The sequence below is a fragment of the Pyrgilauda ruficollis genome, unplaced genomic scaffold (genome assembly GCF_017590135.1).
Source record: "Pyrgilauda ruficollis isolate IOZ18807 unplaced genomic scaffold, ASM1759013v1 scaffold4, whole genome shotgun sequence".
In the NCBI taxonomy this organism is placed as follows: domain Eukaryota; kingdom Metazoa; phylum Chordata; class Aves; order Passeriformes; family Passeridae; genus Pyrgilauda; species Pyrgilauda ruficollis.
Genome location: NW_024525489.1, coordinates 8,780,503 through 8,924,681, shown reverse-complemented (window position 1 = coordinate 8,924,681; position 144,179 = coordinate 8,780,503). Strand labels below are relative to the sequence as shown.

Genomic DNA, 144,179 nt, shown 5'->3' with positions numbered 1-144,179 from the left:
TATTCAGCCAGAGCTGCAGACTAGTTGGTGGCTCACCCTGCTGAAGCCGGAGTCAGATCTCTCCTAACCCATTCCCAAGAAATGAATGGCTGAAACCTTTGTATTAGTCCTGCCATCTGCCTCATTTGCATTCCATGCCTTAGGAGGGAAATCTTTGTTCCCTTCTCCTCACTTTGACAGTTTTTCTGGATGAAAGAACTCCAGGAAGAGTGGGATCAAGCAGAAGTCACTCATGCTGTACATGCAGCTGTCTGCATACTCCCTGCACCTGTTTGCCCTCTCTATTTCTGGCCCTAAAAATCCTAGGAATTTTTAATTAAAGGTTTATTTCTTTTATCAGCTGTCTCCTGACAGAAGCCAAGATGATAATTTGTCTTTCCAGAGGGAGAAGAGAGCTGGGTATGGTGTTTTTCTTTGTTCTGCTGTTCCCTGATCCATGGGCAGAGTTCTGTGTGAAGGTGTCCCCAATTTCTTCTTTGATCTGGGCCACCGTGCAGGCTGCTGCTCGGGTTCTGCTCTGCATCTTTCCATGAGACACAGTGACCTACATACCTGTCCTTGCCGGTAATGGGTCATATCCTGCCTTATCTGACCCTCCCTTTTCAAGGGCGATAAAAAGAGATCTTTAATTATCTGGTGGTTTCCACCCACCAGTCCCCAAGTTAAATGTGGTGCTGCCCTCCATCATTGTTTGTTTTTGAAAAAGAACTAGCTAACGTAAAGGGTTTCCATCCAGGCTCCTCTGTGGAGTCTTAAATCTTAATCCATCCACAATGTTAACTAATTGGATTTGTTTCTAGAAGATCTAGAAGAAAGCTGCCTGTGGTTTGACTATCTGCAGAAGAGTAACCAAAAAAAAAAAAAAAAACCGGAGGAGGAGCTGAGGAAGGGATAGAAACAAATTACATTAATGAAGAAAAAGCAAACTGCATCACAGCTTACTCTGTTGTACAATAGGTATAGGCATTGCTTAAACTTGCAGTGGAGGTTTTGCGTGAATAAGAAAATCAGTGGCCTACATGGTACTTAATATTCCTCCACCCTTGTAGGTTAGTTATGCAGGGAATAAGCAGCATTACTGCAACGAGACACACTAACTTATTCCTTATTTCTGCTTCTAGTACCATTGCTCTAGTAAAACTTGGAATGTAAAATGCTTCTTCTCTTGAGAATAGCTTGTAAGTGCTATCTTATTTTTGCAAGCAGCGCTGGTGAATTGGTAAACGTAAATAAAAACACAAGTAGCCAGGAAAATCCACTCAAGAGGGTTACTCATTTTAGACCAAAGAGTCAAACTCAGGATAGCAATATATGTGTCCACTGATGACTGAGGAACTGTGCCTATCATACTGCTGGTATACTGGTACTGCCTGCTGCTATCCCTGTGTCCTTGGCTATAGTACATCTGCTACAGCTGCATAAATTAGGTTCAGATGGCCAAAAAGCAAGCTTTAGCCAAAGAAACTGCACCCCTGTGAGCACTCCAACACTGCCCAAAATGCCACCACATCAAGAATGAAAAATACTGCATACAGCTAATTTAGCAAGGTCTGTAGTTCACATATGTTTTCTGTTTGCTGCCTCAACCTCCCCCCAGCTGGAGTCGAGCAGCGGGCACCCAGCTGTGCCCAGCTATGGTCAGGGACAGGGAGGGGCGGGTTGGAGTTTAAAAACAGAGCAAGAGGTCAGCTGTTTGCCTTGGCTTAGAGATAGGGCTCTGGTTTTGGGCTTTTTTTTTTTTTTTCTTGGGTTTTTTTTGTTTTGTTTTGTTGTTTTTTTGGTTTTTTTTTTTTTTCTAATTCTGAAGGTTGTGAGACTGATTCTAGCTTATTCTACACTAAATGTGTACTGATGTTACATCACTGACTCTTGTTTCATTAAGGTAAGGGAGCTGTGAGCCCTTTTCCCTGTAACAGAAAGGGTCAGTCTGAGTTTGCTTCCTGCTGTCTCTGTTCCCCTTTCTGATGGATACCAGTGTCAGGCACTGAGCCTCAGTGTAAATGAAGCCCTGCTGAGTATCAGAGACCTACTTGAAACCATGAAATTTAGGAGAGGGCTATAATGACATAATTTTTTGAGCTGTTTTTAGGAGTCTTGAAGATCACTGGTTTTTAAATGAATTTTGATTTAATGTGTTTAGGACCTCTGTGATTGATGGTGTCTATAAATACCATTTAAGCACACAATAGAATTTTTAGCATGCCATTTTCAGGAGGTGGGGAGCCAGGGTTGCTGCCTCTCTCCTGCAGCAGCTTCCCTTGGCTGTGGGGTGACCCTCTGGGTGGCATGTCCTTGGCACTGGGGACATGTGGTTGGGGGGCTCCTCAACATCCCCTCCCGCCTTGTTTTGGCAAAGTTGTTGTCCAAGGAGCATGCTGGGAAACTGAGGTGCACAGGGCTACTGGGGAGGGCATCAGGGGATTTCTGTGCTCAGAGGACAGCTCCAAGACATGGAGAAAAATAACCCAGAGGGCAGCACAGGCGAATGGGACAAGTGCCTCTAAGCAAATAGTCATGGGAGGCAGGAAAGAGGATAGGGACAGGGAGGAAGAGGTAAAATCTGCCCTCATCCTCTGGGCCTCTTTCTCAGAGATCTTGATGGTGTTATCAATAATATTAATACACTTTTTGGGGAAGCAGGGGGAAAGCATTTGATAAGAATCTGATTATATGTTTCTATATTTAAGAAGGGAAGTTTTTTCATGCTGAAGTAGGAAAAAAATAGTGGTTTACTGTATTAAATTTGGCAAGTACTTAGCGTAATCTAGTGATTAAAGCAGTCTTTTCCTGGTACGCTTATAAATCATAAATTCCCACTGCAGAATGGCTCCTGTGGCATTTTGCCCATTAACCTTTGTGCTTTGATCTTGCTTTGACTCCAGGAGTTCAGGCTGTTCCCTGGCTTGTTTAGCTGTTGCTGTTAACAAAACGCTTGCCGCTTGAAATACACAGTGCTTAGCATCCATGTATTTCTGAGCCTTCAGGTCTCTGAGCACATGCAATATTGATGCCTTGTGTATCACAGAAAAAACCTGACTCATTAGTGAGGAGATATTAAATAAACATCCCCAAAGAAAGCAAACAAGCTTGGGCATTACGAAGACTATTTTTCAGCCTGAACTGCACTAGCAGAGGCGTAGGAAATGAGAGCTCAGTGAACTGCAGAGAGGAAAGAGGAATCATGCAATATTCACGTGGAGCCAAGATATGTATCCCCTGCCTGCCTTGCAGACTGGCACAGCAGTCAGCCCTGGGGTGCAGCTGGGAGGAGTGGGGACCCACTCTGCCTCCTGTCCTGCCTTTCCCAGAGGCCAGATGATGAAGATGGCGCTTGCAGAAAATCCTCCTGCCTGGTGTCTGGCAACAAGGAGGCATAAAGCACAGCCTTTCTGCAACCATGATGGCTACTGCATGCACAAGTCCATCCTCATTCCTCCTGGGTCTCATCCAAGTTCTCTCTTAGGCTTACCCCTTCTCTTTTCTTCACCTCATAAGAGTTTAATGTATGATATTTACCTTTCTCCTTCCTTTCTATAGGCAGTTCTGAGGCCAATGGCCAAAACCACTAGTTAAGATAAAAATACTTGGAGATAAAAAACTTACCACAAGCATTAAGAATTTTTAAATAGGCTGGGTATGTATTTTGCAAGCTATGTGACATTTATTATTTATAACTAATAACTATCTGACAGTTTAGAAATATGAAAGACAATTTGCTACCCATGTTCAGAGACTCTGAGTTCACATGAGTCAATCTCAGTCTGAAGTCTAAAAAAGGTCACTTTGCAATCTGTAAGCAGCTTTAAAGCCTTCATGGGCCTTAAAGCATCAGGCTTAGCCAGTGGGGAAAAAGCTCCCTGGAACAAGGTAGCAGAGAGCTAGAAAAGGGAAAAGCTGATAAGAGCCAGCTCCTGCTCTTGATGCAGGTAGAGGAAGAAGAGCAGTTTTTCTAGAGGCAAAGCGTACATGTCTATTTGTTACTGCTTCAGCTAGTAATTATCACATTTATTTATTCCAGGCTCACCTTCACTTGGTCAAATGGAATGCATGACATTGCCTCATGGATACTGAAACAGTCAAACCTGTGAGTAGTCCTAGCTCCACAGAACCTTGTTCTGTGTCCTGTCTCTGTCATTGTGGCCTACATTTCCTATCATTCAGACACCAGCAGCTGTTTGCTGCTGCTTTTCACTCAGCCAAAACATGCTACAGGAGTTCTTTAAATTTGGGTTTTCTTTCCATCCAAAACTCCAGTACTCGCCCATGCAAAAAGGTGAGAGCTCAGATCTCTCCTGTAACCCAGAAAATACCAGAAACACATTGAGATGTCTCTCAACACACATTAACTCCCTTTCCCTTCCCGATACTGGAAAGTGCAAGCATTTCACTTTTGTACAGAAGGTGCCTGAAAACATAGTCCCTCCCCAGGACCAGCTGCCCTGTGGGCAGACACCTCTTTTGCAAACAATGCAAAAAGTTACTGTCTGCTGACTTCCCATAGCAGCACCTGCTCGTGTGTGGGTTTACAAAGTAAGCTTCCCCTTGCTCCATTTGGGTTGAGGCAGCAGGAGTGTTTCCATGAAAGATAGAAGATGAGCCATGAGTGGGGTGAATGGCAAGTCACAAAGCTGGAGCTGGGGCAAAGCTGGAGGCAGGTCAGTCTCCCTAGATCAGCACATGGATCCAGGGTGGAAAAGCTCATCCCTGCTCATTTGACACCTTTGCTTATACATCTACTAACTCCCTTCAAGTGGAGTTTCCCCCAAGCTGCCTTGCATATATAAGATGATTTGGGACAAAATGCCACCTTGCCACCTCCCTCCTGGCTGCCCATCCTTTCTTTAAATGCCTTGCCTGGTTGCAAAGCTGGTGCCAGCTGTCAGTGTTGTACTGTGACTAACGTTCATTTTTTTGCACAATAGAATGTTCGACTTCTTATTACCTAACTTTGTCCTTTTTGCCATCTTCTCATTTTCCTATTTATTTCAAACATCCATTGCAAATGATTAGCTCTTAGAAGGAGGAATTGCTAGTCTGGTTTCCTCAGGAAATAGGGTGATCATGTTCTGCACATCCTCGGATAACTGTGGAACACACTAGTTGATTTAATTTGGCTGCTGGAGAGTGGGCTTAAAGCTAATTGAATTCCTGCAAGTTTTGTATGAGAGGCAGCCAGCTGGAGCAGAGAGGAACCCTAGAGTCACATGCCAGAAAGAAAAGCAGCAGATACATTCTATCTTAGAAGATACCAAAAAATTCATAAGGCAGATACAGTAGTTAGGCACCAAAAAAAGTGCCTCCGTTTGTACCTCCAAATGCGAAACAAACCCATAAGAAACCTGGACTCTTCTAGCATTTATTAAGTTAATTTTAGGGTTTTTGCACTGTGATTGGGACAATAGTTTTAGATTCCTGAAAGGGATTTTTAATGTGTTGCTATAGACCATGAAAAAACTAATTGTAATAATACTGAAAAAGGCAGACAAAGGAAATCCAATCACCAAAAGTTCATCTGGCAACTGGAGGGCACAAAATCTCACCCCACAATTTTGGGGTTCTTTTGCTGGCAGCAGATTCTCAGCCCTCACCCACTCCATTCCCCTTCCATGGACAACTTAAAATTAGTCAGATGATGTGTAGACATGTGTAATCCCACAAGAAATGAGCTGGCTTGGAAATGGCAAGTGCTGCATTGAAGCCTGGCTCCAGGTTTCCAGCTCCTTACTGCTTACGCAGCAAAGGTGATAAGGACAGTGCTGAAATCAGTGGGATGTTTTGCATGGTGACAAATGCCTGCCCAGAACGGGACAAAAGGGAGGATCTAACAACAAATTGTCTCTTTTCTTCTGCAAATAGGCATTTTTCCATTGTAAGGCAATTTCATAAAAAATAAAAGAAAAATGAATAAAATGAAAAGGCTTGTGCAGCAGTTTGGCTGACAGGTTTCATGCAGTAGTGCCGTGTTACAGAGATAAACATCAGTGCTTAGCTTACAGATTGTCTCAACACCTGGAAGGCTGTTATAGAGACAGGTTTAATAATTAATTGCTGTTTCTCTGAGACAATGTACCCTGGATCTCTTAAGGTGCATATTGCACACCAGGTAACAGGAGGAGTAGGCAAAAGAGACAAAAGCATTAGAAAAGATAAAAAGACTGAGATCAAATGACATTATTCTTCATGTCATGGTGGAAATGGGTCTATACTCAGCTGATCCTGCAGGGAGGTTGCCTGAAGGTGTTTTGATATACTTGAGGTCAAAATACTTGTGTTCCAAAGTTGCTTTTAAATAAATGATTCTCATACAGCTGGTAGCAGGAAAGAAGATGGAAACGGATAAATTCCTTGATATGACTGTGTTAGGTTTATGTCATGTCACTATGCATGGCTGAAGATACTGAGGTGTTGTTTTATAACCAGAAAAATATGATATCTGGAAATTATGTTGGAAGGTTCCTACAGGATATGTTTTCTGTATGTAGTATATATTTTTCTCATCTATGTTTAGCAGTACATTTTTCTGTGCAAGATATAAACCTAGCAAAATTGAATGCTACAGTGAAGGGGGAAATAAGAAAAAATATTAATCTGCTGGGCTCCTTAATGACCACAGCCCAAACCACAAACCTGGACTGTATCCTAGCAGCAGAGAAGCACTAACATCAATTTCTCTCTGTGCCCCAGGCACCTCCCATGTCAGTTGCCATCACTTACTATGTACTGGGGGCCTGTTTGCATGGGGTACCAAGAACAAAAGTAATGGCAGCTGATGGCACAGAGCTGCACGTTCTGGTAGCAGTGAAACTCCAGTACTGAGTGTAATCTTATCATGCAAGCTTGTTTCACCAAATGTATATGTTTGTTGATGTGAGCATTCTCATCTTAATGAAACTGATGAAATGAGGGAAATTATGAACACATCTAAGGTATCTACAAGGACAGGACTAACTGCTGATGCCTGCTGTGCTGGTTTTAGGCTGCCAGTGATCAGTGTGTCTCTTGTCATTGAGCAAATCCTGTTGACATCCTGGGCAAGATGCAAATCCTCTCTTTCCCCAGGTTTTTATTGCTGAGGAGGATCTTGATTTCAGTCAGTCAGATAGTGTTCTTTTGTGAACATGTCGGCTCAGATGGCTTTGAAAAATATGTTTCCTTATGAATTGAAGCTGGCTCTCAAGCTTCTTTGGTAAGCACAGTGCACAAATTAAAATACTAATCATGGATCTGTGTAGTTACTTGTACAGATGGATCTGATGCTGTTGGTTGCATTTTCCCATTGCTACAGCAAAAGGAAGGAACTCCTGAGCTGGAACAGGGGTTTAATAGAGGAAATTATTTGGGATTACAACGGCCTCTCTAAGAGACAGTTGCTGAGGAAAAGCTCTGTTGGCAAGCTTCCTCTTGGTTCTTGTCCAAATCCTCAAGGTATAAGTCATCCTAAGCCAGCTGAAGAGTACTTTTATACTACCTGAATTTCTTACCCTGTGCTTTATCATCATTTCTGGTAGCTTTCATCTGTTAATGTGCAAAGAAAAACCATCCTAGGCTGAAACACAGCATTTATCAAACAAGTCTATAAACCAGTTTTCCATAAGACTTTTGAACTAATTCATTTTGCCTGCCATGGAGATTTAAAAATATGTAATGGAAAGTTATATGTGAAGAAGCAGTAGAAGCAAGACTGAAATGTGTTTGTGGAGATGAGGGAGTCACTCTCCTGGTTTCGAAAAGCAGCAAATAGGTTGTGTGGTTTCACAAAGTCTGGGGTTTTAAGCAAGCTCTGGAATGTGAAATTGTGGAAATTTGTAAAAATTGAACCCATTTCAATTTTGGTTCCATCTCAACAGATTTTTTTCTATGTCTCCCTCAGCTAAAAGGGCTGGCACTCTTACTATCCACCACTATTCCTGCACTAGTCATAACATTCAGCATTTGCTGAGTACTTTACGTATTTCCCTGTTGGAAAAATATTAGCTAATTAAATCTTCCAGTACTTCTACCATAAGAGCAGTCATTAGAATTTGCTTTACTTTATGGGCAAGAATAAGGGAGAATTGAGAGTTTAAGTGACTGAGCCATAGCAAATTAGCGGCAAAATTTGGATGGTGCTCTACATTTCTGTATATCTTCTAAAGACTCATGAAAATTATATACCTTAATCATTCAGCTGAATAGCTGAACAATCTTGGGCTTTCTCTCTAATCAAAAAAAAAAAAAAAAAGGAGGACTGGTGTGGACTTGGATCTCATAGGTAGTGGGATTTCAAGTTTCTGGAACTGATTTTTTTTCTTCAAAACTTTGACATTAACTGTGAGGCATTGGCAGAATGTTAAGGCTGTTGAGTTTTCATGCATAACTTCGCCGACTCTTGAATGGAGTAGTAAATCCATAGCAGAAGGAGTTCTGGGTCTTTGCACATCAGTGTTTGTAAAGCACACCACTCCTGATGGAGCAATGGGGGCAGCAGCTCCGTGGTGTGGCTGCTTTCCCTTTGAGTCACAGTGTGTGTGCTGTGCCCAGTGGTGGCATCACGAACAGCATGGGAAGGGGAGGGGAGGATGGACCTCCTCAGTCCTGGCAAACCTACCCCTCTACACTGAGCCTCGTGGGTGGGAAGGCTTAGGAGAAACCAGCTTTGCGTTCATTCATGGCCCTCACCATTCCTGCCAGATCGTGGCTTTGTGTCACACGTGTCCTTGGGAGGTGGCTTTTAATGGGTACCAGACTCAAAGCAAAGGCTGGGTTGGATTTTCTGTGTTGTCACTCATCTGACTCAGCCATTGGCATGAGACTCTGCATCTCCCTTATCTGAATCACAGCTGCCCTGTGTGGGGTTGGGCTCCTCCTTGCATCCTGAAACAACTGGTAACTGCATGAAAACAAAAAATGCTTCAAAGTGTGGGGGCAACCTTTTCCAACAACCCAGCTTAATGTTTTCTGTGAAACATGAACTTTTTGATTGCCACTCTAAGGCCATCTGTATTTCACATGGAGTCCTGTGCAATGATTCACTTTTTACTTGGTTGTTACTGATAAGAAAGGACCATCTTTAAAATGTGATTTTCTCTGTGGAGTTTTCTAGGAACTGGAGGTTGGGTGAATAATTTTATTGGGGCAGTAAATTCTAAAGGAAAGACTATGTCATTCTTCAACAATACTGCTTTCTGAGATGACAGCACAATAAATTACAGGTGTACAGCAAATTCCTAAATGCAATCAGTTGACTCACTGTGCTGGGTGGATGGAATAAAAGCAGTGGCAAAGGGCTGGGTCACTGAAATCATGTGGAAGCTTTACCACTGCCTTAAGTCAGCACTGGGTGATCCACTTTTGAAGAACAGTTGAAGCTAAAAGCAGACATTGAAAAAAATTTCTTTTGTCAAAGGCAGCTACTCTGTGTGCTTGTGACAAAGAACTCTTCCAATCTACTGTATTTTAAAAAGTTTACCGTGCAGGATGAAGCCATTAACCTGTTAAGATTTTCATCATTTTAGTGATAGGGCAAGGGGGAATGGCTTTAAACTGAAAGAAGACAGATTTAGATTAGATTTTAGAAAGAATTTACTTCCTGTGAGGGTGGGGAGGCACTGGAACAGGTTGCCTGGAAAAGCTGTGGATGCCCAACCCTTGAAGTGCTTAAGGTAAGGTAGGATGAGGCTCTGAGCAATTTGGTTTAATGGAAGGCATCCCTGGGAGGGGGTCTGGAACTCAATGATGTTTAAGGTCCCTCCCAAACCAAACAATTGTGTGATTCAGACTTGAATAATGGTCAGTGTCAGAGGCTTCAAAGAAAGGAAAGGAAAAGGGTTTTTAAAAAGCCAAAAAAAAGATAGCACGAGAGATCCCAAATGTTCGCTACTTATGTAATGCTAGGGACAGGAAAATTCTGTTCTGACCCTTGATCTTCTGCTTCCATCTTGAAGATTTGCTGATCCCTACATTTGTGACCAAAATGGATGCATTCTTGCATAATAAAAGTATGTGGCCTCTTCCATTGCTTTTCAGTGCCCTGCACCCCAGCAGCAATGATATATATCATCAGGGATGCAGTGGGGGTTGTAAACTGCTAGGCTTGGGAGCTGCTTCATAGAAGGGAGAGCAGGAGCTGGAGTCAGTAATCACACCATGTCCCACTGCATTTATCCCCTGTCATACATTAATTCATGGATATTAAGTCCAGCAAGGACTGTTATGATCGCATACACTGAACTTCTGCTTATGTTGTATAATTTAACCTTCTCTCCTGTATCGGACCCAACAACCTGTGTCTGCACAAGTATGTATTTTTAGAAATGCCTTTAATCCTGATTTGATTGTCACATCATCAAGAATTTTGAAAAAAAAAAAGCCAGCTTTAGAAAGCTATTAATGGGATTTTTCTAAATGTAACCAGGAGATAATTAGCGTGTCCCGGGTGATGCTAGAAGTTATTAGCTAAGGCCAGGGAACAGAACCAGGTGAGCACTCTCCCAGCCTGTGCCATCAGTATAAAAAATCCTTCCACTCCAATGTCCATAGGATGTTCTCAAGCAAATTGAAATGCACAATTTGTCTTTCTTAAACCGCTGGGTGTTAGTTTCATTAAGTGCTCCTGTATGTGAGGCTTCACTGTGGGGTCTCTTACTGTTCTGGACTATGTTCTAAGTTGAAAAGATGCTCTTTAGGGAACTGACAGCCAATGCAAGACTAGGGTTCAGAAATGCTTAACTGGTTTTGTCGTCCTTTAAGTGGCTGAACAATTAAGTAGCTGTGCTGCAGTCTTCTTTAACGTGAAGCATTTTGGATGTGAAGAGGCAGGGGACACAGCTGCTGGCTTGTAGGCTTGACTCCCTAGCTTGTAATATTTATACTTTTGACAGAATTAACCATCATGAGGCAAGTTGAATGCAGGGCAGATACTGACCAGAAAACAGAAATCTATTGGAACTCTTTCTCTTAATCAGGCATTTCCACTGTTTCTTTGCAAATGTGTCATAATTTAACTCATTGGCTGTGCTTTCTAATCAAATGTAAACAGACACACTCCTCTCTGTCCTTTTGACTGGATATAATGTGTGTTCTTAAGAATTTGGGCCATAGGTTTTGAAGAGAAAATCTGCTTAGTGGCCTAGATATTAATAAATCTGCTAGCAAATGTAAAGAGAGAGAGATAAATGACAGATGTGCAGATGCAGTTAGGAGGAATTGTTACAGGCATGAGAGTTGTTTGTCACTGAGTGTGGTCCCCTGCTCACTCAATGAGCATGTTCAGTGTGCTCTCTGTAGGGTTTCATGGGCGCTGAATGCATTTATTCTGAAGTCCAAGTAACAAGAGTTACAGGGTGAAGGTCTTTGATACCAAAGCTAATAAGAAAAGGAAGGGGGAAGGAAAGCAAGAAAAAGGTATCAAAGTCGCCATATATTTATTATAATCCTAGCTTGAGAAGCACTGAGCTGGCCCTAACCCTGCCAGTGAGGTCTCCTTGACAAAGCTGCAGAAGCAGCCAACGTGTTATGGTTGTGGGCACTTAGTTTCTCAGACACGGAGGCAGTTTTAGTGTCTTAAGGCAAGTATAGTATTTTAGAAATTTAACAAAACCAAAAAAAAACCCCAACCCAAACCAACCAACCAAAAAAACTACTCCACAACCTAAAGCAAACTGGCAAAACCCAGCCAACCAAAAAAACCAAAACACATAAACCAAAAACAGAACAAAACAAAGCCCAAAAAAAACCCAAAAAGTCCCCCCAAAACCCCAAACAACTTAACTCATTATTTTATTAATTTAATTATTGGTTAAAGGTGTTTGTCCAAAGCAGCAGCTGAGGCACTCATTTTAAACCCCAAATGTTTTTCACACTTATGGGTTTGAGATTAAACTAGCCCACCATCTTTTATATATGGGCAAGGTTCTTTTTTTACCTCACTGTTCACAACATTGAAATACGTATTATTCCTTTATGCCAGCTTTATCTTCTGGTAATGATACTGGCATAGTCTTTTCACAGTCTTTGAGGGTTTACTGCAGAGAAACCTATTCTGAACCATTTTTTCTCCTTCTTGGTTTCTTTATGGTTACTTATTAGGTTAAATCAGAAGAGAAAAAACCTTTCCCATACTTAATGGGCTTTGATGAGCCATAAATTTAGACTCGCATCATACTTGGAATGTACTGGGAGTGAGGACTGATATGGGCAAGGGACTGTGAGCCACAAGTTGCCTTTGCCTGGATTAATAGTGATGGTAACACAGAGATCACTACTGAAAAAATAAACATCCTTAAAAGTAAGCCATCATACAAAATGCATGTATCCCTATAAAATTACACTAACTCAGTCACATCAGGCTGTATGAAATGGGGTTTTGTTCAGAGACTGCCTCCAGACAGTATAAAGAATTCACTGTATTTATCTGATTACAATTCTCTCCAGGAGCAAGTAATTTATTGTATTGTAAATCTGGCCACCTCCCAGCAGTGAAAGCCTGTGCTTAGAGGAGCCCAGCTTTCCAAAGGACTAAAAACCTGAGCTGGCATGCTAGTTCTGACTAGGGTAGAGTATTGGCCTTCCTTGGAATTGACCATATGATCAAATTTTATCATTGTTTCATCTGATGAAGCAATATATAGCACAAAGATTGTGAAACAAGCATGTTTAGTAATTTAACAAGCTGCAAATATATTGTAGGATTTGATCCAAAGCCCACTGTAGTCCATGGAGAGGAATGGTTTCTCAAACACAGCTTGAATGAGAGAGGAAGACATAAAAACAGTGGAAAACTTTAGGAAAAGAAGAGCAAAGCAAAAAAAGCAGAATAAAGTCATGGGCTAATCAGAATTATGTCACAGCTCTCCCTCTTTAATCCCAATGTATGGTGGACACTATTTATATTATTTTTTCACGTATTCTGTATGGCAAGGCCACAGCTAGGAGCTTACCTGTTTCTGGAAGAGAAGCCCCTGCACTAAGAGCTTGACAAGCTGGGTGTAAGGTTCTCCTGTCTGCACCAGACCTTGACAAAAAGATTTGCCTTTCCCCTACCTCAGACTTCCCTTGATAGGCAAAGGGTGATGCCTCTGCCTCTCTTTGGGCTTGCCCCATCAGTCCCCTCCCAGGATTGTAGGCTCTTCATTTGTCTGCTGTTGTGCCACAAAACCTCTCTTTTGTCTTCTATTCATTGAGGATTCAGTCATGGCTCAGAAACAGAGACCAACCACTTTCTCTAGGAGTTCAGGACTAATCTCAACATGATCTGTTTGTACAAAAAAAAAAAAACAACAACTTCCTTGAATGAGATTGAATAAAAATTAATGTGAATGCTTATCTGATAAAGTACCTTTTTTGTTTATGGAACTATTCTTCAAGTCTTTGCATGTTCTCAATTTGCCCTTCTTACAAGCTCAAATTCAACCCTGGTCAAATAACTTTAACCTCTGTTAGAATCACCAAACTTTTACTTCACTGAACTTTCTTCCTTGAAGCCAAAGTTGGTTTTGTGTTTTAGTCTGCTTTATTTGCAGCTCCAGTCAAATGCAGCAGATCTTCTTCAAGTACACAAAACATTTATTTGGTCCAGTGTGAAGCCAAAGTCACTAATGGTCATGGAATTGCTTGTTGAAAAGATGGGTGTTGGCAGGAGAAAATGCTATTGGGAAAAGCAGCATGTTACTTGAGTAAATCTCCCTTCAGGAGGTTAGGTTGCTAAGCCATGGAAAAGTGGGGTACTCTGCAGCAGAGAAGCTTTGGGGTGACTGTGTGATCTGCCAATTTGACATTGAAGTCAGTAGATCAATAGGTCCCTGTGCCTCTCCCCCAAAGAAATATTTCTTTGCTGAAAAGAGAACCAAGTAAGTGATGAAAAACTCCATATTGCTGTGGCTGGGATGAGATGCTTTGGGGTTTTATTTTATGTTTTGTGAGTAAAAGGCTCTTGGCAGGTGAGAAGATGTGTGGCACCACATAAATATGAAATGGCAGCTGCAGAGATGAAAAAGGGATATTGGAACATCTCATTTAGGAATACCAAAGGGTAAACATGGTGCTGTTTTGCCAGGCTGACCTGTGCTGCTCAGGTTGATAACAGTGCAGACCATGAGCCAGCCACGAGACACGGCTCCCACGTCGGGTCTGTCATCACTCCGCTGTGATGGGGTTCTCCATCAGGAGATGCAAATTTTCCACTTGCCCAGGCTCTTTCCCCAGCTTATCTCCGGCTGCCCTACAGCACTGAAAACACAGCCACACCTCTGTGGGCGTGCGTGCCTCAGAGGTGTGCCACAAACGGGGAGTTTGGCCAGTGGCCTCATTCACGTGGGTTTGTGTCCCCTCCTCTCGCCCACACCGGAGCAGAGCTGAGCCACTGGGGCGTTACGGCTCACATCCAGAAACTCAGGGCAGGGAAACATGGGGTTATATAGTCATGTTTGGAGGAGTTTGGGGTTTTTTTAATCTGTTGTTCAAACATTCAGTAAACATTCATAAAGCTCATATTCTCAGAACTATTTATTATTGCTTTTTTATTTATTATAGGAACTGCTGTTGCTTTGTCGCATGGGAAGTAAAGAACTGCTTTGACTAAGTAAATACTCAGATCAGGTTGGAGAAGGTTGTGGTTCATTTCGTTAATCACACCAGCTGTTTATTGCTTTTCATGTGATGTGAAGAAGCAGAAATGGCTGTTCTTAAGCATGAGACTGCACCCATACTGCTTCCTTTGAGACAGTTTAAAAAAGTGTTCTGCCCATGTCTTGAAACATGTAATGACAGGTGTACTTCTTATAAGTTGGAGTTCTTAGAGTTTAGCAATGCTAATACCTGGTATATCATTTGCTGGGGACACATATCTTCCACTAGCAGCAGAATGAGTTATGTGATTTATAGAGCAAGTTAAAAGTTTGCAGTGAAATGGGAATTCTAAATGTACTGTGCTATGTCCTGTTCTTATCTATCAAATGTTGAAAAGGACAGAAATAGCAGAATTTGAGACTGGATTAATGAATGCACAGGAAAAAAAAAAGATAAAACCCCTTGCCCAACTTTGAAAGTAGTTTCCCAGCAAAAATACCATAAGGCACTCTCAAAAATGTAAACCTCTGTGTTTTACTCCAATGTGCTGTAAAATTAATGAAATCTGGTATAGCAAGAGGGTGGAAAAGAATCCAGTGCATTGGATATTGATTGATTGCAAGCAATTTGAAAAATGTGTTTTATAACTTTAAAAGACGAGAGAATTAATCTATGGTAGACATATATAAGAAGTATATGTAATGCTCACAAAAAATCTGGCTTCCATCAATGGATATAAACCCTGTTATGCCAGCTCCTCAGCAGCATAAGCAATGGTAATCACTCTGAAATCAATGACCCAAACTCTGACAGTCTGGACTGGCTACAGGTCGGCGTGGATTCATTTTTCATACGATAAATACAGAAAGGGCAGTGGTAAGACTGCTTGCCATGCAGGGCAATTGCTTATCTACCCCGATCAAAAGGGATAATTCCCAGATCAGAGTCAGATGATTAATCTGTGCACATTGTTCAGTCCAGGGTCTTTGTATTGTGGTCAGCAGCCCATGAAAAACCTGAGTGGGATGAAACACCACCTCTTCTCCCCTTGGCTGCCAGGCAGTAACAACTTTCTGTCACTACTCATGTGGTCCAGATTCACTCAGTGGCCTGGAGCTAAAAGCTACATAACAACTAATGAATCTTTGGAATTGCGTAGTTCCCACTTCTACACTTGAATTATACATTTAAGACTATTTACCAAAATTACACAATATTCTCTGAAGACGAAGGTTCTGCTTTTCACAGGCATAATTTTTTATGTCCTCTCTTGGAAAATTGTGGGTGGGTTATGTAACTGTTATGGGTGTTTATTATTATCTGTACTGGGAAATCAATTGGTGCTGCAGAGGATAACAGCAAACACTTAGAGCAAAGAGGAGATGGTACTCTCCTGTGGTGATACAGAAGACAGTGATGGATGGTAAATAGATGGTCAGAGAAAACCCTACTGTTAGCCTGGCAGGATTGACCTTAAACAGCTATCTAGGCTCATATATATTTTGTTTTCAGCCTGCCACCAAAGCAAAAGTAATGGGTGCAATACACATGGAGGCTGCTTGCCAGCAACAAAATTGCATTTGCATCACTTTTGTTTGTGTTTAGAAAAAATGCTCTTGGGTCTGTTTGCTTGAGTAGTGAAGCAAGGATTTCATTATTTCAATGTGAGGCTCTGGCCTGAAGTGGAATATCAGCCACTACTCTTTTGCTGGTTTTGCAGGCAAAAAATAATACAAAAATATATCCAAGTGTTTGACTTTCTCATGGTCCTCTGAAAACCACTGTGTCTATTTAGTATCCCACGATTGAAGCATGTGCCAGAACTCTACTGCACTCCTGGTTCCTGGTTCAGCCTTTCAGTTTGTCCTTTCTGTAGCTCTAAGTGCTGGTGGCAGGGATCTCTCCAAGCATTATCGTCACGCTAAGTCTTACAGAGGTCACAGTGACACGACAGACGCAGTACCAACGCATCATGAGCCACAATACCTGCCTGGAGTGAGGCACAAACTCTACCTGTGGCAAGAAGGAAACCCCCAGTGCTTTCTGCAATAAAGATACAATGCCTAGTTTAATTCCAGCTTGGCTATTTATGAGGTCCAGTCACATTTGCAAGTGGTATCACGGGGATATAGCATTGTGCATTTCCTGCTTTGACTGTGGCTTAACAAACTGTTCAGCTGTCACGTTGTTAGCTGGTACTCACAGCATGGTCATGGGCATTCTCATGTCTGGGAAATAAGCAGAGCTGATTGAACTGGTCCACATCATACTGCAGAATTAATTGCACCTCAGAGAAATATTAGGTTTCTCTTTTATTTAGTATAGGCCTACATCTACCTCTCTGAATTCACTAACAAACTGTGACTGGTTCTGGGGCAAATCTGGCTCTAGTCCTTCATTAGCAGATGGACTTTGGATATCAGTGAGTGAAACTTGCTCTGTATGTGTAAGATAGTATTGATTTTCAATGGGGCCTAATAAATAAATTTCTGTTACTTCTTCAGGTCCTAGCCTTGCCAGTTATAAAAGCTTGTAATTGTTTTCTGCAGGGCAACATTAGCATTATTGGGGAAAGCTAGCAACATTCATGTGAAAGGAATATAATTAAAATGTGGTAGACTATTAGAAATGAAAGACCAAACTACTGTCTACTGGGGAAAGTGGATCTGAGTGTGCCTAATGACATCCTTTAGAAAGTGATACTCAGCTAAGAAGATATATTGTCATTTGTATTGATAATCTGCTCTATTAATGCTTGAAAATAGTTTAACTTAGGCAATTAAACAATTATAGGGGGTCTGCATTTAAAGATCCAGTGGAGTATCAAAGTGACAGACATTTCTTTCCCATTGGGATCTCAGATTTGCTTAGAGTTCATGGTATCAAAAAAATGGCAAATGAATATGAAAGCCTAAAAGGAAGAATGCTTAACACTCTTAATTGAGATGACAACCAAAGTAACAGATGTCAGAATAAATATGTTATAATGCTAGTGAAAAATAAACTGAAATAAAGCAGATTTCATTCTGGCCCTATTAAAATTTGATATAGTTTAAGGCAAGTTGAACAGTCCCTGTCCAACCACAGCTATGAAAAAGTCAAATTAGATTATACCACTCTGAATATAGGGTTAGCTCATATAGTGATGAATGGGATTTAACTTCATCTCTGATGACTGTTCAGTTGTGGTCAGCATGTTCCAACAAATTTACCTTGATTTTCCATAACTGTATTTAAAGCACGGTAACATCTGGCTGGGTAGACAAGGTTTTAGTTTGTACTTGAAGGCTTTGTATTTTTTAGGGTGATTTTTGATTTATGACATAACTACTTCAACAAAAGCTCTTACATAGACACAATAACACCAGGAAAAAAAAAATAAAAGAAATCAAAAAGAAGTGGTGGTTTTGATGTTATGGCTTATGTTGCTTGCCAGACTGGAATGCATCTTACAGGCAAAAAGCCTCTAATTATGTAGGAGGAGTTTACTGGCAGAACTCTACCAGCACGACAAAACTTTCAAGTGTAAATGGGAGCTAAGTGCTTATTTAAGTCAGCATGTCTTCCAACCACTTAACAAAGCATAATTTGTTTTCCAAAACCTCCCCTTCCCCAGCCACACAGTGGGTCTGACTCTCACCCCATTCAGAAGTCAACAGAAGGATGCCAGCCCACCTGAGAGGGAGGATCAGGCCTGATCCTTTAGAGAAAGGCTGCACTAATGGGATTCTCCCACTAGCAGAGGGTGGTATAATGAGAAAGGCAACACCCGGGGAAGTACAAAAAAAAAGGAAAAAATTAGTCTGCTTGTCCTACTCCTACTTACTGACACATTTCTATGACTTTTCTCCCTCCTGTGTAACTCATGCCAGCTCTAACTTCCTTACTAATCGGTGCACAGGTGCAGCTGGGACAAAAGGCATTTAGAGACGTTATGGGACACCGGGCAGGCTGTGCCCTGCATGGAACAGGTTCTCCCTCACCCCATCCAGCTGCTGGCTCTGGCTGCCTTAACCAGCTGCAGGACACTCTTTTCTTCTGTGGATGGGTTGGTATGGCTAGACTGCATCTGTGTGATGCTGTGTGAGGAAGCCTTACCAGCTCAGGTTGTCAATAGTTTGGCTCATTCCTCCAATTCACAGAGCAGATGTACCCAGGAAGGCTTGGCAGGAGGTCAGATTTAAAGGATTACAGCAACTGAGCAGTACTGTACCTGCCCGTTGTATTTTTGACTGCTGACATCGCTAATTTAGTAAGCTCTGCCTGAACCCTTTTCACTCTTCCCCCATCCAAAAAAACCCAACATCAAAGTCAGACATGGAAACACCTATTTTGTACTTTTTCTTGCATTTGGGTTGAAAAGGGCAAAGGGAAAAAAGAAAAAGCGAGAGAGAGAGAGAGAAAACTGTAAAATTGTGTTCCAGAAATATTTTGAAAATCCACAGGCTTAATGAGAGAAAAGAACTAAATGCATGAATGTTGTCACTGGCAAGCCATCTGGAGCATGCAAGTGAAAAATGCTTTCAAAATCTTAAAAGTAAATGATCATGTAAAAGCACAAATAGTCTGCACTGGAGGCAAAAGGTGTTTAATTAGAATGGGAAAAGTCTTTGTTCTAAGTAATTAAAGGTAAAATTCCAGAGTAGATGAGAGAAATCCAAACTCCTTACACATTTGACAGTTTTAAAGAGAAATCTGCAAGGGTTCAGGCATAAACCCACACAAGGAGAGGCAGAGGAGGAGGCCAGACTGCTTAGGCAGCTCTACTGAAACATTGCAAGGGCTGAGAAGTCAGTCTCTGTCCATGTAGGGTGATTCAAAGCACTCAAGTCAGGCATACAGGCATTCCCAGCAACCACGGAGTAGAATAAGCAGCCTCTAAAGGGTGATGAAAAATCCCATGTGCTCATCAGTGAGATGCCTTGAATTAGTCAGGCACCTCAGCTTTGGTCCTTATTCTCAGAGCTGTTATTGGATTTTATACTGGATGGCATCTGCTTTACATGGGACACAAATAATGCTGGCATCAGGGACAAACAATACAGCCAAAGGAATGAAAACTTCAAGGAGCCTCCTGAAACAGAGGCGTTGGAGTACCAGTACTGCCTGTGCTCGGACCACACCTGGTTGCTCAGAAACAGGACTGCAAGCACATGGAGGATGTCACAAATCTGAGATTCATCAACCAAAGCCCTCATTTGGAGGCTGGCAGGATAACTATGGGCATTATGGTTTTGGAATACGGCATGGCCAGAAGGAATCGTCTAAGGTGCGAGGCACCCCCATAATTTTGGAGGTCTAACTAAAAAGATGCACATACTACAGTGACTCTTAGCATGACAAAAGGTTTTCTATGACACAGTCCAATTTCCTTAGTGAAAGAAAAAAACCCTGAGGAAAAATCCTCAGTGCTGTGAGCTGAAAATGTTAATTTTCTTTTTCATTTGCTCTGGATACACCATAGCTAGGTATTAGTAGTATAATCTTTTGATTCCAATTGTTTCCAATAAAATCCACGCTTTGCAACAAGTTTTGCTGAATGAATGTAATGACTAATCTTTGAATAATTTGGGTCCTATTACATTTTTAATAGCATTTTCCAGTTTAGTGCTTTCTCCCTTCTCTGTAATGGTTGCCATTATAAGTTTATAAGCAGATTTCCCAGCAAGAGGATTTGTTATCACCCAGAGCTTCCCTATGGAGACACTCATCAATATTAGCAACCACTTTTTGAATTATACTTTTGACACAATTATACAGCTACCAAGTGGACTGCATTTCTCCTCATTAACAAGATCACTCATGTTTACTGAAATGTATTTTATTGAATTTATGGATATAAGAGACGACACTGTCAAAAGCTGTATTTTTTTCTCAGTGTTGGCCAAGACAAAAGCTTTAAGATTCTATTCCAACTTCTGACCAGCACATGTGAACAGACTCATCATCTGCTTTGAAGCTTAAACCATTTTCTAGCTACCTCTTTTAAAAGGGCTTTCCAGAAGTGGAAGTGTGATCACCTAGGACTATGTACTGCGAGCAAATCATCTAAAGCAGGGATCAAATGGTATGAAAAATACACAGATGGTTACCAGGAATCTTTCCTTGCTGGTGGAACAGAAGAGTTAATTTATACACTAGCAAACAGAAAGTAATCTCATTGGTCTCAGAAGAAAAAAGACAAATGTTGAGTGTTATCAAAGATACTGCAGCCAAGTTTCTTAACCTCAAGAAGGAGTTAAAACTACCCAGTGGTAGCTGAAATCCTATTATTAAGATCCCTAACCAGACAATTACAGTTTACTCTGATCAGAAAGCACTCTGGTCATTTAATTGGAAAGAAGATGCTGAAGATTCCTGGGGACAATCCCAAAAAAGGAGCTCAGCTTTGAATGAGGGATTTATGCTGCTTAATTCTGACACTCAGCTTGTGCAGTGTTGTTTTTAGAGCACCAAACTCTGCGAGAACCACACATTGCACAGGTGCCACATCTGCCTGCACTGTAGTACATACCTAACATGTTCAGTGCACAAACAGAAGTGTCCTATTCAGTCCTGATGTGTTAAACACAGGCAAGGTTCTTGGGGAAAAGTAACAACTTTTTGCTGGTTTGTTGTTTACTATGTTAGTTTGGTTTGGTTTGGGGTTTTTTTTGCTAACAATGTTAGCGCTCTCCCTTTTTCTCTATGTATCTCAACGCTTTCTTTTTGCCTCAGACTAATTGTTTTGCTTTCTGAAGGTCGTATTTCAATGACCCAACTGCCTCTGTCCCAGGTACAAAATTTTTTGGGATCCCTACAGGGGCAGGGGACTGCAATGCTTGTCACACTTTTGGCTTTGGATCTTACACAAAATGCAGCTTTGTTCTTTATTCTTTTACCCCTGTGAAAGTCACGGAAGTGTTTGTAAGAAAATGTTTTCCCTTCCACTTGTGATAGAGACTTAGCAGATCAGCTGAAATTGCCTGGATGTTCTAAACTTAAAAGCATCATCCCACCAGAGATGTGTTCTTGAATGTTAAATTTAGGCTAATTGGAGGCATATCCTTTAATTTAGCAAGCTGAGGTTACTAATACAGATCAAGAGCTAAAAATTAACAGTGGAGCTGATGTATGCTAAGTGCCTAAGTGATATCTTAACCTATAATTATACAAGTTCTGTTAATAGTGAATAATTCAAATCGTCAGAGATTTCAATAGTCTAATGGGCTGTAGTTATTTCCAATTTACATTATGGTTGCTAGGTTTCATTAAAATGAGCAAAAGGCTGCATAGCGTAGCAGAAGAAAATTGGTGTTTGAAGTTATCACCCAGAAATCAAAACATGAAATTTAAATTAGAAGGTGTCCAAGCAACACAATGCCACCAAAGCCTAGCACTGATAATGAGAGTAGGAAGACAGGGAGTTTGCAGGGATTATTAAAGGAAGACAGCACTACTAGCAACACGCTCCATAACAGCGATACCTTAAATTCCACACTACTGCATGTAAGGAGTTTAAAACATATTACAAACCTCCATTAAGCCTTGCTACGTTCTTCTGAATTATTTAAATGTTGTTATCACTGCTTTGCAGGTGGCAGGCTGAGGCACGATAAGGCGCACGGCTTATCTGGAGTCAGGGGATGACTCAGGAGGATGCGAGAGCCGCAGCTGGGGCTGGAGCCTCCCTGCTCGCCCGCTGATGGTACAGCTACCCCACTGCTCTGGGGGCTGCTCAGCCCCCCCCCTCCACCAGCCACTGCCAGTTCCAGCCTCAAAGCACAGAGTTCAGTCCTCAGCTGGGCTGAGACACGTGTCTTTGGGAGGTTGCTGTACACCAGGTCACCCAGAGCAACGTGGGTTAAAACTACTGCTTTCCAGAGAGCCAGAGGGAGTTGTTATTCACTGGGGTCACTGCAGACACCTGACTTGCAGTGCAGGCCCAGAAACACATCAGCACAGTGGCAAGGATGGCAAATCACAGTGGGGAGGGAGAGCAGGAGCTTGGAATGACCAACGCCGGCCAAAGCTGGCACCAGGGAAAGAGCAGCATGGCCAGCCACGGCCACGTGTGTTTCTGCAGATTTGGGATACACTTTTGGGACAGCAAGTGTACAATCCCAAACCCAAAAGACACCTATGGCCTACCCTGAATCAAACCCACCCAGGTTTGAGAGTAAGGCCAGGTTTTGCTGACTCAAGGCTTAAACCTGTCAATGTGACTCATTGCTGTGGTCTCATCCACCTCCTGTTCTTCTGAGCCATACTGAATGTGAGTGAACTATTTTTGGAACAACAGGGCTAAGTTAGATTACTTAATAGGTAATAAAATGCCACATAATTTAATAGGAATGAGAAGTGTTTGTTACAATTTAGTAGAAGACAAGCTGTCTGACACATTTTGATATGTAAATTTGACTTTAAATTTCTTTATAAGTTCTTCTGGAGCACACTTCAAATATAGAGTGTCTCTCTTTCTTATAAGCAGATTAACAACTAAAATAAGTGTTCTTTTCTACCTAAAGATTAGCTATTTCCTTAATGTTTAGTTAGTTGTTCATGCTGCTTTTTCAAAATTCAGGCTCAAATCCCCATTTGTATATAATTTCAGTTTATGAACCTACATTTAAATATCTGAATTTCTCTAAAGAGACAGAAGTACAGAGGGGTTTTGTTTAGTCTTTTTTTAAAATTTAAACACTTAGAAGCTCTGCAGTTTCTACTTTAGTGAATAAGCCATGGGATAAAGAGTTATAATTAAATAGTCATTTCTTTATAAAATAGGTCTTTCCAACAGCTTCTTTTTATTTTATTCTGAATCAAAGTAACCTCTTACATCTCAGTCTGAAATAGACATATCCATTTTGCAACATATTGCTAAATATCTCTAATTTACATAAGAAGCAACAGCAAAACTCCACGTATATTATGTTAGCTAAATTATTATTATTATGTAATTACATAATGGAGAAATAGCAAATTCAAACTCTTAAAATGCTGATCACAAAGTATATTAAATTATAGCATTGCCTCAACTGCAGGGCAGGTGTGCTCGGTGGCACACCCTCCATCATGCAGACGATGGGATAAACTGGAGCACAACACAGCTCTTCTCCAGGAGACTGAAGGAGATATTGTAGGCCTTTGCTGTGTCCTGAACCAGGACTAGAACCCCTTTAGGGCTCATGGCTGTAGCTCTAAGGAGAAGCAATACCTAGTGATTCACTGTAAATACATATTTCACTAACTTGTGAATTAATGTGCTTTTGTGGGAAGGTTCCCCCTGAAACTGCAGGTAAAAAGAGATCCTTCCCAAGCCTACAGAGAGTCAGTAGGGGCAGATTTGGCTCAGGAACATGTGGTGCATCCATCAGTGAGTGTGATGCCCAAAGCTCTTCTGTAGCCTTGCCCTGCAAGCTATGAGTATTCTTGAGCAAACCACATCAGCCTCCCAGCAGTCCAGCAGAACAGTAAGCACCTATAAGAATCACACACTTTAATAATTCACTGGCTGGAAAACACTCTCAGATTGACAGATGCCTTGTTACTACAGAGTCATGTTAAGCAATAACAACACAAATCAATAAAAATCATCAAATAATTAAGAATCTTCAGTCACTTAACACCCACTGCAACCACCATTAGCAAGAGGTTTGAGGGCTGTTCATAAATCTCTTTAGCATGTTATAAATTCCCCATAGAGCACTCAGATGCCCCAGCTATGGTGATTTATGCTGCAAACACTGCAGTCCTGTCCCTGTGCTATTAACTGTAATGGTTTCACATTTAAAAATTGTGTCCTGGGAATATGGCTGAGGACACAGCACACTGGAGACGCATTAGTGAGAAGAGACGTAGACAGAGCATGCAGGAGACCAGACCATGACACACCACATAACCCCGAGGAACTTATTTACCTTCTCATTTTGAGTGTAACCCTCAGTGTAAGAAATGTGTGTCAAAATTTAATCACTTCATGGACTGTTATGTAGTCTGATTAATGATATTTAGAGAGCACTTGGAGATCCCTGGATAAAGGTTGGGTTTTTAGTCAATCTGTCATTTCTGCCTTCAGAGCTTTCATTTCTTGTGTCAGGTCCCAGAGTTTAGAGGAGTTCTTTCCCACTCTCTGCATGCACTTTGTGAAACTGGCTGCTGGTGTCAAATGCCAGCATATTCACAGGGCGTAAACCATCTGATTTTGCTGAAACTAAATATTCCCATGTTTACTGAGGAAAATAGATGCAGACACTTTCAGTTCTTGCAGCTGTTCCTTCCTGGGAAACAGTAGGAGAAGACTTTTTCTCTCCAAAGCAGAGAAATAGTAAGCTTGATTGACATCCTGCAAACTGCAGATCTTGCAGGCCCAAATTATTTTCCTTGTTTTGCTTCAAAAGTCCTTCCCCCTCCCTCACTTGGGGAGTAACACCTCAACGAGTGTTGTGTATTTCTCACAGTTTGTGGGCAGTAGGACAGGCTGTTGGGGGAACCGAGATTGTATCACATGCTAATAAACATAATTTAAAGAAAATAAAACAAAATAATGCTTCTCACACTTTTAAATAGTTCTGACACAGAGAGATGAAGTAACCTGTGATACATAACCCTGGTGATGCTTCACCTTGTCCTTATTTTGCATGCAGCTCCTGGGAGGCTCTCTCCTGCCTTCCAGACTCTAACCCACCTGGGAGCTGTCAGGATAGGGCAGGGGGAGCTGTTCTTTTTTAAAAAATAAGATTTTCAATATAGGTCTTACATACTACATCTATTCTATTTTTTTTTTTTTTTTTTTTTTTTTTTTTTTTTTTTTTTTTTTTTTTTTTTTACTGTTTCAGCATTGGTTTTTGACATAAACAATCTGTTTTCTGGGAACATCCAGACCTGCCCTGCCCTGCCTTTTAAATATGCATAAAAAGCAATGATGGCATAACTACATTCATGGGAATCAAGGGTCAGTATTAATCTACAAAACAATCTTGTTCTTCAAAAAATACTATTGCCTTGATGAGTATAGCACTTGTGTCTCAATCAGAGATCTCATGATATGTTTCCAACAAAAACTATATTAAGAGAGATGGAACAGCAGTACCACTGGATGACTGGGGCATTCATTGGACAGACTCGAGTGCCTGGGCCAGTGGGTGTTTAATTGTTTGTACAAAGTGCTGCAGTTCCAAGCAGGGATATCAAGAGAACCAGTATGGATGCAGGAGTTCAGAGAACAGTTTTCCACATCCTTGCTACATGCCTCCAAATGCAAACTGCTGGCTAGTTTGGGACTCTCCTCCTTAATTTGTTTGAGGAAGGTTGAGAAAATCTTGGTTTTAGCTCAGTGTAGAAGAATAATTATTTTATTTTTACATCTTAAAATATTATAACCAAACCCAACTATTTACTCAGTTTTAGTGCAAATACTGAGAAACAAAAAAGGGTCATAAAGTACTACAGAGTGGTATCTGTTGGCTTTTCTTCTTCTATCTCTTAATCTAAGCTTTTTGGACAAAACAGGGATAAGTTATCTGCAGATTTTGTTTATTTTGAGATTACCTTAACACAGTTTCTTATAATTTGTGACTAAAGAGATCTGTAAATATTTTTGTAAACAAACTCTCCTAAGGAAATACACTGTCAATTGGATCACTAATTTCTATTTCAAGTAAGAAACTGGAAAAGGGCACTGAGGAGACAGCAGTGGTTTAGCTATTGCCACTTAGGGAGGATATGCTCCTAATTACACACTGGAAAACTAACCACATGGCTCCCTACTGGCCTCTCCCTCCCATCCACATAAGGGCTGAGTTACAGTTTGCCAAGGTGATAAAGTACATTAGAAACGAGCTACAGTGATGGGATAATGCTGTAAAATACTGCCATGTAGTGTCTACCAGGTAACTGATGACAGACCTAGGAGGGCGACGGTTTTGAAAGTCACAACGCCATAGTAAATAACATAAACGTGTACGTGGTGCACTAACTTTAATGTGCAGTGAGTAGCAGAAGCTCTGTCTGAACCAGCACAAGGTCACCAGGAAAGAGCAGGTAACAGCCAAGACGCTGAGTCAGTGCTCTGTAGCTGGGGAAGCAACTCTCTCAAATTCCCAGCAACAGCAGCCTAAAGTGAGAACACATGTCTACACAGTCACAGGTGAGGGAATGACATTTACTAACACATAGCTGTTTTGCCAATGTCTTTGGAAATTTCTGTCTTTCAGATGTGACCAACTGAGCAGAAGAGCAGTGCAAATTGAAGGACACCTTGAGACAGCATGTGGATAAGGGGAGGAAGGTTGACAGATGAGGTATGTGGGGTAAATGGCACTGAGAGCAAGTATGGGAAAGTTAGGAGCAAAGCCATCTTGGTGGACATGAGAGGAATTTCAAAATAACTGAAAGACAATTCAGAAAGGTGAGCATTATTAATGAGATTTTGACACGGCATCAGTCCAGTTTCCCCTTGTACTTGAATCACCAGTTAGGTGTCTTCGGTCTTTATCTGTGCATGGTATAACGCCAAAACTTACTGAACATCTACCCTTGATCACAGAAAATGCTTTCATTGACTATTGCTTTCTGTATCACAGAAGACAATGAGCCTCATTCTCTGATCTTTTAATTCTGTTTACTGTACTTGGATTATGTCAATGGGACATGCTAAGTTTTAACCCACGGAGGGAGAAACCCACATATTTGTGTCCCTGCTCAAGCTACAAAGAAAGGGGGGCTGCAAACTTTACAGGGTCATGCAGCACAGTGAGAGGACTTTCCCCCCAGCTGACAGCCCAGCTACAGCTGGGCAGTAGCTGTCACCCAGCCACGCTCCCAATAAAACAAGACACTGGCACAGAATCTACAAGGAAAGAAATGAGCTATTTTTTGCAGCTTGTTCTTTTTCATAGCATCTCTGCTTATATTACATTATTTTGTTGTTATGATATGTTGCTGGTTTCTGGAACATGCTGACATGCCTAGTAAAAACAGTTGTTAGGGGACTGTTTTGCTCAGTGTACCTGAAAGTTTATCATCCAGTGGAGTTTGGGAAAGTGTCTTAATTATATTTTGATTCCACGGTGAAAGATAATTTCATATCCCCATTTAATTATCAATGCAGAACGTTCTATGATAATATATTATTATGTCTGAACTGTCTGAACCTGATGTTGTGATGGCTTAAAATAGCCTCCAGGGCAGTTCAGTTGTGTGAAACGAAACTGGGACAATTCCTAAAAGCTCAAGAGGGACTGCAGATCTATTAGTCTTGGCAGCAATAAAGTAGTTGGGATAAGGATGAACTTTCAAAAAGTGGAATCATTCTTTTTCCTAGCTTAACAAAAATGAAAGAAAAACATTTTAGGATTTTATTTTTTAATTTAAATTCCCAATACTAGCAGATTTTGAAAAACAAGAATGATAGATGTACGTCCTATAAAGAGCAGATGAGCTGAAATTTTATTTCTGCATATCCTGCCCACCTGTGTAGGCATTTCAAAAGAGTGTTCTTTCACCTGTCTGAACACTTAGCATCATCTGATACCTGATCATGGCCCCACCTTATTCTAATTGCTTTTGTTTTGCTCATAATCATTTTCTCCTAATCAAGAGATAAAAAAAAAAAAAAAAAAAAAAAAAAAAAAAAAGGGTTTCAACATTATATAAGGTGGAAGCATTTTGCTGGCGCCCACCCAAAAAAAAAAAAAAAAAAAAAAAAAAAAGTTCCAGAAATCACCAAAAAAGTACTGTTAGCAGCTCCAGCCGCAGTGAAACACGAACCACAGAATTTCTCTGACAACCGCCTTAAAAGAGCGACGCAAAGAGCACAACTCGTCTTTCCAGTTATGACAGATTTTTTTTTACAATTATTTTTAATAAACTGCGAGACGGCACGGCAGGCGGAGGGGTGACTCTCGGCTGGCACGGGGGCTGCCGGGGCTCCTTTCCCTGCCTCCCGTCCGTGCCGGGCGCCGCCGCGGCCCGAGGCCGCCGGGACCGGGCGAGCAGCGGGGCACGGCCGGGCCCGCTCCGCGCCGCGCCTGCGCCGCCGAGCCCCCCGCGCCTGCGCGCTGCCGGGGCGCGGAGCGGCCGCGGCGGGCGAGGCGGCACATGCGCCCTGGCGGCTCCTGAGGAGGGGAGGAGGCGCGGGGAGGAGCGGTGGCCGCGTTCTCCCATTTAGCTGCGAGGGAGCGGGAGAAGCCGGGCGGCCGCCGGGGACCGCCGGAGGGGGGTGGGGGGAGCCACTGTCGCTGCGGCCGCCGCTCCCTGCTCCTCCTCCTCCGTGGAGCGCCCTCCACCCCGCCCTCTCCCCGCCCGGGACCGAGTCTGGTGGCCACAAAATGGCGGACGGGGAGCTGAACGTGGACAGCCTCATCACCCGGCTGCTGGAAGGTGAGCGGGGCGCCGCGGGGAGCCAGAGGGCACGGCCGCCGCTCCCCGGAAAGAGCTGGGGCTGCCGGCGCGGTGCGGCGCGAGCGGGGGCAGCGCCTTCCCTGCGCCGCCGGCCCGGGGTGGCGGCCGGGAGCGGGCTCGGCTCGTCCCGCCGGTGCCCCGGGCTCCGGCCCTGCAGCCCCGCGGAGGGAGGAGGGGCTGCTGTGCGCGGGGAGTGCCCGCCCTGTCTGGCTGCCTTCCTATTTAATAGAAAAAAAAAAACAAAAACCAACTCGTTTTCCATCTTCCCTTCTTCACCCCGCTGCAGCTGCCTGGCTGAGGGGCGAGCTGGGGGCTCCTGGCTAGCTGGGCTCTTTTCCTCGCTAGCTGGGCGGCCTTTTCCCTCCCGCCCCTCCGGTCGGGTTGTAGTCGCAGTGCTCCGTGTGTAAAATTACGTCTGCGGGCCGCGCTAGGTGCGGGGTGGTGTGTACGTGAGTGTCGGTGGGAGCAGAGGGGTTTAGCGCGCTGACATTCTTCAGCCTGCCTACGGGGCAGTCTCCAGAAGTGGCTCTCATGGGTGGCTGATAAAGGCTGTGGAGGGTTCTCTGTGTATTAAATAGTGATTTTGCCCTTTAAAGTAAGCTCACTTATTGCCTGCTTTTGGAGAAGCTGAGGAATTATTGCTAGCATTTTCTTTTTATTTAATTTATGTCGTGAATGTTTAGTCTTCTTAGGCCTCTTCTTCCATTAATCTTTCATTCCACATTCAACAAATACCTGGTATGCTGGAGATGAGATGAGAGTACTTGCAGGGGTATGCGCCGTTCATTTACTTGGTTGCTGTACTCCTTAGATAGTTGGATCATATTGCAGAAGGCTTTTAGAAGGGAATTTATGGAGCATGTATAGTTTGGGAGCTGAAACAAGTTTTGTAAGGCTGAGTTTTGTTTAGTCGAGTTTCTACAAAGCAGGGGGTTTAGGGCTTTAAGGACTTCTTAGTAGCTGCTATGTCATATTTTTTTATATGAAAACGTAAAGCAGCAAAAGCAGTATTTAAAAATACATAAAGTCTTTGAACAGTTGTGCTTATGTTTGTGATTTAAGGTGTGCAGCGCAGTATGGTATGAAGAAACAAGTATCAGTTGAAGTTTCTCTTAGATCGTTAATGCAGATAAAACTCTTTTTCTGGATGTTGAAACACAGATTAATAGTTAGGTTTTTAAGACAAACTAAAAAATAACCGAGTAAATGTTGACATTTTAGGACAGATTTTTGGGGGAGACCTTATATTCATGGTTCTGGGGTTTTTGAGAAACTTCAAGTAATATATTTGAGAGATACTTGTTCCACAGTGGTGTAGTAATTTAAATATAGAGTGCTTTAGGAGGAGGGGATTCTGCGGTGTTTGGGTGTGTAACTTGTTGGATCATTCTGTTCCCTCTTAAGTATTTTTTTTTTTTTTTTTTCTGAAGACTTTTAAAATATGTCTTCCATACAGTTTACATACACCATAAATACTTGTGTTGCAACTTCATAGCTTTTTGGGTTATGGTTCTTACCTTGTGTTTCAGCAGCCTACCCCATGCTTTTGTCTTCCATAGTACTTTAACCTTTAGGGGTATATGTATGTCCAACTTCTGAACTAAGCCTTGCTTGTAATTTTTCTTTTCTGTTTCTGAGTCCGTTTTTAACTCTGAGCAGAGATTGTGAAGACTTGAGGGGAATGGGGTGCTTTCTTTCTGCTTGTCATCTGCTAGCATTAGAGGAGTGCCTTGTACAACATCTTGTGTCTGAAACATAATAGGTAATTCTTACAGGTTTTGTTTGGAAAAAATGACAGCAGTTTAAAGGAATGCCTTGTGTGTCAATTATTTTTGCTCTCTTTCTAACATCGTTTATTTGTTGCACTGCTAGCATGTAGCATTTTAACCTGTTGTTCAAATAGCATTGTTCCACAATGAAGGTTGGGAGTTTTTTTGTTTGGTTGGTTGGGTTTTTTGTTCAATTGGCAGCTCACATTCTGGAGCTCATGCTGTTGCTTAGCTGACCTGTTCTGGTAAAGTGAGTATGAATCCCTCCCCACGCTGGTTGCGCAGAAAAATTTCTGTTGACTCTTATCTCCAGTTAAATTGTTCAAAGCCAGTTGTTTGGCTCCATTACTCACACTTCAACTTTGACTTAAAAGGATAATTTAACATGGCTTTTGTGGTGTAAGTGTAAGCAAAGTGAAATAATGAAAAGACATTTTCCTTAAATGTTGTCATGCAGTATATATTTAGTCCTTTTGGTTTCTTTGAGTGAAATGCATGGCTTTAAGTTTGAATAACAAGCTACAATTGTCTCTCAGTGGCTACATGTAATTTTTCAGGGGTAGCATATCAAAAGCCACAGCAGTAGGAAACTTCACTGCTGTCACTGGGTTGCTGGGTGGTGACACCTGTTTCTAGGCTGTGATATTAACTGTCAAGAGTTCTTGCTCCTACTTTAATTAGGTTACTCTAACTGTTTCTATCCTTCTGGGTTATATGACACATTAACTTGCCTTTTGATTGGAATTACCTACTTAGATTGTCTTACTTTCTTTGTGTTTAATTGTGATTTTGGTTTCTTCTTGAGATGTCGATATGCAGTGGCCTACAGCTGGGCTGCTTGGGAGAATTCAAGAACATCTTCCCAGTCCTCAAGGAGTGTGTCCACATGATTATCTTGAATGTGTACTTACTTACTTTGTAGATCTTTTGAGTGCTGAAAGCCAAATCTATTAACTCTTGAGTTGAGTTTAGCGAGAGTTTTCATAGACTCACCTGAGCCAGGGTGTAATGAATGTTAATAGTCTTCTATGACATCACCTTTTAATTTCCATGTTCTTTTGCATATACCAAGTTCTTCTCCTCTATTCACTGGTTAAGTGGTGAATTTAGGAATGGCAAGATCTCATCTTGAATTGACTTTCTCTTGCAATGTGTCTAGTACTTGGCCATTAGTTAGTGATACCTTATAAATAACTACTGTTTGGAAATGGTAGGAAGGTAAAAACTCAAGTGTGTACATGAAGTCTGAACATAGCAGTGTTTTCTTTTATCTCTGTCTACCAAGTACCATCTGCCAGATTTAAATTATCATTCCTGTTGCTTTACTAGAAGATTGAGGGAGATGCTGGTGCTCTAACATGTGTGCCTCACTATCTTGGAGACACTTAGAGTTTTACTGTCTGTCATGAGGGAATCTGCAAAGATTTGCAGGTCATTTAAATACAGAATCCCACAGCTTTGCTAAAAGACTCCTAGAGTGGTATGTGACCATGAAAATGAAAAGGCCAAATTCATTGAAAGAGTGTTTCCTTCTTGTGCTGGTGTGCAGAATCACAGATCAGGCTTAGCTGTGTACATGAAGATAGTGGTTTTATTTTTGCTTCACTGTTTGTACTTATTACATGTTATTTTTTTTCCTTCCTACTATCCCAGCTATGCCATCTGGTGGATATTTTTTTCCCCAGTCTGTTCTAGCTGTGGACAGCACAGGAATATGCACACATGATACTGCCATGAGCACATCAGATGTTGAATACCGTGGTTTAGGTTGGAAGGAGCTTGTAAAGGTCATCTGGTACAGCCCCTCTCCAGTGGAGGGACAGCTTCATCTAGATCAGGTTGCTCAGAGCCCTGTCCAGTGTGATCTTGAATGTTTCCAGGAATGAAGCATCTACCACCTCTCTGGGCAACCTGTTCAGTGTTCCATCACTGTCACTGTAAAAGAATTTCATCCATATATCTAGACTTAACCTACTTTTTTAAAAAAAAATATTTAGTATAAATCCATTCCCCTTGTCTCATTGCAACAAGTCCTATTAAAAAGTCTGTCCCCATATTTCTTATAATCCCTCTTTAAGTAATGGAAGGCTGTGATCCAAGTGTCTCCTTGAATCCTACTCCCCATTGTGAACAGAGAAGTTTTTCCTCGATGTAGTTTTTTTTCTCTTGGGCTCTGCAGCTGAAATTGCTACTTGTGTTTTGCCTCATCTGAGAATACCACGTATCCCTATCTGGGGAAATGCCCTGAAATTTGTAACAATACTGAGCTAAATGGGTGCACCAGGTCTGCATTTAAGCCAGATTCTTAGCTAATTCAAATTTAGTGATGCGTGTAAAAGGTTGCCCCTATATCGAATCAAAGATACTGGAATAGGTGTAACCTTGACTTGTAAAGAGTGCTGTGAATGGTGTTAAGTAAGATTTCCATATTGCTGCCAGGGTGTTGGGCTTCCTGTTTCTGTGTTGTCTGTTAAGACTTCTGGATATAAGGCATCCCAGCTGGAATGAATCTCTGTTCTTTTAAATGTATAGGTGTTTCTTAGTAGACACTAGGGAGTTTACCATATGGAAGAGAGAATGTACTTAGGGAAACCCAGACACAGTAACCTTAGGTACAAGTTGGGTTTGTAAAGGGGCTTGATTTATGTTGCTGTACAAACAAATTTGCCTTGTCTGGGCAAGACACATTGCTTGCCTAAATCTAGCTGTCCTAATTAAAATTAACAATTTGAATTAGTCTGTCTGAACTTAATGTGGATCTTTTCTAAATAAATTTATTTTTGGTGAAGCTTAGGGCTACTAGTTCTGGTTGCCTTAACAGAGTTAATTGCGTGGTATTCTTACCATGTCATGTGATGTCTTCTAAGAAAGCTGCAAGCTTCATTTTCTTATGATTTGGGGGGGTCTTATAGATTGTGATAAACATAGAAATTGGAATATTACTCAACTTTTTAATTTAAAGTTGGATTTTAAATTATTATGAAATAATTGAGATTTTTTTTCCTTATTACTTTAAAATTGTATAGAGCATACTGGTCAAATATACTATGGTCAATAACATTTCTTATTTTGTTACTGTCTTAACTAATTAATATATCCAGCCACCCTGATGGTGTGGTGTTATGATATGGTAGTAGTAGTAGTGCTTGCAGTTCTAGGCTCTGTAACTGATGCTGAAAAAGATAGGCAGTTGTAGAGGAATAAAATAGACCTTAATGATCTGTTGCAAAACAATATAAACAAATTGTGGAAATGAATCCTGCATAAACAAGAGTTATTACCTGTCTTGGTATGAAATCACTGGATAATTTGCTACTGGAAAAACAAACAAGAACAACCGTAAAAGGACTTGCTTGCAAAAGACTTTTTAAAAAATAGTCTTTAAAAAGAGCAATAGGCAGTTTTGGTATGTTTCGAGGAGGGTAGAGAGGAGGGATAGAAAATGAAGTTTGTTTCTAGGTTTGTACAACAGTGCAGATATCAGCCACTTCATCTTTAGCTTTATAAGTGCATGACGAATGGAATGGTTGGCTTGAAAACCTGCGCTGAAGGCCAAGACCCAGCAGCAGGCAGTGTGCTGGGGTTCTTTATTCTGTCTGCTGTTTGGCCACTTGAAGGCTCCACAATTCAGTAATTGTTTCATTTAGATGCTCTGCAGCACAGGTTTTACTTGAGTCATTCCGTGTCTTTCTCACTGCTCAGCTAAATCATAGTATAAAAAGAGAGAAATGCTGTTCTTATATAAATAACTGCAACTGTAAAATCTTAAAATTTCTCTTAAATGCTCATTAGTTACCACCAAAGGTAGGAATGTAACTTTTTTTTAGAAAGGAAGAAACTTGCACTGCTAAACCCTAGACTGTGGTGAGGGCAGTATGCTATATTTGGCTGTTGCTCACTGAGGTCAGATGCAGTACTCAGTGAAGGGACTCTGTAGGGAATCCACTCTTAACTACAGCCTGAGGTGCCTCTAAAGGTATTGGGTGTCTGGTTTATAATTTGAAACATTGGTTAAGTACCAGTGACATTGATGTGCAGAAATTACTCCCAGCTTCTTGTATCATAACTTCAGTAACTTCTTTCCTTGGTACTTCTCAGTAGTTACTTCACAACTTCTGTAATTTACCTCCACCTTCCCTGAGTTTTAGGAATTTTATTAGCACTGCTTTAGGGGAGAACAAAGTCATCCTTTGAGAAATAAGCTGAAATTCTTTGTTTAATGAAATTTTTATGCTAGGTTAGCTTTCCCAGTAGACTAGGACAGGAATTACTATCACAACCTTTGGTTTTGCTGGTTGCTTGAATTTTGGGTTCAAGTGTACTTAAGCAAACAGTAAATGTAGAACATGTGATCATGTCCTTCAGCACTGAATTCAGCAATTCTTGGAACGATGTATGATACAGAATGACTGAGACATCAGTTAGTTTATGGCACTTCTGTTTAAGGAAGCAGGTGGTCCATGAAAAGCTAAAGGAATGGGTGAAGGTTGCATGTTTTCATGGGCTTACTGGAGCATCCCATGAAGCAATTTTATATAGTTGTTTCTGAGTCATTTCAAAGCCTCTTCTCCATGAATATTAATTTTGCTAGATAGTGTGTATCTAAAGAATGTAAATTCAAGGTTGGGTAGAACAACACCACTTCATTGTTAGGGATTTTTTTTCCCATTAAAGGCTTAGGCAGTCTCTTACTCTTCAGTGAACTTGTGCTTGATATTAAATAAGCCTGCTAAAATGAGTTCACAAGCAATCACTGTTCTTCAGCAAAATACTTTATATCAAGGTCATCTAGTGAAGGCAATTTTAGAAAGACTTTAAGGTTACTTGGATGTAAAAGCACAGTTTTTCAAGGAAAAAAGCTCCCCAGAAGACTGATTATTCTATTTTTAGTGGGAAATTTGGGTGATGTTCCCTAGGAAAGGTACAGGGTTGCTAGGTATGCTGCAGAAGAGCTGTATGTTCAGCAATATGTTCTTGCTGAATGGAGCAAAGTTCTAAAGGGCTCATTTATATTGTTGTTGTCCACCAGTGTAACTCGTGAATGAGAGCTATTCTAAGCTTAGTTCTGTCACAGCAGTTCTGAAAATTTAAAACTTGTGTTGCTGGCTTAACTCTCTGTTTTGCTGCAGTGTAGGGAGTGGCTGCTTCTGGATGGCAGCTGAACAAGTTAAATGACAGAAGATATTCTGAGGGAGTAGAAGTTTTGCTTTTAAAATTGAGAGTTGCTTTTAAAATCCAGTATAGGATTATTGATTTAAACTCATGAAAGTATGTAATTTGTATGTAATTTGGATTTTAAAAATACTGAGGGCAGATAACTTCAGAATAGATTTCCAAAATCAGTGTGAGGACTGCTTGTTTTTTCCCCAAGTCGTAGGTAATGCCGCCTTAAGCCTTAAAATCTGTTCTGCTCCTAGTATTGACAGGCTGTTCAACATTTGCCAAATACTCCAAAGTACTTTTAAGTACCAAAAAAAAAATAGTTAAATGTCAGAGTTGTTAATCACCAATGATTAAACATCCCACAGAATGTGAGGGGAGTGTAAGCTCAAGGGAATTACTTGTGTGCAGTTTGTAAAATTGCATGCTTGCTATCTTGTGTTGTAGTTTGGGGATTTTTTTTTTTAGATCTGCTCTGGCAAAATTGACTTCTAAAGCCATAATTTCAGACATAAGCTTGGCTGGAGCTACCGTGGAAAGAAGCAGAACCAGCTCCTTACTCTTTCACTAGCCCTGTCTCAAGTTTGCAGAGGATATGTTCTTCACCTTGGGGAGCTATTCATATTACATTTTTGATTTGTTGTATCTTTGTTCTAGGAAGAAAATATCAGTTCACTGCAGTTTACTGTGTGGTTGCTGTGTGGCCACATAAGTGCATGTCTGCAAAAAAAGCAGAGTGAATGGAAAGGAGAGTGCTTATTAGCAATAATGCTGACCCAGTTTTTTATGATACTAGGGAGAAGTCTCTGGGTTTTGATGTTATGATAAAACTGTGAGTTACATCCAGTAAACTGGACACTGACATCTTGGAAAGCAACACCAGGTAAATGCTTAGGGTAGCTGTGCATACCATAGCTGACTTAGTCATTGAAGAAACTATTAGTGATGGCACAACATGAGCAGCTTAGTTGCTTGGAGAGAGGCACACCAGAAGCAGTGTGACAGAACAGGTTAAATACATTTTTTCCATTTCATGAAAGGCTATGGAAAAAAACTATGCAAGTGGAATTTGGAACAGCCAATTCTTGACCCACTTTCCTTTTCCTTGCCAGTATTGCGTTACATAATCTACTACACTCTGGCATAAATTGAGGGATTAAAAAAAATTACTATTTTTTGCTGAAGTTTTTCTTACCTGCCACTGTGCAGCTCATGTCTTGGATTGCTAATTAATGTTACTGAACTTCTTAAGGTTGTTTACCAATGTTTGTGTAGATGCAGAGATTATTCTAATATTAATTAGAGTAGCTTTTAGGTAACTGTAGGATCTGTTGTGCTAAAATAAGTCTCAGTGTTCACAGCATATATTTGCTTTTATTCCTTTTTTATCCCATGCCATGTCACTCTGCTTGAAGCTCACTGGAGGAACGGCTTGTTCTCTCAGAGCACTATGCATGTGAGTTTGTGTATTTACAGCAGGAAGTGCTGTCCCTACTGTCCCTATCAGAAGGCTAATTTATGTAAATCAAAGCTTGTTTACAGCATTTTAGATTAAAGAGAATGAATTTGCCTTTAATGTTGATATATTTCTGCCCTGGGTAACTGACAGCTGTTAAAAATGATGGTTTCCCCAATGCTGTTAAAGGCTCTTTTAGCTACAGATTTTGCAGTGTGTGAAGCTATGACTTGAGTGGTTAGCTGTAGTAATTCGTAAGTGAATCTGAAAACCATCTCTTATGCTCTCGATCTGGTTCTTAGAACCTCCCCTTCAATCTGTTCTTGGGGATTTGGCTTTTGAAAAACTAAATGCAGTGTTGTTTACAATCCATACAAAGCTCAGTTGAGTCAAGGGAACTTGAACAAAATTCTAGTTGTAATGTAAGCTGCTGAAATAAGTGCTTAGCATTACTTGTGTGCTTGTGCCACAGCTATGGCACATGTGTTCTGGATGACTACTTGGCAAACCTTTCAGTGTCTTTGTGAATCCAGCAAAGTGCTGAGCCTTTCAGGGTCACAGGAGCCTCTCATTTCTCAATACGTAGTACCCTTGTTGCTGATCTGGCAACTGTGGGAGAAAACTGCTTTTATCTTAACTAGTATTGATGATTATTCCTCATGAAACTCCAGGTTTTATATTACTTCAAACTTAACTGAACCTATGTGGAGCTGCAGACTGTTTGGGTGGAAGGTGCCTTTGGAAAGGTACAGTGGCTCAGATCTTCCATCCTTCCCAAAGGATGGAAGTGACTGAGCATCACATGCATGCTGTCTCCTCTTCTGCGTGATAGACCTGTCAGAGTTGTAGAAGTGTCTCCTAACCTGGAAAATCTGGAGTGAGATAATAAGTTGCTTAGTTGATTTGTCTGTTAAGGACTTGCAGCATTTACGGTTCTGCTGTTAGAAGTAAAGAAATACCATCGAGGCACTGACTGGCAGTTAATGATGAAGTCAGGGACTGCATGTTCTGTGTTTTGCTTCTCATGAAAAAATCCAGCACAGCTCAAAGCATCAATCCTATAAAGCAAATGTTCCAAGTTTAAACCTCTTTGTGTGACTTTCGAAGGGAGCTAAAGACTAGTGTTGCAAGAAAAACCGATTGGGTGGAAGTTATTTAAAGTGTTATGGACGCCCTACTTGAACTGTTATCTCAGTTTTGGTCTCAGTGCTTGGTCTAGTGCTTTTTCTGGGAACATTAATGTGGTATATACTGGGCTTTCCTGGGTTTGAGTTCCAAAACTAGAGTGGATATAAGTGTGCAGTTCTACTTCTTGGTCTTGATCTGTATGAAATGGCATCATTCTGGTTCTGCAAAACATCATGAAAGTTAAATACAGAATAGAATGTAATTTCTTATGGTTAAAAGAATGCACTGTATGTAGTGGGAAGACATGACTGGAAAGCTGGTTGTGGTGCATGGTGCTTTGGTGTGACTTCGTTGCAAGCTATGGGTCTAAAATATATCAATTGTTTAATTAAAATTATAGCCATTGTAATTTAAAGACTCTGCTTGTGTGTGATGGCAGTTTATTGTGCCTAGCAGAAGGAGTCCCAGGTCTCTAAAGGGAATTGTTATAAACTATTGGAACACAAGCATTTGAAATTAAGATTATCAGAACATTTTGGTACCCCACAAAGTGGATAGTCAAAGCAAAAGTGCAAAGCTGTCAAGCCTGAGTTTGTTTGGTTGTTTGTTTCTGGGTTTTTTGCTAATAATGGGGCTGAAGATATATCTGTAAGAACATTGCTCATTTGTTTAAAATGTGAAGAGGCCTGTAGGCATATATTGTTTCCAAGTCACATTGATTGTTTGTGATGTCTGCCTTTGTATTCTTCTTATACGTAAACGAACATCTTAATGCATGAGGAATAATAACACAAAAAGTGTTGCTAAAATGCTTTGTCAAGTATAGTTGAAATCTTAATTAGCAAGAGGAATGTGACTTACCATGTCATAAATATCACCTGGCAGTGATTCACTGGGTGTCAGTAAAAGAAGTCCTGTGTGACACAGCCTTTTTCTTGTGAGGTTCTAATGAGCTAAGTATTTCCAATATTTCCTCAACTTCAGATGTATTATTCCTCCTGCTCTTTTGGCACTCAAACTAGCTGTCCCAGGATCTAATTTTGCATCTCTGCCCTGTTTTTGAAAACCGTTCTTCAGTTCTGCCTTTTCAGGTATTCCTGTGACTGCTTCCTAATCTCTGTTTACCAAGTGTCTGGTGTTTATTAAAAATAAATACACAGTGTTGGCATGGTCAGATGTGCAGTTACACTGGGACAAGTATGCAGTGATAACCAGTGCAGAGTATTTTGAGTTTAACACTTTGAACTGTCGCACTAGGTGACCTAGGACAAACTGTTTTCCCTCATATCCTTTCTTCTCCATTGCACAATGTAGATAATGCTAGATGTAATTATACTGACCTCCTCTGTATAGTAGGTTTTCTAGGAACTAAGAAGAAATACAAGGAAAAGGGAGGTTATGTTAATGGAAAAAAAAATTTACAAGCTTACTCTTCTGTTTTGAAGAGGGAAAGCAGGTGACATAGGAATTTGCTATGTGTGAACTACTTTTTGCTCTTCTGTTCACAAATTTATTAGACTAACTGAATTTGCAGCTAAATTTTTTATGAAGTGAAGTCTTATTATACATGAATTTGAAAACATTTTAATTTGAGCTGCAAAAGTTGAGTATTACCTTCCCTTGAAGGTGCTGCTGTGGTTTAATGCTGAATGTTACTTTCATCTAAAACAGATGGCAGGGCAGGATGTTCGCCTGTTGTAGACACTGATAGATCCTGGCTTATTCATTTGAACTCTGAAGTTTGGTTTGTGCTGAGATGCAAGACTGAACTGGATTGGCCAAAGTGACAACACAATTGTTCTATTTTGCTGCCTCATTAAAGACACACTACAGCCTCTGACAGAGCTCTTACAGATACTTGTAGAAAGAAGCAGCTGCAATAAACTTGCCAGAGGATATTGGTTGGAGTGCAATGACATGCAAGTGCTTTTGATATTATGCTAAATATAGGTCTGAGTGCCTGACTTACAGGTTTTGTGAATTCAATTTCATTTCTAGTTAGAATGTTCTTGGCTGTAAAGGTTTCAGTAATTTAAGGGTCATTATATATGGAAGTTTCATCAAACTTGCGTAGCTTTTTGTAGTGTGATGTTCCTAATATGGCATTTTCAGTTTAAATAAACATAATAACATCTATGATTTTTTTTTCTTTGTGTTTAACTAGTGCTGTTGAACTTAACAGTCCTAAAGTAGTTTACCTTGTGCTAATGTGGAAGTGTTTTCAGATTTTCTGTTCTCAAGATTTTTCTTGTCTTTTATGACTACTCTAGCATAAAGGAATTGTTAAACACTTTTTAAAATTGCCATTTATTGAGATATGGACAAAAGCAGAGCTTAAATTGTTCTCTTCTGAGACCTGATTCAACAGGAATGCGTACAGATCTTTAAGTACAGATTACCACAGTATCAGAGATTAATTTTACAATTCATTGGACAGCATAATTCCAAGGTATTTGGTACATATATAGAATGTGATGCTGGCTTTTTGTCAAATACAGGTTTTAAATACAGATCATCTGCATTTAACTATTGCTGTATATCTGCGTGGTAGTTGCCTTCAACTGTTAAATATCTCATTTCAGTACGAGGATGTCGTCCCGGGAAGATTGTTCAGATGACCGAAGCAGAAGTTCGGGGCTTGTGCATAAAATCACGGGAAATATTTCTTAGCCAGCCTATTCTTCTGGAACTAGAGGCACCTCTGAAAATTTGTGGTATGTAAGCTTGATATATGCGTGTTTTATGTAGGTGTTTCAATCTAGTTCTGTGCTAGGGGATTGGAAGAATGCTGAGTCAGGCAAATGAGGTTGAGTTGGGATTGGAGGGAGGTCTTCAAAATCTTGAATGTGATTTTCAGTTTTGATTGGATTAGGTTTTGATTGGATAAGTAGCACTTGGTACATTGCTGATGCTCCTCACGCTATTTTGGAGCAAGTTTCCTTGGCAATAAGGGCTGCTTGTGCCCTCATCTAGTGCAAATTTTGCAGCCTGTTCCTTTCCTGAGTTGGTGCTCTTCTGATCACTATTTCAGAAAGCAGTCAGCTGCTTTTAAAAGACCCACATGTTGCATGTTGCAGTTGCTCGCTTCAAAGCATAAATGAAACAAAGACCTCGTGGAATGAAACACTTGAAAAATTGAAGGCATTGTTAGTTTTTCAGTTGAGAAATAAAACTGGATGCAGACTTAAGTTAGGCTTAGTTACCATGTAACAAATTCCTTGAGCTTTACAGCATGTTTTAACAAACATCAGTATTACTGTGAAACACAAATAAAACGTGTGTTTTTACCTCACTAAGCATTTATAAGATGCTAGACTTTTTCCAAACTACACTGTAACTACAAGGTTGTAAAAAAATGTTTTAGAAGTTTTGTAAATATTGGATTGTAATCATCCTTCAACTTGCTTATTAACAATAGACAATGTCTTTGAAGGCATAAAATTCCTTGAATTAGATTAGTTGAAGTGTCATAATTTTAAAGGGGAAACAATCTTTGTGTTCATTACTACTTACATCCTCAAACATAGATTAGCTTCTTCCTGGCAGATGCAATGTCTGCAATGTTTCTTACATTGAGAGGATGTTACCAATTAAAAAAAAAAAAAAAAAAAAGAAGAAAACAAAATAAAACAGCCAAACCCACAAACCAACCACTAATGGCAAAGTCATTTTTAAATGACTAATTGCTTTGTAGGTTGGGGAGGAAAAACCAGCCCAGCTTGCCTAATGACATAAAGTTGAAGATAAAATGCAACTTTATCACATTGTGGTTTCTTTAGACTTTTCATTGTAGTGTAGTCTTACTGTATTCCTAGATGAAGAAAACGTGGAAACTTGGATAGATTATACATACGTCAAGGTCTGCCAAGAATAATCGGCCTACTTCAAAGCGAGGTCTTTCTCATCTGTTCAGATCGAGGCAGTTGAATGGACTGTTAGGTGTGCAGTAGTAGGTGTAGCTAATGCACAGCTAAATAAGGCATTTGTTATCTTAAATCGAGTTCCAAACACAGTGAAAGTACCAGGAAGTGTCAGGTGCATCTGAATTTAATATTGGAACAATTGTCAAAGCTGTGTTTAGATAAAAGTGAAAGAAAGATGATTGCTTCACCAAAAGCAAAATATGCAGCTGGTATTGCTTTGAACTATTATTTTGTGTGTTCAGGCAATACCTGAGGAACCATAATAGGATTGTCTTGTCGTACAATCAAGTCAGTTCAAAATAAGCTCTACATCTCAAATGGCTGTATTTCAATGTAAGATGAAAGGTGCTCTTATCTAAATGTCCATTTTAAATAGATGTGGTTTTTAATGCAAGTCTCTATATCTGGTAAACTTCAACTTGTGCTCAGATGAAGCTGTATTTTAAAATGCTAAGTGCCCTGAATGGAATGGTAAATGCCTTGGTACCTTTGTAAAATTGTTTCTGTAAAATGTTTTTACCCATTAAGTGCATTTGTCCCTCTGTGTACATGTGTAACTGAAAGTAGTTATAGACAACATAATATTTTCTGTGATGTGTTTACTTGGTAGTTCAATCTGTTAGTGCTGAAGTCTGGGGATTTGATAACAGTAGTTACCAAATCCCCAGATTTGGAGTAGTAGACTCAGCACAGGAACAAGCTGTTGAGGACTCCTCTGCTTCTTCAGGTTGTGACCTGGAGATTTCTAAGTATCAATTAGAATACAAATCATTCTTGTTGCAACATGTGCGAAAGAGATTTTAGCCAGTGGAGCTTCAGATTGTGACTGAAGTTGGGTAGTAGATACTGATCACCTCTACTAGAAGAAAACTGGAAAAGTGATTCTTCTCCCCAAGTGAGAAATAGTTATGGGAGAATGCTGCCTAAAGGAGGAAGTATTGCATTTTTCATGGAAAGCTTAAAGGACTATAATACAGCATGTACTCTTCTTACCACTGTGTTCTTTAAGAGTTGAACCAGAGAGCATACAGGTTTGGGAACCTTTTTTCAGATGAAAAAAGTTAAGTGAGTTGATCATTTTTCTCTTTTGAGGCCGTAGTAGCTTGTGCTCTACTGGAGAATAACTCCAGTTATTTTGCTAGCAAACTCAGGATCTTGTCACTGAACAAACAGCATTAGTGAAAATACGTTTATGTGATGCTTAGTGTACCGGACCAGGAGGTACTGAATCTAAATAGCATACAGCTTGTACTGAAGGCTTTTGGCATATCTGTTTTGCATCCAGTCACTCTGGTAATAAGTTTTCCAGTCAGCTGGAGTACATTGCATGTATGCTGGAAGTTACTGTAGAGCAGCTTTGGCATCTTCACCCATGTGGACAGCTCAGAGATAGTTTAGCTTTGGCTGCTCTGATGTGATACACTGTGGTGGTGTAAATGCCTCACAGAGCTGTTCCGTGGAAAGCCTAGTTTTAAAGCTGGCAATGTGAAGAGTAACATGACAGGTATTTTTCCTAACTGCAAGTTGCAGGGTTGAGTATCTTGTAAGGGATGGAGTCTTTGAGCCTCTGTCTTGCTTGTTACATGCATCAAAGGAGGAGTCAGTCTAAATGCTGGGGGATGGGATTCTTAGTACAGCAGTGTTATGGAAATTGACCTTTGAAGTAAGTGTACTTTGCCAGCACAGTGTTGAGTTTCTCTCCAGTCTGAATTCTTCACTGATCTGTTTTTGCAGTAGATAATGTGACTTTTTTGAGGTACATTTGCTTTCTGGTCATATACCTGTTCAGTTAGAGGTTTTCTTTCTGATCTTGTTTCAATTTAAGTGAATTAAAGCTTGGTTAGAAAGCTTATGCTTTATTGTGAAGATTTTTCTAGCTTTTGGGTTTCAGATTGGCTTCATACCTAACATAGCAATTCTGCAGATATGGTGAGTTATTTATATCCTGTGAGTACTTCAGCTTTAATATTAGCATGGTTCTTACCTTCGTAATGCATATTGCCAGTTTTTAAAGGTAATGTTAATGCCTTTTTTAATATCACTGAATAAAAACTAATTAGCTGGCTTAAGTTCTTGAGTTGTGTAAGTCTTTATGTTGTTGCACTAATCCTTGGTAAACTCTTTTTTTTCAGGTGATATCCATGGTCAGTATACAGACTTGCTTCGATTATTTGAATATGGAGGATTCCCACCAGAAGCTAATTATCTTTTCCTTGGAGATTATGTAGACAGAGGCAAACAGTCTCTGGAAACAATTTGCCTATTACTGGCATATAAAATCAAGTACCCGGAAAACTTCTTTCTCCTAAGAGGAAATCATGAGTGTGCTAGCATCAATCGAATCTATGGATTTTATGATGAATGTAAGCAAATTCTAGTACTTTTGGAAGACTACAACAGACTAATACATTGTTTGGGAAACACTTGTAGTAGCAACTCTTGTAGTGCAAGGATTTCAATATTCTTTGAACCTGCTTTGAAACTTTCTAAGTTCCAAGCCAAGGTTAAAGTCACTCTGGAGTATTACTATTTTTTTCTTCTGCTGTCCTTGAAATGCTGTTGTAAGAGATTGAAGCATAAGTGTGCTCACAGAAATAAAACCCTATGAAGACAGTTTGCGAACATTTTTGCTTAGGCTCTGGTATGTATTACAGGTTGTCTTTAAAAACCCGCTTCCTCTTCCTAATATCACGTACTGTTTTTGTAGGCAAGCGGAGATTTAACATTAAGCTGTGGAAGACCTTCACAGACTGTTTTAACTGTCTGCCTATTGCAGCCATTGTGGATGAGAAGATCTTCTGTTGTCATGGAGGTAAGCTGATGGCTACTTTTAAAGGCTGTATCTAGACTGATTTTGGGTTAATGCTATACCAGAATGAGTGTGGCTGTGTGTACCTGATACTTAGCTGGAGATATTTAACCTTGTGTTGTCTATAAAGGTCATGATTTTCTGTGCAGTGGTCAGTAGACTGTCATTCTTACCTGATACACTTGGCCTTCTTGTGCCTGAGAGGGAAGTGCGTCTGTAAGTATTCCCATCAGTGTATCCCTCTCTGAAGGTGACTTAATGCTAGAATTATTGCCTACTTTGCCACATTACACATTATATCAGTGCAGCCTTCACTAAGGGTGGCATCCCTAGCTGTGAAGAGCGGCTTTCACAAGTAACCTTGGCTCTATACTCTCGGCCTCTTTAACTGTTTCACAGCACTTTGGTGGGCTGGACCGCTGAGGTCACACAGTCAAGTCTGCAGCTTGAGACATTTGTTAATACTGTAACAGATTAGACGTGGCTTGCATGGACTCCATAAAGCTTTGGCTGCTAGACAGTCTACCCTCTGTAGGTACCTGTCCCAGTTGGTGTACTGAAAAAAGTGTTTGGTGTTGAGCTGACTGATGGCTGTGACTTGTCTGAATATTTGAATGTACTTTGGTTCTCTTCTTTGGAGAATAGGCCTTGCCATGATTTTACAGGCAATGATGCTTAACAGGTTTTCAGAAACTTGCAGTGTCAGACAGTTGACAAGAATTTCAATTACTTGTAGAAAGAGCCATCCTGCCTTTTGCAGCTGTGTTTGCAACTGCCTCCATTAATAAGCAACTTTAATGCCTTTCTCTGAGTGATCTAGAAATGGTTTGGTAGATGTCGCACCTGTGTTGCCAGTGAGATGGAAATTAGTGGAAATGAAGGCAATGCAGAGACATCTAGTTTGAACACCTCCGTTTGGAATTAGAAACAGTGTGTAGCCCAGAGTTCCTGAGAAGACTTCCAGACTTCATGAGGTTCTATTGATGGCTGCCATCCTGCCTTTATTAATTACAGGTATCAATTCAAGAGCTATGCCTGTATGGAATGTGCTTTAAAAATGGTCTGGAGTATTTTTGTGTCTTGTATTGAAAGCTTCTGCCTTCAGTGCCTGCTAGAATAAGCTAACAGGGTCTTACACGTAACATGCTTGGAGATATTGTTAAGTCCCTGTAAAAACATACTTAATGCAGTAATACACTTGGGTCTGCCAGTCTCTGGGTAGCACTGACATGTCAAAATACCTGTTTGTTTACACCTCATCTTTTAATCTTATTCTCAAGCCATGTGGTGGTGTTTTCTTCTTTTTAAGAACTGATATCTATCTTACAGGCTAGATCTCATAGTTTTAAGAATGTGAGATAGAGTCGCTTCTGTGCCGAGGTAGCTAGATACCAGTGGCTAAAAACCCATGTAATAAATTTGTCTCCAAAACAGCTTATGAAAGAATTACTGTTTTACTATCAACATATGTTTTAGAATTTTGATTTTTTGGAAAACAGAGAATGAATAGTAACAAAATACTGGAGTGTTTCAGGCAAACAATGAAATTTAGGCGGAAGATAATGAAAGCAGCTTAGCAGGTAGAGCAGAGTGCTATGACAAAACCAGTAGCTTTGTGTGTATGCATTTGAGACCTGAACCATGAGAGAGAAGCGTCGAGAGCTATTTTTCAGGAAAAAAGACTTAAAGTTTCATTGTAAATGGGGGGGGGGCGGGGGGGGGCACGTGTGAATTAAGTTTTCCTACTTGACTAAACAAGAGGTTATTTTGTGCATAGTATGCTTTAAGGATCTTTTTGTGAAAAGCAGTATTGACTTTGTTATTCATTGCTAATTACCCCTTAAATTGAACAGGCTTAGTCTGTAACTGAAATTATTCTGAAATTATTGCCACTCTGAACTGATCTGCAGCTATGAAACAAAAAGATTACTGATGTGCTCTGTGCTGCTCCTTATAAATGGAAGTGGACGTTCAGCACAGAAATAAGTTTTGCCCTTTTTCCACTTTTCTCCAGTCCTATCCAAACTGCATTCCAGATCCAATGAAGTAATGGACTGTCAACGCCATGTTCATGATGTTACTACTCTAATAGTCACTGAGGCAGCAACACAAACCATTCAACTCTGCTGGAGGTTGAAGCTAGCATGTAGCATAAGGTAGGTGCCTTTTTTACTATATTGCGCATTTTTGCATAGTTTATTTTAAAAATATTGTCCTCTGGGATATAATAAAACTTTGCAAAACCGCATAACATAGTAAAACAAAAGGCACCTAACTTCAACCCCAGTAGGTCATCTACAATAGCTTAATGTATCGAGTCATCTCTTTTACCTAAACTTTTCTGGGCATCTGTTTTGAGTTACCTATCTTGCAATATAACTGAAACCTCTCTTGCTACCCCTGTCTTTAAATGTTCATGCTAGTGAGAGGATCTTTCATTGTGTTTTTTCCATCAGCTCCCTCTCTTCTCACATTCCTCACACATGTAGTAATTTGTCCTTTTTTTTAAGCCTGTCCTCTCAATTAACTTCTGACTTTGCTGTTTATCTCACTTCATTAAAGTTTATTCCATAACCATTGTGACTTCTCCCTTTCTCTCTGCATTGTATTCTGTACAGCATTGGTCCTCTTATCTATGACAGCACTCTCTAGCTCTAATCTTTAGAGAACTTACATGGTTAGTTTCAAGTTTCCATAAATGAAGTCCATATTGTAGTGTCATATTGATGGAATACACTGGTCTTACCACACTGGATTGAAGCTCTGAGATGGGAGCTCTGTTTGTACAGTAAAATACTACATTTTATGTAGTATTTTTAGGCTCTTTTTCTGTTTTTCTTGTGATGTTAATGACGACGGACTGGATGTTGATGTCTATCTCTACTTAATTTACATAGTATTCAAAGATTACACTATGGAAATTAGTATCTATCACACTTACTTTACCAATTCCACGCAGTCAAAGAGTGGTTCAAATCAAATTTGGTGAGTCTACCAGGAGTAATGAGAATTCTTTGTTTTCCCTTAGGGAAGAAGTGGTCTTATGCTTCAAAAATACAGTATACTGAGTATACTTAAAGGTATTTTTTCTGTGCTTAACTGTTGTGACAAGACAACTTACGTGTGTACTTTTAGTGTGCTGTAAGTTTCAGCAATCATTTTACTGGAAGCAGCTTTACAGTGAGCTTTAGCATTCTTATATCCTCCATTTAACACTGACCATGTAGGACTTTTCTCTGTAGGTATGAATTTGAGACATTAGCCGTTTCTTTGTGTGCAAGGGGAGTTAGGAAAATACTTTGGGAAAGAAATGATTACAAGGAAGTCTGCAAACCTGCAGGCAATTCCATAGGGTTTTGCCGGTTTCCAGTAATGCAAAATAGTACAAAAATGGACAGCCACACAGTTGAGACATGGTTTGTAGTAACATGTCATTTTAAAGAATCATAGAGTGCATTGAGTTGGAAAGAACATTAAAAGTCACCTAGTTCCCAAAGACCCTGCTGTCGGCAAGGAACCTCCCGGTAGACCAGGATGCTCAGTCCCATCCAGCCTGGCCTTGAACACTTCCAGGATTTCTTTTGGGTGCAACCTGAAATGCTGAAAGCTGTAACTTCATAGAAAGTCACAGACTGGTCATGTTTATTTCACTGAGACTGCCCATTGCAATCTCTGGGTGTGGTGCCATGTGCTAATGGAATGTGTGTGCAAATAGATCAGATCTGGGGAAGGGGAAGTGGTAGATTAATCCAAGTTTAAAAGGTGATTTTATACTAGAATTTATATTATTATTATTCCTATATTGTTGTGTTTATAGACTTGATTAATACTCCCTTTAAGTAGTTTACTGTTAGATTTCTGCCATCCTTTACAACCTCAAGGCAAGAGCCTGAAAACAGCTTTTGCAAGCTGATGATGATAGGAGGCTTTTACCATAAGACTGCTTCAAGAAAAATAATCTAAAATCTTCATACTTGAAGAAGTGTTTCTCAAGTCTGTATCAAATGCTTTGGTTGCTGTCAAATATCATTGTTCTTGTAACATATACATTGCCACTGTGCAAACTCCGATGTTAGCTGAAATTATTTTACATGTTGAAATGACCTTTCCAATATCAGCTTTCTTCTGTCCTGTTCAGAGTTCTGGACTGAGTCAAATTGATATGGTTTATTAACATGAAATGTGTTTCATCACAGATTAGGTCTTCATGTTTGATTTTCAAATTTGCGGCTTTCTTAATTAGATACCTTGGCCTAAGTAATTTAAATGCTTAGGACCCTTATTTAAGGACACATTAAGATGCGGTAGCATCTAGCAGGCTCTTTCATGCCTGAATGCCCCAAGTAGAGAAGCTTTATGGAGTGTAAACTCCTCAAAGGGTGGCTTTGGAATTCCATGCTTTAATTGTAGTTGCATGTTAATGGCTAAACTATTGAAAGATAGCTGTGTCTGTACTAAGTGTTTTGGGGTTTTTTTTGAGTAATCAAAGTACTGTGATTTTATAATTGACTTAAGTAGCTGAGCTACAGTAGATGACAACCTCCATGGCTAAAAGGATGGTGATGAGAACCCCTTGCTAATTTCACTTGCATTATTCTCTGTCCTCTATTAGCAACTTAATTATCTTATAGCAAACTCCCTTTTGTTTATGTTGCAGTGGAAACAGTGGATGCTGTGTGCCTTTGAGCCTCAAATCTTGTGTTCTCTGGAACCCTTTCTGCAGATAAAATGCGTATATGAGTCACTTGTTTTCTTGTACTTCTACAGGACTGTCTCCAGATCTCCAGTCAATGGAGCAGATCCGGAGAATTATGAGACCTACAGATGTTCCTGACACAGGTGAGTGACATGGAATTTACTGTAAATAAGTCTTAATGATGAAACAGGTTTAATCAGTTTCTGTGCAAGCGATGTAGTGACTTAACACAACCTCTGTTCACAGTACAGTATTCCTTGGTGCCTGTATAGGATGTGAGCCCTGTTCCTCATGATGGCTATGTTATCTGATATGATAAAGGTTGTTGTATGTTGTGTGTTGTTGTTGTTTGTCATAGCAGAGTGCGGTATGTTTTTTGATACATGTTTTTGGATGTGTTATTCACAAGTTTCCCTTGAAACATCTTAGAAATGTAATGAAAGATAAAGGAAACTGAAGAGGTAGTTCCCCTTGCCTTGGTTAGGGACACACAAACCTTTTAGTCTATCAAAGAAAGTAAAACAGTACAACAGTACAACAAAGTTAAATTTCCTGGGTGTTTAAGTATTTGGACTTCTCTCTATTTGTCTCCTTCCTCATTAAATTTGAAAAATACAGCTCTTACTTCACTGTAGTTGGGACTTCAATTGCATCTATCAATGTATTAGTTGTGAAATTTTCTTCTACTAGGTTATTCTGTTTATAAATGTTGGATGCAAATTGTTAGTGCTTTCTGTGCTTTTAAATGATTTAATCAGTCTTGCTCAGTGTCTCATTACAGATATTTTTACTAGCGGATTGAAAAGATGTTGAGCAGTACAATGGGATAGTTTTTAAAGTGTTGATTTCAACGGTAGTCTGAAACTCACTGAAACTAACTTTCAGAGGAGATGTAAGCTCTGAACCTTTTTTGGAACATAGGTTACAATTAAACTTTGAAGTAGAAGAATTGTTTCCTGTAATGTTCCTTAATGCATGGGAGTAATTCAGGGACTAATGTTAATGTATCTACTGTCCCTTAAACAACACCACTTCTGTGCAAGCCAGTGTATACACTCCTGACACTACGATGCATTATAGACTGGTGAGTGATTGTTTCTGTGGTATAAATTACTACAGTGTTTGTCCTTATTCAGTCAATGCATAACCAAATAAATGTTAGCACAAACGAGTCCATCTTTGCATATATCAGTGTTCCCAGAAAAGATTGTTTTATTCAGCAGGCGAATAATATTGCTTGAGGCACCCCCACTTCAGGAATGCCCTTACAGAACGTAGTTCTCATTTCCATGGACACTCCACTGAAATCATCTCTCTTCTTAGTACCTCCTAAAAATAAGTATGGAGATTTTTTTGTAGAAGGCTTTTGTTTTGTGTAGTGTTTTGTAGTGTTATCTTTGCTTTCAGAAGCAATAGCTGTGTGTATACTGTCAGAGCTAAAATGAAATGTCCCATCAGAGGCATGTGTGCTGTGGTCTTCATCTTTTGGATCTATTTAAGGAAACCGGTTTTACATAATGAAAGTAAATCTTGTGGAAAACTAAAAATAAACTGAAGTAGTGTCACTTCCGTGGAAGTTTCAAGCCCTTCAAAGCTGCCTTTGTGGAGGGGTGTCACTCAGTGACTGTGTTGATACAGAAGTTTTGGTAGATGATCATGTGGCTGTGCTAGGATTAGATCATTATGGTGGCAACTTCTAGCCTGATGAAAAAAGGCTTTGCAATTTCAACTGCAGTTTAAAGACCCCTTTAGGACAGATTTGCCTATTGTTCTGTATGACCCTAAAGATTATTTGATTTTGGGGAAAGAAGAGGAAGCACTTGCTAACAGCTGAGACAAGCAGCTTCTATCACTTGCTGGAAACTCATGGTAAGAAGCCATTAGGGATTGCAGGGCAATTATTGTTTTGGAAAACAAAGTTAATCAATATGGAACTAAATTTCAGTCAAGTTTTTCTCATGCACTGTCTGTGTTCAGGAGTTTATTTCTAGATGGAAATATTATCTAAAATGCAGTTGTACTTGTTCTGTTCTTCTAAAAACAAATCAAATTTTAGCCTGTTGTTAGAGAGGAGCTGTGTCTGGCACCGAAGACCATTTGATAAATGTATGTAAATATTAAATGGTGTAGTTGCACAATAGGTTTCAAACATTGATTTGCTTGATTACAGCTTGAAGGATCTTTTGTTTAAGAAATAACATCTTCAATATTTTCTTTAGCAAGAAACCAAATGTAAATGTCAATCAAACTTGTAAATGGCAGATGAAGGAGCCTACTGGCTTATCCTTGAGATTGTGAGACAATGCTGTTAAATATTTATATGCCTATGGGTCATCACAGGTAAAGAAAGTACAATTTCATGGAAAGCTATGAAATGCCTTTCAGACCTTTGGGGGTTTCTTTGTGTTGTGGTTGGATTGGCCTGGTTCTTTCTCTTGCTAATATTAATGGGAAGTTCTATATGTAAAGGCATTGCAGTTGATCTAGAGGAATCTTTTTTAATACCTAGTGTTAACTCCAGAGCTGGCTGACCTTTTGTTGGCAGCAAAAGAAAGAAAAGAAAAAAAAAAAAACTTACTGTTTTCGCTTAGCTTCCAGACTGGCTGTCACAAGGCTTTCGGAAACAGTCAGCAGGGATCCTAGCAAATTTACAATGCTATGTGAGACAATGTATCAGTGTATTGCTGTGTTACATTATTATTTAGTCACCTAAGGTTCTTCATGAATGGTAGGAATCATGTTCAGAAACTTAAGGTAAAAAGTTACTTGCTGCCTTTATAACTGGCCAGGCATAGAGCTTTTAAATTTACTGCAGCTTTCAAATTAACCTTTCTCAGTGAGCTGTGAAATTAATGGTTGCCTTTTAATACACATGTACTTTAATATTTTTAAACTCCTTAATGCTCACTGTAAACACGCTGAATATTGCAATAAAAGATTATTTCAGAGAACTATTCAAATCTGACTTTTTCATCTCAAGGCATTTTCAGTGGTGAGGGGGTAAACAATCTAGAGATTTGCAGACTGTACTCTTTGTCCGAGTTGCAGTTTAAGTATTGTTGCATTTGTTGTTAAGGCTTATTTTCTTTAGGAGAGTTGCTCTGGTAATTATAGTAGAACTGGTTTGCATTATAAAATACCTTACCTTCCAAGACTGGCATTTTCACTTTCATTATCTTTTGAAGGTTTGCTCTGTGACCTGCTGTGGTCTGACCCAGACAAAGATGTGCAAGGTTGGGGTGAAAATGATCGTGGGGTCTCTTTCACTTTTGGTGCTGATGTGGTCAGTAAATTTCTGAATCGTCATGATCTGGATTTGATCTGTCGAGCTCATCAGGTATGAATTTTGTTGCTGTTGCTTCTTAAAACCTCTCCTGCTCCTTAGCAGTAGTGTATGTTTGGAACTTAATTTGCACTGTGTTATTTCTAGAGAAAACATCTTTCTAATAAAGGGCCTATAAAGTCTGTGTCCTTCCAACATGTTGGCTCATGTTGACCTGTGTTGTCTAATGTCAGTTGAGTAGAATACTAACACTGGATTTCTCCATTGATGTCTTCCTTTTGTACTGCCTGTTAAATGTTAGACTGATGTATGTGAACATTACAGATAAAGTCTCCAGATTTAAAGGGGCAGAGTGATTTGAATTTCAGATTTACATGGAAGTTAAGTTCTTCAGTTTCAGCAGTAGACAATTCTTGGGTAGTTCTGGCTTGAACTACCTCTGCTTTGCTTCATGGAAATATTAAATGCATTTTGACTATCTCTACAAACAGGTCTATACATAAAAACTTTCACTGTTGCCAGTATTTTGGTTCAGCTATCCAGAGTATTTTGGCATAGATTATTTTTATTTCCTCACATTTCAGTCAGGCACTTCTTGCATTGTCAATCCTTAGCACACTTTTTTATTAGGTTACTTCAAGCAAGAGTGCTAGTTAGATGGACATCAGTTTTCAGTTTCCTGTATAACATTTCAGTTTCATTATTTAGTCTATTTTAGAAGCTCGCTCCTGCTGTGAAACAAAAATAGGCTCTTTCTTCTGTGTCACTGTTAAGCTTGGGTACACTATTAGAACACTTAAAATTTTTTTGTTTGTAATTTTACTGCTAAAACATTAGAGAAGATTTAGTATCGATTCCACATGCTGACTGGATTTCTTAACTGCTGATCAAGATTACTGCCAGTTTTCTACAGTCATATAGTTGATTCAGTTCTTTATAAAAGAGGATGATACAGAAGATCATGATGATTGCACCAAAGTAAGCAGTTGGTTGTACTTGTACTACATTGTAACATGAAGCTTTTATCTCGGAAAAAAGGGAACATCCTTAGCTGGTGCATCATACTACTTGCGTGATTGTAAAGGTATACTATGCTCTTAGGCAAGATCTGGCAGAATCACTCTTTTTTTATGATTTTGATAGTCTCAAGTCCCCTACACTTGAGGTGGGTGCAGTCAACACCAATTTAAGCAAAACTTAATAGTTTCAAGTTGCAGCGAAAATGGTGTGCTCCAGACTAATTAGGTCAGACATCCACATTCTGTGTATAAAGTATTAAATGCTGGGAATCCTTACACTGGCAGTGTATAATTGGACTTAAACTATGAAAATATTAAACAGTCAAGCTGATGTGTGCTTAATATTTGAAGTGTCAGACATAGGGTGTGCTATCTGGCCTGGCATTCAGTGTCAGGTAAGATAAAATGAGTGAACTTGTCCTCTCTGAAAATCAAGACATAAAATAGCTTTCTGATTACTTCCTTTATCTTTGTAATATAAAGTCCAATTTGCCTCAAGATACTTTTTTTTTTCTTCAGAATCTCATATGTAAGCTGTATTGATTTCTCTGGTGTTGACAGGTGGTTGAAGATGGATACGAGTTCTTCGCTAAACGGCAGTTGGTCACCCTATTCTCAGCTCCAAATTATTGTGGAGAGTTTGACAATGCAGGAGGCATGATGAGTGTGGATGAAACTCTGATGTGTTCCTTCCAGGTATGGTATATTTGTGCATTAAGATGACTCTGTGTGTGGGGCTGTGTGGACTGAGTTAGTGTGCTTGTTGATGTGCTGGTGATTTGTGTAAAGCAATATTCTTGGGCTACATAGGGCACTGCGCAGGAGGCTGGCATTTGTGAACAGCTGGAACTGCAAACCAACTGTTCTCCAGAAAACTCCAAACTATTGCGTATTAAGTTGTTCATTCTATTCAAATGCTCATTTCAAAATTTAAAGTTTAATTGGGCGATTTTTTTTTTTCTCATACCTAGTGATTGGAGTACACGATTATGCAAACTAATTGTTATAGGGACCCTTCTAATATGGCTTCTTTATCAGATTTTAGTCCCTGTTCCTTCCTGGATGTGTTTTCAGCCCCTTTTCTTTCCCCTTTCCACCTCAGCATAGTGGTAGAACTAGAAGGATTTAGAGTTGCTGTTACTGTTGCATGTGGAACTAAGAAATTTGTACGGTTATGATGTGATTTCCAACCCCCACTGCCATCCTTATCCCTGTTGTTCCTGCTGAACAAGGTTTCATGTGGGCTTAACAGTATTTGAAACGTTTTTAGTTATTGCTGACTCAAAGGAACTTCTTTATTTTCTCTAAGATATTGAAACCATCTGAAAAGAAAGCCAAGTACCAGTATGGTGGACTGAATTCTGGGCGTCCAGTCACTCCACCTCGCACAGCTAATCCACCGAAGAAGAGGTGAAGAAAGGAAATAATGTAGAAAACACCATCAGATCTGTCAAGGACAAAACTCCATATTAGAGTATATAATAAGTGTGCACTGTAAAACCATCCAGCCATTTGACACCCTTTATGATGTCACACGTTTAACTTAAAGAGACGGGTAAAGGATCTTTATTAATTTTTTCTAGTAGAAAGATGTGCAACACTGTATTGTAACAAGTATAGCTCCAAGTTCTAATATCCAGCATAGAGAGGAAAAAAAATTAGGAAAAACTATTTCAACTACATATTCACATTTACCACGGTTTTTAAAGTTGACCAACATCCCAGTTAAAACTTGGTGTAATAGTTAAACCAGATGAGAGCATGATGTTCCATTTGTGTAATGTGGTCTTATTGTTGCTTAATTGCTTTTACTTTGGTTATTTTGTAGCTAGAATGATGCGGAATATGGTATCTAGTCTTATTTCCTGGCTCTTTGAAATTGATACAAGGAAGGGGCTTTCTAGAACAGCCATTGATCTCTTATCCTCCCCCTAATCCCCTGTTTTTTCATCATAATGCCGTGTGCCGCATTATAATGCAAAGTTTATAGTACAGTAGTGATTAAAAGGCAAACTGAGTCCCAAAAGCCCAGACTGGACAGCTTGGCAGCCAACATAATTAAGACAGAAAAACCTGTCCTGACCTTTAACTTAAACTGCCACACAATGGATTTGTGCACTACACTATTTTAAATTATTGACATTACACTGTGCGATGGCACTTCATTTAACTTAGATAGGACAAAAATGGTATTGCCTATTAGTTGGTAACTTGATTTAGTGGTACTTTGGCTTTAGTTTTATTAGCATGAAACACCTTTGGCATGCTTAGCTTCCAGGTAACTTCCTACCTGCATCAGAATTCATCTTACATAGTTCCACAGAACATGAAGATCCTTATTTGCTAAGCCTTTGAAAGCTGACATTCTTTTTCAGAAGAGGGTGTGTTTAAATGGATGTTCTTCAACATACAATAGGCTAGATGATGAGTGGTGAGCTGAAAATGCTACAGGAATGTCCAACTTCATAGTAAGGCTTACATCACTAAAGATTCTATCCATTTGGATTTTCATGATCAAATTTCATATACTATTGTATAGACTTCTGCTTTGTAGTGTACTATAGTAGCAATAATTTCTGTACGTGATCAAGAGTTACGCAGTATTTCTTTTCAGTTCTCTCCTTTATCAAAAGAGTTAACATTGGCAAATGGCAAGATATAGAGAAGATACAAAATATATAGTAGGATAAATGAAAGGCACAGATTTTGTGATGCTTTAGGATGCAATACTTATTGGACACAACTACAAAAGCTTTTACTGAATACTGTCAAATTTGTTAGATTCTTTGGGGGAAGGCTGCAGATTTATACCATTCTAAATGTGCATCAGTAGATGTAAAACTCTTGACTTCAGTATTGTCTTTGAAAATGTTAAATTGAGGATTCTAGTAACTTATGTTTTATGAACTGGCACATTATATAATGCAAGAGATATATTGATTTCTGACACAGTGAGCAAGTTCTTTAAAATGGATTTAAGTCTCTTTTCTAATTCCATTTTATTTTAAATGCATATTTTAAATGTAGGTTTTTTCATTTAGTAAAAGTTGTCTAATTCATTTGAATGAAGTCTGACTGGTTATTTTAACGTACCTGACTTAATCAAAATGTGTGGAGTTGGTTGTTTTTAAAGAAAAGGAAAGCTTACAATATATCTATCTGTTACTGATTTATACTGGGTTGGTCTGTGGTTTTGGACAATGATTTATTCTACCCCACTTCAAAGCAAACACCAATTTCAATGCTTAAAATAAAATGTAGTAGATGTTTTTGACATTGTTCAAAGACACTTGTTCTTGAAAGTCACCAATAAGAGCTGTGTGAGAGTAACTGCAGTTTGGGACAAGGTAATTAATGAAATCTAATCTGTAAGCATTGACATAGTAACTTCCTGCTCTTAAGTCATTGCTTACTTGAGATTTATTTTTGCAAGTTTTGAAAATGCTGGGTTTTACCAAGTGCCAGCCTCTGTGTTACCAAACATCTGGATTAACCCTTTTCTATTTTTTTTTGTTTCTGGAACAATGTTTTCTGTATCATAAAATGTCCAGGTGTAAAGCTGTATGTTATGTGAGTACCTAACACGCTCGCTTGTGTTACAGATGCTGTGTCAAAAGAAAAATAAAGTCTTCGGGCCTTCTTCTGTGTCCTAAAGAAATAGGAAATTTTTAGTTTGTTTAATGGCATTAGTAGGCCACATGGGGTGCTGGTATTTTGAAGAATTGCTGTTTTTACATAGCAGCAGTCATTTGGAAATTATTTGAATGTTGTTTTGATTTCTGGAGAGTTGGGATGTTTGCCAACATCCCTCATCCATCTATATGGTAACAGAGCACACAAGATGTAGTAATCTTACCCCTAGAGATAGGACTGATATTCCATATTAAAAGCAAGTCTGGTACATAACAGAACTCGCCACTTCAGCTTACATTTACAGGATTAGTATGGATCTCTATTTTTTAATATTGTCTATTCTGGGAGAAGTAGAAAAAAAATCCCTCAGTCTAATTCTATGCAGATAAAATTAACTTTCTTCCTTGGAAATTACTAGTGGTCTAATGGCTAATAATTTTTTTTCACGTAAACATCTTGTCAATACAAGCCTTAAATACTGTTAAATAGCACATGTAGTGTGCTGGGAATAAACAGGAGCATTGTCATATGGGCTGTTGACAGGCATATGAAACATAACACCATTTGAGATGTGCTTTTGCATGTTTACCCCACCCCCCACCTTTATCTGACAGTAATATTCATTCCATGTTTATAGTAGAGTACACATGGCACACAACCTCTTGTCTTGTTCCTTTCTGGTTGATGGGCATTTTGAATTTCCCAAATACTAATTTAAAGTATTTAAAGGGATGCAGCCTTGGTCTCTTTTGTGGTGGTTGATACAAGATTCTTGTTTTGCATCACTTTTTTTGTATGCATGGATAATTGCTCGCTGCTTTAAAGGAGGAAAAAAGTTTCATATAGTTGTGGTTGTGCTGCTCTAGTACCTTGAAGACTGTTTCTGTTTAGCACATTGTTTGTAATGATCTGATGTATTTCCAAAAACTGCTGTAGAAATAGACTCACTGAAAACGGTGTGAAGATCTTAAACTATTGGATTGCATTTGGTTTGCTGCATATAGACACACAGGAATACTTGTGGCCACTGAAGTCTGAGTTGGTCATTTTGCTTCCAAGTTTAGTGTAATTAATTGCAAGTGTCCTGCTGCTGGGTGTCACCAAGTTTGATGATCCTGTTGCGAAGACAAATCTCCGTTTGTACTGTACGCTCTGTTGAGAGGGAGGCCAATAGGTAGGTGTGACGCAGCTTGTAGCGTCCCAGTGGTGTGCACTTACTTGCCTGGGGAACTGATGGAAATTCATCTGATCTGCAGAAGGAAGTTGCTTTTATGGTTAGTAACCTTACATCCGTGTTGTGAGCTTGTTTGGTCATAGAAATCCACCTTGCTGTGTTTCTGCCAAGAGAATCGATGAACAGAAAGGTATCTTTAAATGAAGAAGTGTTCCTGTCTGTGGCTTATCTTTCAAGAAGTCTAAGTGGAACCTTGTCAGATTGAATTGCTGGAGCTCTGTATGATTAGTTTGGGGCTGGGAGACAATTTTTTTGCTCTCTAGTAATAGAAATATAAAAGACACTTGCTGTTGGATATGGTTGAACTGAAGGTGATCTGAGAGTAACTGAATAACTGGAATCTTCAGAAATTGTAGATGACAGATACAAATATTCCATGCTTCTCCTTTAACGTAAAGCTCAGCAGTTAACAGAAAAGGGATTCTGCTTTCTAGAGGTTTATGTAGATAACAATTGTAAAAGCCTAGTCTTTAACTAGGTATTGAACTTCTTACTGGCAGACTACTAGTTTTTGTGTCCATGGCTGGTGTTTCTGGGACTGTCCTTGCTGCCGTCTTGGTTAGAGATGAAGATGCCTTATACAAACTTGCCAGGTAATACTGCAGCTTAGCAAAGAGCAGAGACAGTGGTACTTCAATGTTGTATTGCTTTTGAACTCATTTGAATTGGAGCTTGGTTCATGTTTGGTATCCATCTGCTTTGGAATGTACATGAGGATTAATGTGAATATTTGACTTCAAATGAACTTGTGAAAAAAAGCAAGGACAAGAGAATGTCTCCTTATGCTGGGGCAGAGATGACAATAGTGCTATCAAATGTCTGAGTCCCCATGGGACAGGGTTTTTTGATACAAGTCAGAGTTTGCAATAAAGTTCATGCATATAGCCATTCTTGTCAATAAAAAGGAACTCAATGAATCAATACCAAGGTTGGGACATTTAAGCAAAGCCCGGATGCTTTTGTTCTGCTGACACTTTTTTTGCTTCTGCTAATTAGCAATAGAAGCTTTCAAGTTCACTCTCAGTGCAGCTGTATACTTTTCTTCACCTGATTCATACATGGATTTTGCTTGTCTTGTTCCAAACATTTATCAAGGTTTTGGGGACAGCATCTGACCAGGTGGCTGCATGCAACTTGCAGGCTTATAAGTGTTCTCACTGCACGTACTGGATGATCAAAGCTGAAGGAACCTCAGGCCATGTTGGGATGAACACTGAAAACTGTGTGGCTGTAACTCAGTGTTGGGTCAGTAAAGAACTTACGCAGATAAGATACAGGTTTAGGTGCTTGTTTTGGGTTTGCCAAATTCTCATCTTCTATAGATTAACAGAACTGGTAGTGCCTGAGCATCTTTCCTGCACAGCACTCGAGGTGTTGGGAAAAAGCTAAGCTGTCGGGTTAATTGTTTTGTGTCTCATTGTGCCTTGTTAAAATAGATAATAATGTTAATGAGTAATAAGGACACTTCATTCTTTTTCCCAGTATCCTGTTTCAACTCATTAATCTGTGCATCTCTGTCCCAAGAAATGAAACTTGAAGAACAATTCAAATTAAGTGTTTCCTAAAAGCCCTTGCCAGTACATGACTACAATAATCTTTTCCAAAGAAAACTCATTGCTGCCTGAAACAGTCAGAACAGGTGGAGCTTTAAGCAGAGTGTGTATGTGCCCTGCTCGTGGCCTAGCACAGCCCCTTTTCTGGGTTCCACTGCCTTTGCTGACAGAATCTGCAGCCCAAACTTCCTTTTAGTCTGCTGCTGCAAACAGTCTTACAAACAGCCCTATCAGAAAGCAGGTGATAACTAGATCCAGCTGCTGGTAAAGAACAAAAACTATTTTGTGTCTTCAGGTAAAGACGTAAGCTTTTTGTGAAAGCTCATAGGCTGAACTGTAGAAATGAGCACTACTTGAAGAAGTCCTCCTTATACAGGTTAAACATGCCCAGATGTTAAGTTTTAGTGTTTTAACTTCACCCAAGTTGCTGTTAAAGGGAGGAGGTGAAACAAATAGGAAGTAGTATAATTTTCTATTCTTACAGATGGTTCATATTCAAAAATAGTAAATTATATTTGCAGAAAGCAAAATAATTAAGCTGCTGACTTTTTTTCTTGGTAGAGAGTTTTCTCTCGTCCTATTGCTTTAAAGGTTTGACTCTTCGGGGTGCAAAAGAGAATGCTGTGGATGAATCCAATTAATTATTGAAAAGGCTTAACCAGAAAAAAATGGTATCTTGAGGATAAAACTGGTGCAGCTCATGACATGAAGCAGAGGAGCACACAGCATTGATGAATGCAGAGGACAACTGTGGAGAGTGAATATATTCCATTGTAAGTTTTTCCCTATTGTTTTGAAATCCCAACAAAACTAGTGTGAAAATAGTTGCAAGTATTTTACATCGTTCCTTCTAAGCAGCATTTCTACAGTTGCCCTTGCAACTCACTCACTGTCTTGTCAAATTTCTGGGCATGTGTAAATCAGTAGTTTTCCATTAGCTACCCCAGAATATTTCATTTTTATATTTCAAGTTCCTGTTCCTGGGTGGCCATTTGTAACTTCCAGAAAGAATGTGTAACACTTTTGTGGAATGCTGTGAGAGGGAACATTTTAGGAGAATTATGTTTTAACAGGCATCTTAGCTGCACCTTAATTGCATCTGGTTTCCAGGAGACTGAGTTAAGAGAATGAGCTAAAAGACTTAAGGCCCTTTTCTTGAAGCAATACTGGAGAACAAATATAATATTTAATTCATTCCGACTCAAGGCTCTTACCTAAAGGTCCAATACATGACTGACATGGTAAACTTAGAGGCTCTTGCCTTGCCTTGCCTTTACCACGTAGAGTAAGAAGACATACCTTTTTAACTTGGTCTGACTTGTTTACACTAATACTATTACAATGATTTAGCATGGTTACGTAGTAAAAAAAGACCCAATCCAGTTGATGTAATTTTTTTTGCTCAAATTGGTCTGGCTCGCAGATGCCATCTAGTGGTCAAAGGTTAGTGCATGGAAAGCCGTTACTGCAACTGCAGAACTGACATTTATTCCATATTTATCATACTCTTGTCTCATGTGAAAACCTTATTCCTTGATCACTACTGAAATATGTGCTTGGTGTATGGTTCATTACAACTCACACCTTGATGCATTAAAACTAGGCTTACCTCAGTTAGATGTACAAATTCATTTCCCAGAAGGTTTGCAGACTTTGTGAAGTCACTTAAAGTATCTGAGGATTCTGAAGGGGGTAGTGAGGGGTGGAGAGAATCAGAGCTCCTGTGAAAAGTGTAGAAAAATTAGTCTTTGTCTTGGGTGAAGATTTTTGGATTTCTTTCCCCACCTCTGAAAACTTCTGTTTTCAAGTCTAACCGAGTATAGCGAGATTATAGACTATCTGCACTGTTTTCCAGTGATTGCAGAAGGACTGGTGGAAAATATATAAGAAGAAGTATGAAGAATGTTTAGATCTGGTATATGTCAAAACTACAGAAAAGAAAATATATTAGTTTTGGCTTTTATGTGGGATTTTCATTGGGAGATGCTATCAGAATAGGGCTGGTATTAAATTTTGACACCTTACCTAACCAAATATTGTAATATTTGTGTTTTTTCTAGTTACATGGTGGTTCTTCATTCTACTTATGGGCTTGGTATTATAGGCATGTACTGCTGAAAAGAGATTTGCACAGTTTAGACCTGATTTGAGAGAATCACTTGATGTTTAGCCAGGTTCCACTGGTTGTCTACAATGAATTGCTCTTGAAAAGCTGTATCTGCACTAGTTCAGGGCAATTTTGTGGCATTGAAGTGAATCCTCCTGATTGTCCTCATGTACTGCTTTGGATTGCAGAATGCAAATTAGATCTTTTGGGTTAGTTGTATGGAACAGGAGTTTGTTCCTAGTATATGCCCATGGTGTCAGTGATCCAAACTACTGAGTCCCACTGAAGTCTGTTACTCTGCTGTCCCACAATCTACACAATATCCTTTCTGTTCTTTCTGTCATAGTTTCTGTTGCTCTGATTGGGCAGAAAGGAAGAAATGGGCAATGGTGGCAAAGTCCCTGGCTTCCCAGGTATTACAGTATGGTGGTACCTTAGGCTGCAGTGAAATATTCATTTTTCAGTCTGTCATGAGAGGGATGAAGTCTTTGGTGGCTGGATAGCCCAGTGGCAGTAGGAAGAGGCTGTGCACTTCAGCGGTCCCGGACTACCAGAAGACTACTACAATCAGCAGTTGGGGTTTGGACTACAGTTCAGAAAGGATGAAGAGGCCTTCTTGAAGACCAGGGCAACATACATTTTGAGCATTTGTCTTTACTACAGTGATACTAAAGAGATCTCTTCAGAAGCATTCGGCTTCCTATTGCAACTGAGATTCAATCCAGGTGAATTGACTGTTTTCCTGTCCAGCTTGTGAGGGTGGAGGAGGGGGACAGGCATGTGAAGCTTCAGATGGAACTACTACATGGGGCCCGAGTGTGTGGAGAGACAGTAAGTTGCTAATCTGAACAGGAGGCCTGCTTTAGGTCTTTAAAAGCAATTCCATAGAGCTGTGAGGTGTAGGAGAAATCTGCCATGAAACAATTATGCCTCAAAGTGCCTCTTTTCTGCCATATGAGGTCTGTCCAAGGAGTTATGTGGACTGCACACAAGGATAAGGAGCCTGTGTAACCTTCCTCATCTTCCAGAGACAATACCGTGTCTTCCCCTCTCTGAGTGCTGTAAGGGATGAGCTCATGACAGCTGTACACAATCCTGTAAACAGTAGCAGGGACAAATACTGGTTGAGGTGTCAATTTCCTTGAAACGAAAGGCAGTTACCTGCTGACACTGTAGTAATGTTTTTTCCCTTCCACATTCCAACAAGCTTGAAAGGTTTCATGGCAGCTGTTCTTTAATCAGGCCCCGGGAGCAGCAGCATGAAGTTTGTTCTAGAGGAGATGCCTTGTACCACTGTGTGGTCACTGCGGGATTAGAGAGCAGGATTAGAGATTTGTATGTCAGGTACAGAGCTATTTCAGTAGGCAGCTGCAATCATGGCTTGGTTGTGGGCTAAGTGCTCCTGGGGTGGCAGGACAAAAAGGATTGTCCTGCTTGCTGTCATGATTTTCCAAGCATGTAGCAGTCCAGGGAGAGGTAGGCAAGCTAGTATTACAAGATTTCAAGTATTGGTTGCTGAGGGGAGGCCATGCTGGCAGGTGTGCTGTTCATAGTTGTGGTCTAAGGTACAAGTGGGAAGGGAATAGAGAGGGAAGAGCTTGTAGACAGCCCTGGTCACAGCTGCCTACAACTTGGAGCAGGCCTGGCAGCAATTCTTGGACAGCCTGTGTGCCAGACTCCCTAAAGCTCAGAAGCAGGAGACTCAGAAGATATCAGTGTTCCCACCACCTGCTCAGAAGCACAGTGGGAACACTGATATCTTCAGGAGGCATTTGATTTCCCTCCAGAGTTTGCACATCGTGTTTCTTGATAGCGAGCTGTGAGCCAGCTGCAGGAAAAAAAACAGGGTCAGCCTGATCCTTCAAGAAGCTTTCACGTGCTTCTGGCCATCAGATACTCTCTGCACTCAGGTGGGTGAGCATGAGCTTGTGTGGTGGGGAAGCACAGCCTGTACAGGCTTACTGGTCCTTCAGCCTTCCTCAACACTGGGGTGTATGTTTGCTCCTTATGTTAAGCTACACTCTTAAGTTTTGGCTGTTAGTTCTCAGAGGACTGTGTTCAATCCCTAAGAGAAGTTTGTATTAATCCACTTATACCTATCTGTTTCTCTGTCCCTGAAGTTCTCGGACCCAGTGGCTCCCTCAGAGCCTTGTATTTACCCACATGAGGGTTATTTTCATGGAATACAATTTAGATTTTGCTGACCTGTGGTTTTCTAGGGAAGAAACTGAGCCATGTGTAAAACTAGAATGATGTGATAACTCCGAAAAGGAGGTTTCAATAAAGGCTGGGCTCAGAATAACTGGATGCCTTCAGCTTTCTGCTGAACTATTGCATCTGCTTTTGTTTTACTATAAAATACATTCAGTTCTTCTAGCAGTAGGTGGTAGTTCAGAATAACAAATAGCTTTTGCCCTCAGGGCTCTGTAGCGTTGAACTGAGGAAATGAAGCTCTGAAGCTTGTGATCAGCATGTGAAAGTGTCATTGAACATAACTTGTTGGGCACCTCTGGTAATCATGCAAAAGCTTGACTATCACATACTTGTCAGGCATCAATTTATTCCCATACAATGTTGTGTATTCTTTTTGTAGGTGACAATAGAGAAATCTTAATGGGCTTAGTATTTTTCTCTTAGATGAACTGCTTTTGCTGACTTAACAAAGAAAAATCTTAGTAAAATTAAGTAGTAGATGCAGGAAATTGAGTTATGAAAACAGCCAGGCGGTGGCATCAGTGCACAGCAAGTAAGCATTTGAACCTCACTTAAGGAAGACCAGGTCTTGTTTAGTCACCCAGTCACAAGTGGGCTTAGATAGGTGAAATGCAGTTTTTTAATGTAACTCATCAATAACTAATTATTGGTGGGTATTTATGGTCAGCAGTTTTTAAGGGGTGTGGGTGTAGTAATTTTTGTACCAAATTACTCAAACTGTATTTGCGTGCCAGTTTGTGCATGTGTGTTTGTTATGGTAATCTCTTGAGTATTATGGTAATCTCTTGGTTTTGGTGTTCTAGTCTTCAAACTGCAGAAGACTTTCTGGGGGGCTGAAGTTCATAATGTTAATGCTCTAAGAGAAGAAATGTTTCTCTATGCAGCAAACCTCATTCATTCCTATCCTGCTTTTATGTTTGCATAGTCTATAATCCCCAAGTACCTGAGCAATAAATCTGCCTCACAAACTTTTAAAGTAGATAAGTGTGACAGCAGAAAAAAAATATCAAAGGAGTTTTTGACAATAGTGATACTGAGGATTAGAGTGAAGATGAGAGTTCTTGATTCAGGCCTGCAGCCAGGGTTAGATTCCTACTTAAAGACAGTGATAGCATCCTGTGCACAGTACTGCCAATGCTGGCCGCTATTTCCTAAAAAAGGATTCTGAGTTTTTGCTTGGAACAACTCCAAAACTTTGATTCTGCCTTAGTCTTTGTTTTATCCAATTTCTTTTTTATTTCTTCAATTTAACTTAAAGAAAGAAAAACAAGCTTCACCCATATCAAACACTGCTTTGTCGTTGTGTTTTTGCTGTCCCACAAATAACACTTCTAAGCAGCAGCTGAAGCAAACACTGCAGTTCCTCCTTCACAACAGTGTTGTCATACTGGCAGTAGCACTGACCTGCTGTGGTGTTAATGTGCAAAGTTTAAATTGCCTTATATTGTTGGCTGCTCATCTCTCTATGCTGATTGCTGCTAGATACCAGCCTTGTCTTTTTGTACTTGGAACTGATGCCTGCAATTCTTAGAATTGGTTCAATAGAGGAAGAAGCATTGTGAGACAAGAAAAAATAATCATGATCCTTGGTCAGCTTTGTTACTAGCACATCCCAGAGGATTACCTAGGCAATGCTGGGCTGATGGTTGGGTATGCTGCAGTGGTCTTGCATGTGAGAGTTAATTTCTATGAAAAATGGGGATGAAGGCATCTGTCTGCATTCTTCCCATTGGAACCAGTTGTTAGTACCTGTGGAAGATCCCATGTCAACATGTTGTCCATGAGGTAGGAGTTGGACTTCTGCGATGTCACAAGTGCTTCTTGCTGTCCCTGTCCACAAATTTCAAGTGTCTATAATTCTTTAAAATTCAGTTATGCATTTGTTTTGCATGTGTCCCATTTCTTAAAAACCCAGCATGTATTCTTAAATTTACATAACATTAGCCTATGATAGTAGAAGTCACTGTACGTCTGTCCATGTAAGAGATAGTACACGCTGCTGTCTATAACTTAAAAGAGGAACAAGAGCAAGTGAAACAAGGGGAGAGCACTGGAATGACACACATACTGCTTTGAAATAAGCATCTGAGCCTACTGCTAACTTTTAGTGGAAACCACTCAAAATTCCTCTCTGAAATAATATTTGAAAATCAACTGGTTTTATCCATTTTTCTATAGGAAAAGCAGAAGTGGTGTGCTGCAGTTGATATTTATCTTGTTTCAGTATGACTGCCTTTTTTCTTTTCCATGAAAATGGTCCACATATGACTTCATCTAGCTTTAGTATTTCCATTCTGGGAGTACTAAGCATTGTAGGCCTGGTGGGAAATAAACTAGTTGTATAGTTTCATACCCACTTATGATGGTCTTTATGTATCCACTTTTTTCAGTCTGAAAATCTGCCTTTATTTTAGTTGCTTCTGCTTCATGTTTATTATTTTGTGGCTTCTGCTGCTGTTTTTTCTTACAGGTAGCTGTTTATGTGTATGTATATACATTTTCAAGTATCCCCCAACTTCTTTGGTTAGGTGGCCAACCTCAACCCCCCATGACACCCAAGCTCATTAAAAGCAAAGCTAAAAGAAGCAGTTGAATTGCAGTAAAGGTTAACATACTCTGATGAGTATGTTAATGTGTTCTGTGCTGCTTTCGCAAGTGTTTTCCTGGTATCCAGGCTACCTATCATACGGCTATTCATCTGGAGGTGGTGATAGTTGGTAATACTGTTTTATAAACAGTACAGCTCAGTGTGAACAACCCCAAGAAACAAATACATCTTTGAAATGTCTGATGCTGCTGGCCAAAAGAGTAGACAAAGTGGCCTTTCATTCAAAGGTAGAGATAGGCCTGTACTCACTTAAATGTGAACTGCAGTTATTTAGGAAAATAGCATCTAGATGTTTCTTTTACTAGCTAAAAGAATTTTTCAGTTGGGTTGTGTAATCTATAACAAAGATAGTGATGGAATTTATATCATGCTTCTTTAACCATTTTCCACAAAGCAAGACTTTATCTGACAAAATTATGACCTCTTATAATTAGTTTGTCCCAAGAATTCAGTGTCCTTCAGCAATACTCACTTGTGTAAGACTGTTTAAAAACAGAAAAAAATCCATAACTGTGTTCAGTGGCAGGTGATCTGTATATCAAATACTTTTCTTTCTCCTGGCATAATGTTCATGAGGACTGTGGAGATGCTGCTGGGAGATTGGAGGATTGAACCGCAAGCCTGAACACCTGGAGTTCAGTCTATGTACCCTGGACCTAGCGTATTTCTAAACCTCCTGGCTTGCTCTTCCAAAGAGTTGAACTCTTGAAGATGCTGCCCCCTCATGCTTTTATTGCAACAGTTCACATTCTAGTTATTATGTGAGGTAATGTGAGACTTTTTTTCTTTAAGAACTCCAAACTGCCACAGAACACTAACTGCAGCCATGTACCATCTGTTGTTGTCTCTTGGCCATACGGGCATGTTCCTGAATGTCCCCTGTGTCAATATCCCATGTGTGATAGGTAGAGAGGTTTAACTATTTGTTGCTGAAGCACCAGTGTGTTAATATCTTTTTAAAGCAAGTGATTGTCTTGCATTAGAAGGTGATTGCCCTGTATCATATGCTGCTTTAATTCAAACTGTTGTTACAGCAGGTATTTTGGAGAAAAAACTTGTAATTTACCACATTAAATGTTCACTGATTTCAAATTCATAAAACTCACAGACTTACAGAATGTAGTACCACATTAAATGTTCACTGATTTCAAATTCATAAAACTCACAGACAGAATATAGCTGTATCCACAACCAATGTATTTCTGTAGTTATTGACTTTCTTGAAATGCTATTTCACTAATAAGAGCAAATGTTGTTCCATAAAAAGCAAGAAGCTTATGTTGATCCCTGTAATTACTCTTTAAACAGATGGAACATACATGTCCAGCTCATTTCAGAAGCCCCAGGCACAGCAGTTTTGCAGTTATGAGGATTTAGTCTCCCTTCCATGAAAAGGAATGGCAGGAAAGATAATTTGATAACTCTTTTTGATTCTTACTGCACAGCAAGTGTATTGTTGAAAGGACATGGAAAGCCTTGGAAAAGTAGCTAAATAGAAATGAATGCTGCCTGCACAAAGTGCCCTCGGCATTGAAAAATGCTCTTTTTCAATGTCAGCCATTCCCAGTATGAAGCTTTTGGTGCTGTGATGGCTGTACGGTGAGGCAGGCCATCCCTAGTGAGTCAGCTTTTCTGGCCAGAATCCCACGTGCATCATTAGCAAGTAGTATCCAGTAAAAAAACCTGGAAGGCAAAGGTTTCGTCTCACACTGTACAAAAGCCATCCATTTGGGATCAAGGTTTATCTACTACTGCATGGGATCAGCCTTTTATTGAACATGAAAGTCTCATTTGAAGCTTGTGTAATGATTAATATCTGCTGAATGTCTTTTGTTGGATCCCAACAAAAAACCTGCCAGGTCATGTATTAATTGGGGCATGACAAGCAACTGATTTTCTCTGGATGATGGCAAAAAGCAACAATTTAAAGGGCTATAGTTGCTAATTTGCTAAACTGAAAGATGATAGGATCTGGATTTCTTTCTTTTGGCTTGTACTTTATCACTGGGATTTCTGAAAGCAGCTGGAACTTCTGCTAAACAGAAACAGGCTCTGTCTGGCTTCAGCTGATGAGATGTTGCACTGCCAGTGCCAGCTGAGCCCTGTGTCCCAGAGGAAGAGTTCTGCCCTGTGGGAGGCCACATGGTGGTAGTGCCTCCTGTCCTCATGGCTCTGCCAGAGCAAAACCTAACTCTCTGTGGGAGTCCAGGAGAGGCTGCCCAGAACCTCTGCGCTCTTTTGTTGCCTTGGCAACAGCATCTTCCTTTCTGAGCTGCTTCTATGCCACAGGTACTGTTGCACACCCCAGGGCTGCAGCTACCTCTTGCTATGATCTCCTTTCTCTGTTTCCAGTGATGCAGAACAGGTAGGCTTAACCTTCCTGGTGAAAAGGTCAGTGTTCTCTTGCACATATTCACTTCCCACTGATTTTGGCGAGAAGGCACACCCAGAGAAGAACTACCCCTGCTTAAGGGTTGGGTTTGATGATCTTAGAAGTCTTTTCCAATCTAAGTGATTCTATTATTCTCTATAACCATGAAATAATAAACTAACCTTACTAGCTGGTTCCTGTAATACATACCTGTACATAATGAGTCTTCAGATCAACCACTCACCTCAGTCCATTCCTGTTGTCTTAGGTATTTTATGAAGTATTCACCAAAGAATGTCTGTAGTGACATGTAGCATGTCCAGATAACAGAAATCATCTGCCCTCTCACTCTTGCAATAAGTTCTTGTTGTAAGTTAATAAGTTAATGCATTGCCAGATCTTTCTTCTGCAGTGTGGAAATGCTACTTGTGGATGTTGTTTGTAAATGGCATTTTGGTATGGGTGAAAGTGTGTCATGGTTTATGCTGAAAATTAAATAATACAGCAGCTGTGTGATAGTGCTTGGCCCCAGTCTCAGGCCCTCTCTAGTTCACTCCTATGGACATGTCTGAGTCCTGCAAGACTAAAAATATGCATCCTGAAGGATGCTGCATAATGTGACTGTTGAAACCTCAGTGAAGCCCTTTCCAATAGCTCCTCTCATTGTAGTCATCCTGTTCAGTATCTAATTACTGTACAATTTGAATTCCAGGAAAGTTGCTCCAAAGCCTAATCTTATATTTATGGAAAAAAGGTGACCTGGGAGCCTCAGCAACTGGAAGTTTTATTTATGTTTATCTCAAGACTGTTACTAAGGAAGGGAGAGCTGCCAGCTGTCTCCTGAAAGGAAAGGGTGTCCTTTGAAGGAAAAATGGCTTTGGACAGGTGATATGCAATAGAACTGAGCGAGTGGAAGTAAGAATTGTGCTTGAAGATTGCATATATCATCTTCTGCATATATCTACCCTCTGCTGACAGGGGAAGAGCAGTCTCTGCCTCGTTACTGCTCTGGAAAGTGTTTGAGATAAACTGCTCAGATCTCCAGGGACTGTGTAACATGCTGGAACCTGTGTAAGGGTATATGAGGGAGATGATACCATGGGAACCTCACCCCAATACAGCCTGAAGAAACTGAATTCTCACTCACTCACAAGGCTACTCTTTTGTGAGGCTGTTCTCTAAGGAGGAGGAAAGAAAACTCATTATAAACTTGACTGCATTTATGTTGCTGACCTGTCCCAGGGAGAGGCTTTATTATGCTAATGATGAAATAAGGTGATACTGCTTCCTCTCTCCTGATGTTTTCAGCAGAGGGCAGGTCTGCTTCATCTGTCTTTTGCTCATCAAAGGTTTTGGGACTTTGTTGTGAAGAAGTATTGTAGGCATATGGACTTTGATTTTGCAGAGTCTGCAGGCAGTAGTACCTATCAGTTGTTCAAATGAATTTGTTTAATCAATCAGATGGACTTGTGGGAGCAAGAGGACAGGCCTTGCCTTCCACTTGGGTAATCAAACTCTGTGAAATATTTTGTATGCCAAGATGAGTAGTACATTATATAAGATTTGAAATAGTAGATAATTTAAGATTTGCTGAGTCTGTATTCTTTTCTAGTGGGTAAAATAAATGTTCAAAAAGACAAGGCTTTGTGCACACATGAGAATTAATTGGAGATGAAAGTGAAACCAGAAACATTCTGGCATGTCTTGTTATACTGTGATTTCAGTATTGCTTTTAAAGCCAATAGGGCTTACTTATGTTAGGGTTCTGCTGGTTTTTGCTTTATCTTTTGATAGTTTTTCACTGTTGTAGTGTAGAACAGTAGTTGTACTCTAGCCTTTCAGATCAATTTATTCAATCACATTCTTCAAGTATATATAACCTAGAATGAAGCTTTTATATGGATTAGCAGTCCTTAGTCCTTGATTGAGTCCACTGATTTAGTGGAGAATCTATGTGTGTATTTAATTAAACACGGAAGTAGTTCCCTTTAGTCATTAAGGTTATTTGTGCATTTAAATTCATTTTCCCCAAAGCCACACCCTAGATTCCAGAAAAACTCTCTATCTCTAGTTCAATTTCCAGAGCCTGTTCTTATTTGCAGGATTTTTTATTTTTTTATGTGGGGAAAAATGCATTTTTAATCTCACCCAAAAAAATCGTTGAAATGGGACTGTTTGCTAAGAAGGTGAAAAAGAGCCCTGAAGAAGGCTCTGCTGAAATCTAAAGGGTTAACAGTAGGTATGGTAATAGGCATCCACCTGTGTATCTCTATACTACAGACAAACACAGTTTAAGATCAGAATCAAGTCTTTAAAAAGATCCAGCCTATTTCCTGAGCAAATTTATTCCAGTCATTTGATATTATTCTGAAAACCTCACAGAATCCCAAATCTCACTAGCATTTGTGCAGCTGCCTGCAGGCTCTGTTCTGCATTTTTTTTCCCAGAATTTGCCATAACTCAAATGCCTCATTAGGTTACTGTTTGTCCTTTTCATGTAAGTTGAATGCAGACTTAAAAAAAATAAATTAAGAAATTGAATGCCTCAGGCCATTTGAGAACTGTAATTATGTCCTTCTTTCTTTGAAGGGATAGCAGCTCATACAGGAAACTTGATCCAAAGTTCAGCGAGGGTATTAGAAAGGCAATGAATCTTGTTAGCCTTGTATGAGGGTGTAGGTATGTGCAGGTGTGGATTTATCTGTGGATCAGTACCTTGCCCTTGCAGTGTCCATGTGTTGCAGCCTTGACTTAGGATTCCCTTCTCCCTTAACTACAGCTGCTTGCAGAGTTACTGAAAGGACTTTAGGAATGAAATTACAAGAGGAGTAAATGTTGGTGTCACAAGCTGTTCCCAGAAGAGGCTTTCAAGTCCACTAGAGTGATTTAAATATCCAGTTCCTGTTCCTTCTGACAGGAAGTATGTGTATACCCAAATGGCATTGAGAATCTCAGCCTCTGCTTGTATTTAGGTGTAGCCTCTCCATTTGTGACAATATGTGTTACACATGCAATCTTTCACATGTGCATGTTGCCAAGCTACAATTGTCATGTTACAGGTATTGTAATGTCTGTTTTATTTTGGGAGGGGGAAGGGCTGTGGTGTCAAACTAAATAGATGCATCTTGTGTACTGCCCTTAAATATATAGTGTTTTCTATAGGAAATAATTTTGTTTGCATGAACAGTAGAGGCAAGAGAAGAAACATGACATATCTCAGCCAGCTTCAGTAAATTTACTGTTGTTGGTGTTTGAGTAGTAAAGGGAAAGAACACAGACAAAAATGACTTGTTCAAGTTCTGTTGTATAAGCTGGCAACTCTGTAGAAAAATCCATATGTTACAAAGCTTTCAAGGAACATCAAGAACTACTGGAAAAACAGCTGAAAGGAATTCTGTAAATATGAATCAACTTGCAAATACACATCAGTATTGCACAGTGACCAGCTTTCTTCATTATTCATTACCTAAGTTATATTGCTGTCTTTTATCAAGAAGATGAATTAGACTTTTTTTTTTTTTCCTTTTTAAAATATATATCAACCACTTGGGTTGTCCAGTCAAAGTATCCCATTTTACTGCTAGGAAAATTTGGTGTGTTTCTGGTGCTACAGAGATTGTGCAGTGCCAAAGAAGCTTCAGGCAGCTTCAATGGAATTTTTTGCCAGGGAGACTTACCAGTAATTTGGTAGAGCTTGGGTCAACATCTGCGAAGCACATATTCACTTCAAGAATTAAAAGCAGCAGCAAGAAACCAAAGCCTATTGTTTTTAACTGTCTTGTTCCACTCTCCACAGTTTTAATACAATCTGGGTGTAACACCCAGTGTTGCACATCAGGCAGTCATGCTTTGTGCTTCCTTCTCAGGAGTTCTCAGAGGATGTTACAGCAGAGGGCAGTAGGAACCTACCTCTGCTTAAAGTTGTTTTGGATCGCAAGCATGCAAATATTCTTTCCTCCCCACTCCTCTTCCCTTCTTTAACGATATTCAAGGACCAGATAAAGCTTAGAGATGGGACCTGCCACGGCTGTTGTCACTGTATTTGTCATGGCCAATACAAGGTGTGTGTTTGCAGCTCCATATCTAGACAGTGAGCTGACTGTAGATTTCATGGATGCTGCGACAAATCCAGGCCCAAGCCAATGGTAGCAATTGGGCAATTTTTATCTCAATTCAGAATCCTCTCACAGTTGGTAGAAGGGAAATAATGTGACAAATTATACAGCTTATCATCAAGCATGTCTTTATGATAGTTGCTGAAATACCTTACTGTTCTGGAAGGCTGTTTCTTAATTTCCCAGTACAATATCTAGGATTTGAAAAGCAGGTACTTTTAAAGTGCATGCATTTAGGGAGGGAAAAAAGCCAATGCTGCAAAGTAGCCTGCAGCTTGGAACCTTTCAGATCCACACAGCATGATGATGTCAGCAGTGCCAGGATTACCTTCCCTCTGCGCATCTCCTTGCTTTGGTCTTCGCTCCCCCTCACCATCTTCTGCCAGTGCTCAGAAGCCACTGTAGTTCACTTGGATTTGGTTGTCATTTTTCTCCTGTTAATTCAAGTCAGTGTTCCAGTACTGTCAGCCACCTGAGTAGGTTTGGGGTTTCCCTGCTATCCTGTTTTTATTTCCTGACGGGGGACATGCTCGTACACATTCTTCCCTGGCTCAGCAGACTTGTGTCTCAGCAGCAGGCACAGATGTCTCTGAGCATAATGCCAGTTCAGAGCAGAGATCAGCAGAGGCTTTGAACTTGCTCTCTTCTTTAATTGGAAGTAGCCTGGATCTGATGAGCTTCCAGACAACATTGCAAAGCTCAGCTTTCCCCCGCCCCCGGCTTCTCCATGCGTGTGAGAGTGTAGGTGTGTGGGAAGGAGGGAGTTGTCATTGTGAAGAATTGTTCAGGAGAGTGGGGAATTACTCATTTCCTAGTTTACTGGTGAGGATCTGCCTTATGTATTGCTACACCTAGGATGTATTTTTAACTCTCCTGTGGTAACTATAGCATACGTACAGATGGACTTACTGAAGGATAGATAAAACATACTACAAATTACACAGACTGTGCACAGGGATACCAGGAATGTGGCTGGCTGTAGAAGTGCTCTTGCAGTCACTCATGTTTTTTAAATTGAGACAATATTAGATAGTCTGGTTGCTTTTTTTGTCTTTTTTTCTTCATTTGTTTGCCTATACGCTTGTAAAGGACAGGTTGAAATCAGGACTCGCGTAGCAGAGTATTCACAAAGTGGGCTGCTTCTGAGGCCAGACCAGTCCCATCTGTAAAGGACAAAAGCCGCTCACTGCATGGTTGTTCAGAGCTGTTCAAGGATGGAAAACGCAAGGAATCATAGAGGTGAGCTGCACCTTCTGAAGATCCCTTCTATCTTGTTCTGGTGCTTTTCTTTCCCTATTATTCAGATTAAGTCCATGCCTGGTGAAGTCCCATTTTGGGCAGAGAACTGTCTTGTAGGATAAGCAGCAGGAGGGGGAGACAGGGTAATGAGTTAGTAAAGTATGTTGCTTTGGTGATGTCTGCAGCTTGTGACATTAACATTGCACTACTGCAGCTCCATGTTCAGAGGACCCCTCTGTGCCATGCTGTACTGTTGCAGGGGATCATGGAATTCATGAATGTTTGCCTGTTTCTCTGAGAGCTGTACCCAGGATGCTCTGATATAGGAAATATCCACTAGCTACTGAGTGGAGAGCACACATCTTTCTGGGCTATCAAAGCTAAAGATTCCTGCAAAATACCTTTTAGAAACTGTTTTCATTATGCCTAGCTATAAAGACTGTTTTTAAAAAAAAAATATTAAAAGAAAAGGCACTCAAAATTGACCACACAATGATTTAGATGATTGTAACATAGATACTTAGTTAATGATTGTTCCCCTAAAATATAATCAGGTGGACAGATAAACATGTATTGAAAACATATTTAAGTCCGAATTTCAATACTTAGACCTGAAGTAACAGCAAAGGACGTAGAAACACACCTGTGCAGTTTTACTAAGTTCTTTCTGCTTTGTCTGTGTGAGTTTTAGTGGGAATACTTGCTCTAGTTCTGTTCATGTCTTTTTAGGGAAGACCAGAATCACTGAAACTCTGCAGGGGAAAGCTAACCCACGTTATTCTTATCTAATTCAGAGCCCTGCATATGTTGCGTGGTACCACTGAGGTAACTCCTTTTCCATCAAGTCATCCTGCAGTGGTACCTTGTTTATCTTTAATTATGTGTTGTTTATTAACAGAAAACAGTGAAAACAATTAGCTGTTCAGGGAACAGGAGCAAAATTACTGAAGCAAAACAGTTGAAAATTTTCAAGCAAATTGATTTGGTATTGGAAATTGTATTTCACGTACACATGCACATTCTGTTTAAATTTTCAAAGAAAGTTTTTGAACCTTTTTTAAATTTGACAAGCCAAAAGTATCTTGTTCCAGTTATAATTTTAGATGATGCATACAATTTAAGTTGGTACAAAACACTTTGAAAAGCAATTTCAGTGTTTTATTTTGCCATTTTTTGTATTTTTAATTATAAAGCCAACTTGAATGTTTTGACGTCTTCCAGAGAGGATGAAAAGTCTGTTTTGAAGTTTGCATGGCCTGAGGCTGGTCAGTATCTTATGCAGATGTGAGATCAGCACCCTAGATAGGTGGGTGGAGGAGTTAGATTGCAGGAGTTAAGAGAAAACAGAGAAATAAATATTCACATTGAAGCTGCACAGCCTGTCTATTTTAGCCTTGGTTAGGCTTTAATGGGTGGCTGTTTGAGTGTGCCTGCCTCTACCTGCATCTGAACCAGGGGAGTGTTAGAAATGTTAAAATTCGTAGTGCAGGCTCTTAGGACTTCATCATCATTGGACTTCCCCACATGGTGAAAGTTATGAGTTTTGATCAGCTGTTACTGATACAGATATTTGAGGAAAGATTCAAAGAGGTTTCAAAAAAGACAGGATTGATCCAAACACAGGGAAAAGCAGATTAGAGCACCCAGCTATTGAGGACCAAGATAACTGGTTTCATTCTATATGCTTAGAATACAGTAGCCAAGAGGGAATAATCCTGTTGCTGCAAAAAGAGAGAAATGCTACATTACCTGATAGGTCTGGTTTTCAGTGTCTGAGATCCTTAGTCAGCCTTCTTCAAAGTGGTAAGTGATGAAAAAGGAAAAGCAGGAATGTTACCTGGTTCCTCCTAGTGGGCATGGATTGAGGCATTTGGGCACTGTCACTCTTTGGGGACTAAACTGTGAGTCCTACTTCATTTTCTGGTCTGCTCCTGGCACAATGCTGAAATGTTACTGGCTGGATTTGTGATGGCACAGTTGTGGCAGTGCCCATAGAGAAAGTTATTGAGGCAGTAATTTGTCACACAGGTCACTTGAATATCCCTAATAAGAAGCTTCTAGCACACGATTAAGAGAGAAGAAAGTGGCAATACAATTGCTTCTTCATATTCAACTGATGTTTCCCAAATGAAGCAGTAAATTCATAAGACCTACACTATGAGCAGTCTGGAGTAGCACCCTCTGCTATCTCAGAGTAGTTATGGTTATTACTATTCCATGAATACGTAGGTGTGCTGAGGATCAAGGTGTGCAGCACACACAGCGAGAGGGGCCACCTGATGGTAAGAGAGTCAAGCTGAAATGGAGAGGCTGATTCCCCCAGAGGGCTGTGCAGCCTTTCAGAGGGACCTCAACAGGCTGGAGAGATGGGCACAGAGGAACCATCTGAGATTCAAAGGGAAGTACAGGGTCCTGCACCTAAGGAAGAATAACCCCATGGACCAGCACAGGCTGAGGACTGACCTGCTGGAAAGCAGCTCTGTGGAGAAGGACCTTGGGGTCCTGTTGGACAACAAGCCATCCATGAGCCAGCAGCGTGTCCTGCGGCCAAGGAGGGCAGTGCTGTCCTGGGGTGCATTAGGAAGAGCACTGCCAGCAGGTCGAGGAGGTGATCCTGCCCCTCTACTCAGCCCTGGTGAGGCCACACCTGGAGTGCTGTGTCCAGTTCTGGGCTCCTCAGTACAAGAGAGACGTGGAGCTCCTGAGTGGGTCCAGTGGAGGGTAACAAAGATGATTAAGGGACTGGAACATCTCTCTTACCAGGAGAGGCTGAGGGACCTGGGCCTGGTCAGCCTCAAGAAGACACAACTGAAAGGGAACCTCATAAAATGTCTATCAATATCTGAAGGGGGGTGCCAAGAGAATGGAGCCAGGTTCTGCTCCATCTGAGCAATAGGAGAGGAGGCAACAGGAAGAAACTGGAACACAGCGTTTTACCTGAACATGAGGAAGAACTTCTTCACTGTGTAGGTGACTGAGCACAGGAACAGATTGCCCAGAGGGGTTGTGGACTCTCACTTGTTGGAGATTTCCAAGAGTTCTTCCAATGTGCTCTAAGATGATCATGCTTGAGCAGGGAGCTTGAACCGCTGTGGTCCCTTCCAAACGTACCCATTCTGTGATTTTGATTCTCTAAATGGGAGGACAGAGAAGGGAAACATTGCAGTATGCTTGAGTCACATATTATCTCACTGGCATTTGCTTAACAAGCCTTATTCTGAAATGCAGTTTTTGCTTTGCCCTGCTTTCAAATTCTTTTAAAAAAATCCTTTTAGAAAAAATTAGGCAGAGGTTAATAGTAGCTTTGCTTTGAAATCTGCTTATGCTTTACATAACATAAAAGCCTGCCTGTCTAGGTTGGATGTCTGCTTAGTTCTGTGCCACCTTGTATGAACATAACAAGTAAGACTCAGTTTTAAACAACAGAAGGTCAACCGAATTCTAGTTAATCCATTTATTTCAATTTGCAGAAAGCGGGGGAGAAAAAGATAAATCAGTGCAGAATAGGATGATACTCAAATGGTACACTTCCCATGTAAATTCAGAGTTCAAACAGAGGAAAATTTAGCCTGTTCATCCACAGTCTCTACTTTGGGATCAAGTACAGCCTTTTCCTATTCCAACAGAGAGAGTTTTCCCCATTGGGAGCACCACTGTGGCCAGCAGACAGCATCTAGCAGATCTTGTAGCAGCCACAAGGAACACTGCATCTTGTCAAGTAAGTGCAGCCAGCCATAACAGTCTGTATAGGTGATTCCTGGGTGTTGGGGCTCTTTTTCCCCACAGTCTTTCTTTCTTTCTTTCATGGGAAAACTTTTCTGGATGGAGGACATGCATTGTAACTGGAAATTAGTCTGGGTTTGGCCAGTTCAAGTGTTGCCACCTGCTACTGAGTTAAAACATTCTACTCTCCTCTGAGATCAAATGGGGTGCCAAGCAAAGATGGCCATAGAGGTTTTGGTTACACAACTGTCTCTTTTAGAGCCTGAATCACTTGGCACAGCACCACATCATGTATATATGTTTGCAGCCCAAAATATATTAGCTTGCATAGCTGCCAAACTGCATGGCACAGTCATACCTAGTGAGCTCCCTGCTTTCACTTCTAGTTCATTTTCATTATTGTTGCTTTTCAGATTTATCTCTGGGCTTGGAGAAGTATCTGTAGCTTTGTTTCCTACAGAGAAAATGCTAGTTTGAATGCTTCTCTCTCAAGAAAGATATAAGGCATCACTGAGTCAAGGGTTTTCTACCCATTCTGTTCAATAGACTTCAGGTGAGGTCCTAAATATGCTTGTGTACTACTTTCTTTCTGCTTTAATCACTCTTATATTACTTCCTATGTCATATTTCTTGGCCCTTGGTAGCACTTGAGAAAAGTTCCTGTTAATATTGAACATGACTGTGTTCATTAGTGTGCTGATGACTCTTTCATATCACCGAGGGAGGATGCTGAGAAAGATGCCTGGAGACATCCCCCTCTTTTCATATTTCAAATTCATATTTATTTGTGCTCTGTTTACAGTGTTTAGGGATATCTTAGCTTGCATGACCTGGCTCATAGCTGAGACATTTTGAATCGATTTTGAGAGGAAACTGTGTAAATTATCTTCTAAAACCTAAGCCTAAATGTGATGCTTCTTTTTTTGTTCCTGGTGGTATGTCTAAAATGAAACAAACAACAGCAATATCAGCCACTGAAATTAACCAAAGATTTGTGCTTTAGAGACAGACCTAAGCAGCAGATTACTCTTACTTCTTTTATCCTCTGTATGCCTATAGATTTTTTTTTTTTGCCTCTCAGAATTTGTTCCTTTTCGTTTTATTGGCAATAGATGTTGTCATAACTGCCACAGAGCAGAGCTCAGCAATTTTTCAAGGATGCTTTGCTATCCTGCATTTTCTGTCCCAAGATGGAAGTCAAATGTGTTGGCAGAAATTTTGCAGAACCCAAGAGACCTTTCCTCATGAAGGAATTAGATGCAGCCCAACAGTTTGGCAAAGGTGGTGGCATAGATCTGTCTGAGTCTGGTGATCAGTGGGCACCAGGAGCCATCCCTTTCTTTGAGGTTTCCATAGGTGCTGTAGTTCCCAGTTCCCTGCACATGATTCAGTATTTGTCCATGTGAGATGTTTGGTATCCAAGTGTGGTGGGATGGCCATGGCTGGCAGCCAAACTCCCACCAGTTGCTCACTCGGTCTCCTCCTTAAGAGGAAGGGGAGAGAGAATAGGAAGATCAGGAATGGGAAAGCATATGTGTTGTAATGAGGACAGGGAGATCTCTTTCAATTACCATCATGGGCAAAGCAGGCTAAACTTGAGGAAAATTGAATTAATATATTGCCGATTAATTATGTATTTAATTAAATTTTTGGGTATTGGAAGACAAAAAGACTAACACTAAAACACTCAGAGAAAGCATCTTCCCCCTTTCTAAGGCTCATTTTTTCTCCTTCATCCTTGTTATCACCACAGGTTATGTCCCTTGAGCAAGGCAAGGGGAACTGAGCTTATGGTCAGCGTGGAGCAATTTAGCCCTGCTGCTCCCTTCTTGTCATGCTCCTCCACTCTGGTGTGGGTCCTACCCAGCTGCAGGGAATATCACTTTCCCAAATCATCAACTGACACAGGATTCAGTATTCCAAACACCCAGGGCTGGCCACGGTGCCTGCTGCTGGGTCAGGTCTCCCAGGCACTGGTGGCACTGGGCCCTGTGCTGAGTGCCACATGGAGCAGCAGCCTCAGGAGCACACAGGATGCTCAGTGCCTGGGGAGCCTGCACTGGCCCTTGTCTCAGTGTCCAGGGGTGAGTGTGAAGGTGCTCGGCACACTGCAGCATAAGGCTATCAATAATAAACCATTTTAAATATCTCAAAAGCAGTGCTGTGATGACAGCCCAAGTAATTAATTACATTACTTTTAATAGACCCTTCAAACAGTGCCAAGTCAGTGACATCTGCTGCGGTGTGGAAGTACCTTCAGGGAAGAACATTTTTAATACAGTGATACCTCAAAAGGCTGGCCATAGATTGGCTGAAAATGGCCATGCAGAGGATAAAATATTTTAGCAGACTGTTAAGCTCTCCTGCTTCTTGCTCAGCCAAAAAAATGACCATTCACCCACTTACTGGTGGATGATTTAATTGCAATCTGCTTCTAAAAGCACATAACCCGTCTGCCTAAGATGCATTCTGCACTTCTTGGAGAGACCCATGTTCTGCACCTTATTTCTGTTTTTTGTCATATTATTGCAATTTTATCGTACTATTGCAATTTTATCATACTATTGCTCATTTTAGCAGAGTTGTCTTTGACCCCCAATCCAGGAGAATCCTCACCCTCAGCTCATGCACTGTCTTGCTCCAGAGCAATTAAGAAATCTGATTAACAGCAGCAGAGTACGTGGAGCTGGAGTTTTCATAGAAACATCAATTCACTTTCCGCTCTGGTTCTCTTGGGGAAACAATGCAGAAGATGTTATTAAAATAGAGTTTGTTTATTGACCTTCTCTAATTTCTGTGTTCATAAAATAATCTTGTTTATTAACAAGTAATCTTTAGCTGAGATGCACTGTGTTCCCTGAAACATTTTGTGCAGAATTCATGGATCGAAGCTGGAGAAACTGAATACCAGGGAATTAATTTCAGAGGATATGATCTCATAATCTCACTATTTATCTCTGGAGATAGAGAGATTTTGGCTGGCAGCTGCAACCCTAGAGATAAGTATATTTGAAGGAAATTGAACCTTTTAAAAAATATATTACATTTTTATGCTTGTGTCAAGTCTCAGGGTTTGGATTAAATGCCAGGTTTGTTCTTGTTTTAGTGTTTGTATCTGGCCCACTCTTATTCAGTGGAGGTAATGTGGAGATAAATAGCAACCTAACTTTATGATCCTGCTCCAGTAAATCTCAGGAGGACTGGTAGAAACGCAGCTTCCTAGGGTCTCTTTCCAAGCCTTCATGACTGTCTGCACCAAGAACTCTGTGCTGCAGTGGCAGTGCAGGGCTGGCAGAGTTAGCTTCATTTCTCACAACAGGGGACTTGTACACCTGATTCTTTTTTTCTAGAGCCATTCTGCAGCCCCTTCATTCTTTGTTAGCCATGGTGAATCACTGATCCTACTGTGCTTCAGAAATGGAGAGAGGGAGAGCAAGAGTGTCCTATGTCAGATGGAAGTTTTTATTGTTTAAAAATGTCACCATGTAGAAAATGGTGGAAAAGTTGTGTAAGAGCAGCATGGAAGCAAGGCAGGACTGTTCAGTAGATCTTTTTTATCTCTGTGGCATGGAAATAGAGAGCTGGCAGCAGCATTCCAGTGGCTGGAAATCTCCAAGGTAATTTCCAAGATTTGCTGATAGCTTACATAGAAATTGGACAAATAATTTTGCAAAAGAGTACTTCCCAGCTAATTCCTCTTCTCTGTATGCTGTTTCCTCAGTAAATGGCTATTCTATCACCCAGATTTACTTATTTGGCTGCATTGTTTGTACAATCTTCTTTACACATTGTGCCTAAATTTCAGAGATTTCCAAAGGGCTCATGATTTCCCCTGACATTAGCTAAACCAGCTGGAGTTCAGTATCTGAAAAAGGAGGCTTGCTCTGTTCCTTTAAAGCAGCAAGCAAAAACTCAGCCTCCAGCATTTAAATCCAGAGCCAAAGCTAGGTCACATCAGTTCTGGTGCAGTTAAGCACTTAGGTAGGCGAGCAGGCAATGCCACTACTCTGATTCCTGCGGGCTGCTCTCATGTTTAAAGTTAGACATGTCTAGCTGTCCTGCTGAGCTGCAGCCAGTGTCCCAGAAGCTCGGGTGGAATGAGCACTTGGATGCCAATGGGCCAGGCTACCCCTTGTGGAGATCATCCTGTCTTATGGTGAGCTGGACCCCTCAGAGGAGCAGGAGTTCAACCTTAATCCTGCTTCAGTCACCTCAGGTGAAGGGAGCAGATACAAACTCTCATGAGAAGGGAAATAGTCTGGCAAGGACATACAGGACGTTTGCAGGAATGAAGACTGAGGATCTGATAGTGAGGCCTTTAAGGAAGTGAGACCCTTGTAAAAGGGCCTGAAGCCTTGGGCTGAGCTCGTAGGTACCAGTTTTGGGAAGAGACATTAGGGAGCAGTATGAACGTGCAAGGTGCAGAGCATGATGCTTTAGAAACAGTGGCTCCTGGGCCCACAAGGTGTGGGACTTACATAATGCTGCTGATGCTGGCTTTCTTGCCAGGAAGGAGGAAAAGCCTGGCTGAAGACTGATGGGGTATTTCTTTTCTTTTTCTTGGACTTTGGTTCTGAAATCTGTAGAACATTAAGTCATCTCAGCTGGGTTATGACCCTGTGATGAGAGAATCTGATATAAGCGAGCCTATGACTAAGCTGAGTAATCCCTTCCTTGAGGAAAACTTCTCAACTTCTCTCTGTTTAGTGTAGTTATAGTAGATGTAGTCATCCTGCTCTGCACTCACTGCTGTGTGAAGCAATCCCACCACCTCAGATATCCAAAGTTACAATAGGATAAGTGGGAATGAAAGTATTTGCATGATGTGGTGAGGAAAGAGCTTTAAAAAATGCGAGCCACCTTGAAATGCTGATCCTCTGCTGAGGTGTTTTTCACGTTGCAAATCGCAATTAGAGTTTCAAAACCGGGAGAAGAAAGAACAGCACCAGCAGAACACTTGCAAGAAGGGCTGTGCCAGACACTGAATGTGTTCTCATTCACAGGCACACCAGGAGTGAGAAGTGTTGTCTGAAATTACAGGATGAGATTCAATAGGTGCTAATAAAGGAAAAAGAGATAATTAAGCCCCCTTTTTTATGAACCTTTGCCTGCCACAAACTTCATCATGTGAACCTAGTAGTTGTCACCTGTTGTAGCTGAAGTGCTGCAGTTGTCCTTAGCACAGATTAATGCGTGAACAACAAAGGGGAGCCACCTCGTGCCTCGGGAGAAGAGTGTTGGTGCATCTGTCAGAGGTTAGCAAAGATTGAATTCTGACAGTGAATGCCACAGAGTGAAGACTGGTAAGAGGGCTGTCTTCTCCTTCGCCTTCTGATTGCCCACCAGGTTAACTGAAATGCTTGAAGGTTTTTGGTGATGTTCACTAACTTGTTGAATCCAAGAAGTCCTTTCCCATCCTAGTTGTAGAAGATTGGAAGAAGCAGAGCTCTTGTGTGTGTTGCAAGCATGAATTCAATTAGAGTTTCCTTTTATTTTCACTTTGGCAGCCATGGGCCTATGGGTTGTTCTGTAACTTATGTAATAGACTCAAGTATTAAAATCCTTTCTGAAAAAAATCACCTGGAACTAAGCAGATTTTAGTAAAACTGCACAAGTTAGGTTTTATAATGGCCTATTTCAGTGCCCATTGGAATCCATAGAAATGTTTCAACTGATTTTGGTGACTACTGATAAGATGAAGTAGGCAGCTTCATTGAAAACCTGGGGGAGAATGGTGACGATGCTATATTAAGGCTGTGAACAAAAACCATTTACTCTTGCTAGCATCAGTAAATGGGGGAAGAGGGTTTTTTGGTTTTGGTGTTTTTTTGTGGGTTTTTTTGAGTCTTTTTTACAGTGAAAGAATATAAAGGTTAGGAAGAAAGAGACCCTGGAGCAAAGAGGAATATGAGAATGAGTCAGAGCTTTCAGCAGGACCTGACTCTGGCTGGGGTTTTCATCTTTGTGCTCAAAATGAATATAGTGTACAGAACAATTAATGAAATCAAGCTTACATGCAAATTAATTGAAGTGGGTGAATTTGGTACATATGATGTCTTAATTTTTTGATCTGCAAAATGAAATGTGACAAACTTTTAAAGAAATGCAGTTATCCTTGTTTTAGTACTAAGTTCTCTGTGGGAGGTGGAGCACAGATTAAATCATAGCCTGTGGATGTCAAGGGTCCATTTTTGAGTGTGACAGAGGTGATAATGCAGTTAAACTCCACATGGAAAATGGGTGATTCACGGGAGGAGATAATTAAGGCTGCTTTCTGAACTACAATGCTGCTTTCTGCACCATGGTCTGTGCCCTGTTCAAAGGTCAGCTGGAACAGCAGACCTAGGAGAAAAGCAGCAAGTGAAAGCCAGTTTCTCTTTGCCCTGATACAGAATAAGAAAGGAAACTTTGCCCTCTTCATCTCAGTTTTTCCACAGTTGCACTGCTTTGTTAAGGAAGATACAGGTATATAGAAATCTGGTGGTTTGGGTTTTTTTTGTAACATGTAAAATTTTTTGGTGGTTTTTGCTGATGTGGACTCCATGTGCAGTGAACTCCACATCTTTGCTAAGCCACAGTGAAGTCAGGAAGCTCTACACTAATGTGGAGGTATCCTATGCAGAGATCTATCACTATAGGCTTTGAAACACTGCATGACATAAAGATTATTTGCTGAACAACAAGCAGTTTTGTGTTTCAACAATATGACAAAGACTTGAAAAAAATTTCTCCCAACTTTAATTGAAGAGGTAATTGCTAAGGAGAAAAAAATTTAATTACTGTTTTCCTTGTGTTTTAACTTCTTAGTTGGCACATCTCCAAAATCTGCTGATACAAAGATAAATCTGCATTTTTTTGAGAAAGCCATAAGTAAATCCAAATCATTTACTTGGCTATGCATTACCACTCCACTCAAATTCCTTTCTGAAGTGATGAATATACAAGGAAGTTGAATAGAGTGCGGAGGAATAAATGCTGCAATAATTTAAAAGGGGGAGGAAAACCCACAAGGCATGCTGAGCTGCTATTTTCCAACTTATCAGTTAGTTGTTGGGTTTTTTGGTTTTTGGTTTTTTTTTTTTTTTTCTGGAGCTGCTGGATTAGTTTCCTCTGTCATTCCTTTCTCTGCTGGCTGGAGAATGAAATGAGCCCTGGTGAAAAGAGAAATCTATGGCTTTAAATCCTGTTCTATGGATTGAAGTGGATCTTCATTTTTGCTTAGACTTGGTGCCAACCATCTCCAAAGAGAATTTCATTCATTAAAAAAAATACAGCTTTATTTCTTTGTTTTATGCATATTGGGTAATGTTCAGTCCCATCTACTGCTTTAGCTCAGTGAAGGAAAGTTTTGTTCTTCATTAACACCCACAACTTAATCAGTGTTTGTGGATATAATATCTTTTATTTCCTCTTTAGCTCTATTTTAGCCCACCCATATTATATGAATGATTTTGCCATTTCCCTTCTTAAGTTCTTAGTTTTCCAGCAGGCACTGTGGTGTCTGAGTGTAGCAGTGCAGAATGGAGTTGCCAGGCACAGTCTCATGGGGGAAAAAATCCAATTCCTTGCCTTTTTGTTTACCAGTATGATGTTGTTCAGAAAGAACCCTAAGTATTTTTTCTAAATTTCTCCTTCAGTAACTTGTTCATACCAGGATTCATTCTCAGGGACAGAAAATTCCAGGTAGGTGTGGCCCATCTGCCATTCAATGAGCCTGCTAAAAAGTACATAACCCCATACCAATCTTCACATACTGTTCCACTTTCTTCCTAATTGTCTAGTCGAGAAAATACTTCCCAACAGCTCAAGGTCAAAAAGTGGAATGCAGTTGATAGCCAAGACCCAAACTGAGAGAAACCTATGGGTCTTTTGTGTAGGAAATGTGAAATGCTGCATGGTTCCTTCCCTAAATAATTCTCTGTGACCCCAGTTGTGTGATCCCTTGTAGTGATATATATATACACACACACACACGCGCACACATGTATTACTTTCCAACACAAGTGATGAGACGTGAACTTTTGGGGGAATGTAGGCAGGCAGACCTCTAAGACCTGCTTGAGTAGTGCAGACAAAAGCTGGCTCTCAAAATTCATATTATCAGCTTTTCCACCTGCAGAAGCTTGGTCTTGTTCTGTGGTAGGTTTTGAAAAGTTGTTACAATAAAAGTAGGCCTCTAACAGTGGTGCTGAGCTGATAATCACAGAAACCAAAGAATTCAGCTTATCCAAAAAACCTAGCATAGGGCAAACAGCAAAAGATGCTTCTCCACCCCAGACCCCTCCTGGTAGGGGAGAATATAGCTGCCTCCCTATTCCCAGCAGGCACTTTGCCTGCAGAGCTGCTAGTAATAGAGTATTGACTCACTGCCACTCGAAATATCTGCATGCTGATGTTGCCCAGAACCCAAAGTGTATTACCTCTGCATTAATTGAAATGTAGCTTTCAGCAGCCCCTATAAACATGCTCAACTGCAGTGTGAAAGCATTTGTTTCCAGCGGAGATCCTGATAACTAGTGAGATTCAGGAGCGCTGACTGACCTTTGATCATCGGCTTTCAGCTTGGCTTGCTGCCGTGCTGGGAGGAGGAAGGGAAAGTTCTTCCTTGTAAAAGCCAAGTTCATGTCAGTGTCTCCTGTTAACATTTAGTTTCTTTAGCTAAAAACACAGAGCTTTAAAACTCCTTTTGTACTGAATTGCCTGTCTCCTTTTCCTAGTGATACTCATAGCTCAGAAGTTATGTCTTCATTTTTAATCCATATGTGACTTTAATTTTGATGAATATTGCAGCTGCTGCATTTCCAAGTTTGCCTGTCTCCTAGCTTTCCCCTCATTTCACCTCAAAAACTGCCTTGAGATTTTTCTCAAGGCTGCCAAAGTCAAGTTTACCTCCTCCTTGGAACCTCCTTAGCCCCATGGTTTAGGAACAAAACCTCTTGTTGGATGCTGCCCAAGAGCAACACTGGCTGTGCTCCCCCAAGGACTGGCATGGTAAGAGCCAGCAATCCTGCAGGCTGCTGCATGCTTTTGCAGTCCTTGGACTTCTGAGAGAACCAGGGCTCTCATGCCTGCAGCTCCTTCGGGATTCGTTCCTGATCATCCTCCCCTGGTGCTTTTTCTGATCGTTCTTCATGGCAGGAGGGTCAACTGACACCTGTTCAAATCTAGGTTTTAGATTGCTCTCTGCTATATGACCTGGTTCCTCCTCTGACTTTGGAGCAATTTGTGCAATCTGAGCTTGACTCCATGCATTTCTCTGAAATCACTCTGATTTATCCCGATTACACAAAATCCCCGTAGCCCATGTCATAGGTAATGTAGCTCAGTACTAGTGGAACTATAGCAGATAAGTATGTTTGGCTTCCACCACACCCAAAACCAATACAAAAATGAAAAATTACTAACAATTACTAAGGCAAAAAAATGAAATGCAGAAAGGGGAGCAGAGAGGTCACAATATTTAAAATAAATGCAAATTGAATACAAAAAATTAACGCATCCCATGATCCACAAAGGCAGCTGCCCACTTTGAACTTTCATGGTGCACTGCCCTACTACACTGCAGGTAAATAACCACAACCTCAGGACAATGGTCCATTCAAGAACATGTTAATTTTACACTAAGCCATTGTTAACAGGCAAGATTTAATGGCAGTGACTTTTGCTGGTATCTAGTCTCCTAAACAAATCTTAAAGCATTTTGATTTGCCTTGTTAATGGATCAGTTTAGTGTTTCTGGCACATTTCTTGTTGGAAAATACGTCTCATCTTTAATCTACTAAGAGGGATGCTTGTTCTTGTTTCTGTTGTTTATCTCTTCCTCTGCTTTAGTTTCGTGTTTTCAGGTATTTGACAAGGTCCATACCAGTAGATGTGCAGAAATAGGGGAAGGAATGACTGAGTTAACCCTGGGATCAGTTTAGAAATGTAATAATTTTCGATATTTTTTGCAAATATTTTTGCCATCAACTTTAATGGTATATATTGAATCTGCTTTGTTGTAACACCTCAGAAGACACTTTGCATTTTTCCTGAGCCAGGAATTCTTTGGAAACCTGTGTCTTCAATTAATCAATTATATAGCACTGATACATAGTTTCCTAGAGAGCACCACACTTTGATCTGGTACGAACTGATACAATTCTACTGACTTTGCCACTGCTGCTTAATTTTTATAGTAGCATATCTAAGGGATATTTGGCATTGTACTTATGAGAAGAGGCTTACAAAGTTCACCTGCCTGGGAATCTACTGCCTTTGTGGCCCTTCCCTTGGATTTTGCCACCTGCCTTGGTTTGTGGATCTGCTGAATGTGCATCAGGAAACATCAGGACAAGCACCTTCACTGCATGCCTGTTTTCTGTGAGGACTTATGTGCCACAGCAATAGCAACCAAACTGTGAAGCCAGAGAGCCTCACTCTCAAAAAAGGAAAATCCAAGGACATTCAGATTCTGGATTTGGAACCATAATAGGTCAGTGAACCTGTCAGAATCTGACATATTGCATATTTGTGTATTCTGGTGACTTCACATTTTAAATGTGGGCTCACACCAGCTTTGCTCAGTAGCCCACCAGGTTCCTTCACTGGGCTGAAACCCAGCCATGTGCCATCCTTGCCTAAGTGGGGTTTCTGGGCAGAGGCTGGAGTCTGACCCAGATTTTAATGGCTTTAGCTGTGGTAAGGCTCCATAAGAACCACTGCTCTTTCAGTTGGCAAGAACATTTTGAAGGTCTGCAGCAAGAGAGCATTTAACAAGCCTCTGCTGAAATGAATACCAACAGATTGTAAATTGCAAAGTGCAGTGTAATTGAATCTGATCTCTGGCTTTTACAGACTCTAGTAATTGGAAATCGCCTTTCTTTTAAATATATGCCATTCCAAGGATGGCTCCTTCTTGAAACTGTGATCTGATAATTTTTAAAAGCATAATGATGTGAAAGTAACAGTAGTACGGAGTCCCCTTCGTACTGGTGGAGGTAGGTGAAGTAAGGACTTTGGGAGTTTCCTGCTGTGTCACTGGTATTAGAAACTAAGTCCTACACTGTAATTAACAGCTTAGCAAATATGAACCTGGTCCTTGAATAGCCACGGCCTGCAGCCCAAATATCAGTGCCCTGTTTGGGTGCAAGCAGGTGACCTGCAGCAGGGCAGGGTGGAAGCAGTCCCGGCCGGCCCTTGGCAGCGGGAGGCAGAGCAGCCTCCAGCCAGCTCTGGGTACACTCTGCACACCTCCTTAATCCCGGCCTCTGCTGAACACTGCCCTGCACACTGCCTAAGCAGTCCTCTCTGCAGTGCAGGGGGGTCTAACATTCGTCCTCAGACAAGAAAATACAGTGATTTCCCTAATTTTTTGTTGCTGTACGTGTAGGAGATTTAAAGGTAAGGTTGAAACTTAACAAAACAGAGTAAAACAGATGAAGTCTAGATCTGAATGTTGTATTTTGCAGTGCTGTAGACTTGCTGTTTGAAGTGCACACTCCTCCTTGTATGCCCCTTTTCTGTATCAATAGCCTTTATTTTGTGACAGATATTTTAGTTGCCTAGGTATTGATTAAAGATTTCTCAGAAAGCCACAAACAGATTTGAGGCCTGGAATCTTTAGTAGGAGAGCCTGAATGGAGAGCTTGTTTAGCTTTATAAGGAAGAAGATTAAAAGCTGACTTACTCAGTATAAAGTCCCCTCACAGAAAGGGGGAAAAAAATGATTGAATGACTCATGAGAATGTATGGAGACTGGTGAAGTATGTCTCAGACATCTGGAACCTGAGGGTAAGCAAACTCAAATTAGAAATTTGGCTTATTTTTGAAAAATAAATGTTATTACTGAATAAAACCTCCTAAGGAGTGTTTGTTCATATACTGTTCTTAAGACAAGAATTAATATATTTTCAGAAGACATGTTTTAGCCAGATATTTACTTAAATAGATGGCTATGTAGTTCTTTATGGGGTTACTGAATTGAAATTAAATACACTGGAGATTAGAAAGGGTGATTGTAGTGGTCTATTCTTGTCTTTGACTCTCTCACTTCATAACAGTCCAATTTCTCCCCTGCATGTGCCAGGTAAGTGAATACTCAAAACTGGCTTCAGACAGCAGCCATGAATTCTAGAAAATTCAGGGTAGAATGGAAGGCAAGAACTTCTGTGAACATTTCTCCACACCTACCTACTTTTTCCAAGGGCGGGAAGAAACACCGTACTCTTACATGGTGCTGCAGGTAGATTGGTTATCACCTTCTCCTTGTCCTTAAAACAGTAACAACTTAAAAGTTGTTTTGTTGTCCTGGCTCTTCATGAGGCCATACCACCGCTTCTGTTGTTGTACACAGTGAGTAAAAGGAAGCATCCTCATGATGAGGTGCTTTGGAGGGTCACCATGGAAGAGGCTGACCAGCACCTTCTTGTTCTAAAGGCTGAGTCTCTTTTGGAGTTTCCAAGTAGCTCAAAGCTACCGTCCACCAGCTCTGCCTGCCAGTCAGGGTGATAATGTTCTCAACTTTCCATTTCATGGGCTGGGAAGTGCATGAATTTGGACTGGGAAGACAATTATTACCTGCAACTGCACTCTGCCAAGATACAGGTAACCAGTTGTGTTTCAGTTTCACATTTCTTCTTCGCTGTAACTATTTGGACTGGCTATGGCATTTTGCTCTGTGTTTTTCCTTCATGAAATCCATCTGCTGATATCTTCTTACCTAAAAAAACATATTTTGCCTGCAAGTCCCAAATAGCCAGTGCTTCCCCAGCTCCCACCTTTTTAAGGAAATACAGCTTGAGTAGCCATTTGTGCTGAGTAGTGGTGTTTGAAAAAGTGGGGATGTGTTACTGCAGTCATAGCGAAGGAGATGAGATTGCACCAGGTATTGCCCATTGCTTCCATTATCTCAGATGGAAGTGTGCAAACCTCTAGCAGCTGGGTAGTTTTAGTGAGGCACCTGAAACTAGAAACCACTTCTAATAAACACTGCATAAATAACATTAGTATGAGGGATTAAAGGAAGAGCACTGAAGGAATTTAAGGGCAAGAGGTTGATGGGTTCTCCTTACAACACTCCTTCAGACCTGTGACCAAACCCCACCATTTACCCTGCAGTGTCACTCAGTCTGCTGTGCCAAGGCAGTTGTCTGTTTTGGAAGAGGTAACAGTTTCACATATGTACCATATTTTAAGAATGAGTGACTGGCTTCAAGGAATCAGAGTTTTAGTTACACCAAGGTAATTCTGATAGATAATAAATATAGTTAGCATTAACTTCTTTATGGAGATTCAGAAGTTACTGCACATGCAGTCTGAAGGATTCTCCCTGCTTTTAACTATTTTTTTTTTCTGTGTTCACGTCAGTATTGGGATTCTCTGTTCCCTCAGAAAGGTAGAAGTAGCATTTGTTCTTCTTTCTAGGACACAACATTCTGCCTGCATATTTCTACCTCTGAATTCACAGCTAAGCTTCACCCAGAAGGCACTGACATAAATTATTTAATTTTATGTTTTGAAGGTTTCCTGTGATCATATACAACACATTCCATTTGAAAGTGTTTTTTGTAATCAAATCTGCTTTTAGCTTTTAAGCCATAAAACTCTGTTGAATGCACTTGGATAGAGCATACACTTTCAATTAACTTTTTTGTTAAGAACCTTAAACCAGATCTGTTTAACAAATATTCAATGAACATGGTCTCTGCTGCTTCTGTGGCAGTGCAGTGTTATGATATTCTATGGAAAGGCACACTGCAAGCAGTTTGGACCTGAGAGTGGTTAGCAATCTGTGGAACACAAGTCAGGGGCTCTGCTGTGAATTCCTCTACAAAGCTGTTATGTGATCCTGAGGAAGTTGCATTGCCTGTTCATTCCTGCCTCTTCCCCATGTCTCATCTGCTGACAGTACTCTACTTAACATATTTCCTTTGGGAGTTAGTAAATATAGCATTTTAGGGTCCAAAACTGTACATTTTTGAACATATTTTATACTTGTACCTCACCAGCTGGATTAGACAAGACATATAAAGAAGAGTTTGGTCTTCACCTGATGGTGTCACACCTTCTGAACCAGAGTTACAAAGGAATTATCTCATGCATAAACAAGCCATAGACATATAACCTTGTGACTGTGTTTGCTCAACAGTGTGGTTTTGAAAATCCAGCTCACTCTCTGCAGGCATCATTTTAAATATGTCTTGTTCTAAATTATCAAGCACATTCAAGTGGACAATTACAAATTCCCATGAGAATGTAAAATGCTACATCTTAAAAAAATCTCTGACATAAAATCCCTTCATTTGATACTGACATTACAGACTGAAGGACTTTTTAGTTGGCCACTGAGCAATTCTGCTCAGAAAATTAATTTTAAAGTACTGCTTATTTATACCTTCTGTTTGTGTGCATGACAGGAGATAATTGTTTCATTTTGACTAACTATACTGTACGTCCTTGTGCTGCAAAGCAGTAATTGTGTTGATAAAGTTCCCCAGAAAAAATTCCACTATGTGCAACTTTAAAAATCACATTGAATGATGTTAGAAGTGCAAAAGTTTGCTTTTCCTCAAGTTTAATTACAGAAACCATCTAACTGCTTAGACCTCCCCCTAATCAGTCTTTCCCTAGTAATGTATAAAGATTCTGCTCAGTATCTATGTAATATATATGTGTGTGTGAAATATTTGCTTACTTGAATTGTTCACGGGAAACCTTATCCTCCTTGTGTAATGTGACATGAAATATGGTCACCAACATGTGCCAGTAGGCCATGCAGTGGAGGCAAGGCATTGATAGCTGCCCTAGCTTTCTCTGAAATGAGGTGGTATGCACTGTATCAGTCTATATCTGCACAATCTGCCACAGAGAGCACAAAGAGCTTCATCTACAAAATGTATTTTACAGAGATTTCCGTGGGGAAGGAAACATCTAAATACCTTAGGAGCTCTGGAATCAAACAAATGGCAATCCTGAGATTTTTCAAACAGTGCTGTATTTGCTTCCTTCTGAAAGCGTAGCTGGATGATGCCTGCCTGTGTTTCAGACAAACAGCTATTCTGTCGAGCATTGCTGATCATCCGGGTGTGATCCAACAGCAGCGCTCCCACTTGGCTCTGCCGTTCCATGCTGCAGCCAGGGATGGGCTCTTCTGGCTGTGATATCTTCCGTCTTCCGATCAATGCCGCACCACTAAGCGAAGGGAAATACCATATTAACAGCAAGGAAGGGAGAATGCAAGGAGCTCTGCCTCTCTTTCTCAATGGTGCCAGCATGCAGTCAGGAATGCAGACACCAGGATTTTGGTCCCCACTCTCTTTTTCTGTATGCTACACATGACCTAGCATCTAACAGAAAAAAGGAAATCTCTTTTCTGATATCAGATCCTATATTTAGAAATCAGCATCAAGTCCTGTTTCTATGCCAGGCACTCCTGGCTATCTCGCTACTCCCACCTGTGGATCTTCTATTTTGAAACTAGGTACAGATTTCTTTAATGCTCTCTTTAAATGTAAAAAACAATCTTCTGGGTCTCCTAGAGAGACTTTGACAGCTCAAGTGTCATTTTCCATGTAGGATTTAGCCAAGACACATAATCTACTGTCTGCAAAGTAGTGAAAGCCTTGGGGTCTTAAAATGACCAATAAGTAGTATGTACAAACCTCAATTTTTGTCTCAGATAAACATCTTTGGATGCTGCAGCTCCTATCATTTAGCAGCTCGGTGAAGCACTGTATCAGAAATTTTACTGTTGCATCACCTCAACTGAGCCACAATTGCAGATTGAGCAAGAAGGAAAGCAAAGCTTCCTCTGCATGTTTTGCAGCTCGTACACTATAAGCTTTGCAAGGATAAAATAAATGGGGGGTGGCAGTGGGGAGGGTGTATGAGGGTGTCAGCAGTTAGTGTAGCTGTAAGCTTGCTTTCTCTGTGCATTTTAATAGAGATCTCCTGCTAACTGAAGCCTCTGTGTAGCTCGGTAATAGCCTCTGCTGTGCTGTGCTGTGCCCAGCCACAGCTCACCCTTTGCTGCACATCTAGTACTGAAGGCTGGACCCTGCTTCCTTACACAGAGCCTTAACCTTGCCTTGCCCTTCCACCGCACAACAGCCGCTTTGTTTCCTTTCACTAAGTCAGACATCGCAAATTCCTTCCCTCTAAAGCCATTAAAACAGAACCGGCACCACCCCAAGTGATTTCAGAACTAACTGATTTAGATGCTGGAGTCTGCTGCAAGGCCAAAAATAACTCCCCATTTCTTCCTCCTTCATTGGTGAAAGTAGGAGGGAAAGTGGCCAATGACAGAGACACAAATCCCCCACAGGCATTGGAGACAAATCTATTTTGTGGCAGGAAAAAAAAATAATGCTCCTGAAAAAATGTTTCTTTGCTCAGGCTAATAGATACAGACCTGCTGCATGCAATTTTGCTGAACCGATGGTATCACTTCAATGGCTCACGGACTGCATAAAATGCATTACATAATTATATTTTTAAACACTGTCCCCAGCTGTGCTGATGCACATAAAAGCTGTGTTTACAATGGACTCGGCACATGTAATTATTTTGTGGCACTAGCTCTGTGCATTTCCTTGATGGATGCTCCACGGTGCATAAAATTGTAGCTTTTATCATAGATTCTTGAATATATTCTTTGGCTGTTTCAGCTTTAAATACTCTGTTGTCCTCGCATGGGTGAACAGGACTGATGCCTGGAAGGGCTAAATTATAGCATCTGAGGGAACACCTTTAAGTCCTCTGGGAGCAGCAGAGAGGGAAGCATGATTAGTGTTGGAGTTGAGGCACCTGGGTCACGGGAAGCACTGAGCAGCAGAGCCGGCTGCTCCTCCATGAGAGGCTTCCTGTGCTGTTGGGGACAGAGCAAGGGTCCTGCCCCTCTTTGGCCTGCACAGATTCATCCCAGCCTGATTAATGCTGCACCAACCCAGCCTCTGTGGGACGGGGAGGCTCGGTAATGCCTCAGGCCTGGTGAATGTGGGAGCAAAGGGGCTCTTGGCTGTCGGTGCAGAGTCAAACAGAACACAGCCCGGACTGCTGGGATCAAAGAACAGCTTTGATTTATCTTCCATTCTGTTTGTTTACAGCGAGCGAGCTCCCGGCATTTCACTGTGAGCTCTCCCTTCTTTGTTCTCCATCCAGTTGTGGAATACCAAGCATTTCTTTTATCCTAGTGCAGTAGCTGATGCATAGGACCCAGTGAAGAGTACAGTGGGATATTTATTTTAGATCTGTTCCTGTGTTCTTGAGTATTAATAACGCTATGAAAACCTAGATGCTGGAAGGATTGGTACAAAACACAGTCCAAAATTTTTGCCTGCCAAGCAATAGCACTTGGAAATAAATAGAGACAAAAAGTAATACAATATCCTGAAGAACAGCTTCAAAATTATGGAAGAGTAGCACCACATATGCACCTTTCATTTTTTTTTTACTGTTGCTGCAAAGAACTGGCAGACTTTTATTGTTGATAAGCAAAATTGTTTGGCATTTTACCTCTAATCCCTGGCTAACCTTAAATATGAGACTCCACAAAGGAAATGAGGAATTTGTGGGAAACCATTTTTTAATGGCAGGTGTTTGGTTGGAAATCAGGTTTGCTTTCTGGTAGTAGATAACTTGAATTCCTTTGTTATCATTCCTTGCCCTTTTCAGTCCTGTGTTTAGTCATGGAAGCTGGAAGCCTATGCTTCCCCGAGCACAGTTGCACCATGTAAACTATTAATTGGTCTAATGCCAACAGTGATCAAATTATTCCAAAGCAAATGGCCTGACTGTTGGTAAAGCAAGTTTTCCACCCTCACATGAATATGGGCTTCTCCTGTCATGGAAACTTTTCAGCTATGGATGTCCTTAGCATTCCCTATGTTTGGCAAGTGAAGTTTACATACCAGATTCTGGCCTGTTGATGCACCAAAGTGTCAGGTGATGGAAGAACAATCTTTGGAGCAGAAAAAAATGTGGAACCACATAAGTTGACTGCATGTTCGTTTGCATAGCCTGCCTTTCAGATAAACCTTATCCCTGCAAGTGTACTGGTACTTGAAAAAGAGTCCTTGAATAACCTGCACAGAAGCTGAACCACCAGAGAGATGCTACTTTGGAAAAGCAAGCAGAGGAAGGTACCAGAAGCAGTGCAGAGGAAACACTTCTGAAGTAAGCCCTCCTTGTATTGCTCATATGTGTGTCCATCCTGTTTCTGAGGCACAAGGTGTTGTTACTTCATTAGAGATAACATGGCTTGTGCATATGAAATAAGGGTACATTTCTCACTGGGTAGGACATACGCCTTTCTTGCTCACCTTACTAAAGTATGTGATTATTATCTGCTAAAAGGGCTTATTTCCTTCTACTCCCTTACTCTAGTCTATCAGCATCTAGGCCAAAATATGTTTTACAAATATGTGATCATCTTACACTAATCAATGTAATTCCTTGTGCTTTGATATAGAGCTATGACATAAGCCAGTGGAGGATCTAAGTCCTTGGTATTTTTTAGATAAACCCCAAAATTTGCGATCAAACAAGAAATAATTCTAGGTATATTCTTTGTGATCAAACAAGAAATATTCTAGGAATAATTAGGTATTCTAATGCTTGCATGGTTACTCTTTCACACTCGTTACAGTCCTTTGCTGCAGCCACTTGAGCAAGATTTTGTGTTTATCTTTATGTATGTGGAGATAAGCGTTGCTCATCTTTTGCAAGACATTAGGTGTTGCATACAGACAAGAGTAGGAATCCACACTGAAGTTAGTGCAAGTTTTCAGTTTAACAGGAAAAAAATAGTCCTCTTAAGAATACTGTTTGAACCCTGATCTTTGCCTTTTGTGTCTAAGTCACCAGAAGTTTCTGTTTCCAAAAGCAAAATAATGCTTTGAGAAGTCACAGTTCAGTGTAAATGATGTCATGGTTATAGGAGTTGAGGCATCATCTTTGTTGCAGTAAGTCCCTCTTGGAAATGTCCAATAAAGCTAGAAGGAAAATGAGACTTATTTTACTGATTTTTTTGAGCACTTTAATTCCATTCTTGCTATATTGCTATCTGTGAGAAGCTTTTTCTTTTTTAATTCTATAAAGTTCTATCACTATATTATCTAAGCAGCTAAGTACTCAAATTATGTAAGTTGTACATAATAGGATGTCTGTAAAACTTTGCTCCTTCCAGCTTTGGAAATTTCTATATTGCTCTTCTCTGGTGACTCAGCTAAACACCTCCAATATGATCTAGGAGAATGTGTGGTAGGGTGGGATTTCCACCCTTTGAAGGAATGTATCCTAGTCCTCAGGTATGACCACAGCTGCAGCCTTGCTCTCTTCCCACATCCCCTGGACTTTTCTGGGCAGTCTTTAACCATTGATCAGTGGATTTATGCTGTAGTCCCTGCCATGCATTTAAGATCTGTCTATATATTTACCTAATATTTGGGAATATTTGCCTAATGTTTTCAAAGAAAAAAAAAAATCCACCTTTTGATTTGCACAGCAGGAACATTTGCCTGTTGTACCAGATAGCAACCTCAATATGTACTTTCATGGTCTGTTTCTTCTAGAGGGTATTTTTGGCCCATAAGTGGTGTTTGAAGAATATTTCTACCAGTACTATTTTTATGATATGTCTCTCGTCATGGTGCATTGCTAACCATATGGCCAAGTACAGTTTATGCAGCTACATGGCAAGGTTTACTGCCCAGCAGGCATGAGAAGCATTTATTTTGAATAGATGTGTATTGAGGGAAAAAAAAAAAACCATTCCAGTTCAAGGGTACAGGCTTAGGACTTTTATTTCTTCCCTTGGTTCTCCCTTGGTTTTAAATGAGGTTCAGCATCTCTCCCTTGGAATCTTGCTGCAATAATGTGGGCTCAGAGCAGCTGTTTTTACTTTGCCTTGCTGATGGCTGGCAGGAGATGAAATATGGAGGAGTAAATTCTGCCTGGCTGCTACAGGTTGCATCACAGAATCACTGACTGGTAGGTCTCTGAGAATTGTTACTGATAGCTAGATTTTATCTTGGTAGGGGTAAGAGCTCATGAAACAGGATGACTCAAGGAATGACTAATGAAAGCTTTATGATGCAACTTCTGTCTTAAGGTGCATCAGCTGTGACCAAAAATTAAAATCAGGGCATTATTTGACAGTCTAGGGTGAGTGAGCAGATGCCCTGAGTCCAGCTTCTTGTAGAAATATGTCTTCAATGTAAAATCCACTAGTTCAGCTTGTATCAATTAATGTCAGTCAGGAAAGGCACAAATGGTGAACTATGCCGTTACCCCTCTAGTGGCTTCTCTCCTTTAGAGCTGGGCCATTTAATGAGCAGATGATATTGCCATTACTTTGTGCTTTTCTCTTTTGTAAATAAATCACTCCAGTTAGGTGTATACACACAGCTTTGTGTGTTCACAAAGAAATACAGGTCTCTCAGAAACAGTTCCAGCTGCTCAGCTGGCACTACATTATCAATACAGGCATCATAATATTTAGGTGGACCTCCTATGCAAATGTCATGGGGAGACCCCCAGTCTGACTAATTTATGCCTCTACCAAAATATCTTTATTCAGCTCCTTGATCCCAGGCCCTGGAATTTACAGTGTTTTACAAGTACCTTTGCTTTTCTTGTGACACCAGTAGCTCCTCTAAAATTCCCAATCATTAGTCACACACCTAAGTCAATGTGGGGCTATCACCTGCTGTTTTGACTTAGCAGTGCTCAGTAAAATTACTTCCTGCCTTCTTATGCCAATGGTCGCATTTTCTGTACAGCAACATCCGATTTCCCCATTCCTGCCATAATGCATTGTTTTCCCTGGAGAAGAATAAATTCCCTCTTTTGGGCAGGGTACAATTGATGCAGGACTTGCTCAAGGTGCGGGGGCGTCGAAAGGGGACATTTGCAAGTTTTGCTGCAGGCAGTCAGGAGATGAGATGGGGATCAGGGAAGTCAGAGGTTTAGCCTTGGCTCTGATAATGATTTTTTGTGTTGCCCTTTGTAAGCTCTTTCATGTTTCCACCTCATTTTTCCAAATCCTAAAATGGAGTTCAAAATCATCACTTCTCTAACACCTCCACATTCACACACACACACACGCACACACACAGAGAGTTGTGAGGAGGTTTAATGTTTATCTCAGAGGCTTTGAACATATCATACATCCAGACAGTATATGCAGGCACTTAGACCCCAGAGTGAGCTTTATTAAAACATCAGTAAAGAAAACAGCTTTTATATTTTAATCATATTAATCATAAATTTGGGATTGGAACAGAATAAGTGATTAACAAACCTGAAAAACAAGCTTTATTTCATTGGCTTGAGCTGCTTTCTAGTTCTGTTTGTGTAAGTCAAAGTGATGTTCAGTCTTTTTAAATGAGTCACAGGACTGGAAGAACAAAAATATTTGATGGTAACATATAGCAGCAAAACAATTACCCTTTTTATTCTGACAGGCATCATAACCAGAAGAGCAAGTTAGAGCTAGAGGTCTAGGCTAGTAGTTTCTTTGCACATATCAGGGATTTTAGATCTGCTTGCAAGACAGTGAAACAGACCTGAAATGTCAGAAAAAATAAAAGATAACACTAGATTAAACAATAAAAGCAAGCATGCCAGTTAGGATACAACTATTTACATTTATAAAGGTGCTACTGATCAGTGAGTCCATGCAGTATTCTCACACAGCACAGCCTTGTATAGCAGCTTTCTGTACCTTTATCCAGAGGAGATTCCTTTCCACCCTGCTTGCTGCATTGCACCACTGATTTAGTGAAGACATCATCCTCATAAGGATGCTCTTCTAACTCACCTCTGAAATCCGCTTGCTTTTCTCCTCTGACAATTAGGTTTAAATGTGCTGCAGTAAAGTACTCATCCTTAGCAGTCGTATGGCTTTTTAAGTGATAAACTGCATTAGCAAATTTCTTATTAGATAATCTATCAAATGAGGTCATACATAATTTTAGCAGTCTTATCTTGATTTATAGCATGATCACAGCAAATTATGCATACACAAACCAGCATGCTGGCTGTCAAAGTCAGGTATTTTTACTCTGCTAAAAAACCTATTTCCAGGCCAGCCCAGTGGCCTACTGGTAGCACCCTGCATCACCACTTTGCCCAGTTTGTGGGACAGCCCTCAGGCTCACCCCTCACCTCTTATTAGGACTGACGAGAGTTGGAGGCAGTAGGCTAAATCCTTGCTTCGTACTTCACAACAATAATCCATACTGGTGTTTATTCTGGCGGGTTTCCTGTACTCCCCTTAAGTAAGGACATAGGCTCGCTTGGAAGGGTAAGCTTATGCATGGAGAAACTGTGTCTGCAGGGTGCTGATCTGCTCCCTGGCTCCCTTCTGTGTTCCCAAGGGAATGAAAAGCGAGTCGGAGTGAATCATCAGGCAGCATTGCGCACGACTGTAGCAGAGTCTGCGTCCCAGTCTGGGCTGCTCGGGCCAGCAGAGGCTTGGTCACCAGCACCGGCCCTGGAGGAGGCAGCACTCCATCTCCTGCCATCTGCACTGGGGAGCCACGGTACCTGCCTCATTACCAGCACATCCGAGGAGCAGAGCGAAAAAGGGGAAGAAGTTTCAGGAACAAACCCAGTTTCTGAATGGCCCTTTGCTAGTGCTGTTGCACTATCACTCACTGTACCCGGGGTCTAGTCCCCACACTCAAGTAAACTGCTTCTGGGATCCAGAAGGGACACGATTCCTATCCCCTGGCTTCAAACCTCTGCAGAAAACACTTCATCCATTGAGATCTATCTGTATCTACAATACTGGGGAGGCACAACGAGTGATCTGATCTTGCCTTCGTCTTCACCTTCTCTCACCTGACATTGCTGTTTCTAGGGTTTGAGCCGTGCAAAGTGGCAAGAGTATGTGTCATCTGCATGGTTCTGAACAAGTTATGTCTTTTCCACCAGACTTGTGGCCAAAGCCTGCCCATGAAGGACCAAGCACGATAGAACAAGATGTGTTCCTCAGCATTCCAGGTATCTGCCCCTAAACTGTAGAATAAAAACTAAATAAATATCTGAATAAAAATTTCCCCAGGGGATGTAACATCTTAGAGGTCTAACTATCACTACATGAACATTTCTTGAAACAATTAGTACACAGATCTCCATGTTGTCTACACAATAATATTCCTGGAGTGAGAGACTGGAAGAAATCGAAATAATTTATGAAAATGAGCAAGCAAAGGGCATGCTTTCAGTGGATGGCACTGCTGTTTTGCACATGCTGTGGTAATTTTGCCTACTCCTGCTGAATGAGCTTTTCATGTATATATATGTGTGTGTATGTATATCCATCATGAGTAAAATCTATTGTATCCTCAGTTGACAAGCTGTGTTGGCCAGATTGCAGCAGGGTCTGGGAAAAGTAATTCGTGACCCAAGCTAAGAGTAGAGTATAGGACTTCCCTCCAGAGCTCATCATCCAGAACAGCAGCAGCACTGCCTCCCTGTGCTGGTACCAACACCAGTCCGGGGTCCCTCTTCCCTCCCCCACTTTATCCCTGCCAGGGTGGTTGAAGATGCAGCAGAGCTGATGAGAAGGGGCCTCTCTCTTCGGGGCACAGTTTTACAGTGAAAATTTGGCGAGTGATGGAGCTACCCAGGTTGTGCCAGCCTTGCAGCAAGGCTGTGCCACACGATATGAGAGGGGTGAATGGGCAGGAGTGGAGAGCTGGCTGCAGAATGGGTGAATGGAAACCCCCAGCACCTGAAGATAAGTGCTGAGGGAGGGCGAGGGGCTCTGCAGACACCCCCTCGGGCCCCACAGCACTCGCAACCAGCAGCCTGTCCCCAGGCTCCGCACTGCAAGGGCACGTCCCGCTGAAAGCAGAGCTGGGAGCGGGGCAGAGAGTGCCCTTTGCTGCAGCGGGCACCGGGCTCCCGAGCGCCCGGCCCGGCCCGGACAGGGACCCGCAGGCAGGCGGGGAAGGGGGTACAGCACCACCTCCCCACTTTGCCTCTGGGGGGTCCCTGGGGGAGCAGCCGGGGCACCCCCGGCTCCGTGGGGTGCTGGGGCCCCCCCAGCAGCCCGGGTTGGCCGCTCCTTCCGTAGACCTGCCTCTGCAGAGGTGTTCGCAGCCATTGGCACGGGCGCTGCAGCGCCGGTTGCCTGGCAGCAGGAACGCGTCCTCTTCCCCACGACAAACATCATCTCCATCGACCCAGACCTCCTCCCGCTTCACATGTCTGCCCAAGCCGGAAAGCTCAGCAAGGGGAAATGTAGCTCCCCGAGCTGAGCTGAGGAAGCCCCGTTTTTTTTCACTGGGATAGTGCAGGGACCTTGCGCTGATCAGCTGCCCCACAGGTGAATTCATCCAGCACCACAAGCAAAATTCCGTGGGCTTGGCCATTCAGCCCGGATTAGCACGAAGAGAACAAGCTCCCTTAAAGAAACACTTGCTGATTACATGAATATTTAGCTTTATAGAAAATTGTCAGAGGAAAAGTGAGTGTGAAGCTAAGCCCCAGGTCTGCCTTTTTGTTTCTGGGTTTTTGGGTCCTGCTGAAAACACACCAATGTGCTTGATGTGCTGAAAGAAGGCAAAGCATCGGATCTGATCTGGAGCACAGCGTTGCTCTGGGTCTCGGTGCCTTACAAAGCATGTGCACCGTGTTTATCTGCCTGCAGCTGCATCCAGCTGCTGTGCTGTTGGAACTCTGCTGCTGATGCCGCAGCAAGCACAGGATGATGAATTTGAGACAGAAATCACTGACTTCAGAGATATCCATCTTCCTTAAAAGAAAGCGAGCCATTATGAGTCAGGCAGATTATCTGCCAGCAGCCCACTGAAGAGAGCTGTCTTCTGCAGAGGGGTGGAGGACGGGAGGATTTCTGATGAGTGTAGCAAGGGTGAGGGGACAGGCTGGCAATGGAAGGGGAGAACACAGCTGCTGCAGACTCCATGCCAGGGTGCCAGTGCTGTGCATGGAGCACATGGGAGCAAAAGTTAGTGGACTCTGCCCAGGGGGCCGTGATGTACTGCAAGGATGTGGATTTGGGGTGCTCAGGCTCTGGGAGAAGCTGGGTTTGATGGAAGTGCCAAGGTGCCCAGCAGTGCTGAGCTCCACAGCACCACAGCTGACCGCCGCATTGTGGGGTGGATGCCTCTCTGGTGGGTGCAGTTATTTGTAGGGACAGAGTACAATGACACTCTCTCTTCCTGCCTGCAGGAAGTCTGAAATTGCTGTGGTCTCAGTTATTTTCTCAGTCTACTTTGAAACAGAAGATTAGTCTTGAGGAGGCTCAAGCTACATGAAAGCAGTCACACCAGGTGCAGAGGCAGCTCCCTTCTGACTCAACATGATCTGAGAATAAGTATCCTGCCGTCAAGGAGCTGCAGCTTCAAGCTCAGGAACATCGGCATCAGCCTACCCCACCTAGAGCTGTGGCTCAAGGGAGCCAAAACCAGGGCAAAATGACAAGGGCAGAGACCAGTTGCAGGGAGGGAGCTGGCAGAGGAGCACAGCAGCTCATCCATTTTCAGGTGAAGAAGATCATCCATGGTGGGTGATGCACGAGAGGAGCTGTGGCACAGGGGTAGAGATGTTGAGGTTGGAGGAGGGTAGGGAGGAAGGGCTGCTATTTAATTGCCAGCCCTGGTTCTATCTGCAAATAGGAGGCCAAGCTGTCACTGGTGTGCAAAGTAGCAGATGGCCTAATTGTGAGATTTCTCCCTTGCAAGAGCAAAATGCTATGCTGTTTTTAACATCTTTGCCTAGAGCTAGCTTCAGATACAACCAAGATATATAGTGCTAGAAATGTGCTCTAGAGATAATCAGGAGAAAACTGTGCTTGAAGTGAGATTTAAAAAATAATTATTATGGCCTATTGCTGTTAGTCACACATCCCAAAAGCTGATCTGGCAAAAAGAGCTTTCCAAAGTATCTTCTGCTTGACAGATCATCTGGAAATTATTCCATCATTGTGTCATCATGTCTGGCTTATAACCCCCAGGACACTGTCTATGTATGCACACCATTTCTTCCCTCTTCCTGATGGAAAATAATTCTCTCCAGCTTCTGATTTTTCTCATGCAGCTTCAGCAGGTTGTGTGCAGTTTCTTGTCTTGGCCATTTTGCTGGAGAACACAGGGCCTCCATGAAGCATGGCCACCTCATCTCCCCTTGGGTGCCAGTAAGAGCTCAGTGCTCTGCAGAGCTCCAGGCCTGCAGGCAGGGACAGCAGAGCTCACCAGTGTCACACTAATACCAGGTGCTTGAAACTTTAAATTGAAGGTGCAGGGTTGTTGCTGGTGAGTCGCTATGGCAGGTGCATTTTGTCAGCTTCAGCTCTGATATGAAATCAGGGGAGAGGGTAGCACTTTTCCCAGCTGGCTAAGGTTTGCAGAGAAAACTCTGGTAAGGACTTGTGTGGAGAGAAGACTTTGACTAACCTGGAAATCTGCTTAGTGTCACTATTCAAGTGAGGGCAAAACCTGGGGCAAGGATCAGCTTGGAATAGAATCAAGTGAGTGCTCTGTTTGAGGACAGAAGCCCTTGTTGATTTTTTTGCAGGCCACTGATCATATTTTTAAGAACTTTTGCCTGCTGTATATAGCATGCGCTGCCTCCTTCTGACAGGCCTTTAAACTTTGTGATGTCTGTTGGGGTTTTCTGGTAATAAAAGGGCTTTAAAGGGTTATCTGTAAGCTTTGTCTCTTAAGTATGGGGATGTATAAATCTTCTTTAAATCTACCTTTCCCTTACTGTCCATCTTCAAAAGACTCTTATCCATGCAAAAGATGCCTGTGCTGCAGCAGTCTGTCCTTCCCATCCTTTCCTCTGACTTTCTTCCCATTTGCTCAGAAGTCTCCTGCTAAAAATCCCCCAGCTGTGACACACCAGCCCATCTCTCAGATCCCACTGATTTCATGTCTCTCTCAACCTCCATGTAAATCTCCCTATCTTTCCCTTCAAGGTCCTCTTTAAGTTACTTTGCCTTTAATCTCATTCCTCCCACTCCTCCTCCTATTCTCCCAGTCATCTCTCTTTCTCCTCATTTTATCTTGTTCTTGGATGGTTCAATCTTGATTTTTTTTCTTCATAGTCCTCAGACACCTCAATCCATCTCCCATTTTCTGTTACCCAAATGCTTTTCTTCTTCTTCTGTCAACTCTACCTTAAATCCCTTTTTCTTCCTTGCTAGCACTAACACACCACATGCCCTCATGCAGAGTCATCTGAGCTGGTGTCCCACGTGGTTTTCCTGGAGTGCATGTTCTTCACACCAGGAATTTGTGGTTCTCCTACAGCGCACACCCCACAGATACAAACACATGAGGGTCTTTTGAAGAACAGCAGTTGCTGGTAAGTAACCATGCGTTATTAATCCCATTGCTTATATGACACACAGAAAACTTTCTCCAGCTGGCTAATGAGGAATCTTTTCTGTTGATGTGAAGGCACATTTTGAATGCTCCAACTAGGTAAATGCATAAAAATGAGTGTTATTTAAACTTAGAGTGACTGAAACTTCCTATAGGGGGTAAAGACATATGAGGGACATAAGAAGCAGCCTATTAGAAGAGGTTTGGGGTCTCACTTCTATATCGTTTTGCACTAGCACATCATCAGTGGCTGCATCCAAGTTGCCTTTAAAAACTTTACATCCCTGCACATGACAAATAATAGGGACTAGCTCCCACAGAGCAGAGGAAATACAGCAGCAAGTGTCTCATGTCCATTTCTCAACTGTCATCAAATAGCTTTTATTCATGGCATAGCACAAGTGTCAGCCAACTGGCAAAGGCAGCCTGTATTAAAAATGTTGGGGATTATTCATGTCAACAGACACAAGGGAGCTTTTCTCAGTCAGTGGATCTGCACTAGCTGAGGTATGAAAATGCAGCAGGTTCTCTACAGTAATCTCAAATCTGAATAACTTCAGAAGGAGCCAGCAGCAGACTGCCATTTCCAAGTACAATTCAAAGTAATCTAGCACTGTTAGATGAGAGCTTGGATAGGTGAGAGGTTTAACTGTGTGGTTAGATGGAAAAGGCTATACCATAAGGATATTATCTAGAAAGAGTGAGGCGGTACTTTTTTAAAAAAGCTCAGATTGAAGATGGTCTGGAGGTTGTGAGCTGATGGTGGCTCTTCAGGTTTGCTTCTGATTACGCAGTTAGCTGTTAGGTCCTCAGCCTGTTTGATTGCAGGCATTTCCTGCACTGTTTTGAGCGGAATTTCTGTGGGCCACATGATTTGTCTTTTATGGACAAGGAGCAATTTGGAAATGGATTAATTATTTCTCTTTTTAAAAGATTAAAAATTAACAGCCCTGTTTAACAGAAAATAACGTTTATTAAATGTTTGAGATTTTAATAGGTAAAAATATAGGATGGACACAAGGAGTAAAATTGCTTATCTTTAAAAACATCATGTAAAGCTGGAAAAGAATGGAGGTTTCAGATGTTTCAGGTTAACTATTAAGGGTAAATACCTGACTGGTATTTTGAGTCCCACTGTATTTGCAGAAGACTATTTTATGCTGTCATCTTGCATTTTGAAATGGTTGCTTTTAAAACATATGGCCTGCTTCTTTTCCCCCTCGATTATTTTTGACTAGTTTAATTCTCTGAACTCCGTGATGTTATGTGGATATGAAATCAGGAGCAATTTAAGTGGAAAATAAAAAATTAAGGCCTATGCAAGTCATCATGAATAAGGTGACCTGATCTGCTCTGACACAGATCTATGTTCCACTTATGCTTTGGAAAACTTTGGATACTATATTTTTGTCAAAACCTAATTTCTGTACAAATGTGTGATGCAGAAGAAACCCAACCAGCAAAACCCTGAGATGAATCCCATGGCATCTCCATGACAACATATAGATGCATAGTCTGCTATATGCATCCTTACTGGCAGACTGACTGCTCCCAGCTTTTTCCCACGCTGAGCTGAAAGGCAGACTGACCAACAGGCTGCAGAGGATGTTGCTGGGATTTAAATGTGGAAACTGAAGATCATGTTTCATTCAGGGTAAACCAGAGGCAAATGGAGCAGCCTTACAGAAGAGGTGAGCCTTGCACCACAGCTTCCCTTGCTGAGGCTGCTTGGTCATGTAAAGACCTGCACTGGCAGGTCCCACTGAGTCTGAAAATTCATGTGGAGGACTTTTGCAGTGCTCTGAAAGGCTTGCCAAAAGCTTGTCAGTGTGACTTACAAGCATAATGAGATAAGAATGGAAGGTAATTTGGGTTAATAAGTTATCCTGAGAGGGGTGTTTTTTCCTGCACACGTAGAAGGAAAAGGAGAGTGATCCAGTCCTCTCTCCCTGGTGAAGAACTCTGAACTCTGTGGCGAGAGGTTTTCTTTCCACTCCCTGGCAATGTGTGGGAAACCTGGGGGCCAGGCCAGTGGCATGCTTCACATTAAATCCAACAGTAAATGTGGCCATGTCATTTACTTTCCTCCCAGCAGTCAGGAGCATGACCATGGGGTCAGGAGACTGCCTTTCCCTAGGGCTGCCCTGCAGGGCAGGGAGTGACCCTGTGCAGCTGCAAAGCTCTTCTGCATCTGCCCTGGGCGCTGCTGCTGCTGCAGGGCCCCAGCTCCAGGCGCATGCAAGTTCCAGCAGCGCAGGAAGGATGCAATGACTGGGATGGCAGAGCAGCAATGGATTCAGTAAATCCCCCCTCCTGGCTTTCTTCCTAGACTGTCCTTCCCCTGCTCCATCCTCCCATCCCAGAGTGGGTGACAGGACTTCACCTAAGGGCGAGCGGCCTGGCCATGGCAGTGGTGGCCGGGCAGGCGCACGGCCGCTCCTGCAAGGCAGCTGGAGTGCTGTAATTTCATACTGCAGCTGACGGTGCAGGAACTCCTCTCTGCCTGTCCCCTGGCCTAGGGGTGGCCCTGGCTGCCACAGGCACTCCCGGCACTGTTGGTGGAACTCTATTAGTGTTGGCAGTGTTTGGGAACCATTCCTACTGCAAACGGGGTACTGTGTGTGTAACCACCTGAGTAAAGCACAGCTGGCCCTTTCATACTTCTGACTTTTGGATGGAGAAGACTTTTGGACTCCTCCAGCCTTCTAAGTAATGCTCCTTGGGCACCTTTACCTCCACTGTGCTGCTCAGCTTTCCGAGGAACAGAGATAACAATATTGACCTTCTTAGCCGAGCACTTTCCCATTTTTTTACAAGATATGTTACGTAAAAACTGATTGTTGGGTTTTGTTCAGCTATAAAAAGTCCTTAACAGTGGGGCATAGTATGTTATCAGCCATAAAAAAAAGCCCTTATGTTGAACTTTAGCATTTAGGGTAGATCTTTGTTCTGCTTAGTTACTTATAACCTTTGGAGTGGTTTAGCCTGGGTTTGGTTGTGGGTTTGTTTTTTTTTTTTGCTGCTTTCTGTGTGCATATATATTGTGTACATATGGTTGACTTTTGCTTCTGCCAGGGCCAAAGATCGCATGGTTTGGTGGAATGTACAAATGTCAGCTGGCATCAGTTGAGTGACTGGCCTGTGATCTGCCCTTCACCATATTTCCTCTGAAATATAAGGAAGTTAGTTTGCTAACAGACAACAAACTGGTTAAAACCCCCACTGAATAAAGGACTATGATCCCCTAGAAATAATCTGCCTTGGCTTCAGCATCCAATCTATGAACATTGTACGCTGACCAATGGAGCTTGTCCATCCATTGCAGCCTTCTTCTTTACCATAATAACACATATCTCCCTCTGTGCAGCCTCTAAGAAGAAAAGAAATTCCTTTTTTTGGCCATAGGGCAGTTGAGAGCTTTGTCCCCAGCCTGGGCAGCACGGTGCAAGGGTGGCAGTGTGGAGGAGTGCCGGAGTTCACGGAAGATGGCATCTGGGCACAATGGCACCCAGGAGCCTTAGGTAGGTTCCTATTAAACAGCATTTCCAGTGCAATATCTAGCTGAGAATAGCAAGAAGTAGCAGACAGACAAAGCCATCACAAATAGCATTAGTGCAAAGTCATAATCATAGGAGGAGCAGCAAAGCCAAGCCCTAAATAGCTGCCATGGCCTAATACTTCTTGTTCTGAGAAGCTGTGTCTGGAAATGCCAAAGGGGTACAATACAAAATGTGGAGAAGTTCTAGGCTGGGTGATACTGGAGCTCTCTGGCTACAGTCTTGGGAAGTGGCAGTAGTGGTGGGACAGTGTTGACAACAGTGATGATTGAGTTTAGGGTGTTAACCATTCTTTGTCTTAACAGATCACTCAAAAAATTGGAGCTGGGCAGGCTCCCTGTCAGGCTCTTCAGGAATGTGAACCCAGCAGCAGGGTGGTTTTCTAGGGACTAATCTACCCATTCAGGCAGAGATCAGCTTGAAGGCAGCAATTTCCTTGGAGGGTATTTTTTCCCTCAGGTGTAGCTGGGGTGGCCTCAGCAGTGCAACCCCAAACAAAGTCTGAGGGAGGGATTTTGGGCATAGTGCTTTCAAGAGAGACACACAGAATTGCAAACAAAACCCCTTCTTACTGGTTTGGCCTTGGTTTTAAAAGTTCAAGGACAAAGAGCTTTGTGCATTCGGTGTTAATCAAGAGCATTGATATAGGGAATTACCAATTCCATCAGCATTCCCATCCGAATGGACCAACCCAAAATAACTCTCACCCCAAAATGATCGGGGCTGCATAACTGATATGGGCTGAAAAAAATAATGGTTTATATATTTCTTAAGAAAAAGTTCTTATTTTAAAGAGAGTTGAAGGCAGCAAAGAGTTGGATAGGCTATTATTCTCCAATCAATTCAATTTTTAAGCCTTACTTAAAGAATGCTAATTTTAAATGAGAAATTCTTCTGATCATTTCTACAATTGAAGGGATGTAAATTCACATTCATAATGAATGCTTTTTTTTTTTTAATATTTGATTGCAGTAATCCAAATGATCCTATTTAATATCAAGGACAGAGCTGGTATCTATTTTTTGATAAGTACTTTGCATAGCATACCCCATACAGTTAAAATCTTTTTGAGAACAGTTTTAGAAGACCCAGCTCTTTGGTAGGACAGTCCTGGTTGGTGGCATGAAGAGACACCTCCTGCAGAGCACCAGCCAAGGTGCTAAAAGCCACAAATTCCAGGTTCTTTGTCCTAATAATATTTTACTGCCTTGTTCTAATCTCCAGCATCACCTACTCAGACTTCAAAGAAAAAGGTGTGATCATTAACAATGTCTTCTCTTTTTAGCTTTCATTTTACCCTGTTGTCAAGTCTCAGTTTGGCTGCCAAACTTCCTACCCAGTTGTACCCTCCCAAGTCTGAAAACAACTTCCTTCAGCCTTGCAAGGTTCATTTGATTGGCTTCCTGTCCTCAAGGTGATTATTTCAAACATCACAATCTTTGGAAATGAAATTAAATCTTCCATTCTCAGGACTGTACGTATAAAGTCCTGGGAAAAGAGTTTTGGAGGGATTTTGACCAATGCAAGTCAGTCTGATAAAATTCCTTAGAACAATGTAGGTTTTATTTGGTAATTACATGCACTTAGAGTCAATGAGAAAGCATAAGAAATGCTATTTGTTTCTGTGTCTAATATAAATAATCATCATTATTAACAGAATAGAGGAAAAGACAAAAAGCAGATGTCATAGATAAGTTGGTGATAAAGGGCTGTTAATAATAGGAACATTTTTTGTATTTTCTGTGAGGTTATACATAAATATTTTAGTTGAGCAGAATTTTAGGTCATATATAGCTTTCTTAGGATTTGTAAAAGATCAAGAATCAGATTTTCAGAAAAGCAGCAGTTGAGTGGACTGCAGATGAGAAACAAATCTGTCCCTGTGACACCTTCAGGTTTCCTGAGCTGAAAGTTACAGCTAGACAAGGTCACATGGAGTTATAGGGCCGTGGTGTACCTGCTAGCCACTACAGTGCTTTATCATGAATTATTACTGTTCAGATACTGTGTTGCCTGCAGTTTGTAGATACTGAAAGAATTTTAAGAGGGACATAGTCAGAATTTCTCAGTATAACACCAGAAGCCAAGCATTTCACTTCTAACAGAGATTCATGGCTTCAGACAAAATACCCACACTCCCTTCATTCCCTCTCTAAGTAAGGGCTAAGATTTGTGTCTCATGGGATGTTGTGAGATTATTTTTTTCTTGTGTGCATAAACTGTTTTGAAGGTAGAAAGGTTCAAGTCTCACTTGACAACAGCCTTGCATTTACAGTACAAAGGGATCAGACCCCGAATCTCCTCAGAAAGGGACAAACAGCTTGGAACTCAGCAAGTATTCTCTCCAACTAGAACAAATACAAAAAATTTTGCAGTCCATTGATTTCCATTTACAATGCCAAGTTTTATTTGATTTATTTTTTTTAATAGCTATATGCCACAACACCAACTTCCTTTCCCCCTCCACCCTTTTAAAATGAAGTGTGACTGGCCTCATTAGCTGAGAGAGATTTTGGATAAGTTAAGGATCAGCAGACAGACAAAACAGGGCCATTTTGGGAAAGCCTTGATGATGCAGCCCAAAACAGTTTTTTCCTTATGTGAGAAAGTTTAGGATTTCTGAGTATATTGAACTACTATGCAGCTGCATGGACTATGTAGGGGAGTCTCACACACACAGAGACAGGGCAGAGTTACACATCTGCATCCTAGGTGCTGTTTTTATGACTCTTAACAAATAATGGTAGCAAATGCATGACTGTTACTTGCAGAAAATTCTGTCCTCCTGTGTGACCCCCCCTGCACTCCACCATGCGCTGCCCAGCACAGTGCTGCAAGGCATCAAGCCAGAGTCCTGCTTGTGTTGAAAGGCAGGTGCTGAGAGTGGGTACTGCCTTGGGATCCTCTCCACAGAGCCTGCTTTGGGGACCTTACACCAACGGGGCATGAACCCTTCCAGCTTCCCTTCAGCTGCTGTATGGGTGGCTGTCGCTGTGGCCGTGACCAAACAGTGCCTGCCACTATGGAATGAGCAGAGGAGCCCGAGGAAGGAGGGTACAGGTGGTGGTGGTGTCTCACCCAGAGAAAGCAGGCTACTGCTGCTGCCACAGGCACTGGAGAGGTGGGGATGGCTGGGAAGGCGGAGGGAGGAGGGAGAGAGAGGGAGTAGCTACTGTCAAGGGGAACCATGCACTGATACTCTCTATACTGTTGGAAGAAGGAAAGTTCTGGCTGATAATAGAAAGTATGCACAATATTTAGGGGTTACAAAGAGAATTTGACCTATCAGTGAATTAAATATGAAGAAACTTGCACTGTCACTGCTCACTCTGACTGGTGCTTATGGGTGAATGGAAGATCAGACTGTCAGGCTGTCAGCTCCTATGAGCCCTAACTTTTCCCCTGAAAGGGAGATGGCCATTTTCCCAACAATGGCCCCAGCTCTTTCGGTTACAGCCAGTCAAGTCCCATGACATCAAATGTTAATCTGGCACAGAACTTGGGCTGTCCGAGTACATTTTATAACCAACAGCATATCAAATCCTTTGGACCTGATGACATTGGCTCCTTTGTTGTCACATCAGTCAGTCACTTTAACCCAGATTCTCAGTCAATTCAAAGGAAAGGAATGGCACTTCAGAGAACTGACTACTGCAAAAGTACTTTAAAAAAATGAACAGAAGGAAGGCAGGGCTGAACCGCATCACAAAAGATCCCACCATAAAATCAGGAGAGGGCACAAGAAGCCTTAGATGACCTCACAGCAAGAGGCTGTGTTGCTGTTTTGCATACAGTTTCTCTCCAGGGGCAAGCCTTGGATCATCACAAATCTAGTCTTTGGGCTCCCAGCCATTTAAGAATCTTGGTCCTGATCTTTTTGCATAACAGCATTTATATTCATTTTATAACAGAATTTCTGTCTGTATAACAGATATTTCTAATACTTTGAAAGCAAACGCAGCTCAGAAATCAGATTTCCCAGCTGGAGCATGGGAAGACAGGGCCAAGGCACTGGTTTCTTCCCATTTTCCTTGCCTGACCATGGCACTTCTGATGTGGCAGAGTGGCAGCTTCTGCCTATGCTTTCTCTAGCATCCAGAACTGGCATGATGCTTTGATCCACTTCTAGTTTTGCAAGGAAAAAGCAGCTCTTTAAGCAGTTATCAGAGGGCTCAGCATACAAGCATAGCACATTAAAAAAACACATTCCAGTGAGCTGGGGGAGGGGGCAGGAAATGACAAAAATGAAAAGAATTTTGCTCTTCTCTAGACAAGCATAGAGACAGTAAGAGAAAATTATAGCTTGACCTTAAATTTTTGAAAGGAAGCAAAGAAATAAAATTTAGGCTCAAGAAGATACCTTCCTTATAACTTGAACCAAAAGCCAAAGCATATGAGGACTAGAGGGCTCAGAGAAATAGCTGGAAATTGCATGCCTATAGTCTTGGAGGAAAATACAGGAACTCCCTTAATTCAGTAATATACCTGGCATGCCTCAAGAAAGGGAAGGTATTGGTATTGGCTCTACTCCTGACCTTGTAATGTGCAGAATAGATGGCTCAGGGGACAGGAAAGGAATACAAGGCAGCTTTTTTAATGGTCAGAGGGATTCTGCCATGGACTTTTTTTCAGAAGGTGTTTCTGACTGAGCTGGAGTGGGAGAAAGGCTCAGAAGCCAAACATTATTGTTCTCAGTTGCAGAATCGCCTGTTAAATGATGGTTAGAGGCATAAGCTACCCCTGCTACGCACAACAGTGTACTTCAGGGTGTTCTCTGAAAACTGGTAAGAACCTTTGGTATTTCCAAAGTTGGGTACAAGTACCTGAGCCTGAGCTGTTTATATTTAAGAACAAAAAGTTAGCAAATAAAGAAGAAGGAGACCTAAACATGTTTTTTAAGGATGTCTGAGAGAACTCAAAGCATCATGTAAAAAGCTACTTCCATGGCAATGGAGCACAAATTAAAATTAATTGCTGAGGCTTAAAAGTAATTACTCTCTGAAGGGTGGATAATCTTGTGTCTGTTCCAGCAAGTGTTTGAACATGCATGTGAACACATACACACATCCACAGCCCATCTGAGTTGCTGGCTCCCTTTGAGGCAGCTTCAGCTGCAAGGACAAAGGCAAGATAAGCCCAGGGATGGGAAGACCCTCTCAGTCCTTGGTATTTCCGTTACAGGAGTTTGCAGCATAGTAGTCAGTGCAGCAGTTATTCTGCAAATGGAGAATAACTCTGGAGAGCTCTGGTCTAGTGCTGTCAGTCTCACACCCGCTGTTCGTGAACACCTACATTCCATTTAAAAATAGGATCGTAAGACCTGCGAATACAAATGGGCAGAAATTTTACTATTTAAAGGGAAGTTCTGGAGAAACTGTGTCATATATGTAGTTCTTTCTAAAATGCCAAAGGCACCCAGGATTACGTGTTCTGCAACCTCTGCTTTCTGTGTCCAGCCAGTAGATGGATGAAACTCACATTCTGCATGGGAGTATCCCTTCTCCCAACTGCCCGCCTCCTGCCGTGCTCCACTTCACTATTGCTTAGGCAGAAGCATTTGCCGAAGTTGGGAAAGGACTGGAAATCACATGGACTTGCAGCTGGCAGCCTTAATGATTGCCTGAGTGATCAAAGCTGGTGGCTTGGGGATGAGCAGCAGAAAGGGCAGGAGGTGTGCTCACTGCCTCCAAGGGATGCTCCAGCAAGGGAGAAGCAGCTGGAGGGAGAACACTGAGAGCCAACGCCACCCAGCCCAGAAGCACAGCCTTCTCAAGCCCTGATACCTTCAGACAAGTGAGATGCAGAATGTCACATGGTGTGAGGAGTCCTGGAGGTGTGAGGGGAGCAGAAGGAGGGTAGGATGATGAAGGATGACAGTGGAGGCACTAGGCCGGGTCTGTGGTGTCCCATTCAGAGGTTCAGGTGCTCCCTCGAACAACCCTTTGCTCAGTGTATGTTGGCCAGTTTTAGAGGGTGTTTGCACAGTTCTCAGCTTTCTGAAGATGTGAGATGACTTCCACTTATGCATTCCTGTTATTTAAGGGGGAAAGCAGGGTGTTTGACCAGGAATGAAGGCATCAATACCTTGATACACCCCTTTTGCCAGGTAAGCCAAGAGCATGAATGGGATGTTCTGCCAGTCTCAAGACATTAAATATTTCTGCTTTGACTTACACCAGCTCTGAGCTGTTGTCAGAAAAACCATTAGCTGCTTACGTCCAGACACTAAGCCAAATCCTGGCTCCAGTGAGGCCAGTCATAAAACTCAAATTGATTTCAGCAGCAATAGAAATTAGTCTCCCAGGCAATGGTCAAGAGAGAGGAGTTGGATGGCAGTTTGCTATCACCTGACAACGCAAGTTTATGTCAAATTCACCCAAGGTTGTGATATATTGAAAACTTGTGTGTGAGCGTGCATACAGCACCAGGGCATGGCAGTACAGCACTAGGAGACCTAGTGTTGGTAGCTACTGAAAGTGATTTCCAAAGTTTCCTGCAAATTCAAATGACTATCTTAGGAATTGAGAGACATGGACATCCTGGCTCCCAGCTGTGCATGACTGACAGTCCATGTCATATCACTTAGTGCTGAAAATTTGTTCATTTAATTACTCAGCCAGACAGAAATATTAAATGCTGTTTCAGAATTCTTTATTAGGGTATATGCTTTCCAGTAACTGCCTCACTTGTTCTCCACTAACAGTGGGGGAAAAACCCTCCCCCTGGGTTTTTGCTGCTTGTAAGAGTAAACACCTCTTAGAAAGAGGTTCTTTTCTTTAGCCATTTTCTGTTTCTGGCTGCATTTACATTGGTCTCAGGAAAATGTGCAAATTGCTGTGGATGTTCTTCAGTGTCCATTTAGATTTTCCGCTTACTTTTAAGGAAATGCTTATGGACCATATTTTTTTATTTCCTCTCTTCTTTTCATTTCTACATAATTTCCCATTGTGACTTTTTAAATGCACTATTTTCAGATTCCAGTCTGCACACATATGAAATAAGTTACATTTTGTTCTAGTCTAGACCTAAATTCTACATTCACCATTAATCTTAACTGTTTTCTCTTAGACTGCATAAAAAAAATCTGCAATTCAGAGTCCTGTCTGATGTCCTGTGGTAATTCAAGTCTTAGATTTATTATATTTGCCAACAGTAAATACTGTATCCATTTTTAGAGAATGATCCAATCTGCTTGTATTTCCTGATCTTTCTTCTCATTCTTTTGTTATGATATGCTTTTTGCCTCTTAATTGTTTCCATATGAAATGGCCTCAGTCACAGTGGCTGCAATGAATAACGTGCATTTCAAACTCTCAGGGTTTTGATCACAGCAGATAACCACGAACTGGTTACTCCCTGCCTTCAGCAGCACTCCTTATGGACAAGTAGTAAGTTCTGCAGCATTGGTAAGTGACAAAGACCAAACATTGCAGGCAAAAGGCAGCTTGGTTAATGTGATTTCTGCCCTTTTAGCCAATAGTCTTCATCCCACTTTTAAGTTCTGAACAGACATGAAATTTTTTTTTCAGTATGGCTGAATAGCATCAGGAACCAACCTAGGTTCTCTCACATGAACTGTGTTTAAAATGTCTTTTTTCTAATAACTGGGGGGGGGGGGGGGGGGGGGTCCCTTTTATGTTTTATATATTGAGGCTGCTTTAATAAAGCATAAATCTGAGTCCCTTCAATGAGGCAGAAAGCTCTGCTGGTTCTTCTGCATTTCATAGCTCAATACAGGGCTGGATGCACTTAACTGGGAGGTGTGAAGGAGCATCCTGGAAGAGATGGAAGCTAAATATATTCTGCTACAAGATTTCTTCCATTCCACTCTCCACCCCCAGATCCCAGAGACTACAATGGCTTATGCAGGGTTTTACATATGCAGCTAATGGTGGAGGGAGGAGAATTCCCACGGATAAAGAGCTTTAGCCCAGTACCAGCACAGCACACAGCCTGAAGTGGTGCTGGGGTGGATTCTGAGGAAAAGCCTCCCATCGTTGCTTCCAAAGAGAGGTCCTACACAATTATTTTTAGGAAAGGATTCCTGGCTAGGAGGACATCCTTTCTTACAGCTTTGATATAGGCCCCTGTACAAGGTGGAGAGGGAATGGGACTTCATCTTGACCCCCTGCACTTAGTGTTTTCTCTTACTTAGCTCCAAGGGGCTTCCTGGTCTGGGGAGTTAATTTTGTTTCAAGCCACCCTCTGACAGCCATCTGTGTGTGTGCCTCACACAGCCTGCAAGGCTGAAGTGCTGTGGTCCTCCCAAGGCCAGGTACCTGTCGACACACTTTCCATCTTTTCCAAGAGCATTGCCTTCTGTGTAAGGAGCCGAAGTCCATAAAAACACAAAACAGCAAATAAGAGTTTCCTCTCATTTGCCCCTGATTTTATGCTTATATAATTCCACTAATTTCATTTGCATGAGAACAAAACCAGACCTCTAGTCTCTTGGTAGAAATTATTTTATAGGGCTGTTATCCAAACCAGAAGGCCGAGCTGGAGTCCACTTCTGATGCACAAACCATGACAGCAGAAGTGACATGCAGTGGTTATTTTATTCTCATTCTATGTTTTTTATGCATGCTTATGTATGTTGAGTGCACTGGGATGGGGGCAGAGAACAGCCAAGCAGCCTTCCCTCTTCCACACATGATTGTCTAGCTGACTGGCTTTATCTCCAGGTACCCAAAAGGAAATTAAATCATTAAAAAAGATACCTGCAAGCTGTAAACTCTGAGGGGAAGAAATTACTGTTGGTTTGTCATGTTTGTAGGTGAATTACTTATTTATGTAGTTCAATAGATCTAATATTAATCACAGATGAAAGACACAAGCTAAACATGCTTTGCAAACACACACAGTGCCCTCTCATTTATTGAGAATGGGTCAGCTTAAAATTGTTCCTGGACAGGCACAGATAATCGAGTGGGGGAGCAGAAATGAGGATCAAATGAAAGCAACCCAAATTGCTTTTAAAAGTTTCAAATGAGTATGCTGCTGGAAGTGCTATAAAAGATAAGACAAAAGAGCCAGCTAAAAATTGTGGCTCAAGATCAATTTTTTGCAAGCAATCATAAATCTTAACTTCAGCAGCTTTGTGTTCGTCTAGGGGCACTGGATAAGCGAAAAAAAGTTGACCTCATCATCATGTGAAGTTTCCTATTCCTGTCCTAAGTTGTCATTGGTAAAAGCCCGCAGCAAAAATTCCAGTTGTAAACAGTGATGTGCTGCCAATGTTTCAGCAAGGGTAGCCCACATTTTTTCCTCCCTGCAGCTGTAGCACAGCTTGTATGTAAGGGGCTCCATGGCTCTAGAGGAGAGGGATGCAGACCAGCCCCATCAGCCCTCCCTTCATTTGCTTCTCTGGTGAAACATAAATGCCCTTTCTCAGGTGTAACTAAAGAGGGAGAGCTGTAATTTGGCAAATGGACTTTGAGAGTCACAAGGTCTTGTTTCTGTGGAGCTGCTCATGGAAATAGGAGCAAGAAGCCCTTACCCTCTCTTGCACCCCCTCCAACTGCACAGCACAAAAATGCCTCTGCAGGTTTTGCACCCTCGCAACTCATTCTCAAACTTGTGGCACTTTTCCATACCATCCTTCTGGGAAAGAGACACTTGATTTTTGGGTGGACCAAGGACCATATGAGTGATGGTGCAGCCCTTCCAGCAAGCAGATGTTCCTGAAATGCAGGGTGAAATTCAGCTCACCCAGACAGCTGTGGGTTAGACTTCGCTGCAGAGCTGAAGGACGTGATGCAGCAGAACAATTAGTTCCCTTCCAACACATCTGCCAAAGGCGGCAGGCACGTGCCTCAGCATGCAGCTCCCACTCTCACTTGCAGGATGGCTCCCTCAAATTTAAAAACATGGGGATCAATGACTACTTATTAGCTGTCTCACTACCTGCCTGGCAGTTTCCTTGGTGCAATTAAATATGTCTCTGGGATGTATAGTAAGAGTCAATTGAATTTTTAAGGCATCATGCAGATAACGTACATGATGTGGAAAAATGCACTTGGGATCTGGTAGCCTATGACTGAAACAGACAAAAAGAAAAAAGGTCTGGGTAAAGAAAATCAGATAAAAAGAGCTTTGGAAAGAATTTCAGGGATAGTAACCACCCTTTGAAATGTGTCTGTGCAGTCGGCGTCTTGGAGAACCTTGAAAATGTTTGTATTTTTTTTCCTGCTTTATATCCTTAAAAATATCCTGCTCATTTTTTCTTCCCCTCAGGCCTAGTCAATATTGTCATTAAAAACTGAAGGACCTCTTCTAAACAATTGGAAAAAATGTGCTTGTAAAACTGTGCAAATACCTGTTTCCAAAAATAACTAAATCTGCAGTGGTTTCAGGGACAAAAGTGATGCATTTTGAAATAGGACTAAATGTTTATTTACATGAGAGAGCATGCTAGCTCTGGTCTACTGAGAAAATAATGGGCATTAAACCCTATACAGCAGTGAATAAAAAGTAGATTAGAGTGATTTAGTGATCTACCTTTTCTTTTTAAGAAAAACAACTCACTTTGAGGCTGAGCAAAAGAATAACTATTTTATTAACAACTTATCTCTTTTGATTTTAAAACTCTTAGGACTTCTTTGATGTAATGGAAGATAATGAGAGGCACAGTAAGAAGCAGGTTTATTGTCCCCTATAGAAAAGTATCAAACCAAAGGCGGATTGTCAGCTCCTTAACTTGGTCTTCTCTGTGTCACTGAGTTGATGTAATGAGGCTTTAGTACAGTCCTAGCCAGCCAGTGGTGGATTTCCTTCGAGGCAGAGGATGTCCCCAGAGGTAAGAAAGCTGTCCCATGTCCCCACTTGCCTTCATTGCCCAGCGAAGGAGATGGCACGAGAGGGAAGAGGCAAAGAGATGCAGCCTGAGCAGCAGGGGGCTGTGATACTTGCCTGCTCGAGCAGCTTGCACTAATTTGAGCAGCCCAAAGGTCACGACTATTTATGCAGATAAAAGGTCAATGGCAAGCTGGCATGTGGCTGCAGGCTATCTTGGTACGCACTTCACCCAGGGCACTGGTGCAGGCTTCTGATTCACAGTTTGTCTTTCTGCATGAACTTTCAGGCCAAGCTTTGGCTGGGAAAAAAAAATCTCTGCCATGGGAGTTGACACAGTTAGGATCCAGATGCAATTTTTTTTGTGGCTCAGGCTCATCTGTGGCTAAATCAAACCTTTGAATCATTACTTATAAAAGCAGCCAAATTCTGAACTGTTTGCTCAGTGTTTAATCGGCCCTTGTGTTGGATAAACCCCTCTGAAAGCATGCCTGAGTGAAAATAGAGGAAAAAGTGAGTAAGATGCTCAGGATGTGACCTGCTGAAAGAAAGCCAGTGAAAAGCCTACTGAATTCAACAGAGGTGGATTCTTCAGCTGTCAGTGTGTGTGGACATAAATCTCTTTAAACATGCAGGATCTTAGAGCACAAGACTTAATGACAGGGTTTGAATTTCCAGAGCAGTTTCAGCTTAGGTGAAACAATGTATGTTTGGGTGAAAAAGGGAAGCAGATATACTAAGTTAATCTAGTCAGATTCTACACTGTATTTCAAATTTTACAGTCAATAAGTGCTTCACCCTTTGCTGTGGTGAAAATTAAAATATATTTTAACTTTCAGTTCCAGCAGCTGTCTGTTTGCCTGCACTGGTTTTAAAGAAAATCCTTTTGACTTCTGCTGTAAATCAGTCCCATATGCCCTGGTCCCCAGTAGGAAGTATGGAAAATATTTTGTGACATTTAATTACTCCAAAAAAAGGTAATGGGAAAGCATCATTACATCGATTTGTTTTTCATCACAGAGGTATTTGGCACCATGCCCTAATTAAGGCTGCAGCAATAACTCTATTATAAGCACTGCTTTGCCTCCCCCAGGAATTTTTTAATAGTTACCTATGATTCTGTCCTTTTTTGTTTGTTAATAAAGAAAAAATATGTTAGGATGAAAACCTTCTATGTAGAAATCTACCAAAACTAAGAGTCTTCAGATCCAGAAAAGCATATTTTTCCTCTAATTTCTTCCTGTCAAAATGGAGAATTATTAAGTACTTCCTTGACCATTGTCTTTCTAGATCTTCACATGAGGGGAAGTTTGAACATTTGCTTGGATGCATCTTGTCAAGTTGTGATGATAATAACTGGGTGGTGCTTCTCACAGATGAAGGCTTCTGCCCCACGGGTGGGAGAGCTGGTGACTCTTGATGGCTTCCTCTTAGAGCTCGTCAAAGGAAAGGAAAAGAAGCCTTTGCAGAATCTGAACATATTGGAATACATTCTGCAATTTCCTGGACTTTAAGCTGCCTCTTGTAAGTGTTACAGTATTATTCCCAGTCCTGGGAAAACAGAACTGTACTAAAGATGATGACTGTGGGATTTCTGTTATCTTGGAGTAAATATGGGGTTTATGCTTTCCCTCCTATTAAGGTATTTTAGAAAACGAAACACAGAAAAAGTAAGATCTTGCCCAGAGTTAGTGTGAGGGCCATCTCTTCTTTTACTTCAAGAACACAGTTTAGAAATGGGATCTCTTACTGCCTCTGCCCAGGCAGCATTCTCATCTTCCAGAATGATACACTGGTGAGATGAAGACCTAGAGCTAGGTTTTTCTCATAGGAGCACAGAAAATACTGCAGGTTTATGGACAGTGTTCCATCAGAAATCCTCATAAAATGGAAGCAGCTGTTTATCTTTTTTAAATGGAAAAAAAAAATATTGAGTCCCATTGGCTTTTTACTCTTAATACTAGTCTAGAGCCTATTATTAGATATTGTGCCTTCCTCTGGCCTCCCAGTTTTATTTGAGTGCACCTACCTGCCTTTTTGGACTCTCTTGTCTTGTTTTGTGTTAGTGAGTGGTCACAATATAGTTAAGAGTCAGTTTTAGGTCATCTGAATCAGCTTTACAACATCTAGGTTCGAGGAGGGGAGCAGTGTAATCCCAACAACAGAGCTCTGTATCCGCTGGCTGCAAACCTGCCTGGCTTCTCGAGTGGGTCTGATGCTCTATGGAAGGCACCACACTGCTAGGTATTCCTGTCTGAATTACCTAAAAGCAGATTGGGATATGCCTGGGTCACCTTCAGCATTGACACAGCCACAGGTATATTCTGAAAGTGTGTAATGCAGTCCCCTCTGCTAGGTACTGCTCTTGTCTATGCACTTTCCACAGAAAGTGAAGTGTGGAGGAATCACCTGTCCATACTCCCTAGGGGAAGGATTGCTATCCCCATGATTTTGGGCACTGTGCAGTCCAGGTGTGAGTGCTCTAGGGACCAGGCACAAAGGACAGGACAAGGCTTTCAACACGTAAGGAGAAAGTGCAGTTATTCCCACAACCATGTCTGTATTAGAGGAGGTGTCCTCCATCCAACACAGTCCATAAGCTTCTGTATTTTTCTATCCACTGCTGCCATCCAGGTGAGGTGAGGGCAGCCTCCCAGTTCTCAGCATTCTGGGTTGTTTCATCAATAGATGCTCTCAGAATAGCAGAAGCCAAAATGTCTCATTTAGCACCTTAAATTTTTGTAGATAATTAAGCTTTTTGTTACTGAGGGCTGAATGGGCCTTCCAAATACATCTGGGTAGATAAATATTGATTTCCACCTTAGTTTTATGCCCATAAAGCTGGAATTGAGGATAAAGGCCTTTCTCAGGGGGGCAGGTTCTCTGTTACAGAAAAAGTTGGAAAAAATCAGACCCATTATGGGAAAACAGCCATGAGCAATTTTCCTTCTGTATGCAGCAGTTAAATGCTAAGTTTTAGTACTTATGATAAGTAGAGAACTTTTTTCTTCTTATCTCAGAAATTCACTTATAAAATTTGCAGTTAATTTCTAATTAGGTTGTTCAAACTATTACAATAATCTTGAGGAAGCAGCTATAGCATTTTTGTACCATGGCACAGCATTCTGTATACATCAGTCGAAACGATCCACTAAAGTATTATTAAAACGATAGAACAAATTGCATTTACACAATATTAAATGTACCACAAAGAGTAACTGTGAAAATTGCTGGCATATACAGCTCATCTAACCTTGGAACTCAAATTGCTTTTCTAATTTGCAGCCCTAGTCCCTAAACTGGACTTCTGTAAAACTGTATTTCTGTGTTGACGGGGAAGAAAAACAGCACAGATCACAAACATTGACAAATCTATTAAATTACATAGCAAAGAGAGAAATTATCGTGTTAAAAATACCGAGCTGATAGAACTACACCTGACCATTGCAACCGAGAAATCACTGTCATTTCCCATTATTGCTCTGTCAGATGTGCCAGAGTCGCAGCCGCAGCTGGGGCTGGTCATTTGATGTATTTCCCTGCCTCTTGTGGCATGTGTAGGCTCCAGAGAGTGTCAGCTAGGCTGCTGAAAAGCAATTCTGCCTCTCTGGCTACCCTAATGTACCTGAGGATCTGCTGGTTTACCTACCTGAGGCTGCCAACAACCCGTTTATGCAAGGGGCAAATTCCTCCCTCTCGCATTAATTTCGCCAGGGTGTTCGCTTTAATGCTTAGTAATGCCACTGGAAGTGTTGGTGTAATTTCACGGGTAGTGTAATTGCAAGTTAACTTTGTGGCTGATCTCTTCAACAGATGGAAGCAGGGTGGGGGTGGTGATGAAACCCACAGGAAATGGGTGCTGCTGTAGGAAAATGCAGATGGAAAAAAGGAGACACATAAGAACAGAGAAATGGAAGAGAGAGAGAGAGAGAGAGAAATCAAGGAGCCAGGGGGCCTAAGAAACACACAGCAGAGGAAGGATGCTCTGAATGACCATTTCTTTAGAGAAAACTAAACATAGCTAAAAAGAGTATGAAGAATTTAATACACATTTAAGGGACATACACAAAAACATACAGTATGGTGGTCAGATTCTCTGGAACCCTTGCATTCAAGTCCCTGCTCCTCACCAGACCCTTAAGCCATAATTAATGGGCCTACAACTCACTCATGCTGTGGCCCTCATGTTTCCTAGAGCCTCCATGCTCATGATGGCCAGTGGCAAACTCCACGAACAGGACTCAGTCAGAATTTTCTATCTCAATACAGCCCTTCCACAAATTGCTCATCAAATCCCTCAAGACCAGTTTCACAGAAATGCAGATTTACGACAACTCAACAGATTCCTTGAGCCTGGGCACCTGAGCAACCTAGGTGTCACAATGTTTTGCCTTTCTGAGGTAATGTGAGGATAAAAGACAGATGCCAAGGAGAGGTCTTGGCACATCAGGCCCAGCACCATGCACCCGTGGGCATTCTGTTGCCAGGACCCAAGCTAAGGTCTCCACAGGAGATGGTTTTGCTCCACAAATGCACCAGCACTCTCCTCTGCTCTGCTCCAGATTGGAGGGTGTGACAGGAATGCACCCTGAGTGCTGCTATGCCACTTTTATCCCAGATCTAGAGCAGGTGATGAATTTTTTTGGTCAAGAACTTTCCTGCACAGATTCACGCCTCTAGAAGTGTAAAGAAGTTGGGAATGTCAGAGCAATCCTTAAAACTGAACCAAAGGGGGCATCAGGGAGGAAAATTCAACTGAAGCTCAGCTGTCTGCATCCAGCATAGCCTGACCACAGGCAGGGATTTGCTCCTACTTCCTATGGCAGCGGTTGGAGGAGGCATGGGTAACAATAACCTTGGCAGTCATTTCCTGCTCTGGGAAGTACTTTATTCATCTAGGTACACATTACACATTGAAAAAATGTTATCAGAGTTTGAAGAGACAATAGTTCAGATGTGCTTGGTTTGTGGACTATAAATACAGGTAAAGGGAAAGGAGGCCTAACAAGCCAGTGCATCACAAAACAGTAACTGCAGATAGATTTCAAGGCTGAAGGCCAGCTTTTATGGTGGTGTTTTATGTGTTGCCTATGGACACGAAGTGAGGATGAGAGGCACTGTTCTTAATAAAGGGGTCCTTGATTATTTTAAGAAACTAGGCCTTCTTCTGTTTCTGAATTCAGTGGATACAAGATCCTGAAAAGAAAGCAGACCTGAGAATTTGAATTAATGTTCAGGGGGGAAAAAAACAGAGAATTTTTATGAGTTCATTCATGCCAGTCCCATCCCAAGCACATCCTATTTCTGTGGCCTATAAACCAAAGACAGTGAAGAACTGAGATGAGTAAAACCTCTTTAGTGTGCAAAGTGAGAGCCATCACTCTAGTTTGTGTACTGACAGTGCACAGATAGGTATAAAAACTTTTACATACTGTGTAAATATCAACTAAATAATTATTTCAATAAATGTGGAAGTAGGTAATTTTTCATTGAAATGTGATTGGTATTGTGATTTGTGTTCAAACTTAGGACAGAAAACTTTAACTCAGGCCCCCAAAGTTTAATAATATATTTATGGTCCCAAAAATGAGTGTTGTGGTTTTCACAGAAGACAGGTAGATACGCTGTCACTGGACTCAGCCAATATTGCAGCTCTCTGTTTAATTATCTTTGAAAATACCTGTGCAAGTTTGAAAATTGCACCTGGAGCCATTTGTCCAAATGCACCTTACAGAAAACTCTTATACTACTCCAGATTTTAGCTCAGAATTGCTGGCCACCTGTCCTTAGGTACAGGACCAGGGCATATGCGATTCCTAGCAGGGGAAACGAGGGAGGAAAAGGCAAAATGTCTAATTGGGAGGGGCTTAGGTTGGACATGTGGAAGAGTTTCTTCAGAGAAAGGGAGATAAGACATTGGAATGGGCCGCCCAGGGAGGTGTCGGTGGAGTCACCGCTCCTGGAGGTGTTTAAGTACAGCCTGGAGAGCCTGGATGTGGCACTCGCTGCCACGGGCTGGTTACATGGTGCTGATCGGTCACGGGTTGGACTCGATCATCTCCGAGATCGTTCCCAACCTAATTGATTCTGTGAAATCTATTCTTTTCAACAACGCTACCAAGCGACGAAGCATCCCTAGCTTGCAGCGCGAGGTGGAAATTTTTCTGGACTGTGCTGGATGCAGAGTCTCATTTAGTAACTCTGTGTGGGTGAGGCTTTCCGGAGCACAGCACGGAGATAATGGCTGGAAACGCTGTAGCACACGCGCTCCGAGGGACACAGCTGCCGCCCTGGGCCGGGCCCGGCCCGTCGCGGCAGCAGCGGCGGCGGCGGCAGCGGCTCCGCGGGTCTGCGGGGCCGCTCCGGCCCTCACGCACTGCGGGCGGGGGGAGGGGTGCCCGCCTTCCCAGCCCAGAGTGTGCATGTCCGAGTGACGCATTGCAGGTACGAACCCACCAATCAGCGCCCTCCTTACGGAGTCCCCACACTCCTCGGCATTTTTTCCTAAAATCCTCTTCCGCCCAGAGAAATAGTCCCTAGCCCCCGTCCCCGCCCCCCCTTCTCTCCCTGCCCACCTTCCCCCCGCGTTTCGCAAGCGTTGCTTCCCCCGGTTTCCCGCACCTCGCTTCTTCCTGCGCCGGGGCTCTGGGGCAGAAGGAGCGGCACTCGGGGTGCGGGGCGCCCTGCCGAGGAGAGCGCGGGGAGCCGGGACTCGTTTCGCAACTCGCTTCACTGTCGGGAGAAGGGGAGGGGGGAGGGAGCGGCGCGGAGCGATCCGGGCGGTGAGGCGGTTTATGAGGCGCCGCCGGCGGGCGGGTAGGACTCAGTGTGAGGCGAGCCGTGCAGCGGGAAGGTCGCGCAGCGTGCGCCCTGTGCAGCCCTCAGCTCCCACCGCACCCCGCAGCCAGGCCGGGCCACCATGGTGAGTCCCTGGGCACGGGGCAGCTGGGGGGTTCGGCGGGCGCCGCTGCGGTGTCGGAGCGGAGGGATGGGGGCGGCTGAGTTCGGTGCGGATGGGGGGCGGGGGGGAGGGGGGTTGGCTGCTGTGGGGCGAGGTCGCCTGCAGCAGGGTGTGGGGAGGGATGAAGCTGTCCCTCGCCGCGGCCGGCGAGCTCAGGCCGGGGTGGAGGGTCCCGCTCGGAGGCACCGTTTGCGTGGGAGGAAGTGGTGGTGGCGACGGCGGCGGGTCCCGCCCGGGTCCCTTTCCCGCCCTGGGGCGTTGGTGTGAATTCAAATCCAAACGGCCCCTGGGTCGGCGGGAGCGCCGTGAGGCGGCGCCGGGCGTTGCCGGGGGGAGCGGCGGATAGCGGTCCCTCCTGGGAGGGGACCCGCGGTCTTGGGAGGAGGGGGGAAAGGAGCTTTGCCACGATGGCACCAGCTCTGCTTTCTTATCGCTTCCTCCCTCCCTGCTCTCGCCTTGTGCGGCTGAATGAGGCAGCCTGAGCCGTCCGGCTCGCTAGCGAGGTGTGCTGCGCCTGGTCATAATAATGCACTGCGGAGCCCAGCAGCTTCTGAGCAGCATGATGATGAGGGGCAGGCTGTGCCTCGCTGCATCATCGCCCTCCTTGCTAGACCTGTTGTCAGTTCGCGTTGGAGCCCCTGTCGATTCCGTGGTAGCGCCATGCTGTTGGTGGCTCTGTTGGACAAGGGATTTTTTTTTTTGTGGTTTTTGGGGTTTTTTTCCTAACACTTTTTGCTTCCTGTTTTGGTCATTGCGGACGACAGTAGTGCGTTTTTAATATTACTAGCGATGCGTTTAGAATTGTAATCCACTGTCGAAATAGAACGCATTTTGTGAAATCGGAGAATGGTTTCAAATTCAGTCTAAAGGATGTGAGTTTAGCGTTTGTTGGTTTCTTTAAAATTAAAACAAGTGGATGCTGAGATATGTGCTGAAAGGAGCAACTCTGTTGTAAAAGCAGCACCACTGACCACTTAGTGCTATCTCTGCATTAAGAGAAGATGCAGTGGAGTGGAATTGTCTTTTCATTCATTATATTCTTCTGAGGAATTAAATTACTGTCAGCTTATCATGTTTAATGTAAACGATGGCTTCTTAAAATTTGGGGTTTTTTTGAAATGCTGTCTCTGGGCAAAGAAACTTGGTGAATAGAAGCCTGAATTTATTCTGTAGCTTGAATTGTGAACTTACACAGCAAACCATCCATAAAGCAGGGGAAAAAAAAAAAGGCAATGAATGTAGTAACAAAAGACTTACTGCATTTAGTCATCATCTGTGCAGAACCAAAAATGGAGTATCTTCAAGCAAGGTCTGTGTAAAAATGGGTGTGTCCAGGAGACACAGTGACACTTTGAATGTGGTTATAGTTCATCCTGACAGACCAGACTGGCTCAACCTGTGACTGTCCAGTGTTGCCCATACTAGATAAGACAGAATTATTTGCTCCCAAAACAAGCTAACCTACCATAAACGTAATTTTAGTCTATGTTGTCTAGTCCCGTTGTTGTTCTTTAGTTAGTCCTGCTAGAACAGAATTGTCCCTTCGGATGTGGTGCCTGCGAAGTACACCGAGGAGCCAAATTTCGGAGGGCAGCAGTGTCACCTGCGCTGCCTTTTGCTGGTAGCTCTCCACTGGGCAGCGTTCGCCAGCGCCCCGGAGGAGCTCCCAGCCTGGTTGCTGCATAGCAGCCGTAGCGGCTGTAATGGAACCTACCTCTAGAGGCTGCGTGTGCCACAGAATCGGCCGCGCACACAGCAGCTCCCCTGCTTGCCTGGGAGGTTTGGCTCCTTTGTCAGGCCCTCCGCGCAGTCTGGGGGTGGGGGGATGTGAGCTGTTGCAGTGAAAATGGAAGTGCTGCAACGTGAATCACAGAAAGCCGCGTCAAAGCTGTGATGGCATCAAATGAGGGTTTCGGGTGGGTCTCGGCCGCAGTGAGGGCATGTCAGACCTTCAGCGTGGGCACCTCACAAGTTGCGTTGCACGGGTGAAGGTGTGCGCGCTGTCACGTGTGCGGTGCACCATTATCAAGAGCTCCGGGAGGCCCCTGTAGGAAGGCCACAGTGGCCTGTAAGTGGCAGGCATGGTTCCAGGCTGATAGCCCTCCACCTGGGTGGCACGGGAGGCAGGGAGCTGGCAGGCTCGCTGGCTCCGCCTTTTACTGCTGTTGCGCAGCAGTGCCTGCAGAGCCCAGCACTGCAGAGTACAGATGGTGTTTGTTCAACCTTGCCCCACCTCCCCGCTTATCTTTCAACTGCTTCATACCTGTGCCTTCTAATAAGCTTTGTGCTCTTCTCAAACACTGCACCTCTTACAGGTGTTGTCAGCTCATCCAAATTCATGGTTAGGATGTCTTAAATTGCTGGAAGAGTTTCTCTTTATGAAGAAGGAAGAGTTTGGAAATGCTTAACAACTTACATACTGCTATGTCATGTCTCCATATAGAATTGTTTATATAAAGCAGTATGTGACTCAACTTGGTAACCTAGAAGTATTGAGCTAAATAAACTAGGTTCTTACTGCTTAAATCTGATCTACAGGTTTCTGTGGATATAAATATCCTAAGGAAATGTAGCACATCATTCTCTTCACTCAAACAATAAAAATGTAAATAGCATGCAAAGGTATGAGTCTGCGTTAATGATACTCTGCAGCCGGGTGAAAATCTGGTAGGCTTCTGCTAAGTGACCAACAAAACACTTCCATCCCAAAGCTTAGTTTTGAATTATGTTCTCAGCAGTACTGCTGCCATGCTAGTCGTTTTCTACAAAAAGTGGAACCTGCATGGGAATACTTCCTGCAGCATAAATGAATCGGTAGCTGCCAATACCCATTGTCTGCTTCTTTAGAAGTTCCTCAGTAGTGCGATCTTGATTCTTAAAGTGGGTGAGCCCCAGCCAGTCTGTGGCCTTTATCTTGGGCTGTTGCTATATTGTGTGCCCAGAGGGTTTTGTAAGCAGTTCATCATTTGTACAACTGCTCAAGCAGCCACCTTCACTTCTGTTACAGGAAGAATAACCAGCTAGTAACTTAAATGTTCCCATGCAGTATAAAAATGTAATTGAAATTGACAAAGTAAAAATTGACAGGTATTGTAAATACATTTTTCTAAATCTTTCCCTGACAGATGCTAATGTGGAGTGAGACTTTGGTGGGCATAATACTGATTTTCAGTCAGTATTGCAGTACTTATAAAAAGGTTGCTGCTTAAATGGTCACGACAGGAAAGAAGCTGAAAAAACAGTGGTGTATTTCAGCAGTGAATATGTCTTTTTCTGTATTTTAGTGGTTTTTACGCTTCAGTAAAGGGTTCAGGAAGTTTCCCTGAAGGAGGTCTGTTACCATGTAACTGCAACTCAACTCAAGCCATCCAGAATTTGAAGAATCAAATTTGAGAATCCAGGGAGATTTGAGAACCCAAGGAGAGTATTTCTACAGTGCCCAAACATCTTGGTGTTCTTTCAAGAGCGAAGTTCATATTGGGTTTGGCCTGAAAGATTGATGGTTTTCATTGCTATCAAATCTAATGAATTCACAAGTGGTGAGAGAGGAGAATGAGGTATACACTGGAGCTTTCCCAACTGATGCAGAAATTGTCTTAGACCACAGAACCTTTCTCAGTTATCCATGTTACCTTATGCTGAGTCAATGCAGACAACAGGCTGAAAAAAACTGTAGACAGGCTGTGCCCCACTGAAATTACCCATTTGGACTGAAGCTGGTGTCTTGTCTTTGACAGCCAGGTCTTGGATGTGAAGTTTCATGTAAATCAGGGGATGATTTAATTCTAGTGAAGAGCATGTTTTTCTGTTTTAGCTAGTCTGCCTGAAATTCGGCATTTGCAGGTTACTGCTGCATTACTGAGACCGAAAGTGTTTAGTGTTGAAGCTGAAGCTAGTAGTGTGCTGTGTAAATGAGTTTTTAAAACCAGTCTGTGGTTTTAAAGGGACCTGTGTGCCTTGAGCTTGCTAGCACTGCATGGATTTTTGATTTATACATGTGGTAATCTATTACTTGAGTGTATGGGATATTGCAGGGTCTGGAGAGGATAAAAGGGTGCCAGTTCTTACTTATGAAACAATCCTGATGGCTTTGGAGCTTTATTAGAACTATGCTAGAATGCTACAAATCAGTTCTGAAGAGCTGCTACCATACTCAGAGTCCTCTACAAGTGTGTCTTATTTTGCCTTGAACTTTTGCTACAACTGTAATCATATTTCCTTTTATTGCAGGCTGATCAACTGACAGAAGAGCAGATTGCAGGTGAGGTTTTTGTGTTGTGTTGCTACTCCTGCTTGACCTGGCACATCTCTTAATCCAGTGACAGTCTGTGTTACACAAGATATTTAGCTTTCTTAGATACTAAAGTAGTATGGTGGAATGTTTTCATTTGTCATCTATTTTTTAAAGGCTTATCTACTGTAAAAGCACCATGGATATAATGAATTATAGTTGTGTAGTTAATATAGTTAAACAATCCTCACAGCTTTTCTGGCTAGTAGACTGTTGATTATTCTTCTCTCATGACTACAGAATTGTCCCAAGTGCAGACTGAAAGCGGGGATGGGGCACAGGGGATGACAACAGAGCTGGTGAAGGCTTGGAATCTGCAGTGCTTTTTTAACAGAAGGCAAAAATAATTTACTTTGCTGTCTCCTGTCAGCAAAGATGTTTGAGTGGCTCTTGTTGATGACAGCAGAGACTGGCTTCATGATGACAACTCTTGATATCCATATTTGGAACTGTATTGTATACTTGGACAAGTGTTGTGTGTGCGCTGTTCTGATGGTCTGGCACTTGCTCTGAAATGCTTAAATAAATATGCATCTGTTATAACTTGATATTGGCCCTCTAGAAATGGGTTATATGCATTGACAGCCGTCTACTAATGGCAAAAACTTGTGGTTATTATGTCCTGCTCATGCAGGCTGCACAAACTTACCTGTCTGATTGCTCTCAGTAGACTGATGTTAACTTCAGTAATGGATGGGACTTGAAGCTGGTAATACAGAATTCAGCTTTGCCACAGATGTTCCAGAACTTCATGATTTTGATCTGGCTAGTGTATAGTGTTAATACTGGAAAGTCTTAATGTGCATAACTGGCATGTGAAATTACTTTAGAGGATGTTAGAGTTCTGCTAATCTAATAGTACCAGGTTAAGCATACAAAGAACAGCCTCTGAGATACTACTATTTAGTTATGGCGTAGCTCTTGAAGACACTGAATTAAACAGAAGTGTCATTATGAGCTGGTTTGTTTTTACCATAATTGCCAAATCTGAAGTGTTAAGAACATTCTTCTGTAGCTTTTAGACTTTAGAAGCTTGCTTTTACTCAAAGGAGACTATGGTTTTGTGGAAAGTCCTTAGTCTATTTACTTGTTGCCATGGTAGTGTCTTACAAGTAAGCACAAGCCAAATTTAGTTCAACTTGGTGGTTTTTTTTTTTTTTTTGGGAGCTGGCCTACATAGCATAAGGGTTTTGTGATGACTTTAGTTAGAGCAGGCTTTATCAATTGTCACTGCTGTCTTTCCAATAATGGTTCTTTGTTCCAGTTGTTAATTGTAGAAGCTTTGTTAGTTGATGTAGCTAATTATGGGATATAATCAGGAAGCTTTTTGACACTGCCTTGGGATTAGTGTAAATTTTAGCTATTCAGTAATGTTCATCTATTCCTCAGAGGCAAAAGTAAGTATTGATGAGCCTGTCATACTTGAATGGATGCTTTCAACTGCATGGAACGATTAAAAGTATATCTTAGTAGTGTAAAAAGGCCTGCCACTTTATGGGCAGCTATGATGTTTTGTTAAGCAAATGTATTTGCAAGTAAACCATGAACCTCGGGTGTGTAAACATAAGTCCACTGGTGTGTGAAAGAATCATTCTCAGTACTGCTTAGGAAAAGTTGCATCTGCTTAGTTTTGCTGTTGGAGGCCAGTGGTGTTGCATGGGAAGACTCTTAGAGGTACAGTTTAAATGTTTTACAGAGACTGGCTAGAAAAACTTGAGTCGCCACCATTCTAATTGAGCTTCCCAGGAGATCCGTAGCGTTTGGTTTGAAGGCGGACATAGGAAATGGTACTGCAAGGTAGAGGCGATATTACGTTGCCATGAAGACAGGAGTGCTTAAAGCTGCCACTGTCCAGGGCTTAAATCCTTCCCCCTCTGCTGTGAAGCATCACAGTACAGTTGTTAAAGGTCCCAGATGGCATTTCCTGTGGAACATGTTGATCATACAGGACTGAAGCTTCTTGTCAGTGGAGGTAGGGGTGAAAACCTTTCCAGATTTTCTTTATATGCAAGACTGATACTGAAAACCAAGTAGCTACAGAATGGTAATACTGACTGCAGTTTCATTCAGTAAGAATTGAAGTTGCTAAGTCAAGTGGCTCTCCCTTTGGTTAAGTGTTGTATTACAGAGGTAATGGGGTCAGGACTACCTGGGTGGTCAGATGGCAGAGTAGCCTGAAGATGCTTTTGTCCCAAAGCCAACTGGTCAAGTGAGCTATCCTTCCCCTTAACTTCAAGAGTTCTAAATGGGCTCTCTGTACAAGCAGGCCTATGTATGGTGTTCGCTGTCTTGTTCCTTTAGTGTGCTGTGGTTCTCTCTTGGGGATTTGGCCACAACAGTAATTTAAATTTTGTTGTAGTGGAAATAGACATGTTTAAGTGTTGAGGTCCTGGTAGCTGTGAAGAGAACAATTGGCATTCTCCTATAAAAGTTCCAGACACAGCTGGCTAAATTGTGTAGCAGTGGATATGGTAGTTCTGGTTCACTGAACATATTAGGCTGCCACTTCATTTGAAAAGGTGATGTGGTGCACAGATGCCTCAGAAGCTATGGGTAAAAAAACATTCTGAGCTAGGTCATTAGAGTTCACATTGCTGGAGTAGCGTGTCTTTCACGGGGCCTCGAAGTAGTCTTTTTCTCGGGATGCAGGATGTTTTTTAGAAGGGTGGAAAGGCTGAAACCTTGTAGCATTAGCAGAGAATTTTCATTTGCAGTTTGGTGTGGAGAAATGTGGAATAAAGAGGATTTGCTTTACGTGCTGTATGGAATCAAGGTGTTTAAGTGTGCAAGGTATGTTTTATAACCTTATGTTGCGGGATGCCAGAATTGAGTTGCTCACTAAACTTCATTTTTTCGTAGTGCCTATACTAGCCATGGCTGCAAATCCTCCAAAGCTGCAGTAGGTTGTTCTTGTTCTAGTCTAACTGCATCTGTGTATGTTGTCACTCCTTTGTTCTAATTACTGGAGGTGGTTCCTAGAAGTGGTTAGAGAGGTATTTTAATGTTATTCTTAACTTGATTCAGCATTTCAAGCAGGAATATGCTGCTGAAGTTCAACTTTCTTTGTTTTCTTTATGATTTATAGCTGGTTGCTTCTTAACCTATTGCAACTTTGAGTGAAAGAAGGGTAGAGTTGTCCTTGGAATGGTTCCTTCCAAGTGTTGAGAATACACCATTAAAATGCCCATCTTGCAGAAAGCAAGTCTTTGAGTTTAATATATGAATTAAGTACTGCCCTGTCTAAGCAGGGTCACTGCAGTACTGTGAGGTCTGCTTTACACTTGGGTTACTGATGGTTGACTTTCACATGAAGGATGAAGTGGTTAACAGCTAAATGTTTTGAATAACACTTGAGCACTTGACTGACTCTTCATGAGGATGCAACTTCCCCGTTTTGAAGTTCTGCCATGATAGGCTGTGAATATGTCTACTAGGACTGACCCAAAAACATTTTCTGCCCTAGCGTAGGAGCTTAGCCCTAAGAAACCTGTTTGTTGCCTCCAAGATAACTGAAACTAGCCCCCCAAAAACCATTTGGAAGGTCTTTTTAGGTGCAGGTTGTATCTACTTGTTTCTGCTTTGTGATTTATACATATTGGCTTGAAACTGTTTCTACTGGTCCTATGGTAGCCTTGCTCTGATTCTGATGGGGTTGGCTCTTGGAACACTTCAGACTTAAATGTAGAAGAGTAGTGAGTTTTTTTCCTCTATGGGATTTGACTGTGACTCTGGTGTTGTAGCTGCATTTATGAACTATAAACAACCTATTTTTATAGTTGAATTTTTAACACTTTCCAGCTTGTACTCACCTCAGGAGTTTCAGAGTATGAAGTAAAGGCTTCATTCAGGTCATGTGAAAACACAGCTTTTACTGTGACTAATTCTGGTCTGGGAAACCCACCATCTGGAAAGCTGGCTGCATGGAAATGTTGAAAAAACCAGTTATTGGAAATATTTCTAATGCAGGAGTACCCTTGAGCTGACAGGTTGTCCAGAGCCATGATCTCTCAGATGGCTTGAAAGCTGTAAAGGGATCTGAAGTCTGCAGGGGAATAGACAAGATGCTCAAGCTTAACTGTCATGTGTGTATGAGCTTCCACAGTCCAGTGAGCTAGTTTAAGGTCTGTGGCCAAAGACAGATGGCATGGATTAAAACCAACTCCATTTTTGGACTGGACAATTAAACATGTTACGCTTGTATTAATATTCCTGGCTACAATACAGCCATTGTAGGGGGTTAAGAGGTAGTGTTGAAACGCAGCAAAGCAGTCTTAGAACTAGTCAGAAACACTTCTGTCAAGGCTGTTTCAGGATACAGTAGGGCTGAAGCAGTTTTGTAAGCAGCTTTTCAGGAATGAAGACTCCAGTGGCTTTCCTCCTTGAAGAATTGTGGTAGCATACAATGTTCAGGCATCTATGTCCAGTGGAAGTGGCTTATATTGAGGAACTTGGGTGTAGTTTGGTCTGATAATACGTTTTTCCGTTGACTCATCTCCTCTATTAGTAATAAAAGTGCTATTAAGCTGTAGCATATGTACTTTTAAAGCACCGTTTTCAATTTTCTCATAGCAATTCCATATTGTTTTATTTTGAGATGGAATTCCTACCAAGGATGTAGATCATTGTAGTTGCAGACAGCTATTTTAACTCCATATTAGGAACACTTATTCAAGATAGACAGTAATAAACATCTGAGTCTTTTGGAAATGGATGACCTTCCGTCCTAATTTAGGTCAACATGTGGTTCATTAGTAGACTGGTGGGTGTGTTTTCAGATGCTGATGCTGCCATATTGCCTTTGCAATTACAGCAGACTGAGCAGTATACCAAAATTTTCTTAAAAGATTGAAATAAAATTTTGTAATTTGCAACAATCAGTAGCAGTGAATTTTTTGATTGTTAACACTTCAAAGCTTAAGAGATTAACTTTTTTTTGTTTTGTACAGAATTCAAAGAAGCTTTTTCACTATTTGACAAGGATGGTGATGGTACTATAACTACAAAGGAGTTGGGGACAGTGATGAGATCACTTGGTCAAAACCCCACAGAAGCAGAGCTACAGGATATGATCAATGAAGTAGATGCTGATGGTAAGAACTTTACTAATAAGTAATTTATTGAAGTGCCTAAACCATGTTTTTCTAACAAAGACTTTTCAACCTTTCAGGCAATGGCACAATTGACTTTCCAGAGTTTCTGACAATGATGGCAAGAAAAATGAAAGATACAGATAGCGAAGAAGAAATTAGAGAAGCGTTCCGTGTCTTTGACAAGGTACTGTAATGTCTGCCTGGAATAGTTCTGTTAAGAAAACTCGGTCTGATTGTAACGTGCTTTCTCACAGGTCTGAGGGGTATCTGCAGTCCTGTCACAGAGAGCCTCTAGTTTGGCCAATCACCCTAAAGCTCAGTCTGCTGTGGGGGTATGGGAAAGTCAGATAAGTTGTCAGGCTAGTAATAAGTTACACGATTTAAAGCACTGCTTGCTGTGATACTGAAATAATTCCAGATGACTGGCAGGAAATTTTTAAAAATATTTATAATATTAATGTTGTAAGTCTTTCATGTAGTCTTTGCTAAGTGAATTGCTAAAATAGTTTGAAGTTACTCAGCTTACTTAAGATGCACCTCGGAACTGAGAACATGATGTGAGGTGCCTTGGGGTGTGGGGAGGAGAACATCAGTTGAGTTAGTGTACACTAGTACTTCAAAATTCAGTGTCCCAGCTAGTACTGAATATGTAAAAGTCATCTCTGAAGTCCTTGTGGCTTTATGCTGGACTCCCATGAAACAGGCAAATCAGATAAATAGCTTCTGTTCTAAGAAATCACCACTTGAACCAAGTCACATGATTTAATAGGCATCCATCACCTAAAAAGTTGCAAAAGGTGCTGATTGCATTGTTCGTGGTTTAAAAATGTGTCAGAATAGGACAGTCAGAGATTATAAGATAATGTTACAATGCCCACAGACATTGGGCAGTGCTGATGAAGATGTGCTTACAGCTCTCGTGTACCTTGTGCAAATGCTGGTAGTTAAGGCTGTGTTAACATCTTAATGTTCAATTTGCTCTAGTGTTCCTAAATTATAGTTAAGTCATTAGGCCTTAGGCAAGTCTATTCCAGTGTTCCTTTTTCTCCTCCCAGGATGGTAATGGTTACATTAGTGCTGCAGAACTCCGTCATGTGATGACAAATCTGGGGGAGAAGCTAACAGATGAAGAAGTTGATGAAATGATTAGGGAAGCAGACATTGATGGTGATGGTCAAGTAAACTATGAAGGTAAGGAGTTGATAATTGATTATTTTTGTGTAGCGCTTTTCATGCTTGTTCTTGTGCGGGTGCTGATAGCCACACCAAGTTTAAATAGGGCAGTGTTCAGACAAGTTCATCTGAACACACAGTGTTCCTTTAAGCTAATGTTCAATTAATTGTACATTGTGTACCTCTCAATGGGTTTGAATGTTGTTGCTGCCTTTGTGCCAAAGGCAGAAAAGAACTATTCAGCTGTACAGTGTAAGAATTGACTTCGTAGATCTAATGATGTCTAATGACCATTAGAATAAGCAAGTTGTCTGGAGATGTTCGTGTACTGTTCGTACTGTTTTGTTAACTAATGCATGTTGATCTGACTGTGGGATGTCACCCATTTGTCATTAATGCTTTTAAAATTACTTGCTAATCAAAAGGGGAAAGACTCTAAAATATGCAGAAATTTCAAGACCTTCAGAAGATACTTAAATACATTTATTTCATGTAAATCAGCTGCAACAGTAATTTCTTCCTATTTCTTTCTTCCTGACATTGAACCATAAATTAAGTCGTGCAAGCAGGAGTTCCTTTAGACAGTTGTTTGCAGCTGAGACACACTAAGCTTGTTTTCATTCTGACTTTTGGAACTTGTTACAGAAAATATCTAGGGTATTTTCAGATAATATCTGTGCTGTTTCTGAGGTGTAGGTATGCCTTCCCTTTGAGGCCGTTTTCATTGTGGCCTAAGGGTATGTGGGCATCTGTGAGTGAAAAGTAATTTTTATGTGCAAAGCTGCTGCTTCGTCACTGTGTTTGAGTAGGCTGTTCAGAGAATGGCACTAGAGAGGGTCTGTGTCCCTGTTGTTGCCAGTTGCTCTTTCAAAACTTGAGAAACCAGTTAATTCCTTTTAGGTTCTGGGTTTCCTGTCATTGTACCTGAAACTATGTTTCAGCAAGATGAATGAAGAATCCTATTTTATGGGTTCTAACTTGAAATAGTTTATGACTAAGCATTGAATCAGTTGCTTAAAGCCAGCCAGGCAAAATAAAATAGTAAGACTTAACTATTCTACTCTGGAAAATAAAAGTTCAAACCAACACCAAGTCTGCCTCTACACTTACTTAGTTGATTGTCACTTCAGTGCAATTTGTAGTGATCTTTTAGTCATTCTTGGATGTCTTGTCCCCATCTGTAAGTCTGTGGGCATAAGACCCTGTAATGTTTTATCTTGGAAGTAGGGCTGTTCCCCAGTTCACTGAGGGACCAACTTTTATGGAAAAATAAAGGCCTTTTGCCATTAAAAATAGGAGGAGTTTAGGTGTGATTACTGAAAAGAGGACTGTCTTGAAGATGTTTTTTTGAATGTAACTGAAAATGCAATTTTGAAACAATGTTCAGCACTAGTAAGGCCACTTCTCAGATCTTGCAATTCAGATTTTTTTCCTTCAAATAACTTATGCAACTCTTTCCTTTTACAGAGTTTGTACAAATGATGACAGCGAAGTGAAGACGTTGTACAGAATGTGTTAAATTTCTTGTACAAAATTGTTTATTTGCCTTTTCTCTGTTTGTAACTTATCTGTAAAAGGTTTTTCCCTTACTGTCAAAAGATTATGCATGTATAGTAATTAGAAGGCCATTCCTCCATGTTTTTCTCCTTTATCTTACTGTCATTGTTCTGATTTTTGGAAAATTGATCTAAGTAACAAATGTTGCATGTGGCTTACTCTGGATATTTAAGCCCTTCTGCACATCTAAAGTTAGATGAAGTTGGTTAACTGAGGGAACATCTGGATTGTCTATTAAAAAAGTAGCTTTCTCTAGGAAACTTAGGTATGACTAGTGTGACAAGTTACATAAAGTAAGCTAGGGTTTACCATGCATTAGCTGATCCTTAGTTAAAGCAACATGCTGGTTCTACTTCTTGAGTACGTAGGAGTTTTTCCTATAGGAGTTTTTTCCACTTTCTGTGATGGGAGGATAAGGACTCTTGCAGCTTAACTGCAGGATAAAATGATGTGAATAGCATATATTATGTGGCTAATGCACTGTAAAAGTCATTCTCCTAGCTTACTTCACAGTAACTTGTTTGTGGCCATACCTGTAACATGTTGTTGAAATGTGGAGTCTTAACATTGTAGACGATTGACAGTCAACAATATGAAACTTAAGTTGCACTAATGCAAAACGGGTGATTTATCCAGGTACTCGTACACAAGTTTTTTTTGTACTGCTGGTCCTGTGCCAGAAAACATTTTCTCCTCTTGTTACTATGCTTTTTAAACTTTGTTTAGCCACTTATTTTCAAAAAAATCTGCTTATGGCACGATTTGCCTCAAATCCATTCCAAGTTGTATATTTGTTTTCCAATAAAAAATTACAATTTACCCATACTGTTTCAATGTATCCTTGAATTATTTACAGGAATTGTTCAATGCAGTTGCTGCTCTGTGTTTCAGTATGTAGCAGTTTGGTTTGCTTATGCAATGGATTGGCTGTCTTAAAATAGCTTGGAAGGTGAAAACTTAGTCCTTAAACTCTGGCCCTTAATAGTATTGTTGACTTGAAGAAGCTTTCTTACTAGTAGTTTAAAATGTATTTTACAGTCTTGTGTGGAGCTTGGTGCTTCAATAAACTTACCGTAGTGACTGGCTATGCCCACTATCTGTAGACATTGTGAACTGGATGTTGACCTAGTTCAATAGTTGACCTAAAATTAAAATTCCTTGTTCGGACAACTAAACCTGTTTGCTTTCTTTTAATTATTTTGGAGTTTATTCCCTGTCAGTTGCTACATTGGGGTAATTTAGTCTCACACTTGGGCTTTTCTGAAACTGCCATGTCTGAGTTGCCATTCAGAATGCAGTCAGCTCAAAGTAAAAAAGAAAAACATTCTCTTCCTCATTTGTTATTGAGCATACTGTGCTTCTAGCACTAGTTTTCTGTCAAGGTTTAATTTTTTTTGAAGTGGAAGACATGTCCCTGGTTTCTACCAAGGATGAATCCAAGAGCTCAAAAGAAAGCCAGATGCTGCTCATGCCCATTCCTTCTCTACTCTCCTGGTGACAACTGCCTTGACTGTACATATGCTGTATGGTTATCTTGTTTGGGGATTCTGCTGGCCTTTAAACAAGGCGTTGGCCCCTGCCTCTGGGTACCACTCAGTGGTCCTAGCTGAGCAGTTACCTAATGTTTTAAAACTGTTCTGATCATCTTTGATGTATTTGTAAATGCAGTGAGCATCTAAAATTAGGACAGCTGTTCAATCCAAATTCAGGAGCGCTTAATCAAGTGTTTATGGTCACTGATCTTAAAGCTCTTCTCTGAGGACTATGAACAGCTCTATCGTTTTTCCGGCTTGTCAAAACTGTTTCAGTAGCCAGCATCAGAATTCCTTAGAACTGCTGTTTGTGTGCTGGCAGTCTGATTCGGGAAACTCATGCAGTCTAAATTTTTTAGCAGTTAGGATTTGCCTTCTGGAAAATAAGTGATCAAACTGACACTTCCTACCCAGTTTTCATCCTGTGCTTCTAAGAGCTTGGGGCAAGACATACTTAGGATGGCACAGGTTGAGGAGAATTTTCCAGAAGCATCAGTACAGCCACTTGAAATTCTGAATTGCTGGAGTATTGGATGTCTCATTTTTGTAGGTAAGTAATGCAAACAGGGGTCTGACAAGAATTTTTGGTTTAGCCAATCTGGTGCCTTGATTTTCAGTAGGTTGGGAAGCACACAACGCATTCAGTCTTGTGCTACAGCTCAGCATGCACGTGGAAACATCTAAGGTGAAAAGGGGAAGATCTCCAATGGGATATCACAATATCCCAACATTCTGAGTTAGAAGGGACCCACAAGGATGATGAAAGACTGCCTTAGCCAAGAGAATTGCCTTTGGTAAGATTAATGTGTGAGAAGGCCACTTTTATTTACAGTCACTTCAGTTTTTCCCTGCTTGGGGTGTTCTAGTCTCAGGAGTCAAAGCTTCTGGTTTTGTTTAGGGTGAGTGTCTGTGTTGCTGTTATGTAAATGAAATGCCTGATTTCTAGGTCAGTAATTGAAGTCTTACAGCGCTGTTTACTTAATTCTTTAACTGTGGGATGGGAGTGGTAGATTTCAGTGCTTTCTGCTAATGGAAGAATGTCTTCTGAGACAGAGTAAGTCAAGTGTGGTGGAAGCTAATGGTCACAAACCTTTTGGCTGAGGTGCACTTGCAGGTGCTTTTGCAATTGTGAAACAGGCCTTGTGTCACTCTAGGCAGTTTTCTGGATGTTTGTGTGTGTGTGTGTGTGTAGGAACACTCTGACATTTCAAGTTCAGCTTCTGATAGCTTTACAAGCTTTATCCATCATTCTGTCAACTAGTGTGGAGGTTCTCATGTTCTGTTCTAGCTAAAACAAAAGCCTTTGTGGCACAACAGTGCAGTAAAACAGCTGGTGGTGTTTTAGTCCAAATTAGACAATGACGTGGGAGATCTTGGGCCTGAAGACTTCTCCCTGTGTAGGCCATGTGGGATATCCTACTGATCCTTGATAGGAGGGAATGAAGACAGCCACATTAATCTTAGCACCACTGGCAAGGGGAGATGGGCATAGATTTGAAAATACTCTCTTTGAACAGGACAAAACACTTTTACAGTAAGTGATAAAACACAGATGTGGAGTCTGCAGATTCAAAACCCAGCTAAATACGTGCTGGGCAGATGTCTCCAACAGATCCTGCTTTGGGCAGGGAGTTGGGCTAGGTGACCTCTAGAGGTTTGTGCCAATGATTCCCAGCTAGCTAAATGATTCCTGGAAGTGTTCCTGCTATCTTCCTTACTGTTGTGTCCAACCCTACCTTCATCTGGTGATCCTTCCAGTGAAAGAGGATCAACAGTTGCATGCCACAGCCTGGTTTTAGAGTAGGTCTCTTAACTCACCCTGGTAGTGTTAGGAATCACCGGGCAGGACTAAGACACTACCTCAAGTTTGTAGGTGAGCCATCCTGAAAAAGCTTCTCATAGTCAATCACTTGTAGCTATGGAGTTTTGATGGGGGAAATACATGGCTGGATGAGTAATAGTAGTAGCTGGTGAATTTGCAGCCTGTTAGGATAATGTTTAATAAATTAATGATAGCTAATGGCTAAAGGAGAAGGTTAGTGAGGTTTAAGGGCCTGCTAATAAGATCAGTCTTATTATTTGGGTGATACTATAGCTTAGAAGGTAGATGAGCAGTAATGCAGGAGTGCAGCTGGTGGCCCTGCTGTAGGCAATGCACACTGGGTGTTCTGGCTTTCAGCCCTTGGTCTCTAAAGACTCGGCTCTCAGGGCTAAGGCAGCTGTGCCTGCACTCTGGCAGAGTGGGCTGCTCTCGGATATTGTTGGCCAACAACCTGGGCACAACGAGTAATAAAATTACTGCTTTCCTGCTTTTATGTGTGTCACTCTTGTGACTATACTGTGTCTATTGGACTCAGTCCAGCTAAGAGAAAAACTGGTTTGCGAACTGTTGAGTAACTAAGGGGAGTTCCCATAATCTCCTTGCCGGCCATTTCCAGTGGTGGTGAGTGAGAAATACAAGAGACACTTGAAAATCTCTCCTTTAAATACTGCATTTAAAAATGGCTTTTCTGTGGAAGTCTTCATGCTGTAATGGACAATTAAGGAAGTTGAATTCAGTTTTTAAAATCAGAGTTCTCAGTTAAAAACATTCAGCTCTGCAATGTTTCCTTAAAACTGAGTCTTAAAAAGTAATTTTTTTTACCAATGAGAATAGTAGGTATTTGAGATGGCAATGTATATTAATATTCTGGGGGATGCAATGTGAGTATAAAGGAAAAAAAAGTAATCTTCAACCAAAAGGACAATTCTGAAATTTGTATACTACATTTTATACCTATGCTTAACAGAACCTTGGAAAGGAGGTTGAATCATCTTTGGGACAGAGAAAGATATGATGGAGAATTTGAGAGATCTCTTTTCTATTTATACCTACCTTTTATCATTAGTACAGGTTTGTGCTTGGAATGAGGAGAACTAG

General features: G+C 41.4%; 1 protein-coding gene and 1 long non-coding RNA gene across 5 annotated transcripts; both read left to right on the top strand.

Annotated features, from left to right (window-relative positions):
• The first annotated feature begins 28,527 nt into the window (after positions 1-28,527).
• Positions 28,528-140,550, top strand: PPP1CB (protein phosphatase 1 catalytic subunit beta). Of its 4 annotated transcripts, XM_041477215.1 has the most exons (12): positions 28,528-28,905; positions 41,022-41,153; positions 44,495-44,725; positions 45,070-45,174; positions 49,939-50,010; positions 53,053-53,204; positions 54,731-54,865; positions 131,847-131,877; positions 136,854-136,997; positions 137,075-137,181; positions 138,053-138,188; positions 139,638-140,550. In XM_041477215.1, the coding sequence occupies exons 1-12, from the start codon at positions 28,854-28,856 to the stop codon at positions 139,664-139,666; spliced, it is 1,326 nt and encodes a 441-aa protein (XP_041333149.1). In that variant the 5' UTR covers positions 28,528-28,853; the 3' UTR covers positions 139,667-140,550. The 4 variants fall into 4 exon arrangements, with proteins under 4 accessions (XP_041333149.1, XP_041333150.1, XP_041333152.1 ...); XM_041477216.1 differs by lacking the exons at positions 131,847-131,877; positions 136,854-136,997; positions 137,075-137,181; positions 138,053-138,188; positions 139,638-140,550 and adding an exon at positions 55,479-57,827 and having other exon boundaries at positions 28,612-28,905; XM_041477218.1 differs by lacking the exons at positions 28,528-28,905; positions 41,022-41,153; positions 44,495-44,725; ... (2 more) ...; positions 53,053-53,204; positions 54,731-54,865 and adding an exon at positions 121,976-122,179.
• LOC121358770 lies at positions 45,186-49,927 on the top strand. Its single transcript, XR_005955947.1, has 3 exons — positions 45,186-46,185; positions 47,186-47,327; positions 48,200-49,927. It is a non-coding gene; the product is annotated as an uncharacterized LOC121358770 (long non-coding RNA).
• Positions 140,551-144,179: the final 3,629 nt, after the last annotated feature.

What these genes read in the sequence shown, in the direction of transcription:
- PPP1CB (XM_041477215.1), top strand. Translation starts at nt 28,854, where the DNA reads ATGGCGGACGGGGAGCTGAACGTGGACAGCCTCATCACCCGGCTGCTG. An exon ending in GGCACCTCTGAAAATTTGTG is followed by an intron (nt 41,154 to 44,494) that starts GTATGTAAGCTT and finishes CTTTTTTTTCAG; the next exon opens with GTGATATCCATGGTCAGTAT. An exon ending in CTCTGATGTGTTCCTTCCAG is followed by an intron (nt 54,866 to 131,846) that starts GTATGGTATATT and finishes CTTTTATTGCAG; the next exon opens with GCTGATCAACTGACAGAAGA.